This window comes from Poeciliopsis prolifica, unplaced genomic scaffold (genome assembly GCF_027474105.1).
Source record: "Poeciliopsis prolifica strain line A6 unplaced genomic scaffold, Auburn_PproV2 SCAFFOLD036, whole genome shotgun sequence".
NCBI classification, from domain to species: domain Eukaryota; kingdom Metazoa; phylum Chordata; class Actinopteri; order Cyprinodontiformes; family Poeciliidae; genus Poeciliopsis; species Poeciliopsis prolifica.
The window spans coordinates 1,120,791-1,264,969 of record NW_026562411.1 but is presented as its reverse complement, the minus strand read 5'-3'; the positions used below and the strand labels follow the sequence as shown (position 1 = coordinate 1,264,969).

The window sequence follows — 144,179 nt, the reverse complement described above, 5'->3', positions numbered from 1 at the left end:
TGTCCGCAGCAAAAAAGTAAAAAGCAATATCTACACAAACAGGACCAATTTAAAAATAAATACAACTTAATTATAACAAATGTAAAAATAAAATTCTTATAAAGCTTATTAAAAGTGTAATAAAGTTAAAAAGAATTTATTGAAGGAATTAAAGCACAACTTACATAAAAATACATTTGAAAAAAGAATTTAATAAAAGTAGAGACGTTAAAAACCTTTATTTTCTTCAGATGTTGTTTGCGTCATGATTTCTGTTAGCAGGCTCTGAGTTCAACGTATTGAACATTATTCTGGCTTAAAGCCGATAAAAACCAGCTTTGTGTTTCTCCGGTTTTTAAAAAGTGACATCAGAACCATAAATGTCACCGGAGCAGCACTGGACACATTTATGATACTGGAATCTATGAACGTTTCCACTAAATAAAGAACTGCAGATTTTGAATTTCTTCTTGATAACTAACAGTTGCTTTGAAAAATCTTAATTTTCCATGAAGTTTTGTTGTTTGCATCTGGAGGCTGATGCTGTTCAGACCTTTAGAGACGATGATCACACATTGTTCAGTGCATCCTGTACCCTGCACAGCTCTCGGTCACGGCTCTGACTCTGGCAGGAAATGTTTGCACAATGAAGAATGTCAGGCATGAAAAGACCCGAACATGTGGAGGAAGTACTTCAGAACCCTCCCTGTTCCTCTGACAGAAGCTCTGGGTCCGCTGGTCACTGTCACGTTGTTTTCACCCACTAGAAATGAAAGTTATGCAGGCAGCTGAACGTTCAGGGCAGACGGAGCAGCGTGCCCGGTTCATGTCCAGATGGATATGTAACACAGCTGGACTCTGCTCTGGCTGCTCCTGAACAATAATGTTGTTGTTTTGAGACCATGTTTCATAAATACAATGGTAACAACGCAATAATGCAAGAAAACATCCTGGAAGATCAATAAACTTTATACTCTAGTCAATATTTACCACTGGAACATGTAAACAAAACAACAGAAACAACAAATAAAATAAATTATGACTGAAGAAAAACAAAAGACTTTCATCATCCAGTTTTTGGTAGAAACTGATGAAACATCCAAATGGTTTGTTTTATTTCGCCATGCAGTTAATTGATTAATTGCACATCATGACAGGCCCAATCAGAACCTCTGAGTCCAACATGACTTGCAATGGGAGCTTTACTGGTGACACCATGATGTCACTGGGTTTAATCAGCCGACATTTCTAATGAGCATTGATGCGTTCGGATCCGAGGCCGTGCCTCACCGGGTCGGGAAGAGGTTCTGCCCCGAGTGGAAACGTCTCTGGATCTTAGTTTGGGATGGAGGGGGAAATGCAAACACAAGGACAGCAGTGAACCTGCTGGCTCTGCATCGACTCATTCCACTCAGAGAAGCCTTCATCTTATCACTCAGGTCTCTGATTGAGGTGCGGGAAGTCGATGTTTCACCTTCTGGAGAACAGGAACCGGATCGGATCTGCGCCCCGGTGAAGCCACCCTGGGAAGAAAGCGTGAGAAGTTGAGTCTTAATTTAGACGTCCATCAAAACGATGAGCCAAAATCTGACTAGAACCATTTTGTCCGCTCGTAAATTCAGTCTATTTACAGACGTTAAGTTTCCAAATCATAAGTTATTCACCTTCTGGGATTCAAGAGTTTGTGCTTTGGCCTTGAAGTACCTACCAAATGTGTTTTTAGTTACTTAGTAGGAGCTCTGGGACCGTCCTTTCCCACGGACTGAGATTCTCGGTTGCAGAGTTTTCTTATCACGCTGCAGCTGTTTGAGCAAAAAACAGTTTTCGTCATTTTAGTGTCGGGAAGCAGAGCAGCTTCTTCTGAACTTATTAAATGTGGACATCTTGGTGATTTCTCGTGCTGTGGTTGGACCCGTTCCTTTGAACCAGCGAGGTAAACGGGAGGCCTCCACTGATTTAACGTCCTTAATAAAATGTCATTTTAGATCTTTATGGATGTAGTTGGGAGAAGAGGTGGGGGATGTTCGGAGTGGAAACCGCACCCGGGCCAGATGTTGACAGACCATACGTCCCGTCTGCAGCGCGGGCGTGGCGCTCCTCTTCCAGCCTATTGATCAGTTGTGTTTTCTCAGACTCCATTCATGGAGAAATTGGAAGCAGCTGCTCCGTCTGCCTCCTCTGCAGAGATGTTTGCACGAGGCGTGTTCTGGGAGTCGGTGTGAATGTCTCAAACCACGCTACCTTGGAAACTCTGAGCAGATGTTTGGAGTTCTGATCCGATCCGATGGCTCCTGAGCAGCAACTCAGGTCCTCCTACCCCGGTCTCGGTTCGGTTGAGGTGAACTCTGGTGCGGTTCAAACGGATCAAAGCAAGAAGTGAACTATAGCACAAGGCATTCTGGGTAAATACAACCAAAGGAAACGAGCTAGCTTAGCGAAGTGGCTATCGGCCTTTAGCAAAACACTAAGGGAAATCCTGCCACTGCTAAAATCTGACGCCTCTTCTTCAGAGGTTTTCTTGTTGTTTTGTTGTTGGTGTGGCGCCCCCACAGGCGAGGAGGGTAACAGGTTAGCGTTCGTTTCAGAGTTTTCCCCTGCTAAGCCTGGTGGGGGCGCTGTGACAGTCCATCTGAGGCCCCCCATAGTTTTGTTGGATTTATTTTTGACATTACAAAAATTCATTGGTGCAAAAGCAGGACTTTTAGTTTGGAAATATTAGCGTGTGAGGCCAACGTGCAGGAACAGCGCAACTCACATGTCGACTATAAACCCAGCTTAATATGTCCTTACTGCTGCTGGTGTATAAACACCCTATTTATACCAAACAAATGATGCTTAGTCTGTTGGGGTTTGGACGGCCCGCCAGGCTGGTGATGCTCTGGGGAAACAGTGTTTGACTCAGTGGAATCACAGCAGCTGGAAATGGGACAAATGTTCCAGTTTACCAAACTAGCAGGTGTGAAAACGCCCTAAATTTCTGCCCTTCTTAGCATCTTCTGAATCTTTAGTAAACAGAAAAATGCTTAAAAAGTTATGACTGGCGTCAATGTGAGGCGTAGGAGTTGATTTGTTTCCCTTCAAACGTCCTAATGAAGCAGAAACGATTTAATGTGAAACTGGCTGATCTGAGACCAGAGCCAGACTTCCTGCCACCTCTGAACCGATTCGTCCATCTCAGGAAACCCAAACAGAACTTTCCAAATACTTTGCCTCGTTACCAGAGTCGGTTTCCTCTGCATCTTGCTGCACCGTCAACATATCAACTGAGACTTTCTGTGCAAAACTGCAGAATGCTTTTGGGGAAAATATTCCTTTTACCTATTTTAGTTCTGAACATAAATGTCAATGTTTTCAAAGTTTCATTTCATGTTTTAATAGTTTCTGTTTTCACAAAGCTTTGTGTTGTTTTAATTTTAGACTTATTTTACAATTGTTTTTTATATATTTAAGAAAAATTCTGTATCTTTTATTCTCTATAAAACTGCAAAACACATCTGAAGAATTTACAATTTTAAAATCATTTTGTTGTAAACTACACATTTTGGTTTTGTTTTAATAAAATTTTATTTATTTTTAAATAAGTTTTATTCTAATCAGATATGTATTTTTGCATTATGTGAATTTAAAATTTATTTAAAACAATTTTAATGAATTTTTTTCTTACATTGCAATGTTACTTTAAATTAAAATTTTAAAATTTTATCATAAAATATATAATTTCGTATTGTTTTTCTGTAATTTCATTCATTTATTTAAAAAACACCTTTACTTTGCATTGTTTGCCCTGAATATTTGTGCCGTCGGGTTTTAAGAGGAGGAAGCAGAACCCTGAATCCTCGGCGCCTTCCTGACCTTCGACCTGCAGCCAGACGCAGAGCGTTTGTGGAGAACGTCCTTCATGACGGCGTCTCCAACCGTCGCCTGCCTCAGCAGAGCCCAGATTCCTGTTTATTCCACGCTGAGAGCTTGGGAGTGATCGCTTGTATCCTTGCGTGCTGGATTCTCTGCGGCTTTTTCAGTGAGAACAGTCAGAGATGCCAAGTTTAAATCTTGCCAAGTAGAGGAGTCATAAATTACCATCCATGCGACGCTCAAGCACTTCCTTGCAGATTTCCATCCCGATACTTAGTGGTTTTATTGCTTATCTGTCTCTTCCCTTTGGCAAACATCTTCCCAATAATATTTACAACTGTGACGCTCTGACGTGGGCTTCTCTTCCTCCATCCTTCTTGTAAATGTGCTGTTTAGGTTAGGAGCGACACCGACCCGTGGGCGAACGGCGACGTCGCGCGAGTCTCCCAAACAGCTTTAATCGAGTGCAGCCTTAGTTTTGACAGGGACACAAATTCTGTTTTCCAAACTTTCAGTTCTGCAGCAAAAACACTAAACAGTTATCAGCTAATGGAAGCAGAGGACTAGTTAGCGAACTAGTTAGCGGACCAGCTAGCAGACCAGTTAGCAGACCAGTTAGCGGATCAGTTAGCGGACCAGCTAGCGGACCAGCTAGCGAACCAGTCTTAGGTACGGAAACAGTTAAACAGTCTTTCTCAGACTGGTGGTCAGTGGGAGGTACTGCATGTGAACATCTGTTTATTTGCTGTGATCTGAGCTAAAAGTGCTACAGTTAGCGTATAAAAGATTCTGTTTATAATATTGGATTATTGGCTTAAGATCAGGTTGAATAACTTGTTTTTGGGCGTTATTCCAACAGATCTGAGTGAAATGCGGCTGTAACAAAGCATTGAGCAGCACAAAGCATTGAGCAGCACAAAGCATTGAGCAGCACTAACTGCATCCCAACACCTCAAATCAAACTATTTACATTGTGCTGAAGGTCATGTTTGTTTTTGCCAAACTTCAGTCTGTTTCTTTCTTACAAATTGTCCTAAAATGTTATTAGTTCACACAAAGAACCGTTTTGATTTCCATGTGTTTTCCGTCATTGGAAAACTTGCAGCCCAACTTTCATAATCTGTAAACAACTCAGTAGATTTGTTCCTGGTTTTATTGTGGCCGGTCACATTTATAACAAAGTGCCGTCCTTCACATTAAGAGCAACATGAAGGCTGATATTCCAGGCTCTAGATATTCAGATGTTGTTGCTTCTGTGACCTGTGAGAGTTTGTTAAATGGGGAAATGATTCTCAGCCTGAAAACGTTTCAGAAACTCTGATTTAGAGGCAAAAACCGGCCGGGTCCAGGAACAAGGTGAGGTCAAAGTCTGAAGAAACTGAGAGCTCAAGTTGCTCCAATGATTGTAATAAGATCATCATTGCAGAGAAAAAGGATAAAGTAGTAGAATAATAACTGCTTGGGCTGCGTTCACACTGCAGCCTTTCTTCTGTGTCTGAGCTTCATGTCTGAGCAACACAGGTCAGATTTTTAGAACTGTGACCCGAGTCTGAACAGCTGACCTGAACGTCGCTGATCAAACATCAACATTCTGCGTCCGCCAAGTGAAACGGCAGCAGCATGGCGGACGGCAGTGAAGGTCAAACTGGTTCTGTTTGGCTCCTGACAAGAACTTCGGGTTCCAGACTCATGCTCCATCTTTAGCGTCCAGGCTTGCTTCCACTGAGCATGCTCAGTACATATGACATCACTGCACATATGGGAAAACGGAACCAGAACCAGAACCTGGCTCGGTACCAGCGGCCGTCTGGAACAGAACTGAACCAGCAGAACTTTCCATGTTGAAGTAAGAGGTAAATGGCAGGATGGGCGTTTCCTGCTGAGCGCGGCGCCGTGTTTGACCCGGATCGATCAGAAGAAGAGTTGAGGGAACCAGGACTTCACAGAGAGGTTCCTCCAAACTCTGCCTGGGAATCAAAGTGGGATGAAAAAGTCCAGAGGTCCGGTTTGAGTTTGGTGGTGCTGTTGGTTTTCCAGGTGACTCAATGCTCAAATTTTAGTTTTCAGTTCTGAAAAAGAAGCCAAACCGGGTCGCCATGTTCTTGATCTTCTCTGGGTTTTTCTCCAGAGGAGAAACTTTATCTTCCCTCCATCTTGGTGCTTCACAGCCTGGATTTTCTCATGGCGGATCCGTGTGAAAACCGCTGGAAAATATGAGCCGAGGAGGAAAGAGCTGAGCTGAACATCAGAGGGTGTTCACCGCCCTGACGGACGTATCCTCCGACCTGCTTTCAACACCAGCGGTTCAGAAGTTTAATACATTGTTTTTAAAGTCGTTTTCCTTTCATCTCATGAAAGATGGCTTCGGCGTCCCAATTAGGGGCCGTGTTATGATAAGGTGTGGCTGCAGCAGCCTTCTTGCTTCCAGCTTATCCTTTTTCCAGTGATTCCATGTTTCCGGAATAAGGCAGCAGCCGTCCACCTCACACTAAAGTTTAAGATGTGGTCTGTTGGGATTTTACTCTACAGACTCCTTTACCTTCACACGCCTTTAAAAAGCAGAGGCCCTTTGATCCTGGGCTTAATTACCACCCTTATATATCACTGCAAATGGAGGAAGCAGGCGGGAGTTGGGAAGTCCTGCAGAGTCCAACCTGACGGATCAGAGGAGCTTCCTGTTGGGTGGAGGGAGTATCATCTGGGCTTTTAACAATTAAAACTTCACTTTTGAAAATAAACAGAAAATAAATCTGAAGACGGGCAGACTGGGCTGAACCAGAATCATTACGTTGCTTCTTAAAGGGTCCGCGATGAGTTTTAACAGACTTTATTTGAGAAATATTAAAATGCTGAAAATACTGCTGAATGTTTAGTGTTTAAACATGTTACACAATGTTGCTAACGCTTCAATGTATTCTGAGTAAATGGTGTATGCTAGGTGCTAAAGTGTTAGCTAGCGCTCTCCAGCCACAGCACTGGTTTTTGTGCAGTAATGTTTTGAGCGTTTGGTTTGAACCTGAGTGCGTCAAAATAGAAGAAATGTAGAAATGATGGGGGAATGAAGATGAAGAGGACTTAATGGAGGAAGAGGAGAGTCGATAGGTTTATGGTTAGCATCAGGATCAAAACCTTTTCTCTGCTTTACCAGAAATCACCAGTTCTTATATTATCTGCCAATTTGTTTTGATGTTGCTTTAGCTCCTGATATTGGTGTTAGTTTCTGCTAAGTGTGCAAGCTGTAGCTAATAGCGTTAGCTTCTGCAAAGGTGTTAGCTTCTGCTATTGGTGTTATTGCCAGTGAATTGTGTTATCTCTAATTAATGGCATAAAATGGAATGAGTTCCTCCTTCACCAAATACTGGGGTTTCTGTTGAGCTTTTGCTGTGATATTATGGACAAACGGACCCGTTCTGGTTCTGGATGGGTTAAAACCAGATCGATTTGGACTGGAAGATTAAACAGTTACTGTGTTGATTTGTTTCAGAATTCATCCAGAAATATAGATGTTGGGAAAGCTAAAACTTATAAACGGAAAATCGAGATAAATGTTGTCAGAAACGCTGAAATGCTAAGCTAATAAGTAGCTTTATTCTTAGCAAATATGTTCCACCATTGATTAAATGGGTGAGACTGAACTGGAGATTTTTACACGAGTCCTGTGGCAAAATGAATGAAATAAATGATTTGCTTCATGACCCGAATGGATTTTCATCTGAACTGTCCCTTTAACTCAGTGTTACAAACTGTTACAAACTGTTACAAACTGTTACAAACTGTTATAAACTGTTACAAACTGTTATAAACTGTTACAAACTGTTACAAACTGTTATAAACTGTTACAAACTGTTACAAACTGTTACAAACTGTTATAAACTGTTACAAACTGTTATAAACTGTTATAAACTGTTACAAACTGTTACAAACTGTTACAAACTGTTACAAACTGTTATAAACTGTTACAAACTGTTACAAACTGTTACAAACTGTTATAAACTGTTACAAACTGTTATAAACTGTTACAAACTGTTACAAACTGTTATAAACTGTTACAAACTGTTATAAACTGTTATAAACTGTTATAAACTGTTACAAACTGTTACAAACTGTTACAAACTGTTATAAACTGTTACAAACTGTTATAAACTGTTACAAACTGTTATAAACTGTTACAAACTGTTACAAACTGTTATAAACTGTTACAAACTGTTATAAACTGTTATAAACTGTTATAAACTGTTACAAACTGTTACAAACTGTTACAAACTGTTATAAACTGTTACAAACTGTTATAAACTGTTACAAACTGTTACAAACTGTTACAAACTGTTACAAACTGTTATAAACTAGGATTCTGGTTGTTTAAATAACTGGATTCTCTTGTTTTCCTCTAATGCGACTGGAGTTGGCAAAACTGGTTTGGACTCACATTGAATGAACTGGTGCTGCTTTGATTGGAAAGTTTTACTGGGAATAAACTGGAACAAAAATGAGCATCTTTGAGTTTCTCCATGTGAAAACGCCAGATTTATTTTTATTTTTCTTGTGTTTTTATGGAGAAATTAGTTCAGATGTTTTGAAAAGAAGAGCGAAATGTGAGGTTTAGAAATTGGGGTTCTGTGGAGCTGTTGTTTTTCATCAGTATCTTACCAGCAGCAGCAGCTCCGTTTGAAGAGATTCAAGCTGACGTTGTCTGCTGTCTGAAACCAACTTCTGGAGATTTTCCATCCAAACGCAAAAATCTGATTTTTAATTAAGGTCAAAGGTGATCAGTAAGTGATCAGCAAGCCCATTTAATTCAATTTATTAACAACTTCATGAAAAATGACACTGTTTTCACAATTATTGACCTCAATTCAAATTTGTGACAGTAAAGTTTAATTCAGTTTAATTTATCTTCCAATGTTTCACAATTTCTGGCGTCTGAAAAATGTGATTCAATATCCTCAGTTAATTATGAAAAGTAGTTTAAAAGGTTTCTGTCTGAAGTCGTTGACTTTCAGCTTTAATAGAAACTTTATTTAATCTGCTGCTTTACAACAACAACAATGTTAATATCAGAATATTAACACGTTTCTTTACAGACTGAACGCAAAATAATTCACACAACAACAAAAACATTGTAAGAAAAGGGAAATGCTGCCCTCAGCGCCATCTTGCTGGTTGCCGTGGCGACGCCATCCTCCATCTTTGTTGTGACTTCATATCGGACATTTTTCAGCCGATTCCTGGATTTTCCCGCCGTAACAAACCCGCCTCCGACTGGAAGCTGACAGAAGATCCAGATGAGTCTAATTGGCAGATTTAACCACATCCAGACGTAAACAGTGATTTATAGTCGGGTTGTTCTGAAGCCCAACAGAACCAGAACCGTGATCAGACCAGCTTCCTGCATGCCGCCGTCTCTTTCTCTCCGAAGCATTTTTCTGAAAATGCGATGAAATTTCTCCCCATTCCTTCCTGACGTTGCATTTCTCATCCTGGCGTTTTCCTCCCCGATGCTTCACCTGTTCCCATCCATCAAGCTCCTTCCTCTGCTGGACAGTTTTCCATTCGCCGGCTGCTCCGCTCTCACCTCCACTGTGTTTTGTTTGACGCTTGGAAACGTGGAAGAATCGGCGAGCGGCTCAGTTCAGAACGGGTCGAACCGAACAGCGCCGACCTCAACGAGCCGACGGGCGCAGAGAGCCGGGAAGGAGACCCAAAAATTCAACTCCAGTCAGAATGACTAGTCAGTGTGACTAGAGTCAATAAAATGACTAAAGTCAGAGTGAAAAATAATCGATTAATATTCTAAGGTCATCAGATGGACCAAAATAAATATTTTGGCGGAAATGTTTGTATTTTAGGGACAAAAATGAACAAAATCAGGGAAAATAGATCATTTCCAAATCAGTTTCTTTCAATAAAAAGTGAAAAACTTTAACAGAAACTATAAATGTGTGTTTGTGGTGAGCTTCTGTTTAAAACGTTCGTTTTGTATTCAGTGGGTCGAAAATCCAGACATTTTACTGCAGTGAGACCAAAAATACTTCACAATAAAATTACTCAACTTTTTTACCTTTCTTCAGCTGTCAGGCCGGTCCTGATCCCGACCCGACCCGACCCGACCCGAAGCTGCTGCAGGGTGTCAACATTTGTGTGACGGTTCTGATCTGGAGCCTTAGATTTGGTCCAGATCTCAGTCAGCCGCGGGTTCTCAGAACGGGTCCAACCGAACAGCGCCGACCTCTGTTCAGCCTGCCGATGTCCGGCGGGACCAGGGCCGTAAAGTGGGGGGGCAATGGCCCCTGGGTCCCCCTGTTCCGACGCCTTTGGCCTCACATGTTGCATTTATTGTGCACTGAGTCACAAGCAAATGTTTGCTGACACGACCGCCGATGGAGGGCGGCGGCCGAGGTCACCGAAGGTCAAGCGCACAACAAACACGACTTCTTCCGTGTCCAACTTCGTGACGAGAACGGGTCAACAGGATCTTTTTCCCAGACTCCAGGAGAACTTTAAGAATCCACATCAGATTTCAGTCAGTTTAGTTCAGTTCAGTTGGACAGCAGTTGAAACGACGAAGCGTCAGAATCAGTCGCTCTGATGGACTCAGGCTGTTTGGATCAACTGATGATGCCTGATTCAAAAGATCATCGGCAAGAAAATAAAAACGGCAAAAAAGGAACAAAAGCAACAACAAAAGGCAAAACAGCGAAACGCCACAGAGTTCATGCTAACTTGCTAGGACTGAACTCTGGTTCTGTGGCTCCAGAGTTCAGTTGACCCTTCTGGGCCACCGTATGAAGCAGGTCAGACACTGAAAGGTTTGGCCGTTGATCAGGCTTCTGGACGTTTCCTGCAGCATCGTCTCTCCTGTTTCTCTAAACTCCTCCATCGTGCAGAGAGGCGCAGATAGCGCTCAGACGTTTTGTTTTCGGGTTCAGGGGCCACCAATATGCTGCAAGCTAACATCCGCACTGAAACGCCAGCAGGTGGTTTATAGGCTGTCATGTTCTGGGTCTGACCCGACCAGACGGCTGCGGTGTTTCCATGCCTCCGTGCAGCCGGGCCACCCAGGCTGCCGCCAGCCGTAGCTCCAGTAAACACGGACCGGTCCCTCCTGGAGCGGCCGGCCGCTCCGTCCGCCAAGCTGTCTGCAGCACATGCCAACCAGGACGGAGCGAAACCCAGACAGAGCCGTCCTACGGACCGGGCCTGCCAGCACCGGCAAATATTCACAGTGTTGCCAAGAGAATAAAAAGGATCTGCAGCCACTTCATTAATTTGTCAGGTGGTCTGAAGAAAAGCTTTTATTTTTAGCGGCTGCTTTCCCTCAGGAAAGCTGGAAGAAGTTATTTGCACAACAAAGAGCTGAGAGTTTGGCTCTGAACCTGTGAGCACCAATAAAAGCAACCAAATAAAGATTATTCTTCATTAAAAACCACCGAAATGGACCAGAACTCTTCTGTTAAAGAGACCTTTTCCTTTTTATGAAGGTTATTCATAAAAAATAGCCACTGGAGCATGAAAGCATCTAACTCCAGTTCAGCAGATCCATAAAGGAGACGATGCAGCAGCAGATCCAAACGTTTCACCAAAACAGAAAGTAAATGAGGGAAACAAAATGTTAACGTTTCCTTGTGCCCTTCCACCTGGACAGCCATGAAAAACATGTCATAAAATAGACTGAATGCTCCAGAGAAGAGCTGTGAATTATTACTGAAACGTAAAATCGGTGCTAAATGTTCACAGGGTTTGAGTCTTGAGTTGTTTATCACAGTTTACTGAAGTACTGGATGTTTTCCATCATATTTACTATGAAACTTTAGCTTTATTGATTAAAGATGTCTACTTTGTGTTGTACTTTCCACTTCTTTTCAAAACCAAGCATTTCTGAATCAAGGGCCGAACAAAATGACTTCTAGGGCCACAATTGGCCCCTTTACCTCCCTTTGGACACCCTTGCTTTATAGTTGCTTATATTTAACCTTTGAACTAATTAGATTCTACATCTGAGCAAAAACAAAAAGAGACACTTCTGTCATGTTTCAAGTCAAAGAATAAATCCAGAAATTTAGTATTTAAGGAAAACAGAAACTTTACAATAAAAAATTGAATCTTTTCTTTTTTATCTAATTATTTCACAACCTTCACTGACTTTGACTCCACAGGAAAGTCTGAGTCACAATCTGCCTCTTTTAGCGGCGTCCTGGACTCGGACTCGGATCCGGACTCGGGGCTCCGTGTTCTCCCTGGGCACCGAGTAAAAATCGGCCCGGCTTCTCCGGCCCGGATCCTTTGAGAGATTTAACTGATTGCTGATGGAAACGTTCCTGCGGGGGGAGCCGAGTGCTTGTGGTTTCGACCAATGAGAAGGCTCCGTCCTGGTGACTCAGGTCGCGGTTGTGTGTAAGTTTGTTTTCATGCGTTCATCTCGGCGCTCTGCTGGCTTCCCTGAGGAAGTCGCCCACAGGAATCTTTTGCTCGCTTTGCGTCTGTTGATTCTGTGGCGGTTTTACGACTGACGGATCCCCCAACATTTCATCTGTCACCTGCTGGTTTCTGCATCAGGAAACAAATACTGCCTGATCGGTCGGCACTGGTGGTTATCTGGAGTAGAGATGAGTAGTTAGCATCTTGCCTGCTGCTAAGAGTCGCTCTAACAAGAACTCAAACCCAAAACCTTTAAGCTCTGAGAGTTCACTCATCACTATTTGCCAAACAACAAATACTGCTATGCTAACTGGCTTCCAACAAGTGCTATGCTAACTAAGCTAACTGCTAATATATCAAGCTAACACAGTGGACTTAGCATTACAAATGTTTTCTGAAAATAGCAACAATGTGAAGAACTTTATAACAGGTTCATTCAAATAACTAATAGTTTAATAAAATCGGCTGGAAAAGTAAAATGTATAAATTATTAGTTTTGTTTAAAAAAATTACAAAGAATACAAAAACATGAAATTGAAACTTGACAGAAACGTAGAAAAAGAGGAAAGTTTGGTAGGAGGAAAAACTGGCAGAAGAAAGCCTGAAAGGAAAAGAGTGAAAAAGATTAAAGATGAAATCGTTTTTTCTGACTGAGTCGAACTTGCAGCATTAAACTACAAACTGGTTCATTTTATGTGATATTTTAAATGTTTTGATATTTTAAATGCAGACTTTCTGGCAGGGTGCAACGCGTCAGCATCTCTGAGCCTCGATGTGGAGAAATGTGTTCAAAACATTCACAGAATGAAGATCTAAAAATGAAACAAAGCTTCTCAGGAAAACAAAACTCACTGCTACATCAAAACATTTCAGTTATTTAATTGGTATTTCAGCAGCTTGTTGAAACTTTGCTTTTCTCAACCATAAGTTTTAATCAAGTGAAATATTTTCCTGCAATAAGTTGTTTGCTGCCATGTTTTACTGCCTGGATTAAGTTGGGAGGATTGAGAAATGTTTCATAAGCTGGAAGTGGCTGAGCGAGAGAGAAGCTTTGGAGAAGCTCTGCTTTGCATCCATCTGGCAGGGTCAAAGGTCACCTCTAAACCACCTGCAGCAGTCCAAACTTAATCGCAGGCCAAAACACCTCCAACCTAAAATAAAGCAAATATAGAAGTCAGTTTTTGTTTTTTTTATATTTACTGCAGATCCAAAACTTGAAGTGGATTTTTATGGCATTTAAATAATAAAAGTAAATAAAAGGGGGAGCAGATTTCCACCAAACGCTTCAGAAATTTAGTAATTAATCTCAGGCATTTTCTAGAAAATACTTGGAAATTTTCCAAGTTTCAAAGTCAAAACATTTGACACTCAGACTTGTTTAAGTTTCATATAGAAACTTCTGGTTTTGGTGTAAATGTCGTTTCTCTCTGCAGTGGCTCTGATGTGCTGCTTGGTATTCAAAGAAAGAAATCCAGTTTTAACACGTTTATTTTCAGTAATACGAAGAGCATTTCAGCCACTTTGTTTCAGAGCATAGATCAGCTCGATCCACCCTGACGTGTTTCCAGAAAACAGGAACCATTTGCAATAATCTGGAGCGACCGGCCAGAACCAGTCTGGCCGGTTCTGGCCCAAACTTTGACTGGTGACCGGCAGCTTCAGTTTGTGTTTCCTGGTGAAAACATCCAGACCCATCCAGGACAGTCGGACGATGCGCTTTGAGTTGCAGATAATGAAACGTCTGGCCTTTTCCAACGCCCTGACCGGACCGGACCGGACCGCTGCAGGACGGGTTCTTACATCCTCTAGCAGCTTCACTTTTATGAAGGAGGAAACATCTTTCCACATTTGTTCTTCAGCATGCCTGTTTCTCTCTAAAGCCAGAGCCAAACACCAGAACTGGGCCTGGTTGTGGTGGACTAAACCCCAAAATACTGACTAATCTGTTCTGTCAATGCAAACTTAAAGGATCGGGTTTAAAGTAATGAGAGAAGATCAGGAGGCTGGCAGGCCCAGGAGCGGATGGCATCTGCGGTCAGGAAGGCCTTGTCTGGATTTCCTGGGTTCAGAGGTGGCCGGTTCCCAAGCTCTGTTTGGGAACCGGCTGAGGAAAGTTGGATTTGTTAAATCCTTCCATAAGTTCACCTTTCATGCCTCATCCTCAGAAAACTTACGTTTCTAAACATCTGGAAGTGCAGCAGCAGAAGAACGGTTCCCCCTGTTCAAACTCTAGTTTCTACTCATCAGGACGAGGTCAAATGATTCATTCTTTAGCATCGACCTAGGAAGGGTCAAAGGTCATCTCCAAATCATCTGAAGTCCCTCTATCCCCAGTGAGGAAGATTATTCCCGAGATGGCTGCCAACCTTCCCGGTGCTGGATGTCCCAGCAGATTCAGCCCAAAGTCAGTGATCAGAGGAATGAACCGCAGACTCGACAGGCGTCGGTTTGCAGGTCAAAGGTCATGATCCAGTGTGGCTGCTTGGAAGGGTTCTCAGTGATCATCATGTCTCCTGTTCCTGAAAGGAAAGAGCTTCACTGCTGGAAGCTACTTTAAACCGCTACCAACACGCTAACTAGCATAAGCTAATATTAAAGTGCTAACTTCAACCATCAATGACAAAATATGTCACAAAGTATATTTTCTTCAACAGGGTCAAATCCCTACAGCTACGGTTTGCACTTCTGGAAGTGATTCTTTCAAAGAAAAACCTTTCACTCGTTTCAGTTTGATGCTAACTGTGATGCTAATTGTGGCTAATTACATATGCTATGGTTTCAGCCAGAAAGCTGAAACGGTTTAATCTAAACGGTTTAGATGAAGAATTTCTAACAGTCGAAAACCAAAAAGTCAGATGTTAAACTTTACAATACAGGCAAATTAATTAGCAATTTGAATTGATCCAGAAATACTTCATTAGGGGAAGCTAAGTGTGCTAAATGTTGTCAAAAGTTAGCCAAAGTGCTAAGACACTGAACAAAAACTTTGCTATTAGCAAATTAGCATAAATTCCACTCAAATGTTGAACTTTATTCAGCTGAAAGTTGTCAATTAGAATTTAAACACAAAATTAGTTTAGGGAAGCTAACGGTGCTAAAGTTAAGGAAAACACTAAATGCTAACTCAGAAATGTGTTGTGCTATTAGCGTGTCAGCTGACATGCTTTCACCGCCAGGACGAACAAATGAAGTTTAGAAACTGAAACATGAAATAGCAGAAAATAAATTCCAGGATGGAGGAATCTGTTCAGATCTTTGTTGCGATGTGACTGAAGGGAACAACAACCTGAGGTGAAGATCATCAAACTGCTTTACAAAATGTGGCGGTTCAAGTTTTCACTCCCTAAAACTGCATGTTTTCATGCAGTTTTCTGACCCCAGGGTTCAGAGGTCGGGATAATCCCCCTGACCGCGCGGCTTCCCGATCCCGCTGGTGTTTTTCCAGCCATGCGACTCGGAGTCGGCGTTTGGAAGCACCTGGCTCCCATTTAGCCGGCCTATAAATAGACTCCTCTGAGGGCCAGCTGTTGGGGTCAGATGGCTGTCACATGCATCTAAGGGACAAGATGGCGTCTCATAATCATACTGCTAATTGATCCGCGGCCAGAAAGTTGCTCCTGTTTTTCTGCTGAACGTTGAACCAGTGGCCTCCTGGAGGCGACAAGCGCCGGATTGGTTTCCTCCAATCGCAGGAAGAGACGAGAGTCCAGACAAACTTGGAGCGGCGGGATGTTAACGAGCGGAAGGACACTTCCTTTTGTTTCCTTTTCTGTTTCCTTTTGTTTCCTTCTCTGTTTCCTTGTTTCCTTTTCTTGTTTCCTTCTCCGTTTCCTTGTTTCTTTCTTTGTTTCCTTTTCTCTTTTCTTGTTTCCTTCCTTGTTTCCTTTTTTGGTTTAATCACTTGGAAGTTAAACCACGGTGGTTTGTGGACGGTTTTCCTGGAATCACCCTGGAGATGTTCTGGTGTTTCGGTTTTGGACCGCAGCTGCAGGTGGGAGTCTGGATCTTCAGAACCAGACTCCTCGGTTCTGATAAACATGGCTGCCGACACCAACATGGTCACGTCTGTTGGTGATCACCATCTGAAAACCGATGGCTGCTGGTTCGCTCCCTTCCATCCCTGCAGGCCACAAAGCCTCTGAGCAAGGCACTGACACCTTCCGCCAAACCTTTCTTCCTTCCTCTCTTGTTTCCTTAGTCTTGTTGCTCTCCTTTGTCCTCCGTCTCTTCCTGTCTTCCTCTTGACCTCGGCGTTTCGTTTGGCTGCTTCTGGCCGATCAGGTGAAGCGTCGGCCGCTCAGGATGTTTGCTTTGGACTGAGCGCGTGCAGAGTGAGCTCATGTAATCTGTGCTGGCGGTGTTGAAAGCGTGCATCACGATGTTCTAGTTTCCTGGAGCCGGCCGGGTCCAGATGTTTGGATGATTCTCATGCTGTAACTCTCCGCCTGTTGCAGGAATTACAGACCTGCACCTCAGAAATGTTGCTGCTGCTTCGCTCATTTTAATCCTGAAACGCGTTTTGTCCAAATGAGTAAATATCTCCATCATCTCGTCGCTCAGCAGGCAGGTTGTAGCAGCGAACTATCCCGCCGCTTCAGCGCTAAATTAACACGACGACACACCAAGTGGTGGCTTCTAGTTACTGACTGAAGCCAGCGCTGGCAACGAGAAGAACTGCTAGCTAGCATTAGCATTGAATAAGCTAGCTTTTGCTTCAGATTGGCTAACAACTTCTTTAAAATAAACTTCATCAAGAAAGATAAGCGTCATACATTAGATGCACTGGCAGTTTAATCCAACAGTCATAGAAACACTAAGCTACGCACAGAGCTGAAGTTGGCTTGCAGTTGAATTTGAGTTTGATTCCACCTTTCTTCTGTTAAACAGAAAAAATCCATTTAACTAGGTACCATAAAGTATTTTAAACTAATTAAAGATCCTCAGTGAGTGAAAAATGAAAATCAGAGGCCTCAGTCAGAAGCCAACTTCAGCTTGGTCCAATGTTCAGACGTTCATGCAGGTGACTAGTGAGTTATGCTGGTTATTGCAGTGGGTGTGTATTAGCCTGTCCACAGCTAACAACTAGCATGATAAGGAGCAGGAGAGCCGGTGCCCAGCGGTTCTGGTCGATGGTAATCGGACCAGTAGCTGGTTTCTGAGTTTCTGAGCCTCCTGATCATGTGACCTTTCTGCCTGCAGAGTGAACATGGCTCCTGGCTGTAAAACCCCAGCGTTGATTAGAGTTTCTGCACCAGTGAGCCGGACCGGCCCGGCCTGCTGCTGCCACGCCGACAGACGGTTCCGCTGCCTTGGCTTTTATTGGTTCCTGTTGTAATCCGAACACACTGGTCCTGTTTAAGCCCGGCTCACACTAGGTGTGGCTCAGCGGCAGCCCAGAGGAAGCCCAGCGGGCCGCGGGCTGAGCCGCTGCAGGAGCCGACCGGCTGCCAGCGAACGGCGGGGTGTAAATCAGAGCGCGGGGCGCGGCCCGCCACGCGGCCCAGACAGAACCGCGACATGCACGAGGAGCGCTGCCGGGCCCGGCCCAGTCACAGCGCTGGAGCTGCTTCTGCTAATCAAACCTGAACTCATCCAGCATCACTGGCAATGTGTGAAAAAACAGAAGAATTCGAGGCATCAAGTCCAGATTGTTCCCTGAAAGCAGCTGAACTCCCAGCTGGACTTTCATCACAAACAGCCTCCGTTGTTTTTAAAGGTGATGCTGTAGCAGTCTGTGCTTCAGTGACTCTGAAGAGGCCTCTGACTGAAGACCGTCGAGGCAGCAGAGTCGACATGGTGGATGACATCATCAGTTGTTAGCTCGCTCTGCTAATCCACCTCCTTTGCTTTTGCCTCTTTTCTCCCTCTGTTAATATAAACTATATACTGACAGAATGAGCAACATTTTCAATTACCAGAAACGGGCAGGTGCAAAGGTATCTGCTCCATATTTAATCTGAATTAAATATGTTAAAATTTGTAATGTGTTGTGATTGTTATGTTGTCAAGGTAAGGCTGGCTGCAGATTTCCCATAAACCTCGTCTGGCAGGAACAGGAAGCCCACCGTGTTTAAAACATTCCTGAAGCCTCTGCCGAGACCGTCAAGCTTCATGGAGGGGTCAGAGGTCAGTCCAGTGGGGGTCAGTGGACTGACTGCAAAAGATTCGCAGTGCAGAGGATTAAATCCTGTTGATCCAGATTATAACGATCACTTCCTGATCCCTCGAGGAGGATCTGTTGTTTCCTGTCGAGGAAACCCGTTTCCTGTTTGAGGATCCGCCGTTTCCTGTGGAGGATCCGTCGTTTCCTGTCGAGGAAACCCGTTTTCTGTTGACGAAACCCGTTTCCTGTTGAGGATCCCCGTTTCCTGTTTGAGGATCCGCCGTTTCCTATTGAGGATCCGCCGTTTCCTGTTGACGAAACCCGTTTCCTGTTGAGGATCCCCGTTTCCTGTTGAGGATCCGTCGTTTCCTGTTGAGGATCCGTCGTTTCCTGTTGAGGATCCCCGTTTCCTGTTGAGGATCCCCGTTTCCTGTTGAGGATCCCCGTTTCCTGTCGAGGATCCGCCGTTTCCTGTTGAGGATCCCCGTTTCCTGTTGAGGATCCCCGTTTCCTGTTGAGGATCCGCCGTTTCCTGTTGAGGATCCGTCGTTTCCTGTTGAGGATCCGCCGTTTCCTGTTGACGAAACCCGTTTCCTGTCGAGGATCCGCCGTTTCCTGTTGAGGATCCCCGTTTCCTGTTGAGGATCCCCGTTTCCTGTCGAGGATCCGCCGTTTCCTGTTGACGAAACCCGTTTCCTGTCGAGGATCCACCGTTTCCTGTCGAGGATCCACCGTTTCCTGTTGAGGATCCCCGTTTCCTGTTGAGGATCCGTCGTTTCCTGTTGAGGATCCCCGTTTCCTGTCGAGGATCCGTCGTTTCCTGTTGACGAAACCCGTTTCCTGTTGAGGATCCCCGTTTCCTGTTGAGGATACGCCGTTTCCTATTGAGGATCCGTCGTTTCCTGTTGAGGATCCGCCGTTTCCTGTTGAAGATCCCCGTTTCCTGTTGACGAAACCCGTTTCCTGTTGAGGATCCGCCGTTTCCTGTTGAGGATCCCCGTTTCCTGTTGAGGATCCGTCGTTTCCTGTTGAGGATCCGCCGTTTCCTGTGGAGGATCCCCGTTTCCTGTTGAGGATTCGTCGTTTCCTGTTGAGGATCCGCCGTTTCCTGTTGAGGATCCGTCGTTTCCTGTCGAGGATCCGCCGTTTCCTGTTGACGAAACCCGTTTCCTGTCGAGGATCCGCCGTTTCCTGTTGAGGATCCGTCGTTTCCTGTTGAGGATCCGTCGTTTCCTGTTGAGGATCCCCGTTTCCTGTTGAGGATCCGTCGTTTCCTGTTGAGGATCCCCGTTTCCTGTTGACGAAACCCGTTTCCTGTTGAGGATCCGCCGTTTCCTGTTGAAGATCCCCGTTTCCTGTTGAGGATCCCCGTTTCCTGTTGAGGATCCGCCGTTTCCTGTCGAGGATCCCCGTTTCCTGTCGAGGATCCGCCGTTTCCTGTTGACGAAACCCGTTTCCTGTCGAGGATCCGCCGTTTCCTGTTGAGGATCCGTCGTTTCCTGTTGAGGATCCCCGTTTCCTGTTGAGGATCCGTCGTTTCCTGTTGAGGATCCCCGTTTCCTGTTGAGGATCCGCCGTTTCCTGTCGAGGATCCCCGTTTCCTGTTGAGGATCCGCCGTTTCCTGTCGAGGATCCCCGTTTCCGTTTCAGGACTGGAGGTTCAGGTAAGTTATGGAGACCATTTCCTGTGGTTGTCACACATTTAGTAACTCGTTGCATTTTCTCTTCCCTGGCGTCCGATAGAGACTTCGGTCCTGGATGCTCTTTGTAACAAACTAATTTTCCCAATAGCACCACATAAAGAAACATCTGTGAAGGCAGGAAAACTTTAGACAACAGAACTTCATGTACAACAACCAAAGAGTTTTAGGACCAAACATGAGCCAAGAGTTTTACAGCTTCATCAATTTCTCATTATGATGTGGTTGTTTGAGATCTGTGAGAAGAACGGTTAACACCCTGCTGCAGTTTCTGCCTCGAACTAAATTACGTTTTCTCCTGCAGGCTCGTTCCAGTTATTTCTCATTACTGTTAGCTTTCGGCCCCATGTTATAAAAAGCTGCGGACCGCCTGCTGTGATGTAGCGCATGGCGACGGTCGCTCAGGGCAGTGATTTTGTCACGTTTCGTTCGATCTCGACCTTTTCAGACGAGAACTTTGGCGCTTTGACTGAACCGGCAAGATGAGTCCAGTTCCTGCAGCCAATTTAAGGCCGGTCTCCTGCACTTCCTGGTTTTCGTCTTGAAGCGGATCGATGGCGGATCAATGGCCGATCGGCGGCAGATCGATGGCGGGTCGGCGGCGGTGGAGCAGTGATGGCGCAGCCGTCACGGGTTCGATTCCCAGACCCGATGATATTCAGCGCGTCCTGTCAGTCTACTGTTATATGAGGGGCACCTGAGCCCACAAAACCCTGCAGGGGGAAAAACAATAAGCGGTCAAATTGTTTTGGAGCATGACTCATAGATTTAAAGGTCAGTAAATCATCCGAGTCACTAAATACCTGAGTGAAGAGAAAACAGGGAGGTTTTAGTTCAGATCACAGGATTTCTGCTGCTTTGCAGCACGAATGTCTGTTCAGGTTCAAACCAACTCAGTTTCCTGAATCCAGGTAAAAACTTGACTTTGTCTCACTGCTGATGTGCTGCAGCCCAGCCACCGGCTGCTGGTTCCTCGCTGCTTCATGTTCTCCGTTTGTGGATCCTGGTTCACACTGTGGTTCTGTAGGACCAGGTCGGTTTGGGTTGGGTTGCACTGATTGACTAAAAATAAAATTAGTTTGATTGGGGTCATGAAGTCAAGACAGAGAAGCAGGAACAGTTTTTAAATTTGCATTAGTTTGGTTTCATGGTGACATCAGACATGCTGGAGCTGCTCGCTGTCCAGCGTTTTGAGTCTGTTGATGGAGGCACCGTCATGGCCACCGGCTTCACAAAGCCTCAGTGAAGTCCCAGTTGGAACCACGTGGCTCAAAAAAAGCAGCTGACGGTTCTGGAGCAGAGCTGCTCAAACTTCAGGAGGCTCAGGAAGCTAAACAGCAGCGGGAAATATCCATGACCCATAAACAAGTTTAACTTAGAAACCAAAATACTAAAGTATTTATGCTGGTTCTGCACCAATGTTGCAGGAAGTTTTCATTATTATTAATATATTGATCATATTTAATTGCTGTGCTTGTTTAGAAATTGTTTGTGTTAAATTATTTAACTGTTGTCATGGTGACCAACAATAATATTACTTAGCTCATTAGTAGCTCCTAAGTAGCTAATCAGTTAGTCAATGTTAGCTGGCTAAAGATAGCAACATTCTAGTTAGCATGTTATTAGCTAGAATATCAGCTGGTAATAAGGTTTATATTGATTGTATGTAATGCATATTAGCAGTATGCTAGTTTATACTTTGTGCTAGCTAGCTATGCACAGACATTATTTAGCATATCAGTAGCTAAATATTTTGTTTTTAATATGCTAATTGTCATAATTTATTTGTGTTTTCATATATATTTTGCTAAAATATATAGCAAAATATATGCCAGTTATATTTTAGTTAACATAACTCAAAAGTTCAACTGGACGTATAAAACCTGTAAATGTTGTTTTTCTTCCCATCTGAAGTCAACCTGAAAGAAATAAGAGAAATTTTGACTTGGAAATCACATTTTAAACGTTTGCAGGTTCTGAGATAAACTCTTCAGGAAGCCATGAAATAAATTAGAAATACGATGAAACGACAAGTGATGCATGAACTTTGTGACATCACAGCCACTGCAGACCGACTGCAGAGCATCACTGCAGACCGACTGCAGACTGACTGCAGACCGACTGCAGACTGACTGCAGACCGACTGCAGAGCATCACTGCGGACCGACTGCAGACTGACTGCAGACCGACTGCAGACTGACTGCAGAGCATCACTGCAGACCGACTGCAGACTGACTGCAGACCGACTTCAGACTGACTGCAGAGCATCAGTGCAGACTGACTGCAGACTGACTGCAGACCGACTGCAGACTGACTGCAGACCGACTGCAGACTGACTGCAGACCGACTACAGAGCGTCACTGCAGACCGACTGCAGACTGACTGTAGACTGACTGCAGACCGACTGCAGACTGACTGCAGAGCATCACTGCAGACCGACTGCAGACCGACTGCAGACTGACTGCAGAGCGTCACTGCAGACTGACTGCAGAGCGATTGTAGACCGACTGCAGACTGACTGCAGAGCATCAGTGCAGACTGACTGCAGACTGACTGCAGACCGACTGCAGACTGACTGCAGACCGACTGCAGACTGACTGCAGACCGACTACAGAGCGTCACTGCAGACCGACTGCAGACTGACTGTAGACTGACTGCAGACTGACTGCAGACCGACTGCAGACTGACTGCAGAGCATCACTGCAGACCGACTGCAGACTGACTGCAGACCGACTGCAGAGCGTCACTGCAGACTGACTGCAGAGCGATTGTAGACCGACTGCAGACTGACTGCAGAGCATCACTGCAGACCGACTGCAGACTGACTGCAGAGCGTCACTGCAGACCGACTGCAGACTGACTGTAGACTGACTGCAGACTGACTGCAGACCGACTGCAGACTGACTGCAGAGCATCACTGCAGACCGACTGCAGACTGACTGCAGACCGACTGCAGACTGACTGCAGAGCGTCACTGCAGACTGACTGCAGAGCGATTGTAGACCGACTGCAGACTGACTGCAGAGCATCACTGCAGACCGACTGCAGACTGACTGCAGAGCATCACTGCAGACCGACTGCAGACTGACTGCAGACCGACTGCAGAGCATCACTGCAGACTGACTGCAGACCGACTGCAGACTGACTGCAGACTGACTGCAGAGCATCACTGCAGACCGACTGCAGACTGACTGCAGACCGACTGCAGACTGACTGCAGAGCATCAGTGCAGACTGACTGCAGAGCATCAGTGCAGACCGACTGCAGACTGACTGCAGACTGACTGCAGAGCGACTGTAGACCGACTGCAGACCGACTGCAGGCTGACTGCAGAGCGTCACGGCAGTCTGACTGCAGACTGACTGTAGACTGACTGCAGACTGACTGCAGACCGACTGCAGACTGACTGCAGAGCATCACTGCAGACCGACTGCAGACTGACTGCAGACCGACTGCAGACTGACTGCAGAGCGTCACTGCAGACTTGACTGCAGAGCGACTGTAGACCGACTGCAGACTGACTGCAGAGCATCACTGCAGACCGACTGCAGAGCGACTGTAGACCGACTGCAGACTGACTGCAGAGCATCACTGCAGACCGACTGCAGACTGACTGCAGAGCATCACTGCAGACCGACTGCAGACTGACTGCAGAGCATCACTGCAGACCGACTGCAGACTGACTGCAGACCGACTGCAGACTGACTGCAGACCGACTGCAGACTGACTGCAGAGCGTCACTGCAGACTGACTGCAGAGCGACTGTAGACCGACTGCAAACTGACTGCAGAGCATCACTGCAGACCGACTGCAGACTGACTGCAGAGCATCACTGCAGACCGACTGCAGACCGACTGCAGACCGACTGCAGACCGACTGCAGACTGACTGCAGACCGACTGCAGACTGACTGCAGACCGACTGCAGACTGACTGCAGAGCGTCACTGCAGTCAGTCTCCTGTAACATCACCTGGCTGCAGCTGCACCGGTGCTGGATGGAAGAGCGAGCTGTTGTTGGAGGAGAGCGGTGGAAAATGTAGCCGTGTGTTTTTCCATCATCCGTCTCTGATGTTTTGAGACGCCAGCCTCTTCGCTGTAGATCTGGGATGTTTTCTCACTTCTCCACCTTTTCCCCCTCGTCTCCGGATTCAGGTCGATGGAAGAGCTCTCTGTTTCATAAAACAAAAATCCCTTTTGCTGATCTTCCGGTCATCCCAAACCACCGACTCTGTTCAGGAATTAATGAGTTTCAGCCTCAGCAGCTGATTTAGGCTTTTCCTCTGCAGACCTTTCATATGCTCAGTGGGGCCTTGGAGTGGACCCAGCACAGGAAGCTCACCACCTTTCAACTGGATCCAGACGACAGGGAAAGAACAGGACTCACTAAAATCGGCACATAGAAAGGAAAAAGCTGCGTTTCATAGAGAAGAACAAGATCACAGGGAAATAGTTTGGGTTTGGTGGCTGAACTCTGGGGAACCATAAAACCTTATTGGCTGTTTTGGTTCTGTTCTGGTGACCGCTGTATCTCATTCCAGCTGTCAGTGTGTTCCTCTGTGTCAAGGTAGGAATGGCACTTTCCTACCTTTGACCCCAGCAACCGCTTTGGGTTGAGCCCTAACCGGGTCATGATCATCTTAAAGAGCTGGTTCTTAAAGATGGAGGTCCGTTCATCGGCGGCGCTGGCTCGGTTCCCCCGGTGCCGTTCACTTGAGTAGAAACAAGCTAAATAACCGAACCAAGTGAATCTTCTCCAATTCATCTCAGACCAAACAAACGCCAGAGCAGAAAGGACAACAGCCTGACCCAAACACCTCAACCAGGGCTGCAGTGCATTGTGGGTAAAGAGACTGGTAAATAAAATACACAGAGCTTTCAAGACTTCTCCATCAGTCAATGAACTTCACTCATAAGGATTTAGTGACCTCTGACCCCCCAATGACTGCTGGAGTTTGGCACGGCTCCACCTCAGCCCTGCCAGGTCAGGCAGGTTTAAATGATGGATGAATGGATGAATTACATCTATTTGAGGTGACAGATTCTGGCTCTCGTTGAGTTTTCTCAGTGTTTGTTACCAAACCAAAGACGTCGGGTAACTCGTGTCTCCTGGTTCTTCCACCTCCACAGGGATTTCTTAAAGATTTTATAAGTTGGGTTGAATGTTGTCACTCCTGATCGTCCGGTAGACTCAGTTTTATTTGGGAACCAAAACTCCATCATCTACTCCGCCTGCAGCTGCTGCGGCTCTGAGTCAAACCAGCCTGTTCCCCTCCTGGCCTGAGGGGGCGCTGCAACAAGAACCACTGAAAGAAACAACACTGAAACTTCTGAAGACACTGAGAGCAACTTCCTTTTTCACTAAATGGAAACGAAAATTCCAGTGTCAGAATTTCTTTTTAGTCTTTGGCTAAAAATCACCAGCCATTTCTCCTGCTAGTGCTAGCCTAGCTCGTTTGTTTTGGTTGTATTTACCCAGAATCCTCTGCATGTTGTTGCACTTCCTGATTTTGGACTGGTCTTCATTCCGCTTGGTCTTCCCATATGCATTGAAACTGAACCAGATGGAGGTTTGGAGGGCCAGAGTTCATCGGTTTGCTTCAGAGTTCGGTTTGCATTCACACCTCCCCAAACAAACCAGCCTCGTGCGGTCAAAGGGGGAGCTGGTGCCGACCTCCAGCAGTCAGCAGGTGAGAGGTCACCAGGACAGGTCACCAGTCCATTGCATCAAGAGGAAAGCATTCTCTTTGGTTTCCTTCCTCCGTTTTGTTCGCTGGACCGTCCTCACCACTAAAACACGTCCTCTTCCCTTCTGCGCTGCAGCTTCAGGCCTGTAATGACGAACCCAGATGTGGCTAAAATACTCTGTGGCCTGTCGATTAAACCTCAGATCCACTCTGGGAACATCGCTCCCTGACACCGACGGATGAGGCTGCTCCTTCGGAGGTTGGAGATGTATTTACACTTCGAGAACAGAGCGTGCAGGAGCATGTTTCACATTAAAAACACATCATATTTCATGTCTTTTTATCAGGAAGATGTTCAGAAGTCGGGCCGTGTGAACCTTGAGACCAAAGCTAAAAATACTTTGACGAGGCTGAAGGTGGACGCCCATCGCATGCCGTGGAATGATTTAGCGGGGATCGATGTCAGCACCATCACCAGGCACAGGGTGTGTGTTTACATGGTCGTATGTTACGTAATCCAAATGTCTCACAGAAACTGGGCACAAGAGCCAGATCTGGGAAAAGAAAATATCAGCTAACGCCGAATTCTAGGTCAGACAGAAACTTTAAATCTTAAAGCCGGGGTTGTTTCAGGAGTTTTTTCTTTTCCCAGTTGTGGTTCTGCAAGCAAAAGTGGAAAAGTTAGCTGAACCAGAACCAATCCCAAACTGCCAGGCTTCATGTCCAAGAGAGCTTGAGGGTCAGAGGTCACCCAAAAATTAAGTTCTTGTATCTGAATGATCACTAATAATCTAAAGGTCTTCCAGCTTCCAAAAGTATGGGAACCACTTTGCATTGAGCTGCATGGACAGTAGTTTCTTGTGGATGTTATGTTTTGAAGTTTTTCCACATGTTCTGTTGGAATTGGACTAGGACTTTCTAACCATCTGTTATGATCTAAACAATCCCATATCAGCACAAATGTGTGCTAATCTTTGTCGACATTCTGCTAATGTGGAAAAATAGGAAATTAAAATCAATTCACGTGAATAAATTTGGTCTCATAATAAATTATTAAAAATCTTGAGTTACATGATCCTCCTCTGACCACTTCCTGTCGTCTTCTTTGGCGTTTTCACCAGTAGTAACATCGGGCTGTTGATCACATCACTGAAACTGCAAGAACTTTCCTTAAAAACGTGAGTTTTTTCAAAATTGGTGTTTCCATTAAGCTAATTTATTTTCATAATTTCAGTTTGCTAAACCGTGTGGTGAATAGAAACGCAGCTGTTGAGACACAAGCAGAGAGAGCTTCCCATCAGTGGACGAAGGCCTCTGATGTTTCTCTGGATGTTTCTCCCGGGTTCTGCTCACTCGGCCCGTCTGAAGGATCTCTGGCTCGGTAAACGGACTGTCTGGACGTCTTCTCAGAGACACATCTGTTCAAACCGTTGTCCCGCTCCACCAGCTGCTCGTTTGCTCTGAACCAATGTGGCAGCTGTCTGGATGCTGTCGCAGGGGGGTTGATGATGAGAGAGAGAGTCAACGGCTCATTCAAAGTTCAGGCCATAAAATTAAAACAATGAGCTGAAAGCAGCTCCATGTGGCCGTGACTCAAAACTGCCAGAGAAGAATGAAGGTGAGAGACGACAGAGTTCAACTTGTTGAACAAATTGGCTTCTCGAACGCTCCTCCTGGCAGTTTTGTCTCTTTAGCACCTCTTTAACTCCACCTGTGTCTTATTTCTCCCCGCTGCCTCCCGTTTGGCTGGAAGTTCAGCCTGAACCTTCTGTCTATAATAAAGACCAAAGGCTGGAGCTACGAGAAGGTCATTCTTCAAAGCTCCTGCTTCATGAGTCCATTCCCGGCTTTTACTTTGAATTTCCATCATTATCTTGTTAGAATCCGTCCGGATGACCAAAACGATGCAACAAAACATGTCAAATGTGTGAATTTTTGCATGTATTTGTTTAATTAGCACCCTGGAAGCTAAGTGGCCTAAATGTTCTCAAAGTTTACAAAAATGCTGAAGCGTTAAATGGAAAATTAACTCTACTAGTGGATTAGTGGAAAAGTTTATGAGCGTTCAAATCAGCTGAAATTAACTAGACTAATTCAGAAGCATTTGCTGCACTGACTCTGAAGAACTAATAAACAGGAGCGCCAGTAACTCTGAGGCGCTACGCTAACAAGGTAGTTAGCAGAAGCTAACACTAAAGCGCTAAATTCAGCCCCTTATGCGTCACATCGGGAACATGAGGAGGCTCTCCAAATTTATAAATGTGAATTTTTACATGTATTTGTTGGCTAACATGAAAGCTAAGTACCCTAAATGTTTCAAAGTTAGCTAAAAAGCTGAAACGCAAAATTAGCTGTGCTATTAGCAGATTAGCAGAAGTGTGCCCTCCACTGTTTGAGTCCATTTTTGATTTAAAGAAGCTAAAATGAACTTTACTGATTTTAAAGCGTTAGCTTACTAATGCTAAAGCACCAGTCATACTATGCTCTGCTAACGCTAAAGTGCAGGGTAGTTAGCAGACGCTAATGTTAATGCTCAGACATATTGGTATCCCAACGTGAGGCCCTCAAAACATTTACATGTGAATTTTTGTATGATTTAACAAACACAAAGTGCTTTGAACATTTGCAAAGTTAGCAGAATGCTAAAGTGCCAAGCAAAATGAGCTCTGCTGTAGCAGATTAGAGGATTTAAAGCGGTTTAGATGAACTTCTGTCAAACAGAACGGACTCGTCAGCCGGGCCAGAAACTCCCTGTTGCTTTGGAAAACAGACATTTTGTCCCTGAACCTCAGCTGAGCTCATCAGCAGATCAGTAAACAGGTTTCTGTTTGTTTTTGGCCTCTTTAAATAATCAGGACTTTTCTGTAAATCCTTCCTGCAGCAGCAGCCGGTTGTCGGTGAGGAGCGAGGGAATGAGCGGCGTCGCGTTCCCATGGAGCAGCAGGGCGCTCGCCGCCGGCCGGCCCGGCCGCGTTTGGCCGCTGCAGCCGGGCTAATGAGGAGGGTGAGAGAGGGCAGCCTGGTGGAGGCAGAGGTCAGCCAGGAGCCAGCGCCTCCTGCCAGGCCGCCTGGAGCTGCAGCCCTGCACGGCCATCTGCCGCTCATTAACACGCAGCGAGCCGAACAAACACGCCTTCCTCTGAGCTCTGCGAGCGTCCAGCTCCTCCGTTCAGCTGAAGCTGCTTTAAACCGTCCTCTGAACGTCAACCTGCCGCTTCAACTGAACCGTTTCAGATCAAAGATCAGCTGAATACGATTTGAATGAAGCAGGAAACCAGTTCCTGGAAACACCTGGAAACACCTTCCATGTCTGTGGATGAACTTTGACCCCCTCCTCTTTGCTGAGTTGGTATAGCTGAGCTTTATCCAGCAGGAACAGCCTCTTTACTTTGACTAGTCCCAGATCATCACCCTGCCACCACCATGTTTACTGCTCTGTTGTAATTATGTTCCTCTTTTATTTTGGCGGGTCTCACTTCCTGTTGAACATGAACAGCTTCTGTTCGGGTTGTGGGGGTGTGAATACTTTTTCTCAGGTTATCTCCGCTAAAAGACGCTTGCTCAGCGTTTCTAGGACCTTTGACCCCGACTGCAGAGGCAGGTGCTTCAAGGGTCGGGCAGAAATCAAGCCGGGTCGCGACCCTCAGCCCGTCTGCCCTCTGACCTTGACCCCTGAACCCAATCACACTCAGCTGTTCGCTGAGCCAGTGGAGGACGGGGACGACCTTTGACCTCGCTCTGTTTCTGTTCCAGCAGGTGTGACGGCTCGTTTTCACCGTCGGTAAAACGGCTTCACGCTTCGGGTCGGCAGTAAGTGGAGAAACCGTTATAAAGTAATTATAAAACTGCAGATTTGGCAGCGTTTTTCTGACTTGATTAACTGCAGTGAAAGAATCATTCATGCACCGAATCACAAACTTTTAGTGATTCGGTTGGAAACTTTTTGTTTTCACAATAAGTTTCCATAATTAAACTTTAGAGGAAAAGAAATAAATACATTTTTATAAATTTTTCACAACTATGATCTCATAGAACAAAACGTATCCATTGCTGTTGCTTTATTGCAAAAATGTCGGTGGTCTTTATTTTAAAATTAAAAACAGAAATAAAGTGATAATTCTGAACACAATAGAACAAATTTTCCATCTTTTTTCTAAATTTGACGAGTGTTTAGTGCAAACAGCGAAACAGAAACCAAAGTTTGATGCAGAAAGGGTTAAACAGCGGCTGCCATGACAACAGGTGTGGCAGGGAGCTGTCGCCATGACGACAGGACACGGAGCAGTTTCCGGGTCATAAGTCACGTGGTGGGAAACGTCAGGATCAGTTTCCTCTTTAATATTCGGTGAGCAAATGAAGGTGAAGCGCGTCTGGTGAAGCGCTCAGCGCCGGAGGCCTCGACTTAGGATCAATGAGTGACGTCATTTATCCTACTGCGGTCCAAACCCAGATGAGCAGACCGTCCAGAACACCAGAACTGCTTTAGCGCTTAAAAATATCATAAATTTCAAAGAATTGACTCCCATCCTGCAAAAGGCAACGAGCGGGAAAAACGCAAAGAAATCAGGGACCATACCAGTGATTGTTTACTGTTGCCACGGTTACAGCATGACGTCACAAACACACAGAGCGCCGGCTTCCGGTCGCTCCCACCAGGAGAACGCATCTGCAGCCAAAGTCTTCTGAGCGGCAGAAGACTTTCCCAGAGATATCAGTGACGTGCAAACACACACACACACACACACAGCCACACACACACAGCCACACACACACACAGCCACACGCACACACACACACACAGCCACACACACACACAGCCACACACACAGCCACACGCACACACACACAGCCACACACACACACACACAGCCACACACACACACAGCCACACACACACACACAGCCACACACACACACACACACACACACAGCCACGCACACACACACACACACACAGCCACACACACACACAGCCACACACACACAGCCACACACACACCACACGCACACACACACACACACACAGCCACACGCACACACACACACACACACACGCCACACACACACACACACACACACCACACACACACACCACACACACACACAGCCACACACACACACAGCCACACACACAACACAGCCACACACACAGCCACACGCACACACACACAGCCACACGCACACACACACACACACAGCCACACGCACACACACACACACACCACACACACACACACCCACACACACAGCCACACACACACAGCACACACACACACACACACAGCCACACGCACACACACAGCACACGCACACACACACAGCCACACACACACACAGCACACACACACACAGCCACACACACACACAGCCACACACAGCCACACGCACACACACAGCCACACACACACACACACACACAGCCCACACACACACACACACAGCCCACACACACACAGCCACACACACACACAGCCACACACACACACAGCCACACACACACACAGCCACACACACAGCCACACACACACACACACAGCCACACACACACACACACAGCACACACACACACACCACACACACACACAGCCACACACACACACACACAGCCACACACACACACACAGCCACACACACACACAGCCACACACACACACACACAGCCACACACACACACACACACACACACAGCCACACCACACCACACGCACACACACACAGCCACACGCACACCACACACCACACACACACACACACACACAGCCACACACACAGCCACACACACACACACACAGCCACACACACACACACACCACACACACACACATGCATGCACACGCACACAGCCTGATGTGTCGGTCACTGCCGTGTGTTTCCTCAGGCCGCTGTGCTTCAGTAAATCATGGAGGCCTTGCTGGACGGAGGTGAGAACACGATGGAGACGCCATGAGCTCACAGCAGGGAGTCTGGGCGACAATCTGAGGTCAGTCAGCTGGATCTCATTTACTGCTTGATTTATTTGAATAAAAAATGAGGATGTTTCCACCCGTGATGCTCCAGTAGAATCGATTAGTTTGTTTAATTTCCAGCTGCTGCGGTTCGGTGTGAAGATCTTCCTCTCACTTTCTTGGTTCTTACACTTTCAACCACATGAGCCAAACCTGACAAGGCTCTACAGGTTCTGGACATTATGTTGAATCTCAGGGCGTTTTCACGCCTGATAGTCCGGTGGACTCGGTTTGATTTCTCTGACTCAAACCAGCCTGTTCCCCTCCTGGCCTGTGGGGGCGCTGCACCAAGAACCACTGAAGGAAACGACACTAAAACCTCTAAAGACACCGAGAGCAACTTCCTGCTTCACCAGATGGAAACAAGATGGAGGCGTCAGGTTTTAACTCTTTAGTCTTTGGCTAAAATCATAAGCTAGCTTGTTTTGTTTTGGTTGTCTTTACCCAGAATTCCCTGCTGTCAACCATTTTTTGAATAAAACCAGCGTGGATTGGTTTTCAGATTTTTGTATCAGCAAAACTTGATGGACGCATCGTCAAGATCAATAAAATCATCTTCATGAAGTGAAGCTGAGGAACCAGGGAACGACCTTTCACCCACTTTTTAATGCTCCACTTCTTACCTGCGGCCATCTTGGAGGCTGAGCTGCTCTGTTTGTATTTATTATCATTAAACCTCCATTTCATGATTCACAGCTCTGACTCCAGCACATCTGTGTGAGACATGCGTTTCACCCGCCTGCATCCTGCAACACCTCGGCGCCCCGACCTGACCTCAGCTGACCCCTGGTGACCTCTGCAGCCATCTGCTTCAGGCCTCTGTGGCGTGCTGATTGGCTGCAGGGAGGGAGGCGTCAGGAGAACAGAGGCTGATCGCTTACAGTTTCTATCCTCATTGCAGATTTTACTCAAAGATTTGATCAGCCCAGAAAAAATCAGATATTTTTAGATATTCGTCAGACGACATCAACATCTTTCTTGTATTTGACCGTTTCCTCCGGTTCCTTTTATTTTATGTCACCCTAAAATGTTTCAGCTCCTCAGAAGAAGACTAACAAGCAGCTGTTTTCAAGCAATGATTTGATTTAGTGAAGGAACAAACTAATCAAACCAGCCTGGAAAGTAATCAGCCCTTAAACCCAGAAACTGCTTCCTGCGATTCTGGCAGGTCTTTGACTCAGACGAGGCTTTTCCACCAGCTGAGGTTCAGCAGAGCGCCATCCACATCAGCCATGTTTAATCCAAGACCAGACACCGCTCTCACACCAGGGCATTCTGGGTAAAAACAACCAAAACAGATGCATCTTTTTCCAAAGACAAAACTTCACTCATCAGTTAATTCATGGAGACACCGGTTGGCTACCACTGTTCAATGAAGAAATCTCCAAATGAAAATAGTTTTTGTATTTATTCAGCTTGTTTCTGATGTTTACGAGTAATAAAAATGAAAAGCAGAGCAAGTCTGAGGTCCTAGTTGCCCAAACTCTGGTCTGAAGTTTGGTATTTTCTCCAGGTTGTAAAACTTTCTCCGTCAGCGTGAGTCTGTTAATGTGACCCGGAGCGCTTCTCATCCCGACCTTCAGCAGCAGCCGGGTTTTAGAACCTGGCCCCGTTCGCTCGCTTTTCCACTTCATATGTAAAGATTATGATAGAAAACGGCATGAACTGGAAAATGGATGGAGTTAATAAAGCTTCCCAATAATGCTGCTTTCCAGCGTTTAATGCACAACAGATGAAGCGCTTGGAGCCAAACACAGCAGCAGGAATCCAAGCTGATAATTTATTCGTCCCTGAAGCCAGCGGAGCTGCGAGGAGAAACAATAGGGACGGTCAGCTCCATCTCCACAGCGCCGGTTCACAACAAAAACCACCAATCAGTTCTGTCACATGTTCACCCGACTGATTATCAGTTTATTATCCATGACCCCTGACCTCAAAGCAAACACAGGTGGTTGATGTAATTAAACTTCCTCTTCTAGAGCAAGATATTACAGATAAATAACAATTTCCGTTCATTAGCAACTTTTGTCTTAAATTTGGAGAAACTGGAACCACAAACATTGACCTGCCACGCAAAGCGCTGAGAAAACAATCAGCCCCAAAGGCTGCAGTTGTTGGCCAGTCACTATGGAACATGCAAACCTTTTTTAGGTTTTGAATCAACAAGGATTCAGCAAATCAAATTTAAAGAAAAAAATCACAAAGGTTTTTTACAACCACCAAGTGTAACAATTTTGCAGAGCATCGAGTCGCTGACCTGAAGCATCAACTCCTCCTGGCCAGCAGGGGGCGACAGTGGGGAAGAAAATCTCCCTTTAACAGGAAGAAACCTCCGCGCCTGTGGAGGCGCTGCACCAAGAACTGTTAAAGGAATGACATGAAAATCTCTGAAGACACAGAGATCAACTTCCTTCACCCAATGGAAACAAGATGGAGGCATCAGATTTTAGCTGTTGGAGGATTTCTCTTTAGTTTTTGGCTAAAGACCAGGAGCCATTTCTGATGCTAGCACTAGGCTAACGCATTTGTTTTGGCTGTATTTACCCAGAATGCCCTGCACTGCAGTCCACTTCCAGCTTTTGGAGCTCTCCGGTCCGCTTGGTTTTCACATATGCATTCAGACTGAACCAGAGTTCACTTCAGCCGAACGCAGATCGAGGTTTGGCGAAGTTTAATTACATTCACACCTCAAACGAACCGGACTTTCTAGGCAAACGGACTGGAGTTGGATTAAAGTGGATTAATCCAAACCGAGATTCTTCCGGATTTTACAAGCTGCTTGGCTTTGCATTCACCATTTTTTTAGATTTTCTCAACACCAGATAAAGTTTGTGTCAGATTTGAATATTTTAAACAGCCAAAGATTTTCTCAAAAGGGTTGCAAGGCCACAAAAGTTAGCATTTCTTCATTGAATACATCCCAAACTTCAAGAAACTGCTTTACAGAAAGTGTTGGCGTGATTTCTAAGATGTGACTCCATCATGTCTTCTATCTGCAGAGTCTGAGTCATTTTATCTTTATTTATGGAAACAAGACAAACATAAAGCTCCAGATTCAGAGGAACTTCCCCGGCTGTCATGTGTTTTTGAATCACATCCTGATTTTTATATTTTTAGCCTCTGTCTGAGTCAGAGATGCGAGGTGGGAGCCCAGGAGGGCCCTTTGGGTCCAGATGGTGACGGTTTTGGCCTTTATAGGCGCCAACATGGAAACACTCCCTCTGACACGGAGCAGCAGTGAGTCACAGATAGCGTTCAGGACGAGGCGGATCCACCTGGACCGCATGGACACCTGCATTCATTCAGGCGACAGACGAGCAAACGCACACAGAGATCACCCAACGCCGGTTCCATCCTCCAAGCAAATGTTTCCTCACTGTTCAGACTCTTTCATCACTTTGGGGTTCGGTTTTCTGTTTTCTCTTTTCGATTTTTGCTGCTGAGACGAACATTCAATTATTTTACATTCCGGCGCCTTAAAGGTGCAACAGGCTGTGATTCATTGTCTGACTGACATTCAGTGCTGTACCAGTTCCTTTTGAAAAGAAACTAAACCAAATTCAAATGAACTGATTCGTGTTCATAGCAGTTCAGTGTTCAGCACCGCTAACTAACAGGTTAGCTTCACTAACCCTAAAGCAGTGTTGGTTACTAACATGCTAACGAGTTGACCTCAATTCAAATGATATCGGCTCTGGAACGACTGCAGTAATCAGGCGCCAATTTAGTTCACAGTGAAATCAATAGTTTCATAGATTCTGTACTTATGTCAGTCTTGATCTGTTTTGTTCTGGTCCTGCAAGTTTTTTGTTTTATATAAAGTTGTTGGGGGGAAAAATGAGAGAGAACTGAGGAGAGCAAACAGACTTCAAAATAAGAGCATGAATATAAACGTCTAAATACTGAATAGTTCACTAAAACTTCGATGCAAATGTCAAACTTTATTCAACTTAAACTTTACAACAAACAGCCAATTTAAGCTAAGTGCGCTAAATGTTTACAAAGTTAGCTTAGCGCTATCTGTCTTGATATGCTACTCTTCAGTGAAGTCCTGCTCCTGTTTCAGCTTATGAATCGAAACACATCTGTCTCTGTTGGTCTGTCAGTTACTGAGCTGCAGGAAGGTCAGAGGTCAAAGCTGTAGCTGCCATGTATGTCTTTGTTCTCCCATTCATAAACAACAGCAACAATCAGGCAGCTTGAAGCACCTCAGTGGAACCTGGTAGATGAAGTTTAAAGTCAATGTTTACAGCGACTGGAGCCTAAATTACCCATTTATGTCCTCATAAAACCAGATTCGGTCTCCGCAGCTCCGGCACCGAGACGCTCAGAAGACTCCGGGTCTGGAGAGGAGATGCAGCTGCTCTTTCTGGTGAAACAGACTCTAACAATCACAGCAAAGACACAGAAAATATATTTTTGCTGCTGAAATTTACACTTACAACAAGACCTTTCCAGGCCAGTTAAAGTACAATGTGAGGCGACAGATGGGCTTGGAGGGAAAGATGTGTCAGAATCCAAAAGGAGACTGACCCAAATGCAGATTTTCCCCCACACAACCTTTCTTCTGCCCAAAACCACAATCTAAGACCCCCAACTCATCATCTGGACTCCCTGTGGAGGCACAAATTACCATTTTCCAGAATCACAATTCAATCCCATGCTGTAAGGGAGATGAAAGGATTAAAGTCCTGCATAATGCTTCCTGAGAGGAAGCATTATGCAGGACTTCCAGTGGTGATGTTACATTTTCCCATGAACTAGGGTTGAACTTCATTTACTTGTAAAAGAACCTTTACAGGCTGTGAAGAATGAGGCTTTGCACAGTGAAGATTTCATATCGGGAAACAAAACACCTGACCTGCTGAAATATCTAGAATACGATGTTTATTATTCAGATTTATCCAGAAATTTATTGTTCTTATCAGTATGTTAAGGTTGTGGGCGCAAGAAAAGCAAATATTGAGATGAAATTGGGAAAAACATTTAAAGTCCCCAAAAGCAGCGATGTTACAGGGCAGAGGGAAACTGCCTGTCTGAAAAGGAAACAATGACACCAAGTGGCCAGGCGCATTATTACAGGTGAGCCTTTAGTTACATGCAAATAACTGATTTAACCACGATTCGATTTTCTGTATTATTCTAAACCAATTTTAGGGTAAAAAAAAATCAAAATAAAAATGATCACATCATCAAATTTATTCTGTTTTTTCTCTGTAGTTTTAAAATGAAAATAAATTGCGGGAGCAAAATTATTGGGTCAAAACATGTGATAACCTTTTTGTTCCCAGGCTGCAGTGGTCCGTCTAATGGCCGCCATTATTGATATGGATGTTTTTGCAGGTTATTTTACTGTTTGTGTGAATAAATTGGTGTCCGTGGCGCGCCTGAAACTTTCTGCTGTTTCTCCCGGTGGCTGAAGCAGATCATGTGGCTTTGAGACAGAAGCTTTCACCGCTGGTGAGTTCCATGTTTCTTGTTTTGCTTTTACAGTTTTAGTCATTTTTAATGTTATATTAACGTCTAACGCTCGTTCTCGATTTATTGGTATTTCTAAACCAGTTGGCAGCGATGCTAGCTGTTCTCTTGCCGTCTGTCAGTTAGCAGCGATGCTAGCTGTTCTCTAGCCGTCTGTCAGTTAGCAGCGATGCTAGCTGTTCTCTAGCCGTCTGTCAGTTAGCAGCGATGCTAGCTGTTCTCTAGCCGTCTGTCAGTTAGCAGCGATGCTAGCTGTTCTCTAGCCGTCTGCTAGATGTTCTTCTAGTGAGAGGATCTCTTTTTTTAAAAACGTAAATGTCTGTCTTTTAATGTATTTTACGTAATGAAATGTTTAAAATAATTTCAAGCTGCAGTTAAAGGGGCCACCATTGCTAGCTAAATAGAGTAAATGTCACCCTTGAGTGCCGTCTAATTACTGGAGTAGGTGGCGATTAATCACTTCTGCGAAAGGAAGATTTTAGTGCTTTTTGGAAAACTTTAAGCTATGGTTATTTTTATATTGTCTTAATCAGCTTTAGTCTAATCTCAAACGTCAAGAGCTTGTCAGACTTATTCCAGATTCCATATTTATTCATAGAAACCCTCGATCACATCAAATGCCCCAATAATACAGCTCAAAATCCCTTTAACATCATAGACATGAATTAATTTTCCTAAATTGCTTTATTTAAATTTATTTTACCTAACTTTGTGATTTGTGAAACTTTTTATCATTTCGGACGGCTAGATGGTTTGTAAACTAATTTATACAGGTTCAAATTTTAAATCATTAAGGTGGATGAACCCTAAATGAATTCATGTAATATAAAAACTAATATTTTTAAAAACGTTAACCCTCTTATTAAAGGGGAGGCCAGCTCTAGAAACCACTTACTAATCAAATATAGCAACTGATTAAAGATTGTTCGCCTATCTAAATGAACTAGAGTTAAAACTGTACAAGGTCTTTGCAGAATTTGTATCTTAAATATTTTCTGTATAATACTCTTCACATCACTTTCCCAAGATCTCAGTTATTGTCACCCAAAGAAGCAAATAAAGTTTGATTCTTTAGGGATTTTTCTCCAGTCAACAAAAGAAACTGACTCTTCATAAGTACAAATAAAACACCAACATGTTGATTTGTACTGCTTTTTAATGTTTTTATCAATCTGAAATGATAAAATGCATACCATGTAGCAAACCAAAATCAACAAAGTTCTTTACAGAAATCGTAGCTCATTCATACACTCTACAGTCCAGACAAATCTGGACTCTTAGCTCAAAGTCCTTTTACTTCAGTAATTGTTATGGAAGCAAAAACCGATGTTTTTTGTTGTTGTTGCATAAGCCGAGTCAAGAGCATCTATAAACTACCGACGGGCCTGGTTAGAGTAAAACTGGATGCTGTGTAGAGATTAGTCAGCAGCATTATGGTTACAGTTGAGCGTGCAAGCCCCCCAGCTAATAAATACATTCTCAATACAAAAACCCTGTAAGTGCTGCATTTTTTAAAATTTATCATAAGGCTCCAAATATGTCTAATCAATCATCCTGCTGCCAACCAGCTCTCAATTTCTCAGGTTTGACTTCTCATCCAATACAGTTAAAACACTGAATTAGAATGTGTTGTAGTTCTTCTTCTGCACCACATGAGGGCAGTAGTGTCTCATTTAACCTGACTGGGAGGATTTGGGTTTTCAACGTCACACATGCAGACGAAGAGTCCGGTTGAATCGTTTCTCATCCTGAAATCTTTCCTCTGTCCTTTGGGAATATGAGGAGGTTTCAATTTGTTATCAATGGAGCTGAATTGGGTCGAGAGTTTGGGTTTGCATTAGGCACAGTGCTTGTATGGGCCTCAGTCCTAAGATGCTGTGGTCTGCGTTGTGTTATTGGAGTGTGTGAGCTCTGGACGACCCGCTTTAACGTCTGCAAGTGCATTCATTTGTCCTGGTCTTTGCTCTGTAGAGGCAGCAGCATTGATTCTGGACGGTCAGCCTTTTGTGTTGCTAAACATTTCTATTCGTTTCCGTCTCCTTGAATAATCTGCATCCAGGTCAGACTGTTCCTCCTGGACCCAGAATACATTACAGGTAGAGATTCTGACCTGTTCATCATCACGGCTGCTGCTTTCGTTGGGTTTTAAGAGATGAAACTAACTGAGGGATCAGAATGAAAACCGTACTGGACCAGACCATGATACCAGCCCTTTCTAGGTAGGTTCAAGGCAACAAATCATTTGTTTCTGGCTTCACTTTAGATCAACTCCAATTTGGACTTTGATAATATTCTTTGATACAAAATATTTCCCCAATAAAACATTAAACAAAAGTGTTAAAAGAAAACAAAACGTGAAAAACATTCAAAACGACAGTGATGCACTTTAAAAGCACACGCTTTACAACTTCTCAGCCATCTTCTGTTTTTAGTAATGTATCCTTTATAATACAGGTATACAAGTTAAAATGAAGCAAAAAAATAAATATCTTAAACCAATGGAAGTTTATATATAGAACTCATATATATTTATAGGTATAGCTTACTTTCGGGTAGGGTGAGCGTTCTGACTCGTTTCCACAGTCAAAAACCGGAGAGGCGTAACGAACGATCAGCTTTGAGCCTTTCGGTCGCGAGTTAAACTGCTGCGATGTGGCGGACATGAAGCGAGGGCACAGTGACGGTCATCAGCTTCAGGCCTGCAGCTTTAAGACATCGTGGATATTTTTTTTCAAAGCTTTAGAAAACAAACGCCAGACGTCGTCTACTGGTCCTACTCCAAAATAAAAAGCCATTCGGAATATTTACAGAACCTGCAGCATGTCCAACAGTGTTTCATGTAAGACAGCAGTGGTGCAGGATTGACCTACAGTATCAGTACATACAGACACAAACTTGGGTTTTTTGGATTAAGCAGCCATATTTGCTTTACAAAAGAGTACTTGTGACCCTCCCCCGGCGGTGCACGGTTCACACCCTGGACTACTTTAGTTAAATCTTTGGTTGAGCAGTTTGAAAGATAAACAATCCACCTTCACACAACTTCACTTCCTCCTTAAAAAATAACATAAAAATGTTCATATTTGCACACAATCGTTCCCTCTTCCCTGGAACTACCCCCCACCTCTCCGTCAAACACAGCTACCCCCATCCGTCACTTCCTCCGCTCTGTTCTGAAGCCCGACCGAGACCAACCACACGTCTTAAAGAGACAGAGCAAGAAAAAAGGCCGACATCGAAGAAGAAATGAAAAGCAACCAAAGGTTTTAAAGGAACCGGGCCGAGAGGGAGGGGGTTGAGCCCGGTCCTCATCGGGTCTGCGATGCGATTATCTTCGACACAAAGTTGACGATGGCGCTGGCCGGCTGGTCCGGGTCCAGCTCCGCGAAGATGTGGCTGACGTTGTCCGTTGTGCTTCCCTGCTTCCGCGCCACAAATCCAAAGAGCCTGAAAGGAAACGAGAGATTTAAAGAGGAGGAAGGTGGGATTGGCAGGAATCGCTGCTGATGGCGGCCACTCACTTGGCTGGGCCGCCTTCAGGGTTGCTCCATCTGCAAAGGTGGAAATACACAAGTTAGGGATTTTTTTCTCAGGTTTTCCCTGGACACAGAACTTTCAAATGCAGAGTAAGGATGAAAAATGAACCTCTCGTCACAACTAGTGCTTCTTTATGTTCCTCTAAGGAAACTAAATTATAATATTAAAATCCTTCTGAGCTTTCAAAGATTTTACTCCCAAACATGCTTACAAAATGTGCAATCCCTTCATATTCATTATAATTGCAGAATAATTACATTATAATTATTGAGGGTTGTAGTCTTTCAAAGGCAAATATTGAAGTTTGATTTGATAAAGCACTTTAGGGTTGGTGAAACTAACATTAATGATTCATGCTACATGATTAGCACAGCTAATTTAGCTGTGCTAACTAACCAGTTAGCTGTGCCTGTTCCAACCAGTGCCTGTCGGACTGGTTGGAAATTCTCCACCAATCCAGTTTTCAGAGAGAAAGCTGGTTACTGTAGCTTAGCAACTGCTTTAGGTTTGTTTTGCGTTTTGATCTTTGATACATGCAACAAGATGAGAGTTGAACACTAAAGAAATCATGAGTAGATTTGTGTCTGACTTACTTCCTGTCCTGAGGGTCTGTATTGCAGAAGGTGACGGTGTTGGCAGGATAGTGGCGTCGGAAAAAAAGCCTGGAAAGAGAAAAAAAATCTGACAAATGTTGCTGTGGAAAGTTTCTACCAGAATGTTTTGGTCACTTGGAGTTTATTCACCAGTTACATGATGTGATCTAAACAACACTCAGTTTGTGTCTGAGAATGTGTGGTCAGGTTGTCTGAGTTTAGGTCATTTTGCAGCGTCATGTATCTCTGCTAATGCCTACAGATAAAAGCAAAACCTTATGTTATTCTGTCAGACGGGGGAAGATGTTTCCGACGTACTTCCTCTGGTTGTCTGTGAGCGTGATGCCCTGGGAAGACACCTTGAAGTGCACAACGGTGGCGGCGGGGGGCGAAGCCGCTGCCAGCGTCTCAGAAATCGCCTTGGCAACAGCCTGGGGACCCGTCAGGGACTCCATCTCCACTGAGTTGATATAGAGAACGTTGCATGCTGGGAGGAGACAGAAATCACCCCGAATGGATCAAACGTGTTGAGCAGGATCATCTCAGTTCATGCAGAAAACGTTTTAACGTGGATCATGCTTCAGGAAGGAATCTGGGAGTTTTAGGAGGAAAAGCATTCCACAGAAACGTTACTGAGGAGATGCTGGACGCTGCTGTTAAGAACATAGACCAACATGTAAGATGCACATTCCAGATGTGAAAAGGCTTTACCATGGGACTCAGCTGGGGCCCTCTGCACTGAGATAACAAGGAGTCAGGTTGTGAGAATCTAAACGCTGCGTCTGACACCAGATAACTGAACTTCAACAGCAGAATGAACGTTTTTAGATGTGTTACCTGCTCCTTGTTTCAGCCTTTCAGCCAGCGGGTTTGTAGCTGTGACCTCTGGAGTTTCTTCCATCAAATCTACAGAAAAAACATTTACAGCCGTAAAAAAAAAAAATGTTTTTACAAACAGAGTGGAAGGTCAATCAATACCTGTGGTAGGGATGAGGAGCTTGCAGGGCAGCGCCAGGGGTGTGATGGCATGCTGGTAGACCAAAGCAGAGAGACAACCTGCCAAACAGAAAAACAACTCTTTCAATTAATATTTCATACTCAAAGTAGCCTCAACTTGTGAAAGAAAATAAGGAGACATTTAGCCAATAATCACCAACACTCTCCCAAAAGGATGCAGCACTCTGCAAATGACTAAGATGTCAAGGTGTGATCACAGAACAGTCAAATGTTTCTGTTGTTTTGGGTCAAATAGGCAACAGAAGCGAGTTGAGAGATAAAGACACCAATGACTTGCTTAGGATTTGAGAAGAATCAAACCTGAAGCTACCAGGAATCCATCTGTCATAGTTTATAACTGCCATCTTGGAGGGACGAGAGGACAAGAAGATCAGCAGTTCACCCAACCACTGCTGAACAAGAATCACCTTGACTGGGCAAAGAAATGTCTGAAGACAGATTCTACAAAGGTTTTATGGATGAAATGAGTGACTCTCGAAGGACCAGATGGACGGTCCTGTTGGTGGATCAGTAACAGCTACAGAGGTTCACTTCCTGCTGGGAAGGGTGAGGTGTGGTAAAGACTTGATTGGGCTTTTTGGATTGAAGATGGCCTCGAATTTAACTTCAGAACCTGCTGCTAGTTTCTAGAAGACATTTTCTTCAAACAGTGATTCAGGAAAACAGACATTGGTTTCATGCAGGACAGTTTTCCATCCAAGTATGCATGTGTCATGCAATGTGTCGTTGTTAATGACTTGAGCAATGACACGTTGCTCAAGTCATTAGAGCAACGTGGCTCCGTTGCTCTAGTGACTTAACCCCATTGAAAACAATCCACAATGTTAAAGTAGATTATATATTCACCATTTTAATAAGCTGGAGAAAAGCAGATATGTACTTAAGTTGGCCTTGTCTAATTGTGCGAAGATGCCTGCTTCATGTATCTCTGCTTACCAAAATAAGGCTCATTGGGGCAGCCTTTCAGCTTAACTCCTTTAGGACTGCTCTCAATCAGGAAGTGCCTCACCAGCTCGTTGGTGATGTCACCTGCATGGCACAGAACAACCGATTAACATCGAACCAGTTCTCAGTTGTCAAGATATTATCTCAACCTTAACTGGGGCCAAATCTAGACAACAGTATTAAGCTTCCTAAGCTACCTTTCTTGCTCTGATGCACAGAGGGTGGAGGAGACGCCACCTTCATGGCCAAGCCGTACGCCCCTCTGAACGAGTGGCTGTCTCTGATGACGAAGGCTCCCGGCTCTCTGTCTTTCAGCAGGTTGATGGCTGTAATCACACAACACATTTACGAATACATCAGAGGAAGTGTGGATGTTGCCTTCAGATAGTCAACCAGCCAATCACTGTGCCTCTGTAGAGCACTGATACTTTTATACAAGAGAATCTCTGATTATTCAATTTCCAGACACTATTCTGGTATAAACCTTCTAAAACATGAGTATCATGAGATTAATGTTGCTTTGCATGGATTTTAAAAGAATAATGGGCAAAAAGATGAGTTTGTTCCAGCAGATAGAGTAACAAGAACATCACAATACTACGGTTTGTTTTTTAACAAAAAAACAGATTGTTGTAATTTCTCAATTTAAACTCTTAGCCATAGCAAAGAGGTGACACTAACTAGATTTGAGATCTAACATATAAAGATAGGAAGAAGCAAAAAAGCTCTAAAATGAAGAAGTAAAGCATGGTCTCCAGCATGACGACTTGTTTCAGACACTCAGGAGTCGAGTTTAGTCCTTTCTGGTGCACTTCTGCACATGTGACAGTTTAAGAGAGATGAATGAGATATTCAGTAATTCTCTACATATGCTGTGGTTTTCACTCTTTGGGACTGCACTAAATATAAACTGCATGCGCCTGATGTCATTGCAGTTGTGCATGATTTCAAGATGATGCAACATAACGCAAGGGAGAAAATGCATGTAGGATGGCAACTGACCCAAACCAAAGACCACATGCATATTCATTATTTATACAAAATTATGTTGTAGGGTCACTGATATTATGCCCATCATCTCAGAGTGAAAACCATGAATATTTAGCCATCTGTGCAGCATTAAATGAAAACATAACACACCTCCTAAAACGCACGTCCCAGCATTAACCAAGCCGAAAGAACACAAGATAAACTGTAAATGACTCCTTACTTGATTCATAATGCAAAACAAAAAAAGGAATTTTGAAGAAACCCAGCCAGTGTCCAGACGTGTGTTTGGTGGGGGAACCAAGGATCCATTCGCAGCATATCAATGCGAATGGGGCTGGTGCTAGAGCCAGTTTCTTACTGCTTCTCTGAAAGAATTCATGCAGGAGGCATCCTGATCAATGCCTCAATTACTTTGACTGATTACTTTTAATGGGGAGGGGCAATGGCTCTACTTTCTGCTCCCTGAGATGCTGAAGACAACAAACCAAAGATGATGACCTGAGATTAACAGACACTCCTTTCCATCATAACTACAGCTTCACATACAGTTCATGAACATAAACACTCCAACCCCAGAACAAGATAAATTTGTTCTGAAAATTTTGACTTTGTATTCCCAAAGTCAGTGCTTTGGGAATACCAAGAGAGAATAGCTTTCAAAAGAAACTGTTTTCATGCAAAACTCCTCACAAAATACCTGAAGGGACCTGTGTAGTGATTCTCATCCAGATCCACAAATTACACATGGTCAAGACAACAAAACAATGATTTATTCAAGCCAAATCCTCGCTGCTCCTTCTGGACGCAAGGAGCCTTTTTTCCAACAACTAAAACAAATCACCCCACGGATGCTGAAAATGTGATCTTAACAGTCTACAAGCGGTGTACCTTGCTCCCTGGAGATGTCTGGCTTGTACCAGAACTTGGTTGTGTCCTGAACAAATTTAACATTCAGCTTGGTCTCCGGGCTTCCATCTGCAGTAAAAATAAAACTATGAGAACCTTTTTTTGTGAAAGATGTGATATGATGATATACAGTTATAGAAACATAATTCAAGGCTCTTTTATCACATAAATCTTCTCTTGAGGACATGACAAATCTGAATTCAGATATTCATTAATTCTGCTAGAGATAGCTTGAAAGAACCTTCTGAACATCTGAATAGGTATGTTTTCTCTAAATTGATGTTCTTACCATGCATATTGAACCGTGAGAAGTCAGAGAGGGTGTGGAAGTAGCCAGGAGTCCCTCCACTCCCTGGGGACATGATCTTCCCATTTAGCGTCCCATAGGACAGTGCTCCATTTGGTCTATCGCCACTTGACATGCGTCTCTTCTCTGGAAGCTGTGGCTGGAAGCCAGGGGCTGGGCTACCCTGCCTGAAACCTCCACTCATCCCCATCATCCCCCCATCTGAGTAGCCAGCAGGGGAAATGGGAAAGGAGGGAGTGGGTGGCCCCTGATATCCCGAAGAGCTACTCTGCCTCGACAAATTTCCATGTCTTTCATCTGGTGTGGTGTAACCACTGTGCATGGGGTGACGATCTAAACTTGGGCTTCTCTGGGACATTTGTGTAACAGATGGATGGCAGCCCAACACTGGGCTTCCTTGAGAGTGTGTGTTAGATGGCTGTCGGCTAAGCACAGGACTGCTCTGAATGGGCTGACCCAGGGAGGGCTGCCGGCTGAGGATCGGACTGTGCTGAGAAGTCTGTCTGCTGAGAACTGGACTGGTCTGTGCTTGACGACCAAGGATCGGACTGCCATCAAGATCTGCCATTACTACCTCAAAGCCATTGGATGGGGGTTTTTGACCTGTCTGGATGGATCCATCTTGTTTAACACTGAAGTTCTGCTGGAGGACGGGATTATAGTTGGAGCTGTGGATGTTCGGTTGTAGCTGGAGACTGTCATTGGCATGTCTGGTCTTTGAGGGCTCTGAGAGAGGTGGGATGGGATCAGAGCCTGGATAGCTTCCCAGTAGGCTGCTAGGACCAAGATAGGACAGTGTTGGGGTTGTAGATCCAAGGTAGGAAGAGGTTGGAGAGCTGGAGTCCAAGTAAGGAGAAGTGGATGGATTTAGGTCTTGATTTGACGGCGTGCGCATCGGATACAAACTTTCTGGAGGGTGTGAGTGGAACCCAGAATCAACAGTCAGTTGGGATGGAGTGCTAATGCTGCTTTCTGCTTGGAGATGATCTCTACAATTGAGGGAAGAAATCTATTAGTTGGGTTGTGTGGGTCGCATTTGCCTGGTGTATGAATGTAGCCTTAGTTCAAGAACCAGGACTTGGCACTACGTAACTGACTCACCCCTGTGAGACCTGGATGGGACTGCTGCTGGATAAAGGTGGGTTCAGTGTTTGAGTGGTTGGACTTGGACCTCGCTGCTGACTCTTGATGTCTCCAGGCGGACTAAGGCTCCGAGGTGATGTTGGTGGCTGTCCGCCGACCACTGCTGACCTCGCCACAGACTCCACATAGCTTCTTGGGCCTTGATTTAAATAAAAAGTGTAAGATTTAAATGTATAGCTTCATGCTGTACATTGATTGGTTTCTGATTTGTGTTTCTTTCCCTTGAGCAAGAGATTAATACAATGGAACAAACAAGTCAAAGGAGAAGGAACTAATAGTGAATGGTTTTTTTTAATGAGTAGCTGGTGATGCTGACAAGGACAAGTGAAACGGATCTTAAAGGGCGAATCACCATCATCAACAGTCAGAAAACCTACAAACCCTTTAAAATAAAATAAAGGTTGTTTTTTTTAAATGTTTTACAATTTTTTGAAACACAGTTAGCCTTTTAACAGATGCCCACTGAAGCAAAATAGCATAACTGTATATATCAACCATGATTCATTTCCTGGAACTGAACAGTACCACACAAATTTCTCTAGACAAGAAACTTTCTCAAAGCCGGGATCAAACGGACGTGGGCTCGCTTATAGGAGACAGTGATGATTTTTAGAAAGTGATGATGTAAAAATGATGATAAACGCCCTTTAAGATAAATGAGGTGGCTACTGATTATGAGCTTGAGTGCCAGCAACAATCTCTAACTCTTACCTTCCTCCCTTTCACTGCTCTCATCATCTGTTTGGCATCATTGGAGATAACCCAGAAACAACATATTGTAAAGAACATGATGTAGGAATTCACAGTCCTAGTGATAATGTCATCTTTCTTGGAGCTTACAGCTCTAAGCAAATCAACATCCCATCCTTTTGATTTAAACATTGTTGTTTCTTCAGATGACTGATTAGGAACCCAGTGCACAATAATCTCTGACCCATGACCCGAAAGACGTCTTCATGGTTTCAGGACCAACCTGAGCCTGTTTGGTTGAGGAGGATTTCTGCCGGGTTGTGAGGCTTCAAGCCCAGAGCTGACAGGGGAGTCTTGGCAAGACCAGGAGGAGACCGACCTGGAGGGAAACGGCCAGTTAGCACCACAAAGACAGACCTACAGCCATGCTGACAGCAGTTACCTGTTGACCGTCTGACTTACAAACTGTGGTTCCATTTAGGATACTATTTTTACTTCTGTCAACTCTTAGAAATGTGATTTGAACAACCAACCAGGTAAGGAACCATCAGCATGTCTGGGTGGTACAAAGATATTCAGGTGGGTGTTCCCATGCTTCATGCTCTGATGGAGGATCAAAACATGCACGTGACCAATCACAGTCAAACTCTGACCCGACCTGACTCCTAGTAGGACAAGGTGCATTAAAGCAGAGCTGAGCTGAACCTATGAAGAACATCTGATTGAAGGTTTTAGTCTTTGCCTAAAAGCAAATCAGGCAGAAAACATGAAAGATACATAAACTCATCCAAGTTAAAACTGAGATAAACTGAAATAAAGCCAAAGGTTTTTATATGCTTTAACCTCTGATCATATAAGAGGCTATTGGACGAATACCTGCTTGTTCCTTTTAATTGACACTTTTTTCCTACCAGTTAGAACTAAGACATATGATTTACAGGCTTATACATTATCAGTTAATCGACTTTTAACCTCTTATGAAGATGTATGAAACTAAAGGCTCTCCCATACTTCATTCAAAGCGTCGAAATTAGTTCCATGATAAAAAAAATACTACTGTCTTATTTGCAGGGAGGTGTCTTCCTGTCCGTCAGTCGAACCATTTAGCGCAGAGCTTTGTGCTGAAATTCTTCCAGAAGTTTGCTGCCATGTTTTATGCAGATGTTTATATTAATAATATTTCTCTTCAATCAGTCCTCTCCTACTAACTGGTTTTTGTGTCTGCAAGCGACATGAATAGTTTTGAGGGGCATTTATCAGACATGGTGAGAAATTATGGTAATTTGTATGGATATTCACACAATACCTCAAAAGATTGTCAAAATGGCTGAAACTCCTGAATGGAAATAGTAAAGTCATTGGAAGGGAAGAAAGGTGCAACTCTGTCTCCATAGAGTTTCCTCCTGGAAGCACCAGGTGACCCCAGGTGGTCTGCGTCTTGTATTTATGTAAAGTGTGACTAACATGAACATCCTGCAGCCATGTGACCGATCATGTGACCGATCATGTGACCGAACATCGACTGTTCAGCTTTGAATGAAGTATGGGAGCGACTCCACTAAACACTGGAGATTATGTTTCTGGAAAAAGGCTTTTATTCTTGCTGAATCACTGAGATGATTCATCATTTTCATGCCAAAAAGTAATTATCCTGAACAACAACAAAAAGATAACAATGACAGAAGCAGGTTGTGGCAGGGAAACAGGGCAGCAATGGGAACTGGAGCAGGAGAGCAGCAGCTGCTGACAGTTTGGTTTATAAAAACATGATTTCAGTTTTCATTGGAGGCTTTGACTGCTCTGCATCTGGTCACACTGCTGCTCTCGTGTGATTTTCACGCCAAAGCCGTGCAGGGCTGTGATAAGTGATGGGCAGAGAGACACTGAGGCACAGAGCAGGGGTCAGTATGGCTGACGGGTTGGGACGGTGGGACTCCCTCCACTTACCAAAGAATTGCAATCAAATCTTTGAAACCGAACCTTTTGGTCATAGATGGTACGAGTGGGAGAGACATGAAGACTGAAGCACCTTCAGCATCTTCTACTGAGAACAAACTGCACTGGTCCTCAAACATGCATTTCCAACAAGACTGGCTGAGGAATCGGTGATTTTTACTTCTACGCTACATTTTGTGCCAAGCTGAGAAAATGTAGAGTTAAGAACAGCGTTACCTGCTGAGGACGTAAAGACGACAGCAGAGGAACTGACCTGGGAAACTAAAAACTAGGCATGTAGTTATTGAGGAAGCTAACTTGGGTCCAAAATGCATCACTTGCATTAATTATTTGCTGACTAAGTCTCTACGCAGTGGCCTCTCTGGATATTTGCGAGAGAGAACTGGAAGAAGATCGCTGTGTCACTTTTTGATTTAGTTTGCTGATTCTGAGGGTAAGTACACTGCTTTTTTCGGTGAGTAAAAGATTTAAGTTTGTTCGTGTTTTACTGTCCCACTGTGTTCCCCTCCATTTGCTGTGTGACCAGATAGACCCCAGGGCCATCTTGGTCCTTTGGAGATGCAGTCATGGAGGAATCACCAACGGTCTGTGACCCTGTTGACCCCATGTTAATTGGTGCCTAAATCATCCAATCTGATTTCCTGTTGGATCAGGGACCGGTGCGGATGTGCTTTAGCCTCTAGGCTACGTTCACATATCAGGTGAAGGCCACCCATATCCCATCTTTGCCTGAAAGACCCAATTCAAATCTGTTAACCCTAAAAAAAAATCTGATTCATGACACTTTTATACGCGGTACAAATCAGATAGCTATCCAATAGTTTTTAAAGTGTGTATCTGACGCTCATGTCACTGACATGTTACATGCATTGTCAAAATAGAAGAATTCAGACGCAATAAATCTGAACACAAACAATGGCTGAGGAACGCAGAGCCGACTCTTTGGATGGAGCTAATCAACAGAAAGACAGTGAGCTACTTTAATTATTGGTAGTAACAATTCGATCCAAATTGGAAAATCAATCCATAGACGGCGGCGTCCATTGTTGCTTCCATAAAGTCTGATTACGGTTTTGTTCAATTAGTGGTAGAACAACCATGAAACAAAGTCATAATGGAGCCTCGTTATGTGTGAACAGCCTGAAATCCAATGAAGGAACATTTAACTGGATCAGAACTTAATAAACTGAAAAAAGTTAAGACAACATGACCTATAAGACACTAATAGAAAGAAGAGTTAAACATCCAGATTGAATGGTCACATTTTTTTCATCAGCATTATAATCCTTCAAACCTTCTTTCCTGTTATTTCATAAACAGGAAGAAAAGTTGGTTGTAATTGAACTTGTATTTTAAAAATGATCAATCATGGATAAGTTACATAAGTATCTAAGTCAAAGCGCCACAGTGCCATCTGTCAGCCGGAGAGACACTTACACAGATTGAAGTAAGGGGTTTGCGGTGAGACGGGGAAGGCAGGGGTTTGGGGTAACGCCTCACCACCAACGGTGGGTGTCGGACCGACGGGGCCTCCCTCCATCTCCTCAAAGGCCTCCCGGTAGCTGTGCATGTTTCTCTGTAGAGGCAGAAAAAATCCAATCACAAAACAATCACTTCAAACGTTTTGATGCGTCCGGAACGAGTTTTCTACCTCCTTGGGTCGACCCCCCGGGTTCATGGCTATGGCGCTGACGAACTCTGGAGAAACGCACCGGACTGGAGAACGAACAGGCACATCTGGGGACAGCGCGTCAGAGTGTCCCTCACTGGTGATGCGACGTCGGGGAAGGATTGTCGGTTCCTCTGAAGGTGCTGAACGGGCCTGGACCCCTGAGGGTTAAAGGTCAGAGATGAGAAATGCCTGTTGGTCCGAGTAAAGCGCCCTTTCATATTCAACATGCTCGCTGGAGAAAGTTGCTAAAGGAGCAAACGCACGCCAACATTCAACGTCATATCCAATAAATGCTGTTAAATTCTCAACCTGGGTTGATAAACAAGCTCCTTTTTCATCAAATCAAACACCAGCGGCTCCTCAAACGCTCAGTTAATCTGATTCTCATTAATCTGCTTCAACTTGGAGAGCCAGGCGGAAAGCGAGCAGCATTACAACAAACAGGACTGGAGTTAAGATTTTATGCACATTGGTAACAAAGTGTACAGTGGAAAAACGACACAAAAACAGAATCAGTGTATTAGATCAAGATCTGTTCTTACTGGAGGAAAGCAGGAAGAAAACAAGTTTAAGACAAAGAACATTTTAGTGAACTGTTTGTTCTGAGGCAGTTTCCTCTGCAGCTTCAATGTTTCACCAGGAGGAAGAATCACCAAGACGGTCCAACAGATGTTTGCATCCAAATCAAACATTTCATTTTCACCTTCTTTATTACTGACGGAAATCATTTAAAATGTGTAAAATGTTAAATATTTATTAAGGAAGCCAAATATTTAGTTGCAATGCTGAATGTTTAGTTTAACAGCTGGGAGTTCAGACTCTATCTGTCCAGTTTAAAAGATTACAACACTGTTTACACTGCCGGTCTAATCCAATACTAACTATCAGAAGCACCAATAAACATTTTATTTCTTCAGCTTTCAGAACAGTTTCACAGGATGCGGCCATATTGGATTGTGACTCTGGGCAGTGGGAAACCTCTGACCTCTGAGCAAAGGTGCAAACGCAATTTACTGCTGTACTTCGGTCTGCAGGCTCTGAAGACAGAGCTGTGTGGACGAAGGCCTGGTCTGTGTGGACGAAGGCCTGGTCTGAGTGGACGAAGGCCTGGTCTGTGTGGACGAAAGCCTGGTCTGTGTGGACGAAGGCCTGGTCTGTGTGGACGGGCCTGGTCTGTGTGGACGAAAGCCTGGTATGTGTGGACGAAGGCCTGGTCTGTGTGGACGAAGGCCTGGTCTGTGTGGACGAAAGCCTGTCTGTGTGGACGAAAGCCTGGTCTGTGTGGACGAAGGCCTGGTCTGTGTGGACGAAAGCCTGGTCTGTGTGGACGAAGGCCTGGTCTGTGTGGACGAAGGCCTGGTCTGTGTGGACGAAGGCCTGGTCTGTGTGGACGAAAGCCTGGTCTGTGTGGACGAAGGCCTGGTCTGTGTGGACGAAGGCCTGGTCTGTGTGGACGAAGGCCTGGTCTGTGGACGAAGGCCTGGTCTGTGTGGACGAAGGCCTGGTCTGTGTGGACGAAAGCCTGGTCTGTGTGGACGAAGGCCTGGTCTGTGTGGACGAAGGCCTGGTCTGTGTGGACGAAAGCCTGTCTGTGTGGACGAAGGCCTGGTCTGTGTGGACGAAAGCCTGGTCTGTGTGGACGAAGGCCTGGTCTGTGTGGACGAAGGCCTGGTCTGTGTGGACGAAGGCCTGGTCTGTGTGGACGAAGGCCTGGTCTGTGGACGAAGGCCTGGTCTGTGTGGACGAAAGCCTGGTCTGTGTGGACGAAGGCCTGGTCTGTGGACGAAGGCCTGGTCTGTGGACGAAGGCCTGGTCTGTGGACCAAAGCCTGGTCTGTGGACGAAGGCCTGGTCTGTGGACCAAAGCCTGGTCTGTGGACGAAGGCCTGGTCTGTGGATCAAAGCCTGGTCTGTGGACGAAGGCCTGGTCTGTGGACCAAAGCCTGGTCTGTGGACGAAGGCCTGGTTTGTGGACGAAAGCCTGGTCTGTGGACGAAGGCCTGGTCTGTGGACGAAGGCCTGGTCTGTGGACCAAAGCCTGGTCTGTGGACGAAGGCCTGGTCTGTGGACCAAAGCCTGGTCTGTGGACAAAGGCCTGGTCTGTGTGGACGAAGGCCTGGTCTGTGGACGAAGGCCTGGTCTGTGGACCAAAGCCTGGTCTGTGGACAAAGGCCTGGTCTCTGCTGTAAATGAAGTAAAAGGTGGAGGACAACACGAGAACAGCTGTTCTGCTGCGACTCATATTCGAAAAATCTGTTTTTTTCCTGGTTTTAAAACAGAAACACACCCAGAGAGACAGAGCTCTAAAACTGAGGTCCAGATGTGTCCAAAACACACCTCCCTGTTACAGTATGCTGCCACCATGGTAACAGCTAATGGTTACCAGCTGCTGATCCCAGAACCATGAGGCCTTTTCTCCGATCATTCTGTGGACGCAACATGACGGCGAGTCTGATGGATCCATGAGGCTTCCTGATCGTCGCCTGCTGACACTCAAACCAAACGAACGACTGAAAAGCAGCTCTGCTGTGAATCCCATCGTTACCTAATTCCACCTCTGTGGTTTGTGGTGAATCTCTGGGAAGGATCTTCCTCTGGTGAAGATTGGGCCACCAGCTTCCAGAGGACAAACAGGTCCACTGATGCTTCCAACTGGGACAATGTGGTCTGCTTTTACTTTGTCTGCTTTTGTAAATCATGAAAACGGTTGAAGTGATAAAAGTGGTTTTGAATGAGGCCAGTGTATCCTGGCTGCTGCATTGTTCCCCAACTTTGGCAAAACAGATCTTGTGACACGCTCTCTCCTGGCAGGACACAGAGCCGCCTTTGTTCCTCCTCTGTCCCGTTCTTGTGAAACTTTAACGTTCTCCCCCTGGTCTGATCCGACCACTCCTTCACCTTCAGAGAGGAAACTGCAGCTCAGAACAAACACTAGTGGTGAGGAAGGTTGATGTTTCTCAAGCTGGAGAATGACGGAAAGACATTTTATGGAGGACGAAGAGGTGAAACAAAGACGATTCAATGCCAAACACAAGCCCAACACACTGAAAAGGTAAAGCAGAAAAATTTGAAGTCAGACTGAAGGGACACTCAGACTGAAGGGACACTCAGACTGAAGGAAAATCATCGTGTTTTCCTGCAGTGTTCCTTCAGACCGGCTGGGAGAACCAACCCGACAGGGAGTGAGAGCGGCGCTGCTCAGACTGAGAAGAGGTCATGCTGGGGTTGATGTTTTGGACTCGAGCCGAATATTCTGGACAAACAGATGAACGATGAAAGAAAGGAGATTATGATAAAGAAAGACGAGCAGAGGGAGGATGAGGTCATCTGAAAATAACAGCAGAAGAAGAAGATAACAGACATCATGTGCTCCTGTTCAGATCACACAACGTTCCCACATGACAGCAAAACTAAAATGAAACAGTGAGTTAAACATTTGAATATCACTAAGATGAAGTGTTTGTGCTTTGCTCTCTGCTGCTGTAGTTCATCCCATCTGCAGGATGTCAGATGCTTTTATCTGGACAACCTGCTGGACTGGAAATCTCTTCCTGTTTCAGGCTGAGTGATGGAGACGGCCAGGAAACCAGATAAGAGCAGAACATGTTTACGTTTCAGCGAACGCTTCGGCCATTTACCTCCTCTGGTCTCTGTCCTGCCGCTCACAATCATAAAGTCCAAATGAGGCCAAGATGTGAAGAAGAAAACTCCACGTTTTGAAATCTAAAATTTTGAAACCATCATACATTATTTAGAGATTGTTTGCACATTTCATGAGACTTAATTTCTGTACAATTAAAGCCAAAAGCAAACTGATCTGCCAGGGACAAGAACAGGCAGAGAAACTAAAACCTGGGCAGATGATCCCGGGTTTCCAGCTGGACTCTGACCGGCCAGGCGGGTTGAACCCAGACGGGTTGAACTCAGACTCCCAACATGGCAACATGCCGTTACAATGACGAGTCTCACATACTGTCATGTCTTGTGCTTGATGTAAGCAATGACATTTTTCCATCCCCCAAGCAATGGACAAAATGTCAGCAGCTCCGTCCGAACCGGACCGGATTGAACCTAACCGGACCGGACTGAACCTGACCGGACTGAACCTGACCAGACTGAACCTGACCGGACCGGACTGAACCTGACCGGACTGAACCTGACCGGACTGAACCTGACCGGACTGGACTGAACCTGACCGGACTGAACCTGACCGGACTGAACCTGACCGGACTGAACCTAACCGACCGGACTGAACCTGACCGGACCGGACTGAACCTGACCGGACTGAACCTGACCGGACTGGACTGAACCTAACCGGACCGGACTGAACCTGACCGGACTGAACCTGACCGGACTGAACCGGACCGGACTGAACCTGACCGGACTGAACCTTTATCCTACGGACAAACAGCTGCAGTTCCACCTGCTATTTTTTTTTTCCATTTTACAGTGGAAACAGAAATTACTGGTTGACTATCCGCTATCCGAGGCGTAAAACTTTACACCTGACTTTGTAAAAGTTTTTCCCGCCTTTGGGAGGCAATCTCTTCAGGCGACCCCACAGATTTGATCAGATTTATCTCTGGACCAAAACATATTTTCTTCTGGTAATGTTTTGTTTTGTGTTTGCATTCAGACTCTGAAGATGAAAAATATCAGTTCAGCATTCTGGCAAACAGCAACACAATAAGAAACCTCAGCTCCATCTGCAGAACGCTCAGCACAGATACAGAAACCACCACATGTCACAATAGGGATGTTTTCTTTCAGTGATGACCCGTGTTGTTTTTGTGCCGATCAGAACTTCTGGAATCGTGACCCAAACATTCCAGTTGGTTTCTTCAAACCAGAAGACGTTCTCCCACAAGGATTTAGAGATTTTAGCCAAGCCTGGATGTTTTCCCTGAACGAATCTGTTTATCAACCAAGTCCAGACATAAAGTTAAAATGACCAGTACTTTCTGCTGACCGCCCGGTGGTGGACCGCTGGACAGACACTTTTCTATGTAATTTTTTAAATGCATATATTTTCTGTCAGTCATCCTATTCTGTTTCTAAACATGAATGGCTTAACTCTGCGCTAGAAAGTTGATATACTACTGTAGATCTCATTTTGTACCCTTCTCCTGACTGATACCTTTGAATAGTAACATCATTAGTATGTTCTTTAACCTCTGCAAAATCTGGCATTGTGATGTTTGCAGATTAAATGTCAAGAAACTGCAGCCCAACTTTATTCCAGATTATTTCATTTCTTCATGTTGATGGCAGATGAGAATCTACTAGGTCCAAAATGGGGTGTGCACAAAAAAAATGAATAAAAAAAGGTTGGACATTATCTTCTAACACACAGGTGTCAAACTGAAGTCCTCAAGAGTTGCTGTCCTGGAGTTTTTAGATGAGCCACAGCTACAAAACACTGGAATGAAATGTCTTAATGACCTAATTATTCTGTTCAGCTGGTGCAGCAGAGGCTCATCTAAAGGTTGCAGGACACCAGTCCTCCAGGTCCCCCAGGTCCTCCAGGACTGGAGTTTGACTCCGCTGTTCTAACACAAGAGATAAAAAGGTCTTACCTGCCACTCTCTGGGCCACCAGACCTTCGACATTGAAGACTTCCTCTGGCTCATCGTCTCTTGCCTGAGATGATGCTGAGGCTGAACTTGGGCTTCTTTGGGACTCTGAGACATCTGAGGGCTGGATACTTGTTGGGAATGTGGTAACAGGTTTGAGCTGAAGGTGGGGCCTTAAAGAGGGAAGGATCTGTGACGAACCACTGGTTGCAGAGGAGTAATTTGGAGATCCCTTGAAAGGTGAGGGCTCTGGTGAAGCTGGCTTCCCAGGTGTTTTATGAGCTATTGATAGACTGCCAGCCAGGCTGGGCACTGGGGCAGTAACGTTCAGGGCAGATTCAGTCTGGAGGGACGGTCTGGTTTGGCTCTGGGAGAAGGACGGCTGTGTGGTCACCACCATGTCCCTCAGTGGAGCGCTTTGGGACTTTGATACGGCTGAACAGCTGGGCTCCAGGTTCATCACGAGTTGGTTAAGGGTTTCGATAGACTGCTCGATCTCTTCCTGAGAAGCACTGTGGCGGTGTGGGAACTGCGGCAGGCTGTGGTGAGTGGACATTGACACAGATGGAAGTGGACTGAATGTGATTCCTTCAGTTACTGGCTCCTCTGGAACGCCAAATCGCTGCCAGACATTGAGACCACGTTGGACGGCGTCCCTGCTGCTGATGGTGCGGGTGGGAGCCTGTGGCATGGACTTTGGCTCAGCGCCAAAGGAACGAGAACGAAACAAGTTACCGTTCTGGGTAGCCATGTAATTTTCCAATGATGGGGTTAAATCACTCTGGATCAAAGCAGCAGGTTTATCAGATGTGCCAACATGTGGCTGAATGGTTTCCAGAGGTTTCTCTGGGATGTTGCGCTCCAGACACGGCACAGGCTCCTGGCCATTGATAAGTGATTCAGACTGGAAGTAAAGATCAGCCGGTGTAGCTCGTCCATCTGTGGAGGAAAACGTCCCCAGACTGTCCACACTGTTGCCCTCTTGACTGGTGGGCAGTTCATCATCCAGGATGTCCGTTTCGCGATCAATACCACTGTGCCCATTGACATGGACCTGGGCGGGAACCAGGTGAAGCATTCCTGCAGCGGCAGCAGATGTTGGTGTGGACAAGTAGGTCTGTCTGTGCAAGGGCCCCTCCAGTCCACTCAGTAGTTGCTCTAATTCCTTCTTCTCCTTGGGACTTATTGGTTGTTGTGGTGGTGGAGCTTGTTGACGGACTGGAGGTAACGCCTCATCCACGGTGACGTGTGTTTGGCTCACAGCGGAAGCCTGAGGTGCTGATGTGGCTTCATCCGTTCGGTCAGTTTTGATCGAGGCAGTGGAGTTTCCTGAATCACTGCTCACTGACAGGGCGTGGTCACCAGCAGGTAGAGCGTGTTCAACAGCTGTGGCTGGAAGGCCATTTGACGTGACTGCTCCTTCACCAGACTCCTTTTTACGAACTTTGGCATAGAGACTCCCGTCCAGAGGCCCCTGGGTGTGAATGACGTCTGAAACAAATAGAACGAAGTCTGTTTAGAGTCTGATCAACAATGCGTCTGTTCTTCAGAACCCATTTATATTCAGCTGCCCACACATTCCCATAGCCACAGTGACTCGGCAACTACCAATACAACTCTGCAAACTACTAAAAATAAATCAAGACACCGAGAAGAAAAGTGTGTGCAGCTCTGAGGAAAGGCTCTCCAGCTAACGGCGCTGCTGGCTTATTTCCACTTTTCTACCAGCTTCAGGAAATGAACAGTTACTGCAGATTGTGCTGTGGAAAATATGAAATCACCAGGGTTTGCCCCCCTTTTTTTAGCTTAACATATAAATATGTGCCATCTGACTAACTCTGGTCAATCAGACAAAGATTTTTCTAGTATTTACAGCCTACAGCTCCAGCCAAGGCGTGTGAGGATATAGGGTGTCCCAGTCAGAAAGATTTAGTCATCACTGGAAATTTTTCTCTCTCTGACAAAGAAAGGCCAGAAGGATTCTCCTGTGTTTAAAAAACAAGCACAACAAACCAGGAGAGGCAGTTAAAGCAGAACCCAAACAAAGCCCAGTTCTTTTCTGCCATCGCTGAACAAGCAGTCAACTTGTCTAAAAACATTCTGCTTGTCATACATGGGGAAGAGTTCAAATAAAAGCAATACCTGCTTCTTTCCTCCTCCACAAAACTTTCTAAGAAACCCTTATCAAATGTATCCTTTTCTGATTGTCCAACTGAGAAAAGAGCAGCACAAAAATGCTGCCTGTGTCTCTGCAGTCTATAGAAATCTTCATCTCAGCAGTGGTGAATACGGGGCCCGGCACCGGGGCCTTTCAGAGATCTGACCTGCTGGCTGAGCCACTCAACCTGAAGGACAGGAAGTCACCTGCAGGTGGAGCCGTGGCAGTAGGTGGCGCTGATTCCCTGCATTAGATTCTTGTTGCTAAGTCAACGGTACTCAAACCAAAAACTGCATGTTGCTTAGTGAGTCAAACTGACTGACGGTTCAGATGAACCAGCCAGCTGTCCAGAGCTGCAGGACCACAACCAATTACAGTCAACAACCAACATCCTCCAACTCCATCGACCCATAGTCATGTTTTTGGACTTTGGGTGGAACCGGGAGTACCTGGGCAGAACCCACACATGCAGACTCCCTGCTGAAAGCTCCGGCTGGGATCCGAATGTTCTGCTGTGGAGCAGTGATACCAACTATCACACAGTTCAAACCCAAACGGGTTTGGGGTTTTGATCAGGTGTTCCCTGAATGGCCAGGTCTGAACATCATCACTGCATAAACTTCATAAAAATTCTGACATCAAGCTGAGCACACAGTCCTGCAGACACGCAGCAGTTATGCAGATAAACATAGACATCACTCATGAAAGAAGAGCCCTTTGCGCTCGCTGCTCTTTTTTATCTCCTGTCTGCAGTCAACAGACTCAGTACCTCAACACGCTGCGCTGCTGCTGGTCCAGGGCAGCCAGCAGGTTTCCTACCTGTGTGAGCGACAGACAAGCATTCATCCCCAAACTGCGAAGGGAAAGCCCCGCGGCAGAAAGTGGGATCAGCAGAGCCGATCGTGGCTCCTCCTCCGTCTGCAGAGCCTCTTTGTGTCAGAGCTTGAGCTGCTGGTGCTGCAGGCTGTCTGAGGTCCGCTCTGCTCCACAGACTGGCCCTGTTCTGTTTGGTCATGTGGGAGGTCTGTCACAACAGCGTGTGTGATGGTGCGTGTAGGTGGAGGCTAAGGGGCCACTGGATTCCACAGGACGGGGTTTGATGGAGCCTCATCCAACTCTATTACACACACATCCTTCCTTCACACACTCATTCTGACGAAAACTGCTAAAGACCTTTATTATATGTGGAACCTGTTCTCTTGGACCTGGATGCTGCTCAGTTCGGCTGTAATGGAAAGAAGAAGCTCATCCAACATGTAACAAGCTGCAGAGCAGGAGCAACTCCACCCTGCTGCAGGCCGACCAGAACCAGAACCTCTACTTTCTGCTAGAAAGAATCATTCTTTCTGAACTGCTCAGATATGAACCATTCAGTTCCGTTACTGCATTTTGTCAGAAGACTCACGAGACTCCAACCTCTGGACAACATCTTTTTAAATTCGTAAACATATTTTACGCCAGTTGAAAGCAGGTTTATGGGTGAAGGTCTATCACAATGTGAAAAATATTTTTAATTAGGCTAAAAATAGCCAACAAATTTCCCAACTGTCTCAGCGTCCCGGGCTTCAGTTCTTCCCCTGATGAGGAAGAGAATCAACGATCCCAGAACTTTAGTCATCGTCCTTAAACTGATGTGACGAACCAGCAGCATCTCCTCTTGTCCTACAGGACATCTAATCCGTCACTTTACACTTTGGTCTGCGGTCCCAACGACTATTTATGTTGATGCGTCTGCTGCTGTTTTCATTTGCTTGAAATGAATCCACATGAGCTTCTACAAATAACCTTTAACCTTTCTCACACGGAGCCGTCCGTGTGAGAAGACGCAGCATGTGTTGATCTGCTTGGAGGAAGCAGAAGCTGATTTCTGATCATTCTCTGATCCTCATCAACAAGAACAGCAGCTGATAAACTCAAACTTTTTACGGCTGTAATCTAAGGCGCGTTTGGGATATTTTAAGGTTCTGTGAGCCATATGGTGCAACTGTTTGACCTCTTCATCTTTGAACTTTGGCCTCTCACCCCAGTGGCAGTAGATACCCCCGTTACAACGGAAATAGCATGTTGCTCCTGCGGCGTTCAAACACAAACACGCATGTGTGCGGCTCCTGCTGGTCTCTGCGTTTGAAGCGCTGCATTAATAAAAAGCAATCATGAAACACGTTCTGGGAATGTTCCCCATGGCGACTCATAGCAGCACCAGAATAGCGCTACATGTATTTACATTTAATACGCCCCAGAGACGCATGATGCTGTAATCGTATGTAAGTTTAGTCTGCGGCCGTATTTGGACAAAGGTAATGGCTGAACGATTGATTTGTCAACAAAAGCTGCCTTTTACTGTAAACCACAGCTCAATGATTCTTACTCACAGGAATACAGAGGGCTTGGAAATACTTACACAAGATCTGCAACAATATGCAGTAAAGCTGCATGTTGTTGCTTTACTGCTGAAGCTGAATCTGAGTAAAACTGGCAAAGTGCACAAACCTTCCTCCCTGAAACACTCGTCCCAGTCAGCACTTGAGTTGCAGCTCATCAAATATTCATCAGACGCCGTAGTGAGTCAATATCTGGAAGTGCAAAGTGTTTAGGACTGGAAAATAAAGGACAAGATAATGGAGCAAACAAGGCAATTGATTTTCAGTCATGATGTCAGCAGTTTTACAGAAACCACAAATAAGAACGTAGCAACAGCTAACACCCTCCACATTGACATGTAGCACCAGAGTCAAAACAGCACCACCTTGTGGCCATGTTGAGACAAAGATCCAGACCTGTTAGTCTGCGGTTCTCTTTCTCACTGATTCGTGTCAAACCAACTAAATCCTCTGAGCAACCAGTTCCCCTTCTGACCTGCGGGGGCGCTGCACCAAGAACCACTGAAGGAAACGACTCATCATCCTCTGACTCATCAGTTCTTGACCCCAATCTCAATCCCTTTGGGTTCAGGGGTGATTACTTTTCCCCAGGTTGGTTCGAAAGGCTATTGATGAAACAATAAACCAAAATGTAATGTGACCAGCCACTGATAAAACATGGCTCCCTGTGGAATGAGGAGTATTGTGTTATGACAAGGATCAGGAGTGGAGGGAGTATCAAAAGACAGACGGTAACCAAAGAGAAGCGAGTTTCCCAGTGGAACCAGAATGAAGCCGAGGCCTCGTCGTCTCCCAGTAGGCCGAGAACGGCTCTATTCAGGAAGATAAACGGCCCACATTAGCAGGTCCCACGAGCCACAGGACAATAAATAAGGCAGCAGAACCACAGAAGTCATGTGTTCATGTTGTTTTTGGGATGCTGGGAGGATGACTGGAAACCAGCAGTTGTTGGTTCATGCTCTTAATTTGGCTTCAAACATTTCAGATTCTTTTGGAAACTGACATTGCTAGCTAGCTAGCAAACACAAGGAAAGTACTGAGCAACAAGGAGAAAGGGAGTCATGGGAAAGATGTGTATTTGATGCTTTTATGATTTCTGTTCAATAGTCTGTTGGTCTCCATGTTTTAAAGTGCTTATAAATTTGGCCAGATAGCTGGAAAGAAAATTGATTTCTGAAAATGTCAGGAGGAATTTTCATGAAAAGACAGCAGCAAGCATACATGTACAATTACATTAACAGAAGATAAGCTTGAGTTTTCCAGTAATTAATTGTGCTTTTTGCTAGTTTAGTCGTTTGCGTTTGGAGGAAGGCAGAAGCTTTGGCCAGAAGGAAACAGCTAACGTACCGATATCAGCATCATCTGCTATAACCTTGTTTTCCTTCCTCATAACTCTGTCCATGTATGGTTTTTCCAGAAGGATAAAGGCCCATAATTAATGACATCCTTGTCGTGTTTGGCTCAATCAGCCGTATAAAGCCGTGCTGTTGACGGCTAACAGCTGGAATAAAGCTGTTTCCATGAGACGATAACAGACCTCCCATTCATTCCAACACATAATGGACAGCAGATAACCAGCTCCGCTCACAGAAAACAGGCAGATACAGCATTAATTCTCCTGGAAGTCCTTAACATAGCCTTTGGTTGTGAAGGACGCTCCGTATCCCGGTCGCCCTGCAGAGGCCCTCTGCCTCTGCGGCCCCTTCATGATCCAAACACTCCACAGCACAAGGGACTTGTTGTCTCTGTGTGTGATACTGCCTCCACTGGAGGACCTTTAGTTCTCCATGTTGGTCGTTACGCAACCAGAGCTGTTTGGAGTCAAAGCAGAATAATCTGCCAAAGCCCAGGACCACAATCAGGAGCAGAATCGGGTCGATAGCGCCGCAGCCTGTTGCCAACACAAAGCCGAGACGTCAGCGTCCTGCTGGAGGGACGACCAGCAGGACCAGTCCCAACAAGCCTCAGGGAAACTTTCAGGTCAACGACAGCAAGTGTCTCAAACTGTCAGCTTCGGGTTTTATTGCATGATGGGACATGACCTTCAGCCAACCGCTGAAGGTCACCTGGCGCCGTCAACGGGTCGGCGGCGTCAACGGGTCGGCGGTGTCAACGGGTCGGCGGCGTCTTCACATGGAGAAATGATTTTCCTGGGAACGTTACACGGTTCATACGCTGCCTTTCAACCAACCGTTTACATGAATCAGATGAGAACCTTCAGGAGTTCCTCAGGGTTCTGCTTTCAGCCCAGTTACTCTTTTCATGTTTTCTTTTTGAAACAATATTCTAAAAAAAAAAAAAAAAAGATCTCATTTTAACTTTGTCCACTTTTCTTTTAATAATTTCAATCAAATAAATATTTAAATGCAACTGATGACCGATGCTGGGAATCTTAGTTTAGTTTGCTGTATGTTATTTACATCCGGGTCAAATCTAGTTGAAATTGTTGGTTGTTTTACTGATCAATCACCACAAAATGCTAGAAATGAATGAAGTTGATTTTAAAGTCTGTTGTAGATCTTTTCAGTGATCCAGCTCCATCTGATCCAACCTTAAACCACAAACAAGCTTCACATTCCAGCTGAAATCTTTAACTCGCTCCAGTCTGAATCCTTCTGGGCTCAAAGTTTCAGTTCTGCTGTTTGGATGCGGGACCGGGCTCGGCTGGGAAAACCACCACGACCCGGCGCTAACATGCATGAGGTCATCAAGGAATTGCTGGAAGAGGTGAAACAGCAACACTGTAGCAGGAGAAAATCAGTTTACAGAGAAATCAAGGTCACTGGAGGTCTGAGCTCATCCTGGAGACGTTACACCGCTGCTGCACTCTAACAGAACCGCAGGTAACCGGACCAGCAGAGCCAGGAAAACATCTGGACCTTCAGGGCTGATGTGTCTCTAAACCACTGAAACTCAAACTGTAAACTGCAGCTGCAGACAATCGAAACCTCTGGAGGATTTTCTCCTCTGTCACTGCAGGAAGATCCCAGAAATGACCAGAATATCGAGACAAAACGGACAGAAGCACCGGACCAACGACAACCGGACCAACGTCAACATTCACACAGTTCAAACATCCAGACAGCAGAATAACTTGGTGTTACTTGGTGAATCAGAGGCTGTGGCTCCGCTGCATCCGGAGGGTCCGACTCACATGTCCTCCCAGCTTCTCTTCCCGCAGCGACAGAGAGGAAAAACAGCAGCACAGCCGAACCCTGGGCTGCAGACAGCAGACTGGAGCAGAGCAGCACAGTTGTCGCCCCGCTGCGTCGCTGCTGCTGCGTCGCCCCGCTGCGTCGCTGCTGCTGCGTCGCCCCGCTGCGTCGCTGCTGGACCAGGAGTCTGCATTAACTCCTGCAGCTCCTCAGAGCAGCGGCAGGTGCAGCCGAACCGGGGAATAAAAACCAGCTGAGTTTGATTCTGCAGCCGGAAAAAACAGAAACACAACAACCTGCCTCCAAACTGATAAATAACAGAAAGACTCCAGACTGTTTCTGTTCACTGCTGACAGGAATCCACTGAAAGTCATCTGGAAGGACGAACTCAGACCAACAAACTGCAGCTGAAACGTCTCTCCATTATCCATAAACTTTTCCAAAATCAATTTTGAAGTCTTCCACAGACGCTCCATCGAATTTAGATCTGAACTTTGACTAGGCCATGCTGCCACATGAATCTGCTTGGATCTGAACCACCTCAAACTGGATCCAAACGGTTCTGCTACATAAATCACCGCAACAAGCAGCCAGTTCAGCCTCAACATGTGGAATATTTTATATACATGAAATTCAACCCTTACAGAAAAACTGTCATGAAATAAATTGAAATTCAGTTTTTAAACAAAAGAATTTAAGAAGAATCAATAAAATGTATTCAAATCAAAATGGCTGCTGGGATTATTTTGTTTTGACCCGACTAGTTCAGGATGATGTGACACGCGCACACACACACACACACACACACCTCTGCAGAATGAGGTGAAACTTTCACCTGCTCTATTTTAGCAACATCTATTTCAGGCTGTAACACTTTATGAGCTGTGATAAAGGGAAGCCAAATGACCTCTGACCTTTGACTAACTGGGAGCCTAATAAAAACAGGTGGGGGAGGGGATGTGAGGACAGCAGCCTGACCCCTCCCATAACACACACACACTTCCTGTTCGAGTGTTTTGCTGAGCTGCGCGGTCCGGGCCGGGTCGGTGCCGCTTTGGGCGTGGCGTCGTTTCCTTTTTTGAGTGGCACAGAGAGCGGCGCTCTGGTCCCAGAGCGACCGCAGCCGCCTCGGGGGAAACCTCGCTCCATGCCTGTGGCTCGACCCAGGAATGTCTGCAGACCCGGGTCTCCTGGGCCCGGTTGGCTTCTCTGTTGTGATAATTTCACCGCAGATGATTTGGACCATAAAACCGTCTCCCTTCACCATTGGCCATCATTTACACCCAGGGTGGGGAGATTTTCAGGAGATAATAAAAACACAACAAGTTTATGACGTGCGGATATTTCGGGTCGGAGCAGATCGTCGGGAACGGGACGCTCCGTCTCGGCCCACAAGAAAACAAAAGCAGCTCTGGTTCTGAGGCCTTTGTGCCAATCGTAGCACAAAAACAGAAACCTGTTTACACTGCCACATCTAGAGCGGATGGATCAGTCTGCATCCAACAGCTCAGCACCATGACCTGCTGCACTGGAACAGAACCAACCCAACCCTGGTGGGTCCGAGTCTCAATGTGGACCAAGCTCTCAGTCTGGTCCTACTGGAACCGGATTTCTGCACAAAATCCGAGAGCTGAGACGACCTCCACGCAGCGCGGCGCAGCGAATCCAAATCTATTCAGACAAACTACCAGGTCCAACATCTCTGGACTGAGAGTTAATAAAACTCTCAGTCCTTGTACTGGACCTTAGAGTTGGATCCAACCACGGGCCTTCAGAACGGGTCCATGCGGTTCAGCATTCAGTCTGTTTCTGTATCATTCCTTCAGTTATGGGTTCATAGGTCAATGGTACGGTTAGGGCAGAGCCACAGACGTCACACAACACCAACAACACCGTCTCTCTGTCCACACCAGGACATCTGTCCACTGCCTGTCCAGTGAGAGTCCAGCTTCTCTCTCTGGCCTCTCACTCTCAGTGGTTAATGTCTGTTACAGCCCAGTTGGGTGTGTCTCCAGTGTGTGAGTGGGAGCTGTGGTCGACACGCTGATGATGTCATTGTGTGCGTCCCCAAACCAGTTTCTCCAAAATCTGTTTGTTGGCTCCCCGTCGGCCCGTAGGCATCATACGAACTCTTCCTCCACAATCTAAAGCTCAAGGTTTGACCGTGGAATGAAAACGATGCTGTGGAGGTTGGAATAAATCTACGGGCCAATCGATGCCAATCGAATCATCTGTGCACAGTTTCCAGCTTGGACCCAAGAATGAGGAAAGACCACACTGGATCTGCCACTGGAGACAAATCTGGTGCACTGGGAAGAACTGGTTAAAGCCCCTGGAGGAGAGTCATAAAACAGTGTACTGACCCAAACCGCTCAGGAAGAACCGGCATTTAATCAGCTGTTCCACCTGAACAATATTTGCAGAGTTTTGCTCCTCTTGAATATTTAAACTCTGTTTCTCACCATCTGTGGTGTCCTCGCAGATCTGGTTGAAGTTTTCATAGGAATCCCAGCGAATCAGAGGATCCTGGGTGTTGTAGTCAACCGAGACGGTCGGCCCGTTTTCCAGGTGGTCCATACCTTGACCAGGAGTACAAAGAGACGGAGCAGAAGACGTGAATGTCTTTACATCAGACGCTTGGACTCTACAGTGACTGACGGGTTCGAACTCACTGATGCTTACCATGGATTTTCTCTGGTCCAAAGGAGAAAATAAACTCTACTTTTCCATATTCCGGAAACCTGTCGTCTGAACAAAGGAAGCATTTTAGAGTATGGATCATTTTTGCATCCAACAGGTGAAACCCAGAGGAGAAGCTCCGTTACCTTTAAACGTCTCGTCCAGCTCGTCCTTCCCAAACACGATTCCCAGGTCATGGACGGCGCAGGTGTGGAACTGGACCCGGAACATCACGTCTCTGCAGGGGCTGCGGTAGCGTTTGTGGTAGCACTTCAGCTGGGGGTCAAACAGTGCAGACAGAGGTCACCATCAGACCGCTCGATGGTTCACAGACTGCTACAGCACCGCATGTCCTCTGACCCAGAGCCCGTCTAGGTTCTAACAGCTGCTGGTAGGAATGAGCACAGAGAGGCTATGTGGTGCTGAAGCTCATGACCTTTAACCCCCGGACAAAGGAAGTGCTGTTCTGAGAACAATATTTTCTATGTTTTTTTAGCATTTCAGGGCCACATTAACAATCGCTCACATTCATGTAACGTTGCTTGATTCAAACTTGTTAGCATGTGGCTAATGGTTGGAATCAGGTTCAGGGTGGCCATTTTCCCACCAGGCCCCCAAAATCTCTGTGCAAATGTACAGAAATTCATTCAGATGAATGAATGAATTTATTCATCTGACTGTTCAGGATCAATTTCAACAATAAAGATAAATCAGAACCCCGGCCCCCGTCGGGTCGGCCCCCTCGGGTCGGCCCCCGTCGGGTCGGCCCCCTCGGGTCGGCCCCGTCGGGTCGGCCCCCGTTGGGTTGGGCCCCCTCGGGTCGGGCCCCCCGGCCCACAATGGCATCATCTCCGTTTCTGTAATCACAACAAGAGGCATCGGCGCGGCTAATCATTAATTCAGTAGAATCCATCAGTCCGCCTTAAACACGGGATGAAATACGAGTCCAGGTCTGTGGCCAGAAGCAGAACCGCAGAGCGGTGGTTCTGATGGACCTGGGGGACTCGGCTCATGGAGAACTTTATGGTTTCAGCGACAGGATGGAAATAAAACCAATTACAGGACTGGCGGACCGGATCTCCCACAGAACCGGTTGTCAGAGTGAAGGCGGGCCGCCGCGGTCCGCTGCTGCTCGGCGGCTTCCAGAAACACACTGTGTGCTAATGAGGCTCTATAAACAGGATCCAGTCCCAAAGTTTTCCCCTCGTTTTACTGCTTCTGTCAATAATCCCATAAACCGCCGCGGGGCGTTCGTACAGCGCCGGCTCTTCCACGGCCGTCTTGTTGGGAAAACCCAACAAGATTCCCCAGAACCCGGACTCACTGCCTGCTGGGCATGATGCTTTTTACAGGATCTAAAATGATCATTACTGAGGAAAATATAGAAGTTTAAACTGTTTCTGGTCAGGAAGAGGTTTTTATGAGGTTCTATTGTAAAGTGTTAGCAGCAGCAGGTTTGCCTGAGCCCGGCGGTTCGGATGCCGGGGCAGCGATCCAGCATCCCGCCGCGTTTAGAGACAAATATGTGAAAATATCACCAGGTAATTATGTTATCGGATGACACTATTAACAATACCGAAGCACCAGCTGAAGTCTTAAAGCCCAACATTAAAACCCTAAAATAAACAAAACGATGTTTATTTTAAGAGCCAATGAAGCCTGGTGACCCGCCAGGCTGATAATGTACTGCAGGAAAAGTGAGCAACAATTTGGGTTATTTAGCTCATTATAAGAAAATAAAGAGGGCATTCACCATTTCACCATGTTATTCATTCATTCATTATTAAATGCCAGTTTCAGACTAAATATTTAGATTGAAAGTAAAAATTGAGCTGCACATCAGGAGCTTGTGGACAACAGAAATGTAAGTTTAAAGAAATGAGCAGCATTTCATGCACAGTGAGGACAGATATGAACATTTGGGTTTGTCACTGATAATTTTACATTTTATTATTTATTAAACATCACATGTATGGCTTCCCATCACTAAACATTTATTGATTTAGGTCCAAACATTCTTATGGATTCCCAAAGGAAAGTTCCTGAGAGGAACTGGACATTTACTGGAACCAGTAGGAACCTGCCCTCCTTCCCAGTGACCACCAGTTCTTACCAGGATGTCTCCTTTCAGAAGAAGACCGGGCTCAATGGTGATGCAGATGCTGGTCTGGCTGTCGCCTTGAACGTTGCTGCAGGAAGAAGAGACAACATGTCAGATGATGGCATCATCTTCCTGGTTACAGTGGCGGAAACGGCCAACGCCATCCCACTGCCGGGTGGATACGAGCCCATTTGTTCTTCAGGAGTGACCACATGGTGCAGAAGGTCTGGGAGGTTTTCTCACCCAACTGGGGGAAAATGACCAAGGAGCTCAGTGAAGATCTGAGATTCACAAAAGTTGGGAAATCTTCCTGGAAATTCCCAAATCATCACTTCAAGCGTTTCTTCAACTGGAGTACCATAGAAGAAGAGCTGGATCATCCCCTCAATTGAAAGGAAGTTGTGTTTTCCCTCTGACTGTTGGAACCCTGAAGGGTCCTCATGTAGGAACAACCCTGAGGGCGTCCAGACGGATGCCTGACTGGCTCATTGGCTCTCTAGTCTCTAATTAATATCTTATACCTCCTGAACAAGAGAGGAGGGGATACGAGGCAATAAAGGAAAATCAGGGGCTTTATTATCCAGCCCTTACGAGTTCTCCATCCTTGGAATCTTGTAAAAGTGTTTGAGAATGAGCGTCTGTTGGGACTTACTAGATCCCAGATGTGTAGACGGGCTGCATGGCCTGGTAGATTTTCAGGAAGGGACGGCAACCTGCGGCAGAAACAGCTGTTAGAAAACGGCCGCAGGCGTCGGCCGCAGGCGTCGGCCGGAGGGAGGCGGTAGAGAGCTGCAGGACACTGACCTCCTTTGGACTCAAAGTCTGGGATGCCGTGCATGATGACGTGATGAAGGAACAGCGGCTTGTTGTTGATCTTGATCTGGCCGGAGAGTAAGCCCCTGAAGTACTCCACATACCTGAAGGATCAGAGAACCGGGAACACAGATGATGAAAGTCATTGTTCCTAATCCAACAGCTCGTTACATGCAGGATGTCTAAACAGACAAGATCACATGGTCATCGGGTCACTGACCTTTTCTGAGACGGCTGGCCCACAGGAAGAACTTTGTCTTCGTAGAAGCGCTTCATGGCGAAGCGGTCCAGAGCCTGGTCAGCGCTGCAGACAGAGACCAGGTTAGCATGTCTGCACCCAGCAGAGCCGCTTACCGCAACCACCACCACCTTCATGATTAACGTAGCAACCATTACCGTTTCTATCTTTCATTTGTAAACCTGATTTACCCATAATCCATCAGACTCATCACATTCGGGCAGCTTGCTGCTAATAAAGGCTCTCAGGTTGCTAACTTCAGAAAAGCTTCCAGGATAATCAGATTAAGGCAGAAAGTGAAGCTTGTGAAGGGAACCGATCTGAAAACATCATGTGTTCGTCTGATTGTTACCGTTTGATCCTAAAAACAAACCCATGAAAAAAAGAGCAGAGACCGTCTGGCATAATCCGAGTCTTATGATGCACAGACAGTTTAGCTAACTTGCTGCTTTCTGCTCATAATTATATGGAGCGTATCTCATTGTTTTTGATAACTTGGCTGCTCCTGAGGAAGATGTGTGAACATGTTGGGTCCGGTCGTCAACATGGCGCCTGACTCTGGACCCACCTGGCAGATATGTTGCTGTAGTGCATGTAGGCTGCCACCACCACGCCGGTTCTGCCCCGGTTCCCCTGAAAACAGACCAGAGAGGCATCAGCAAGGATCAGACCTGCAGAAGCCCGGTCCAAGTCTGGACCCGGTTCTGTTCCAGGCGGGTCTGACCGCACCGGTGGACCAGACTCATCTCCATCCCGGATCAGAGCAACGACAGCCCCGTCATCTGCAAACCTCGGGAGGTTCCCAGACAAGAACCGACCCAGTGGACCGGTTAGAAACAACTAACTGGAACCAACTGGGCTGAATGGATCAGGTTGAATTTCATTAGAAATTGGAATTTAAAATCACTTGTTAATTTTTTCAGCCAAGAAGTTTCTGAAAACAGACGATGGACGGATGTTATGACAGCGGTTAGAAGTGAACCCTGATGTTTTCTCTTGATCCTGGCACAGTTGGACTTTCCTCCGGTTCTGCAGCAGGTCGGTTGGACTTTCCTCTGGTTCTGCAGCAGGTCGGTTGGACTTTCCTCTGGTTCTGCAGCAGGTCGGTTGGACTTTCCTCTGGTTCTGCAGCAGGTCGGTTGGACTTTCCTCTGGTTCTGCAGCAGGTCGGTTGGACTTTCCTCCGGTTCTGCAGCAGATTGCGGCGACTCAAAGTGTTTCTGCCTTATAAACTGCAGCTGCTCGAACCGCTGAGCCGGTGGAAATGATTTGTTGATCTGCTGAAACCCGACACGGCCCGGTTCCTCTGAGCTACGTTTCCCAACTTTTAGAGCAATCACAATAAAAAGAGCAGCAGTCGTCATGGCAACCTGTCAGAGCAGCGCGGCGGCGTTGGGAGATTTCGGGGCATCAGCTCGGTAATTGCTCTTGGATGTCGTTTTATTGGCGCCAGATGAGTGCGGCTCGCCACAAAAGTTTAACGTGAAGCAACAACAGGGAAATATCGGTCAAGTTGAGATTTTATGGCACTGTTGAGGAAGAAAGAGTAAATAAAGCCGAGCAGCCATGATGACGGTTCTGATTGTGTTTTCCTAGGCCTGCGAGTGGAAACTGACCCAAACAAACACTCCGCCCTGTTCCACCAGGACGGGCTTCAGCACAGAGCCACAGCTGGAGCCCCAGAGAGCAGCCCACAGCCCCCCCTGCTGCCTGCAGAGGGAACTGCACCCTGCCCAGCCTCACCTTGTTGTGGATCACCACCACGTTGTGGCTGTCTGCGCTCAGCCACGTGTCCATGGCCTTACAGATGCTGCAGATCTTATCCAGAGCCGGAGCGTGGTGGTCAGGCCAGCCGAAGTCCAACACCTGGGAGGGACGAAGAGGAAGAGGAGGGTTAGATGAAGAGCAATCAGGATATGGGAGAGACGAGAGCAGAAACTCACCTTGGGATTGAGCTGACTGATGTCATAACGTTTCTCACTGAGGTTGAAGAGCTGAAAACAAAGAAAATATTAACATTAGAGACAAACTAATTTACTCAAGTTCAGATTTTTCAGATCCTAGTTGTATTGAAATACTTAAAATAATCAAAATCAGCTGTTTAGTTTAGTGGAAGCTAATGCTAAAGTGCTACATGAACATGGCGTACATCAGAAGCTAATGCTAAAGCGCTACATGAACATGGCGTACATCAGAAGCTAATGCTAAAGTGCTACATGAACATGGCGTACATCAGAAGCTAATGCTAAAATGCTACATGAACATGGCATTCATCAAAAGCTAATGCTAAATCGCTACATGAACATGGCGTTTATCAAAAGCTAATGCTGAAATGCTACATGAACATGTCGTTTATCAGAAGCTAATGCTAAAGTGCTACATGAACATGGTGTTCAACAGAAGCTAATGCTAAAGTGCTACATGAACATGGCGTTCATCAGAAGCTAATGCTAAAAGGCTACATGAACATGGCGTTCAACAGAAGCTAATGCTAAAGTGCTACATGAACATGCCGTTTATCAGAAGCTAATGCTAAAGTGCTACATGAACATGGCGTACATCAGAAGCTAATGCTAAAGCGCTACATGAACATGGCGTACATCAGAAGCTAATGCTAAAGTGCTACATGAACATGGCGTACATCAGAAGCTAATGCTAAAGTGCTACATGAACATGGCGTTCATCAAAAGCTAATGCTAAATCGCTACATGAACATGGCGTTTATCAAAAGCTAATGCTGAAATGCTACATGAACATGTCGTTTATCAGAAGCTAATGCTAAATTGCTACATGAACATGGTGTTCAACAGAAGCTAATGCTAAAGTGCTACATGAACATGGCGTTCATCAGAACCTAATGCTAAAGGCTACATGAACATGGCGTTCAACAGAAGCTAATGCTAAAGTGCTACATGAACATGGCGTTCATCAGAAGCTAATGCTAAAGTGCTACATGAACATGGCGTTCATCAGAAGCTAATGCTAAAGTGCTACATGAACATGGCGTTCATCAGAAGCTAATGCTAAAGTGCTACATGAACATGGCGTTCTTCAGAAGCTAATGCTAAAAGGCTACATGAACATGGTGTTCATCAGAAGCTAATGCTAAAAGGCTACATGAACATGGCGTTCATCAGAAGCTAATGCTAAAGTGCTACATGAACATGGCGTTCATCAGAAGCTAATGCTAAAGCGCTACATGAACATGGCGTTCATCAAAAGCTAATGCTAAAGTGCTACATGAACATGTCGTTTATCAAAAGCTAATGCTAAAGTGCTACATGAACATGGCGTTAATCAGAAGCTAATGCTAAAGTGCTACATGAACATGGTGTTCAACAGAAGCTAATGCGAAAGTGCTACATGACCATGGGGTTCATCAGAAGATAATGCTAAAAGGCTACATGAACATGGCGTTCAACAGAAGCTAATGCTAAAGTGCTACATGAACATGGCGTACATCAGAAGCTAATGCTAAAAGACTACATGAACATGGCGTTCATCAAAAGCTAATGCTAAAGGGCTACATGAACATGCCGTTTATCAGAAGCTAATGCTAAAGTGCTACATGAACATGCCGTTTATCAGAAGCTAATGCTAAAGTGCTACATGAACATGGCGTTCATCAGAAGCTAATGCTAAAGCGCTACATGAACATGGCGTTCATCAAAAGCTAATGCTAAAGTGCTACATGAACATGGTGTTCATCACAAGCTAATGCTAAAGTGCTACATGAAACATGGTGTTCATCAGAAGCTAATGCTAAAGGGCTACATGAACATGGCGTTCATCAGAAGCTAATGCTGAAGTGCTACATGAACATGGCGTTCATCAGAAGCTAATGCTAAAGTGCTACATGAACATGGTGTTCAACAGAAGCTAATGCTAAAGTGCTACATGAACATGGCGTTCATCAGAAGCTAATGCTAAAGTGCTACATGAACATGGTGTTCAACAGAAGCTAATGCTAAAGTGCTACATGAACATGGCGTTCATCAGAAGCTAATGCTGAAGTGCTACATGAACATGGCGTTCATCAGAAGCTAATGCTAAAGTGCTACATGAACATGGTGTTCAACAGAAGCTAATGCTAAAGTGCTACATGAACATGGCGTTCATCAGAAGCTAATGCTGAAGTGCTGCCTTGTGTCATAAGGAAACGATCAAGAAATGTGAATTTTTGCAAGTATTTCTTTGAATTACTCTCTTGTTTGGTAATGTAAATGCTAAAGCGTTAAGCTAAAAAATTAGCTCTTTAATTAGCTGAAGGTGAAAACATCTCCAAAGCTACAATTAATGAACTAGTAGCATGGATCTCCATGACAACATCAGCTGCTACCTGCAGCTAACTGTTGCTTGGAAAAAGTCTTTTCTTTTCTACCATCACAAATGTAAACGTGTAGTTTGATGGATTTTAGCATTAGCTGAATCTCAGAAAATGTATCTCCTGGTGGAGTTTGGACAGGAACTGTTCTGGTACCAGGTAGCTGTGTCCGTGTTTGGAGCGCAGCATGGACGCCACCTCCCTCAGGTTGGCGGCGTAGCTCTGCTCCTCCACGCTGCTGGGGAACGACACGGAGATGATCCGCTCTGTGATGTAGATCAGGTCCAGTTCGTAGCCTTCGTCCAGCGCCTGGAGGAGACTCGCGCTCCTGCAGGCAAACAGCCCAGATCAGAGGTTCTGCCGCTCGCTCACATTCCTGCACCTCAAACATCCTAATATGGAGACGAAGAGCCTGCAGGATAAACACTGAATCCACAGCGACATCAGTCACTTCCTGCAGCTGATCGCTGGGGGGATTCAGAGAAATGTGAGCGCCTCACAAGTTCATCATGTGATGAAGGGAAGGATTCTGACTGGACGGCTCGGAGTCAGATCGGGTTGGTTCTGACATGAGTCAGGAAAAAAAATCAGAACTGACTAACCGGATCATTTAATTTGAATTAATCTACCAGAACTCAACAGAGTAACGAAACCTAAACCTTTTCTTGCAGATTCAGTGTCTAAATTGGTCCCTGAAGGTCGTGACTGAACGTTTCTGGGCCAATTATTATATTTTCATGTTTAATTCTCAATATTTAACCTAAAGGGTCTCAGTGCTGCCCTCAATGGGTTGAATGTTGGTACTGCAGTTAGATTTTCCTATTGGTTCCAGCGTCACATTCTGGTATCAAACCAGACACCAGTCTGACACGCCCCCTGGTGGCGGGTCAGGAGGTGGAGTAGCAGCCTTGCTAGCATTGATTGTTAGCGTTACTGAACTTTGCGTGTGTGACGTGGAGCGACTCGCCGTCGGTCAGCTGCTGCTGGGAAGAGACGCCAGATCTGTGGCTCGTCAGTTTGTTGAAAGATTAAAGAACCCAGAAACTTTTCATCTTGTAGCCAAACGAGTCACTGGCTGCTCCATTTGTCACAATTAGTTTTTGGGAAAACAGACGCTGCAAAGTCAACTTTATTCCATCAAACATTGCTTCCTGATCTTAATTTCTCCATTTTTATCACTACGGATGAACAGACTGATGGGACGAGGGGAACCGACCTGGACGGTCGTCTCCGTGACTCCAAGCTCTTCGAGGATTTGGTTGAACCCTGAAAATGACAGAAAACCAACAAGCATCAAAAATCTGAGATAAATGCTTCGATCTAAACTGATGAACTGAAACATGATGGGACAGAAACAGAGAATCTGTAGAAAACAGAACCAGAACCAGGAGCTCTGAGCGGATCAGAGCTGCAGCTCTGATCTTCACGGTTCTCATTTATGGTTCAGTCAGCAGATCAGAGCGAAACTCTGCGGCAGTAAAACCCTCAACATGACGGAGACCATGAGGCTGTGTGTGTGTGTGTGTGTGTGTGTGTGTGTGTGTGTGTGTGTGTGTGTGTGTGTGTGTGTGTGTGTGTGTGTGTCTGGTTCACATGACGTGTTCCTGCAGCAGCAGGGAGGTTTGGATCTGGAGGTGCCTGACTCTGTTTGGCTCCACTGAACCCGACAGAGACGGAGGCCCGGGAGGCCCAACCCCCCCTCCTCTTGGTGGGGGGGGTTTGGTGGGGTCACATGACCCTGAGGGGGTTTAACCCTCTGTGCTCCTCCAGCAAACTGAACCCATCTGCAGCAGCAGGAAGATCTCAGAGTACCATGGAGACCAGATAAAAGTCCCAGTTTGGCTTCCAGCTTCACGTCATTCTGTTTCAAAGCTCTGAAATCTGATTTGTTTGTCAACATAAATCAGCTGTTGGTTCAATGAGCTGCACATCCCACATCATGACTACCCCACCACTCTGCCTGGAGCCACCGTTTCCACAGCGACTGTAAATAAAGACATGGAGAGCAGAAGGTTTCCCATGAGCAGCAGCCAGTAGATCCTGACATTCTGCAGAGGAACATCAGGGAAGCAGCATTCCTCCGTTCTGATGATTACAGGAAAACTCCCAGGGGATTCATGGGAATCTGGAGATCCGGGCGATACGCTCTAATGAGGACATTCCTGCAGTCCGAGCCGCAGCGTAAAACTTCGGACTGCATGGGTTTGCTCCTGCCGTTCCACGAAGCTGCAGCCGAACCAGGCAGGCACAGAGCGACCCGATCGTTAGCCTCAGGCTTCCAGCAGCTCCGCTTTCCTCTGAATGGAGCTTTTTATGAGCCGCAACGTTTCAATCAAAGCGCAGCCATGTGGGGAAGTAAAGGAAATCAAACTTTCACTGTCTGGCCTGTAAAAACGTGAAGCAGCAGCAGAAACCGTCGCCGCTCCCTGAAATCCTGAAGCTGTGGCGGTTAAACGTGCCTCCAGGTCGACCCGGCCCGGCCCGGCCCGGCCCGGCCTGGCCCGGCCCGGCCAGGCCGGGCGCGGGACAGACGCATGAATCCTGGAGAGGTGGAGGAGGTGGGACCAGATGAGAACCATCTGGAGGGCGACTTCAACAAATTACACATCAGAGCCGGAGGATGGAGGAGAACCGAGCCGAGCCGAGCCGAGCCGCCGCCCGCCTGCATCCTACCTTCCTGAAGAGGTGACCCGTGCTCCAGCGCCATGCCCCCCTCAGGGAGGACAGCCGCCGCCGCAGAGAGCCGCCGCGGTTCATCTCCAGAGCAGCACTGAACTTTCCTCCGGAGACCTCTCCCTCTTCCCTCTCAGCCCAGAAGAAAAAAGTTCTAATTTTAGGCCAAGCGGGCCGAGCAGAACTCCTCCCTCCCCCTCCAGCCAGCTCTGCCCTGATGCTCGGACTCCCCGCCTCCAAACTTCCCCCCATGTGGGACTGAAGCCGTTTGTTCACATCAACATCTTTTCCCTGCATGGATCCGAGGATCTGAGCTGCTGGTGGAAAGTCAAGCAGAGGTGAAGCGACGCGGTGAAGGAGTCAAGAGACGAGGCAAAGCCAAGCCGGCGTCCGCCTGGCATCGAGCGACCAGAACTCGCCGCCGCCGTCCTGCAGGAAGCATCACAAGCAGAACCTCTGGCTGCGTTTTCTGCTCCCAGTTTGGACCCAGGCTAAAAGTAGAAAACCTTGTTTAGGAGCTGAGCTGGCGCTCCAGTCTGGGCGAAGCTCGGAAATGCCGATAAAAGCGACCACACACACAAACAAAGACAAACCGTGGGAAAGAAACCGCCAGAGGAAAACGAGTCCAAACCAAACCGGGTCTAAAGAGTCGCTACGGATCACAGCAGGATCCAGAACCTGATCTCACTGGACCAGGTTATGAAATTCATCTTTAACGATAATAAAAATGTTCAACGATAACCTGAAACTTCAACCTGCAGCAGAATCACATCACTGATCAATAAAGAGGAAAATATGACCAAAAAATACATAAAAACAACTGAAATAACTAATAAATATTATATAATAAAATAATTGTAATAATAATTAATAAAATGACAGCATGAACAAAGAGTCAGTCTGGACTCACCATGGTGTCTGCATGCTTGAGAGCGAGGCTGGTGCTGGGAGCCTGAGGAGAGGAAACGGAGATCATCAACACCAGCAACCTGGAAACTACATCAACCTGGAAACTACATCAACCTGGAAACTACAGCAACCTGGAAACTACATCAACCTGGAAACTACATCAACCTGGAAACTACATCAACCTGGAAACTACAGCAACCTGGAAACTACATCAACCTGGAAACTACATCAACCTGGAAACTACATCAACCTGGAAACTACATCAACCTGGAAACTACATCAACCTGGAAACTACATCAACCTGGAAACCACAGCAACCTGGAAACTACAGCAACCTGGAAACTACAGCAACCTGGAAACTACAGCAACCTGGAAACTACATCAACCTGGAAACTACATCAACCTGGAAACTACATCAACCTGGAAACTACATCAACCTGGAAACTACAGCAACCTGGAAACTACAGCAACCTGGAAACTACAGCAACCTGGAAACTACAGCAACCTGGAAACTACAGCAACCTGGAAACTACAGCAACCTGGAAACTACAGCAACCTGGAAACTACAGCAACCTGGAAACCACAGCAACCTGGAAACTACAGCAACCTGGAAACTACAGCAACCTGGAAACCACAGCAACCTGGAAACCACAGCAACCTGGAAACTACAGCAACCTGGAAACTACATCAACCTGGAAACTACAGCAACCTGGAAACTACAGCAACCTGGAAACTACAGCAACCTGGAAACTACAGCAACCTGGAAACTACATCAACCTGGAAACCACAGGAACCTTTAATCAGCTCATATTTACGAGCCGGCGGGCGGCGGCGGCGGCGGCGGCCATGATGTCGCTCAGTGAGTCAAAGTCATTAATCTTCGAACTGGACAAATATTTACACAAAGAGACAAAATCAGCCAAGAGCAGAAGATCCATTACCTTATAGAGCAACACGGAGAGAGAGAGGAAGGGGCGAGAGAGAGAGATGGAGAGAGCGGCAAGAGAGAAAGAGAGAAATTTGAAAGTGAAAAAAATATCAAACATATTTTCAAGTTTTATTTCAGTTTCAGATCATTTTTTTCAATCTGTCTTTTTAAAGAAACTTTGTCCTCAATGTAGCTCCGTATGTTTCACCATCAGTAGATCCAGGTGTCAGATCTGGGCGGAGCCTGTGACAGAGGCTGTGATTGGATGAGCAACATCATCATCTTCAGATGAAGAAATGTTTGTTTTGTTCCAACATTGGGACGGTGGAACCGTTACCACAGCAACCGGGACGCAAACAGGAAGTTGCTTTACATTTTTGTTGCTGCTGTTTTCATTTCGCCAACATTTACAGATGATGACAAGTTTCAAAGTTTCGAACATGTTTGTCTTGTGGCAGGCTGCAGAGCGGCCGTCCCGCGTCGGCCCACAGCATGACCTGCCTCTGCAGGGAGCCGCAGCGTAAACAGACAGAAGTCAGGGGGTAAATTATAGTCTGACCCAACGGCCGAGAATACCCGCCGAACGCCCAGAAGAAACCGCCGGCCTTCGTCCCTTCAGTCCTGGAAGGAGCCTGCAGGACGCAGCGGGCTGCTGTTAGCGGTGCTAAATGCAGCCTGCGGCGCGCAGCCACAGGCATCTCACACACACACACACACACACACACACACACACACACACACACACACACACACACACACACACACACACACACACACACACACACACACACACACACAGCCTGTTGTGTGTTTATGCAGCAGGACCAGCCCGGTGCTTCAACATGCGTTTCCTCTTTGTGTAATTGCAGCCAGATGGCCGGAGGAAGTGTGAGCGCGTTGGAGCCGACAGCGGAGAAACTTTGTTTGGTCCACATTTGGAGGGAAACACAGGAAGTTTAGTTTACGTCTTCAGAGTCGAATCATTCAGAATATTCTAGTTAAAACATAAAAACGTTTAGGTTTCAGTCAGTCGATGAAAACTACTCGAATCAGAAAACTGGAGGCTCTGGTCCCAGGAAGCTGGTCTGTGAAGGGATGATATTGATGATTAGGATTTTAGTGATGTTGGGATGTTTATGGGATGCTATTGGCTCACAGCAACCAGTTCATGCTACCTTTAGCTTTATAGTAACGACCAACTGAACGGCAAATTAAATAACTTGTTTCAGAACCAACTTTCATCAGATTCAAACGATGCAGCGATCAAAGAATGATGCCAAATGAAAATAAAACGCTGTTAGCACTAAAAATGCTGCATTAGTGCTAAAATGTTGCAGTATTGCTAAACTACTGTATTAGCATTAACCGCTGCATTAGCGTTAACCTCCGCATTAGCGCTAAACTGCTGCATTAGCACTAAACTGCTGCATTAGCATTAACCGCTGCATTAGCACTGAACTGCTGCATTAGCACTGAACTGCTGCATTAGCACTAAACCGCTACATTAGCACTAAACTGCTGCATTAGCGCTAAACCGCTGCATTAGCACTAAACTGCTGCATTAGCACTAAACTGCTGCATTAGCGCTAAACTGCTGCATTAGCGTTAAACCGCTGCATTAGCACTAAACTGCTGCATTAGCGCTAAACCGCTGCATTAGCGCTAAACTGCTGCATTAGCGCTAAACCGCTGCATTAACACTAAACTGCTGCATTAGCACTAAACCGCTGCATTAGCACTGAACCTCTGCATTAGCACTAAACCGCTGCATTAGCACTAAACCGCTGCATTAGCACTAAACCGCTGCATTAGCCCTAAACCGCTACATTAGCACTAAACCGCTACATTAGTGCTAAACCGCTACATTAGCGCTAAACCGCTACATTAGCGCTAAACCGCTGCATTAGCGCTAAACCACTGCATTAGCGCTAAACCGCTACATTAGCACCAAACTGCTGCATTAGGACTAAACCGCTACATTAGCGCCAGTTACTTCCTGTCCTCAACAGAAACACCCCTGATTACAAAAATGTAAATCTTTAAGTGTTTATCGATTTGATTCAGAAATGATTTTTTTGTGCAGCCTCCAAGATTCTGTTTAAATTATTCAACTGACAAAGATAATTTAACCAAAAACATTTGATTTAAACAATTTGATAAAGTTCCATCAGTTTGAACAAAAATCGGTTTCTGCATGAACTCTTTCAACTTAAATCACCTTTGTTAGGTTCGCCTGGAGCTTTCTTAAATAAAACATTTTTTAAAGACTTATTCAAAATATAATTTTACAAAAACTTAAGCAGATTAAAATTGATTTTGATCATTTTGACTTGATTCATTATCACTAAAAATTTTATTTGTTTTAAATAGCTTCTCCACTGATTTGCTTCATTTTAACAAAGGATGATGTGGAAACTGTTCAGACCCGGGAGCACCATCTTCTGTTTGCACCTGCTGGCGGTCCGATCCGGTCCGGTCCAGTCCGGTCCGGTCCGGTCCGGTCCGGTCATCCAAACCCCCGAGTCGACTGATTTTCACTTTGAAACCGATTCAAGTTTCTGGTTAAAACAAGTTTCCTCTACATCGGGTTCTGAAGCCAATTTTAAATCAGAAAATTGGAAAAAATATGATTTTACTGCAGCAGAGCAGAAACCATAAGCAAAGCCCCTAAAATGTGTAGCTGCTCCTTTAAGAGCCGGTCCGGTTCTCTGGAGTCACGCCGCGGCCGTAAGCCGAGTCAGCTGAGCATCAGCTTCTCATGTCAGACACTAAAAATAACGACTCAGCCAACAGAAAACATGAGTTTTTATCTCCTCTGAGGGAAACGGCTGAGAACAGAAACATCTCTGTCAGGCCGACCCGGTTCTGCTCCGAGTTTCCAGAACCGAACCCGGAGATTCAAACCGCCGGACTGGATCAAAACGTTCAGATTAACTCTGATAAACAATAAGAGCTTATGAAAAGGAAACCAACTTCACTTCCTGCTGGAAGGATTCTTCAGTTGCTGTGATGCAGGAAACATTTTTTCCTTCCACTCAACTTTCCATGAGCATTCCTAGCTTAATATTGTGTGTTCCCCACAACATTAAGCTGAATTTATGATTCGGATTGCAGAGATAAATAAATTCTTTATAATGTTTATAGTGCCATGTTAATTATTTCCTTTGTTTTACTTTCACACATTTGTTATCATGTGACGTTTTATGGTGGCAATTGGTTTAAAAGGCTGAAGAATGGCAGCCATCTTGAAATGCTAATGGGAAATATGAGAAACATTTGATCTGCATGTTTATGTTTGTGTTCATACTAAACAGATTTTACAGTAATAATCTGCTTACTGAGCGCGGCGTGCCGCCTCCATATTGCCCCAACCCCGCACATTCCATCTTTTAAACACGTTTCATATCAAATCCTGTTTTTTGGCCATTTAATGAACTAAAATGTGTTTAAAGTGACAGCATCCTGTAACCATGGAAACAAATCTGCTGGGCGGGTCTCCAGATATTTAAAACCAAGAAGAAATAGAAACTCCAAAACCAGTCTGGTGCTGGAAACCAGAGAGGCAGGCTGCGCCCTCTGCTGGACAAACAAGGAACTGCATGTTTGCTTCAGAGGCAGCGTGAGACACAAAGGGTTAAAACAACCAAATCAGTGAAGTTTCCCAAAAACTTCACTGATTTAAAACTAGATTCACTTTAATTCTCTGATTGGTTCAAACACTGCAGGGAAAAACTCCACAAACTCAACTTCCCAGAATTCCCTGTTCTTCCATTTAGAAACAGTGAAGTTCAGCAGGGAGATACGGCCAAAGGTACGACAGCTGGAGGGAAGGAAGGAAAGAGAGAGAAAGAAAGGACAAGAAAAGAAGGGATCAAAGAAGGATGAAGGGAAGAGAGGAAGCAAGGAAAGAGGAGGGAAGGAAAGAAAGGAAAAAGAAAGGCAATAAAGAAGGAAGAACAGAATAAGTGAAAGGAGGTAGAGAAAAGAAGACAAGAAAAGGGACAGAGAAGACAGGGGAAGAGAGGAAACAAAAGGAAGGATGAAAGGACAGGAAAAAGAAAGATGACAAGGAAGGAAGAAAGGAAGGAGGACCTCTGATGCGATGAGGAATAAATCAGAAGACTTAAGGTTTTCCTTCCCTCTTATTTTCTTTTCCAGAAATCTGTGACTCTAAATATCTAAAATTATTAAATGATCAAAATGAACTTTGATCATTTTGATCACATATTAACCCTTGTGTTGTTTAGCTGTAGAAAAATACCAAAATAATCTTTTTCCATCTTGAAATCTTATGCTTTTCCTAAATTGGCTGCGTCATTGAGAAAGTGATACTTTGTTTATGTTTTTGTTTCCATGTGGGCTGAACAGAACCAGGTACCAGGATCGTCTTATGGGTCATTTTGGACCCGTGCATCAGAAAAGCATTTAAACACCAGAAAAGAGTTCAAAGGCAACACACACACACACACACACACACACACACACACACACACACACACACACACACACACACACACACACACACACACCTTTAACCAGCTGTAGTTCACATTCTGACCACCAGATGCGGCAAAGTGCTTCTGTTAGTGTCCTGAGTGTGAGCGGTAAAAGTATCAACCAACATCTGTGGTATTTCTGAACCACCATGGCGACTTTCTCGTCCTTAAGGAGATCAAAATGTAATGAACTGTAGAAGCCAAAAGGTTCTAGAACCAGAACCGGATTATTCTTCCCTGGCACTGACATCCCATGATTCCACCCTTCAGCACGACGGCCCAGATTCTCCTCTGAAGGTTCGCTTTAATCTCCCCGTCCTTAAAGCAGGACTGCTGCCTGTGGTCGGCTTCCAAGTCGTTCTGAACGTCAGGTTTGATTTTTCCAGGATGGTCGGAATTCCCACCATGGCTGAATATCGCCGGGATCAGGCTGACCTGGAAACGCTGCGGATAAATAACATTTGTGGCTAACGCAAGAAAAAAAGAGAACATATTTAATTTCTTTTATGATCAGCTGAATCTGAATCTCATCCAAATCCCTGGAATTTTGAGGATTTAGACGAGAAAAGATTCACATTTGCTGCCAACATTTTCCCTGCAGGAAGGTAAAATATGGCGGCTGTAATCAGACGGCACCTGAACGCATCACTAAATCATCTCTGCTCCGGCAGCGAGAGCAGGAATCTGCCAAACAAGGAGCGGTGGGAACGCCGTGGAGACGCAGCGCGTCATCCAGCTCCTGATGCATGCTGGGAAGTGACAGATACTGTAAAGCTCCAGGAATGTCTTACTCACCTACATTACGCATGGAAACACCAAACTGAGAAATTCCCTGCTGTTGTCATCATCCAGACTACATGTAACCCGTCCCGGTTCTGTGCGACCCGTCCCGGTTCTGTACGACCCGTCCCGGTTCTGTGCGACCCGTCCCGGTTCTGTACGACCCGTCCCGGTTCTGGAAGTCTCTGGTTGGGTTTAAGGACTAAAACTGCTGAATCAGGACTGGGAGACAGTTTGTTGTTGGATTTAAAGACTAAACCCAACTGGTGAAGGACTTGGTTCTGAAACCACTCGGTCCGTTGAAGGCCACAGATGTTCAGTTGTCGGACTCTAGCGGCCAAGTGAGGTCCAATGGATCTCTGCTGGGCTTGAGAAATAAAACTGCTTGGTTAGAACAAGTTGATTTGATTGACTTTAACTGCCAAATGAAGACCTGGAAATGAGTTTTCCAGGTGAAGTTTTGATGATTTTCTCGGTTGGTTATGTCTGGGCAGCAGTGTCTGGGTTTGTTTTAAGGTCTAAGGTCACTTGGTTGGAATTAGGTGACAATAGACAGTTTTCTAGTTAAATTGTAAAACAAACTGATAAGTTGGGACAAGGCAACTAAAACATGACTGTTAGTGTTGAGCAACCAGGTCCAGGAGAGACCGAAGAGCTAAATCTGTCCGGTTAGGATCAGTCAAAACTGGCAACATGTCAGGTCTTCCATGAATCAGCAGCATCAGGAATCAGTTTATTAGATGTAGGGAATAAAACATGCAGGTCAGCCTCAGACATTAATGTTAAAATCAGGCAACAGTTCCTGGTTCCTGTCAATGTCCTTGTTAGGATTTCTAAATGTGACAATAAATGCAGAAACACATTAAAGATGCAGCAGCTGTTTACGTTTTGAAGGAAAACTTGCTTGGAGTGAGAAAGAGCTTCCTGCTGAGGCGACAGTGTCATGGTTGGGTTTCGGCCACAGAGCCAGTTGTTGAGGTTTGGCTTGGAAAGCGTCTGGGTTAGAGTCAGACAACAGATTTATGGGAAGATTTACAGATGAGAATTTAATCTTTGTTGGGTTTCAGCACTAAAACACAAGTTTAAGGTCAAGCAATGACTTTCAGTTGGGATGAAAATAACCGGGCTTGGATTGGTCCGCAGGCTCTCCTTGGGGTTTGTATAACTATTTAACTGTGATGAAACATCAATTTCCTACAAACGTTCCTGTTCTGGTTTGGTGTGAAAATGACTTGAGGGTTACCCGTGAGTTTCATCGTTAAGTTTAGGGACAAAACGTTATGATTAGTCGGCAGATTCCTGGCAGAGCGGTTTATGGTTCCCGTTTCCTTCAGCGAACAGAGAATTTGCCGGTTTGGTTGTGGGAGAGTGAGCTCAGAAAGGTAGAAGTGAATTTCACCCCCACCTCCCTGTGCACATCTCAACCAGATGTCTTCATGCAGAAAACATCTCGAGCAAAAAGCATCTGTGAGGATAACAACATGTTCCTGATTAATTATGGCAGCTTTATTGAAAGAAAACCCAGACGTTTTCTCTGTAAGGGCAGTAAAGTGCAGGGGATATTTGCTTTGGTTTGTCAGGCACCCAAAACCACTTAAACACACAACATGTGAGGAATCCCATCCAAGTCCAACACGGCTTCTTAAAGCCATACCAAAAAAGGCAACGCAGCCCGAGTCGTCCTCTCCAAACACACTGCGCTTCTACTGACGCTACGTCACACAGCACACTCAGAGCGAATTCAGCAACAGAAACATCAACAAAACGAGGAACAGTCAAAGTTCAGACTCACCAGCTCGTAGTTTGTGGCTGGAACACAAGAAGACGACACCTGGAAACAAACAGAAAGCCCATTGGTCAGCTGCTGCTCTGCGATCAGATGGATGAGAAACAAGCAGAATGGTTCAAAATGTCTGCCGTTCATCAAACGTCTCAGGTCAGAATCACTGACCTTACGTCTATTTGGCAAAGCGACGACATTTCTAAAAGATTTAATCAAACTTTCTACAGATTCAGAAGTTCATTTACATTTGGTCAGAATCAGGCTGCATGACTTTGGCCAAAACTTTTAGCTTCTGATAGACCAACCAAAACCGGAACCGATGTTTGGGTCGAACAGAAAGTCTTTTACTGCTGCATGTTCTGGTTCGACCCAGTGGGAAAGTCAAAGGAAATAAAACGAACCAGCTGCTCCAGTCCGCTCCGGTCCAGTCCCAGTCTGGTCCAGTCATAGTCTGGTCCAGTTTGGTCCAGTCAAAGTCTGGTCCAGTTTGGTCCAGTCAAAGTCTGGTCCAGTCAAAGTCTGGTCAGTAACTAATGGAGCAAAATGCTTGACGCCTGGCATCAGTTGATCGTTTGGTGACTGAATTGCAATGACTTTACGTGTCTTTAGAAGACATTTTCTGTTTTGCTTCTGTCTGAGTGAACCGGACTGAAGCGCGTCCTGCAGTGAGCCGCTCAGCGAGGAGGAAGCCATGACTCCAACAGAAACACCCGGACCGGACAACTGGACCAGGATCTTTGTTTTTAGAGACGTCCTGGTCTTTAAAAACAGCTGCTCCAGTCCGCTCTGATGACAACCAGAGGACCAAACTATCCTCACTGTGAAGTATGGTGGTGGCAGCATCATGCTGTGGGGATGTTTTACTGGTGCACTAAATAAACTTAACATCATGAGCAAATGATGTTTTGTGAAAATATTGAACAACATCCAAAGACATCAGACAGGAAGTCAAAGCTTGGGCACAGATTGGTGTCCAAACCCGAAGCTCCGACCCAAACATTAGGCCGGATCCAGCGGTTCTGCCAGGAGGAACGGACCAGAACTCCAGCAAACTGCTGGGAGAATCTTCTGGAAAAGGTTTGACCCAATCATCCAGCTGAAACAATCCTGATAATCAAATAAAGTTACAAAAAATATGTATCTTTGAAAATGATGATAGGATTAATTCTGGTGATTCTAACAAACTGAAAACAGGAGAATTTGTTCTGATTTCACTTCAGATGGAAGGAGAAAACGTGGCTGAGTCTTTACACTGGGTGTATGTAAACTTCTGGTCAGGAACAGCCAACAACACAGATGAAAATGTTGTCTTATTCTTTGCAGCCAAAATGTGTTGATGTGTCTTTAAATGTTTGGCCTGGCGCCCTCCGGTGGTCACAAAGAGCAGCTTTGATGTTTTCATTTTCTGTCAGTTTTTCTCTTCCTGTTTATTTTCTTTCTTCCGTTTTTTTTTCTGACAGACCTTCATGATTCTGAGCCAGAAGGCCTCATGATGGCCCAGTTGATCCGATTAGCACCCGGCTGCGGTCCAGGTCAGCGCCGCCATAAACAGGAAGAACTCGACGATAATGGCATTTAACCAGGACTGAAATGATAGAAAACGATGAGATCCATCCTGATGAGAATCCATGCACACAGAATGTTCCTTTCCTGTCAAACACTGGAAGAAAAAAATCCTGCAAACTTTATTTTCGGCTGAGATTTTATCAGCGGTGACTGATAGGAGTCGACGGTTTGATGCTCCTTTAAAACCGTTTTTATGACTCCAGCAGGACGCCGCAGCTTTCCCCAGGCCGGCTCTCATCTCCTCTATCCCACACTAATCACGCCGCTTCATGAGCGACGCGGCTGCAGCGACGCGGCTGCAGCAACGGCTGCAGCGACGGCTGCAGCGACGCGGCTGCAGCAACGGCTGCATGCAGTCTGAAAACCGTCCAGCAAACCGAGACGTGTCCACCAGAATCACAGCTGCACCAGGAGTCCAGCTCCTGGTCACGTCTACAGTTTTCCAGGTTTCTGACGTTTGGCTCTTTAAACTCAAATAAATCTGTTTAACTAACCTGATTACCTCTGTTGGGTCAGAAAACCTTCAGTTTTAAACTGTTGATTGATCAATTTAAAAAAGCCGAGTTCCATTTTATGAAGCTTCATTATTACTCTTATTTGCTGTTTTTGTTGTTCTGATTATTTATTTCCAGTTCCAATTAAATGTTCATTAGAATTTAAAGTGGAGAATGCCTTCTTGCATTATTATTATTATGACATTACAATTATATTACTGGAAAAAGGTCTCAGAGCAACAATGTTATCATTTATCACGATAACTTTATCATGCAGAATAATTTGTCATGTGACAGGTCAACCTGTAACCAGTTTCTGATTGTTTTAGTTTGAATTGATCAAATAATAATCTGGTTACAGTGGATGATTTACAGTAGGGTGACAGACATCAAGTTATTTTCCTAAAATAGCTTTTAAAAAGTCATGACTGATGTTTTCATCTGATGACAGTTTTTCTTTAGCAGATAGAAAGACGAGCAAAGAGCAGCAAAAATCTAAAACACAGAAAAGCCGAAGCGTTCGGCTCCTCGGAAGGAAAACATGAAGAAACTAGGAGACTAAACATCTTAATGATAACATCATTTTTCAGAAATTCATATTTTCCTCGTTCTCAATTAGCACCGCTAACTAAATATTAGCACAGCTAACTAAATATTAGCACCGCTAACTAAATATTAGCACAGCTAACTAAATATTAGTACAGCAAACTAAATATTAGCACAGCTAACTAAATATTAGCACAGCTAACTAAATATTAGCACAGCTAACTAAATATTAGTACAGCTAACTAAATATTAGCGATGCTAAGCCTCAAACACAAATAATAAACGTTAGCCGATGCTAAAGCACTAGCCCAATACAGTGTATAGCAGAAGCTTACGCTAAAGCGCTAATGTCAACCATGTTATCCTTCTTGGTGATTCACTTTTTCCTTCCACTCAACTTTCTGAATACCCTGGTTTTCAGGTTTTCATCATGTGTAAGCACAAATAAAAGTTTTACTGATTTATTGAACATATAAGTTGAAGCTTCACCTTGAGCTAAACGTACATGGCAGCTTGGAGGGTAAGAGAAAAAAAATATGCCAAAAAATTTGAGTTTTATCTGGTTTTTGTCACCAAACTCCAAACATTGAAAGCATCACTACTAAAACCACCTGAAATAACTGTTAGGGTCCAACAGCAGATCTGTCCAACGTTAAACGATGATCCAAAGGAAACCTTTAAGAGTTGATCAGGATTATGGATCAGCAGCGCTTAAAGGAAACCAGGTGGAAACGGGCAGCAGGTGATGCTAAAGCAGCAGGAAAACCACGACACAGAAACATGTGAGTCACTTCTGTGTGTCTTTATGGCTGCTTCTCCATCTGGATTACAGGAATGCTCTCTCTAAACAGGAAATGACCCTAATCACATTCTGTGTTTCTGCTGGAGGAGCCGCTGCGCTTCGGTTTGAAGCAGGCTGCGACGTGGAAACATCGTGATGCATGGATGTGCAGTGGACGCAGTATTACATCCATCTTCAAGTTATTCCTGAATAAGTCAGCTCTTATCGCAGCGGACTCAGCAGGTCTGCTCTGTTTCCATGTTTGCACGTCGCGCCGTTGACAGCCCATCCACCTGCAGAAAGCAAACCATCACAGGCCGAGATACCGACAAAATATTTACAGTATCTGCTTACACGCCTGCAAGACAACAGGATTCAGGTTGAGGTGACGGGATAAAAAGCAGAGACAACTGAACTAGGAGTTGTTTTGACAAACTAAATGTCTCCCTGAAGCAGAGAAATCGAAGAAATCCACATGAAACAAAGAGAACCTGGAGCAGAACCAGGAAAACCAAGCAGCAGCTGGGACTGAAGCGATGCTAAAGGAACTGTAAATAGTTTGTATTAAAGTCAACATTCACCCAATCACTCACCACGAACAGTTCTTTGTTCCTCTCAACAAACATTTCTTCTTTCTGGGTTTTCTATAACAGAATCCAAGATGGCAAAGAGGAGGGTTGAACACAACCAGCCTGAGTCCAAGACCCAACTGCAACCAACTGATCCAAAACACACAAAAAACCCAAATCTAAACAAAATGACACCACAGAGCCCAGAAAATTAAAGAAAAACCTGCAATAAACAAAAATGCAACAGAAAATGCAAGAACAATTTATGTTGCAAACTCATTCCACAAAATGAAAGTCCTCCAGACCACCAGGGGGAGCAAACAGTCAAAAAAATGTTCCATCAATATTTGGTTGATGCTGCAGCCCGATTGGTTCACTGACTTAAAACTTAATGAATGTTTATTATTAGTGCATTATTATGGTACTAGACATTTTTACCTAAATAAAATACAAACTAAGTAGAAGAACAATTTACAATCTATTTTTGCAACAAAAAAAGGTAAAATTTGAAGTCAATAATACATTTATTCTTTATTCAATGTTCACTCTATTATTTCTGAGGTTTAACTCTCTTAAAATGTAAACTTAACCAGGATCAAACCCAGAGAGTCTGAACCGCGACCCCACTGGAGGAAACCAAAGTGTGAAAAAGACTCAAACCTTCAGCTAATCTAATCGGAGAACTCTGCTGGTAGACACGGCCAATCAGATTTAAATTGAGGCGTGTGATTCACCCATGACCAACTCATGATTCATGGCAGCAGCAGGACGATCCCCCCACAGCTTCATAGGTTCACGTCTAATCTTCAAGTTATTGGAAAATAGATTTAATGAGGAAAAGAAGTTATGAGATTCTGTGATGATGAGATCAAAGTTTCACTGGCTCGCTGCTCATGGAGCGTCTTCAACGTGTCGGAAGTTATCAGCTTAAAAATGGACTTTTTGCTGAAAAACAGAAAAGACGACCTAAAATATTTGTTTTTAGTTGAAGTAAAATTTCCTTTAGCTGCAGCTACAAACAGCTACAGCTGTACTTAGGCTACTGTCATTTAGACAGTTAGCATGTTAGCTTCACGCTCCAAATGCTGATAACGTTGCTGTTCTACACAACCAGGAGAAAATAAAGAAAATATTTATAGCAAGAGAATCCCAATTTAATATTTACCAGAAGAAAAACTTCCCTAAGCTACAGTTATAAAACTGTTTAGTTTTATCAGAAAGCGTTAGCATGTTAGCTTCATACCCAAAGTACCAGTAAACGGACGCCATCTTAGGCTCCTTGTTTATTACTCCCATTAAATAAGTTGGCATTTATTAGTATACATTACAGCCATGAAGCCAAAGAAAGTAAATGACAGTGAATGTGTCCAGATGAAAGCCACACAGGGCCTTTGTCCCGGCGCTGTGCTGCGTTAGGAGGAGGAACGCACGCTGATGCTTATCGGCTGTATTCAAATGAGTGTAATATAATAAGGGATAATTGTGTTGTTGCATACCATACATACTTATGTTAACAGTGTTAAACAAGGCCCCATTTCCTGTAGACAAACGTCCGTGTCAGCCGTGTTCAGCGCTCACATGCAGCAAGCTTCCTGTTAGCCGCTAACAAACTCCAGATACAGCCGGCTAATGGGATTTATGTCATTCTGCAGGTCTAAATACGTCTAAAAACCCCCGCTAATGATGTGCTTTGTTCCAGAAACTCGAAACGCATCGATGATAAACTGACTCATTAGTTAGTTAATGCTGGAGAGCTTTGCTGTGAGCAGAGAAACGGTTAGCGTGCAGGTTAGCTGGTTTCACTGAGGACAGGAGAGCGATGCCAGGAGGCTAAAAAAAACCTTTCTGGATCTGAACTCTGGCAGCACAAACACATCGCTGCTCTGAGAGCTTTCATGTTTATCCAGATCTTTGCATCTGGCAAAGCCCAGCTCAAGTATTCGGTGTGTAAATTCAATTTGTGAAGTGTAAGTGGTACCAGAGGCTCCTCTGGGCCCGTCACGGCTGACTGTGCCAGCGCCGGCTCTTATATCATCAGAACCCGACGCAGCGCTGAAAGTCAGTGTCCGTGTGACCAGACCATCACTGGCAATCGCTGCTTTAGGAGTCTTAAAGCTTCTACATGTAATCTCAGTTGTCCAGATTGCGTTTCGCCATCCGTCAGTTCCTGCCTCTTTAAACGACGTTTTTCCTGCAGAACTGACCGATCTGTGGGAAACTTATGGCTCCTCCGCATCCCTGAAGGGAAACCTTTGGAAAGCCTGAGATTTATTGAGCGTAACGGAGCAGAGGGCATGAAAGCGACGGAGTCCAAACACTGTTCGCCATGTCTGAGGGAGTGATTTACGTCCCTAAACGGAGCTCTTGTGCGTGTTGCGTGTGTTTCTCTTTTATCTTTGTTTCGGCCATGATGGCCGCTGCCTTGCTGGGATGTGTTTACTGCACCAGTCAGCTCCAGTTTGTTTCCAGAGATCTGCATTGATTTGGTAAAAGCCGACAAAGCAAAAAGACTGAAATAAATAAACCATCAAGACACTTCCAGGAATGTTCTGGGTAAATTTATTAGAAGAGATGCTTTTTTTATTATAATCCCACTTTTTTTAGTTTATTTTCTATTTGAAGGTCTTAAAAACCTGTTTGGTCCAAATGTTCCTAACAGAACCTGCAGTTTGGAGCGTCAGTTTAAAAAATGGTGATAAACTTTTTGTTCATATCAGCCATCTTTAGATCCAAGCTGTTTGGTATTTTTATTGGTTTAATTAATTAAATGGGTCTAAACTGCGTCTTGCTCCTGGAAACCGGAACCAGACTCAGCGGTTCTGAATGACAGACACCCGGTTCTACTGGAGCTGGACTGGTTCTTTGGGTCCACACCTGTGGAGAGCTTTCATGTTGTGGTGAAGGTCCTGTCCTGCTTCAGCAGCAATTTTACAACCCAGAGTCAGACGACCAGAAGCTGATTCATTCGATAAGAACAGCAGGTTTAACCAAATGGCGTGGCGAATCAGGGGTCAGGAGGTCACATGGTGTGACCTCCTGCTATACTTGAAGGTTTGTGATTATTCCTGAAGTCACTGCAATGACACAATTTATCTTCAATCTGAGCTTGGAGCTGTGCTTTACCTGGACCAACCACTGCGTCCTCCGGTCAGTGGTTGGAGGGAACCTCACACAGGTCAGAGTTCATGGACCAGTTACCCAACATGGACCTTTTTACTAGCTGGTTAAAATCACAACGTTGACCAGGTGAAAACATGGAAACACATCAATGATGCAAACAAAACAACTAATGCAACTGAAAATGCTTCGACTGCAGGAGATGGAAGATAAAATGCTGCAAATGGCAAAAAAAACATCAGTGAATATAAAACCCCTCCACCAACCGGAAGGCCTCCCGCCCACCAGGGGGCGTCTAGAGTCTGTCATACTCAGGAGTACGCCGATAAATCAGCCCAGATCCCAATATCTGGCCTGATTATCTATCGCACAAAATGTGATCAATATCAATAGCTAATATGGCTGACAGAATGCTGAATAATTTCACTGAACTCCAATCCAGAACCGCAAAGCATTCTGGGGGAAGTAGGCAGAGGAAAGGCTTCGCTCACTCTTTGGTTGCCTGGCAACAGCCTGCTGAGTAACGTGGCAGCAACATTTTCAGGTTTAACCACCGCGCCTCAACTGCCTCATAACCGCCTCATAACCGCCTCATAACCGCCTCATAACTGCCTCATAACCGCCTCATAACTGCCTCATAACTGCCTCATAACCGCCTCATAACCGCCTCATAACCGCCTCATAACCGCCTCATAACTGCCTCATAACTGCCTCATAACTGCCTCATAACCGCCTCATAACTGCCTCATAACTGCCTCATAACCTCATAACCGCCTCATAACCGCCTCATAACCGCCTCATAACCGCCTCATAACCGCCTCATAACTGCCTGATAACCGCCTCATAACTGCCTCATAACCGCCTCATAACTGCCTCATAACCGCCTCATAACCGCCTCATAACCGCCTCATAACCGCCTCATAACCGCCTCATAACTGCCTCATAACCGCCTCATAACTGCCTCATAACTGCCTCATAACCGCCTCATAACTGCCTCATAACTGCCTCATAACCGCCTCATAACTGCCTCATAACCGCCTCATAACTGCCTGATAACCGCCTCATAACTGCCTCATAACCGCCTCATAACCGCCTCATAGCTGCCTCATAACCGCCTCATAACTGCCTGATAACCGCCTCATAACTGCCTCAAACCGCCTCATAACTGCCTCATAACCGCCTCATAACCGCCTCATAACCGCCTCATAGCTGCCTCATAGCTGCCTCATAACCGCCTCATAACCGCCTCATAACTGCCTGATAACCGCCTCATAACTGCCTGATAACCGCCTCATAACTGCCTGATAACCGCCTCATAACCGCCTCATAACTGCCTCATAACCGCCTCATAACTGCCTCATAACTGCCTGATAACCGCCTCATAACTGCCTCATAACCGCCTCATAACTGCCTCATAACCGCCTGATAACCGCCTCATAACTGCCTCATAGCTGCCTCATAACTGCCTCATAACCGCCTCATAACTGCCTCAACTGCCTCATAACTACCTGATAACCGCCTCATAACTGCCTCATAACCGCCTCATAACTGCCTCATAACTGCCTCATAACCGCCTGATAACCGCCTCATAACTGCCTCATAACTGCCTCATAACTGCCTCATAACCGCCTGATAACCGCCTCATAACTGCCTCATAGCTGCCTCATAACTGCCTCATAACTGCCTCATAACTGCTTAATACAAAAACACAGACTGAGAGGAAACGGAGAAAACAGGAAACGCATCATCAGTTTGTCAACATTTTGGAAATTTAAACCTAATCAATAATCATCAATAGACTGATATCTGAAAAGCTTTTCAGCCATTTGATCAGCCTGAGTCCAGGTTTCTTCTGGTCATCCTGTCTTTACTGGGAGTGTGGTGTCGACTCCCCCTGGTGGGCAGGAGGACTTCCGTTCTGTACTTCCTGTTTTTAGGGCAGTTTTTGTTCAATTTGTTTTTCTGTTTTTGTCTCTTAGAGTTTGAATCATTCTTGTGTTTTACATCATGTGTATACCTGTGAACCACCATAGAAGATAAATGATCATAATTAAAAAAAGTAAATTTAAAGCCAGATAGCTGTGAGGCTGCAGCACTGACTCTGCAGCCCTTAAATCCATTTTTGCTCGTTGGTCTCTGTTCTTATGGATGCATCTTCACTGAACCTCAGGTTCATTAAACAGACAGACTCCCTGTTTTCCTGATGCATGAGGAGTTTCCTCCTGACTTTGGTACCAGATGTTCTGATTCAATCTGTCTCTCCGATTAATGAGCGCTGCACTGCGTTCCAGAACAAACATCACCAGAAATATTAATAATCCATCGTGGAGAGCAGGACCACAGCTGCTGTTTGCAGGACAGGATGGAGGAGCATTACGGTCTGATTTCAAACATCTGATGAAGAGAAAACATCGGCATCCAGGCTGCTTTAACAATGCAAAACTTTAGCTCGGCTTCCCGTCTTCCTGCCGGCGAACCCAATCAATCAGCCAAAAACCCAAACAATATGGCGGCTCAAAGCACGGAACCAGACTGCTTTCCCCCGACGCTCCCAGTCCTGATAAGAGAAGAAAGAAAACAGATTCTGTTCTCCAGCCAGAGCCGCCGGCCGCATGCTTCACATAGTGTTCACACGGAGAAGAAACGGACCAGTCCAAGTATCAGTCTGCTAGGATGTTCAACACCCTGAAGGAAGGAGACAAGATAATCGTCTCACTGGTTCCCACAGGGGGCGCTAGAAGTTCTGTTGTTTGTCGTAATGACAGTCAAAAAAATCGTCATCGATTGTTAATTTATAAACTGATTAGAATGACGTTAACTGTTTGATTAATATTCAACAATACAGGAAACCTTTATCTTCTCACTCACAAACTACTCATACAAAATGAAACAATTACACTCAAATCCTGAACGATTCACTGATTATTCCAGCAAATGCAAATTTTTAACACTTTTTCTAATTCCTGCAATATTTGCTTTGAATTTTCACAAAGAAAAAACACTAATAGTTCATTCACACCAGGCCTGTTCAGTCCGGTCCAATCCGACTCCGGTCCGGTCTAATCCGACTCTGGTCCGGTCTAATCCGACTCCGGTCCGGTCTAATCCGACTCCGGTCCGGTCTGCTTCGATCCGACTCCGGTCTGGTCCAATCCGACTCCAATCCAGTCCAATCCAACTCTGGTCCGGTCTAATCCGACTCCGGTCCGGTCTAATCCGACTCCGGTCCGGTCTAATCCGACCCGGTCCGGTCAAAACCGACTCCGATCCGGTCTAATTCGACTCCGGTCCGGTCTAATCCGACTCCGGTCCGGTCTAATCCGACTCCGGTCCGGTCTGCTTCGATCCGACTCCGGTCTGGTCCAATCCGACTCCAATCCAGTCCAATCCGACTCCGGTCCGGTCTAATACGACTCGGTCGGTCTACTCCGGTCCCCTGTCCGGTCTAATCCGACCGGTCCGGTCTGCTTCGATCCGACTCTGGTCTGGCTCAATCCGAGTCCAATCCAGTTGTCTAGAAAGTTTGGTCCAGTTGGTTTGTGCGAATGCTAATTGACCTCTGATCCTCCAAACCTCGATTTCGGTTCAGTTGAAGTGAACTCTGGATCAGTTTGAATGTGAACGCCAAGCAGACCAGAGACCGCTCCATAAGCAGGAAGTGGACTACAGCACAGGGCATTCTGGGTAATTAGAACAAAAACAAACAAGCTAGTCCTTTTCGTGGCTAGCTTGGCTAAATGTTTTAATGTTTAAATCGTCCCAAACTCCCTGTATTGTTGAATTGTTAGCGTTACTATTTTCTTTGTTCTTTCTTTGTTCAACAAGCATGTCAGTATGCACACTAGACACAGCTCCAAAACGCTAAAAAGCGTTTTGGAAAGTATAGTAAGACATAAAGTTACCTTATTATTATTAAATTATTCTTGCCATTATCACCATAGTACCAATAAATGGTGAAAACCTTTGGGTCTGTCTGGTCCATACAGTGCTGGGACAGTAGCTGCTGCAGCGCATAAACACAAAGCTTCGCTCTGTTGACTGGATGCTATTAATTACACTAAAAGCTGGAGCTCTGGCATCGCTGCAGCTTATTTATGTGAGCAAAGTCCTGCAGGTTGCCAACATGGAGCCCAGAGGACGGCGGGTTAGAACGGACCTCGGCGCACAGTACAGTATCAACGCTTAAAATGATAATTAGCTAAAAACATGCACTTAAACCTAATTATTCATTAACAGAAGCTGCTCAGCCAATGAGACGATGGTGGTTGAAAAACAAAAAGCTTAGCTTAACAGACAGTGATGCAAGCAGTTAATCTGTGTCTGCAAGGACTGAAACACACACATTCACACACACACACACACACACACCACATCGAGCGCAGAAGCATTACATCAGCAGAGGAGCATGAAACTCCACGCTGGTGTGTTTTTTTGGTTTTGAAAACGATCCATGAACCGCTGCTTTATCCCAAATCCCAGACAGACGGTCAACATCACACCTTCCTAAACGGCCCCACTCTCGTCTTCCTCGCCTGATGAAGAGTCCACACGCTGAAGTCGCGTTCCACACACACCCAGCCACTGATTTCAGAAGGTTACCCCCCCAAACCATGTGGGGGTTTGGAGGCGTTCTGGTTTTATTTGAACATTAACTTACAGCAGGATGGCCTCCAACCAAAATAAGAACTTTAGTTTGATCCCAGTTGTCAATTTACTTTCTGATGTTTATTTCATAAAGTAAAGTTCATAATGCTGATCGTTTCAATATGGCCGCTCCTTGTATCAACACTAGTAAGCTGTGGTGAAAACATGTTTATTTTATAAGACACAGTGAGGGTGTGTCTAAGATCGATGTTACATAAATGGCTGCAGCTCAAAGCGTTTGCTTATGGAAAGCGATGCTGAAAACGTCAGTAGAGATCAGGAACAACGGCCTGATGGGCGTCGCCATTTTGGAATCCCGACATCTCCGGCTACGTTAGCTGGAACGCAGCGTAGTTTAGTCAGGCTATAGAGGCTAGCTTAACGTTAGCAGCTAATCGTTAGCATAAAACTCTTTCAAAATGGACGCCCCTTCGATGCTTCTGTCGCTCAAATAAGAAAATTTTCATCATTGAATTCCTTCAACAGCAGAAAACAAGACTCTTAATGACATTAACTTTAGCTAGAAATCAGAGCAGAACAAATCCAGTTCTGTTCTGATTCAAACTGGATTCTGGTTCTGTCTACCAGGTCAAGACGTACATCGAGGTGGACCCAATCCAGACCCAGTCTGCTGATTTATCAGTGTCTGAATTGGGTTTACATTCAGGTCAAGAAAAAAAACGCCATCATCAGCAAACAGTTTGGTTATCTTATGAATTATGAACAATTTATTTGATCAGGTTATCAAAAATTTTTATCAAGAGTTTATGTTAGATGCCTTTACATTCCCACCGGTCTGCTTAGTCCACTTTAATGCAAGGCATTCTGGGTAAATACAACCAAAACAAAAGCTGCTCAAATAAAACAGAAATCCTGCAGCCTAAAATCTGATGATCACTCCATTTTTACTTCCATTCTGTGAGAAGGAAGTTGCTTTCAGTTTTGTGTCGTCAGCGATGAGGTTTGGAAAGATATCTGTAAATATCGGTGATGTTCATATTGAGTATTGTTCCAGTTTCTAGGCAGCTGACCACTAAACCAGTTTGATGACCTTAAAGTCTGAGCTGTTGAGGACAATTGGAATGTAGCAGTGGTCTAAAAACAGCCGATTTGTTTCATACTGTAGGAACGGAACCCATGAATCCATGAAGATGAATTAATCTGATGTTCAAACCCAAAAGCTGCTCTCAGAAGTCTCTGAACAGCTGCTCCTCCTGCAGGAATCTGACTTTAACTTTTCCCTTCAGCAGGAATAAAAAGGAGGCAGCTGGAAGCCTGCAGAGGTTCGTCCCGCCGAACTGGGAACAGTGGAGACCACACACACACACACACACACACACACCACACACACACACACACACACACACACACACACACACAACACACACACACACACACACCACACACAGAGGAACCAGCCGGTTCACACACTATTACACACAGCGTCAAACTCCTCCAGGCTCTCACATCCAAACCGAACTTGATGCGGACCGGACCGCAGCAAACGGTCCTCCTCACCTGGAACACGGCCGTGGCCATCATCCCGTCCGGATCGCTGTGTCTCTCCGAGTCTCACTGCTGCATCGCCTGGCAGGACGGAGGAGCCCAGATCCACTGATACCGGAGCCGGAGCCCGGAGTGTGTGGTGTTCAGGGAGGGAAAAGTGCGTGGTGAGTGTGTGTGAGTGTGTGTGTGTGTGTGTGTCCCTCTCTCAGCCCTCCTCCAAGAAAATGAGCATAAAAATTCCTCAGAGTCGTAATGTGCGAGACGAGCAGAGAGAAAGAGAGGAAAGAGAGGCGGCGCAGTGCAGCACTGGAGGCTTCCTCCGCCCTCTGGTTCCGACCGGCCCACCTCCTCCCACAGCACAGAACCAGGGCAGAACCAAACCAGAACAGAACCTCAAAACTAGATCCAAACACTGGAATCAGACCAGAACAGACCCAAACCTAGACCTACAAGTCTAGATCGAAACCCAGACATGAAATAAGAGAGAAAGAAACTTTTCTAACTCTGATGTTCTCATAAGTTCATTCCTCATTCTCTGCTTGTTATCGGCTTCTCAGGTTACAGCTAAAATATGAGTCGCCCCCCTGCAACACACACACACACACACACACACACACACACACACACACACACACACACACACCGTAACTCTCACTTTCTGCACAGCTGCCACATGAGAGGCATGAAAGAGGCTTTTGACTGGAGTCAGCGCTAAGCTAACGGTTTAATGAAGAGACATGGATGGAAGAAAATTATGAATATTTTAGAAATGTTCTCAAGTTTCACTCACTTAACTATTAATTTCATAAATCTGAAAGAAATCCAAACATGTCAACAAGTTTGAATAAATCTAAATTTTTATCTTGCTAACTTTTTTCATAATGAAAATAAACAATATTGTTTATTGTAATGATGACAATAAACGATACGATTATAATAACCGGTCCCTGTTACCATGGGAACACGTCACCTGGATGTTGAGCTGTTAGCATGTTGACTGTTCTTCAGTCAGAGGCTTTTTCAGATTCGCTGTAACACTGACTGCTGCTGCAGCATAAACATCAACAACTCTGGAGATAATTTGATTTTACTGTTTGGGATTAATAGATATTACTTCATATGAACTGTGGTGGGTTTATAAACTCCTCAGTGCCTGTTGGACACTTCAGTCATTTTTATTTACAGTTACTTTCTTTTCCTCAAAAACTCATAAAAACATAAAACTATGACTTCATATTATTGAAATTCGCTCCATTATTCGACATGTTTCAAAGGAAATCACGTTAAGGTTTGCTGCTGCTCTCTGCCGCGCCTTGCAAAGGTGAGCAAACCGTAAAACTAACAGTTAAATGTGTATAATATCCTGCTAATTAGCCTGGCAGAAAACCAAAACATGGAAACTGCTGAGAGTTTGGCTTTGAAGTGGAAAGTTTCTGGTGGAAAGCGGCTAAACGTGGAGCATAAGGAGGAGGAGTAATTACAGCAATCAGAAGCGTTTCAGTGGATTTCTCTCCATCATCTCATTCTGTGGGATTTCTGCAAACGAGCCGCGAGGCTGGGGGAAACCAGTGAAACCAGTGAAACCAAAACACCTGACGGAAAACTGATAACATTTAAACATTTCATCCGCTCAGAGCCGATGGCAGCAGCTGCTTGCAGAGCCTCCTCTGCTGTTTCCCAGACAGACTCAGGAATGTTTGCTGCAAATTTGCTGCACATTAAAAATTATATGTTGACATGGAAAACATGGCCGCCGCTTTGATGCTGGCAGGAGGTAATTACATGGAAGGAAGGCAGCACCTTTAACTGCTGTCTCGCTCCCAGATGTCGGGACATTTCATCGCCATTAATGACAAGGAAGGAAGGAAGCAAGGAAGGAAAGAAGCAAGGAAGGACGGCTGGTTTTACCTGACTCATCAGAATAAAGCACCGCTGGGATTTTTCCTCTGACTGAACTGAAGTTTCTCCTTCTCTTCCCTGCAGACCTGCAGCTTCATGGAGGCTTTAAGCCTCAGCAGGCTGTGATCCAATCAGTCACCAATCAATTTACTATCAGCTGTAGTTCAGTAACAGAAACCCAACAGTGTTGAACAGCAGCTGTTGATTCTGCGTAAATGAATCATTAATTATTATAAGTATTAAAATAATAAGAGCGTCTCGTCCAGACGGAGACGCAGCTCCTCCAGCAAGCGTCTCCTCTGTGAAGACGGAGGCAGCAAATGTTGGCTGGCTGGATTTTTGACTCAAATGTTTCACTCCAAATGTTTTTAAGGAGAGTACTTTGAAAATCGTAAAATCAAACTGAGGCTGCAGCGTTTTCATTATTTTGGGAAACAGAAAACGACGATTCAAACAGATGGAAGAGCCGAAATGGCAACACTGTTGCATTCGGGTCCAGAGTTTGTTACATGATCCCCAAACACTGAATCCAACTGTGAAGCACGGCGGCGCAGGTGTTATGATGTGGGGTTGTTGATATTCCTTTATCTGTTAAAACCAGAAGTTTCTGGTTTCACAAACTTTAAAGTGGAAGTGAACCCGATGAGGTTTAGCCCCGCCCACAGACAATTCTGCAAAAATTCAACCAAAGTGGGCGGAGCCGAGAGACACGGAGGGGCGTGGCCAAGAGTCTGGAGGAATAGAGGGGTCAAAGGTCAGGTACCCAACTTGATAACTTAGTTTATATTTAACAACACTTTTGACGAAAGAGTTGCTAATAGATACAAATCAACAAGCTACGTATCGAGAAAACTTTTTAAAACATGACAAATATCACAATTTATTTAAAAAAGAAAATCGACAAGCGACAACTTAGACTTATTTGGAAACGTGACTCACATAAATTAGCAAATTTTCCATAAAGGGAATATTGTCAGATGTAGAAAAAGCTAGCAACAATATTGAAAACACGGACTTGCCTCAAATCTATGGCTTATTTTAACAAGCAACCAGTGACAAACTTTGACAAGAACTGATTAGTGCCAAATTGAGCATATTGTTTTGAAAAGAGACTAAAAAAAAAAAAAACTAAATCAACTGCAGTAGCAAACTTCTACCCACAGAGGGCAGCACAGACAGTTTGATATTATATTAATGTCACAATTTTCACAGAAACACAAAGAGCCCTAAATATTTAGGCAATTTAGACACAAAAACAGTTTATTTGGCGTTAGCGACTCTTTAATGTTTCCAGATCATCACACTGACAGCCTTAGATTCACATCCATCCATTTTCTAACCCCTCCTGACCCCAGAGGGTCAGCAGCTGCTCGCTCCGGGCGCGAGGCGGGGTCACCTGGACAGGTCACCTGGACAGGTCGCTAGTGGGTTGCAAATTAGATTAACATATTTCTCAATAAAAACTTTTAAAAAGTATAAAAACTTAAGTAGAAAAATCTGAAAAATCTCAAAAACTGAAGCATGAAATCAAAACACAACATAAAATCCATGTTTCTTCTGACATGCAGGGTTTAACATCAGAGTTAATGAGAGACAGAGAGTGGTCCGGTCCGGTCCGGTTCCAGAGTCTGACTCAGGCTTTCCCAGACAGCATCAGAGCTCCTGCTGCATCAGGAAAATCCTGCGCCTGGAAGCAATGAGCAGATTCTGGGTGGGGATGTGAAGGCGAAAGGGCCAAACCGTAGCAATGGGGTCGTTTGCAGCCAGAAGGGGAAGCTGGACGTGAACAGCGTGTGAGCAGAAACGCAGAACGTTCTGATGCTGCTGGCGGATCTGGGGAGTGGCGTTTTAAATCCCGGCTCCTCCATCACTGTCTCCACCGTTCACTCGGCCTTTTGTTGACATTGTTTCCCTAAACTCCTGATTACTCCATGCTGTGCAGCTCTGGGCGTTCCTGTTTGTTTTCTCTGCTGTATCTAAGCACATTTCACTACTGTACTCTTACCAAACTCCTGGCCGGCAGCCAGCGCTGGTTGTGAAAGCTGTTTGCTGCTGCAGCTGAGAACAAGACAGATTGTTGCTCTTGCTACATATCAGAGCAGCTAGCTGCCCTGTTATTAGCATACCTGGGCTCAATCGGCTCATTTAACACTAAACTCGCTCCTTTAAATACCAGAAACATTCAGTGTGACATTTTTCAAGCCCTCTTAGTGGATGTTTAAGATGTTCTCTGCTGGGAAATCAGCCTCTTGCTGAGCCTCTTGATGTTTTGGAGAGCAGGCTGCTGAGCATGTGTTCTGTCCGCTGACTGCTAATTGAGTTAGCATGATAGCTGCTGGCTGCGCCTGTCTTTAATCAATCTCTGCCTCTTTCTGCAGCTACTGTGGCTCCGTATGAACTGATCGTCCCACTGATAGGACCCTCACTTCTGCCAGGGCACCTTACTATCAAAATGGCCGACCTGGAAGGCGCTTTGGCAGAGCAGGTTCACCTGCACCGATATGAGGGACCATTTCTGCTTTCCAAAACATTCAGATGGAAAATACAACTTCTTGAGGGTTGGTAAAATTTGGGCTTCTTTTATCAATATTTGTTGGGTTCCTAGAAAAGTTTCAGAGGAAAATTATTTTTCAAAAACATAATAACATGCAGAATTATTGCGATTATTTTATTAGATAAATTAATTTTGAAATCTCTGGACTCTGTTGAACGTGATATCATCAGTCACTAGTCATTGGTTAATCTGGCGCCAACTGATGCAGTATTATTGTAAAGCAGAAATCCAGAGACATTTTGATTTAAAAGGAATCAACATGTTCAGATCCTCCAACAGAAAATCTGGAGACATTTTTCTGTTTCTTTAAACCTTTTTTTAAACCTACCTACGTAGCATGCTAGCTTGACATTTGACAGATAACCTCCTTTAAGGCAGGCTGCCTTAAAACTGTATCATAATAAAAGTTTAAAAGAAGAATGTAATGATGTATGTTGTTCTAGAGCTTTTAATTAAATACACTTGTGAAGTAAATGTGTTTATATTACCACTGATTAAATATTAATATGTGGGTGCTTAGTTCATCGATATGTATGTGATTGTATATATTCTTCCTCACATGTGCGCCTGCAGGTGTTTGAAGGCTTTGGAGGTAATAAATAACAGAGGAAAGGTGGAGCGTTGTTTTCCTGGCTGAAGCAGAAAATTTATATCTTCAGATGATTGTTCAAATATGAGAAAAATGTTGGATAACTTCTGACTTGCCTGTCTTCAACACCTCAAGTTTTACACCAGTACATGGCAGAAATTGATTTTTCAAAGTGTTTTAAGGACCCTGACTTGGTAACATTAGGAGTCCTGATATAATCGCATTAATATTCATTCAGGAGCCATTAAACAAAACACCTCCTTGAAATGATTGCTGGCTGCACCACCGAATGTTTTTCCACTCAAATACCTCAGAAATATCAGCTAGTGATTTGCACCCATTACCAAAATAGCCATAAAACTTTCTGTAGGACAGGACAGTGACTCAACCAATCACTGTGATTGTTATTTATCGCTGCATAAATTGATTTGTCCTCTAACAGTTCCAGTAGAGAGCCTTGCACCTGCTCAGCATAAAGAAAAAACTCAACTATGACTGGAAATGTTTGCATAATTAGCTCCTCAGAAGGAGACATGACGTTTCCTTTGGCACACAAGTGGGAACGAAGGGGAACACATTCATCAGCGCACCAGAGGCCTTTAGCAGGACCCTGAACTCGCTGGAAGAACTGAAGGGTCACAAACAACAAATCTGAAATAACAAAGTCACCCAGACTCCACTTCATCAAAACATTCATCTGCAGAATTTGAAGAGGTGGAAAATTGAAAACAAATGCTTCATCATCCTGAAGCAAGGAATGAAAAGCATGAGGAAGCAGGTGGGCGTGTCCCTGCACTTTGCTTTTCCTCATAACCAGCAGATCGATTTCATTACTGCTCCAGAAAAACAAAGTCTTAGTTTCCATCTCAGGATGATTTGGTGAATTTGCTGTCAATAATTTGACAAACAAAGATATCAGGATATTAAGTTATCTGAAACAAACCACAGAGCTTCTTCATGGTTTCAGGCCGTCTGACTTTGTAAAGTTCTGGGTGAACAGTTTAACTTCATCTATTACCTCACCAACCGAGTCCAACAGCTGAAGAACATCTAGTCAGAACCATGTAAAACATCCAGAGGAATGCCTCAGGGCTCCATGTTTAGCCAAACCACTTCTGTCTACATTAGAGATGGAGTCTAAGCTGCTAGCGGTTCTCACATCCAGCTGTATGCTGATGACGTCGTGCTGAACATCAAAACCTGTGTTTTCTTTTCACTCTGCAACATCTGAGCCTCATGTCTGGAGATCAGATCTTTAGCCTTGAAGATCAGCAGAAAATGTTTTACATAAACAAATTTATCACATGATAAATCAAATTGAAATCAATAGTTTCCATTTGCTTGATTTATCATTATTCCTTTCTACCAAAAACAGGATGGCTAATTTCTGTTGTTTTGGTCTTATCCAGTCCTTTTCTAAAGGAACATTTTGTCCCCAGAGACAATACAGTTGTTTTGTTTATTTATATTGGATATGTAAACGTCTTGCAGTTGATAAACTAGAATTTAAATGGAACAGCCTTCAAAATAAAAAGCATAAAGATAAACGTCTAACTACATGAAGATTTCTTAAGCTTCAACACAGACGTCAAACTGTGAAAGGCTACAGAACAGCCAAGTGAAGAACTTATGCTAAATATTTTCAACTTTAGCAAAAATGCACATTAAGAATTAGCTTGCTATTAGCAAATTAGCAGGAATGTGTCTGGTTAAAAAAAACTAAGTATCAAACACTATTCTCAAAAAGCTGCACATTAAACTCTACAACAAGCAAAACCTGCAAAACGTTTTCTTTGCATCTTGATTGTTTATGACTCATATCAACCATCAGGCCTTAAAACCTTGTGCTAATATCAGTTAGCAGGATGTAATTAGCTTGTTTTGTTCTCATTTCTTAAAAGGAGCATTAATTCTGGAAATTAATATGTTCATCTGGTATTTTTTTTTTTACTGAAAATGGAAAGGCTCCTCTGACAGAATGAAGCTTCAGCCGTTGGAAAACGTTTTCCAAACAAAATGGAGGAGAAGCCGAAGGATTCAAGCTTTTAGAGGAAATTCCTGCCGTTTCCAATCGCGCTCTGTTTCCCTTCGCTGCTGTTTTTGGCTCCTTTCCGTCGTCACCTTGATGAGAAGTTTTGCAAACAAGACTGAACACATATTTTACATCCAGCTGTGAACAAACAGGTCTGATGACCATTTGTTTGGAGGTTAAATATGAAGCTAATATCATCCAGAAGGTGATTTATGGAACCAGTTTGGTTCTGCTTTAAAAACAATCCTCTGCTTCAGTCTGGACTGAGAGCCGATAGCGATCACGCCTGACCCTGTCGCAGTCACTCCCTTGTTTTCATCTCAAGCTTGTTAGCAAATTACTTCCTGCCTAAAGCGATGACAAATATGAGCCAAAATGTTTAGAAAAGGAAATAATGCTGCGGGTTTGGAGATGGAACGTGGCTGATTTGTTGGTCCTCCCGCGGGTTTGACCTGCGGCTTCCTGAACGCCATCAGCGACTGTGAGCCGCGTTAGTTCAGCACACTGATCTTCATCTGCATAAAGACCGGAGCGGGTCGGACAGAATCAGAACCGATGGTTTAATGGAGTCGGTTTCGGTTAAATGGCAGCCAGCCATCTTTCTAAAGGAAATGACCTTATTTGGTCATTTTGGGTTTGTGTGGCGGTTGGTTGGTTCCAGCTGCTTCCTGGTTCGGTCATCAAGCTCATCATTAAAATTGGAGGTGTGATTTTTAAGCCATTGTTTTCGCTCTGATATAAACGTCATATTAAAAAACTCTAGAGAAGCTGGAGGTGTGTGGCGCTTCATGCCTCTGGTAAGGCCCAGGCCCGCGCTCGCTGTGGCAGAACTTATTCGGTAAATGTGTTTCCATCTTTACCTCCTAATAGAAAAAAACAAAAACCACTTCGACCGAGTAAAACTTTTATGTGAAAATGAGAAAGTTATGTTGAATTTTGTCAACATCATCACAATTTCATAATGTTCATCTGTGTTCCCGACTGATTCTTGTGTTACTGTTGAATCTCTTTCTGTTTTTTACACTTTAGTTTAATGGTTTCATAAATGTTACATTTGGTCATATTAATCATGTGTGATCAGTTGAGTGATTTTCTGTGATTGATGCCCCCTGCAGCCCCCCCTGCTGCATTTCCTGTGAGTAAAACAGAAAGTTGCCATCGTTGGCAACAAGAAGCCGTCTCCCTGCTGGAGGGCGACGCGTTTGGGTCGGATTTAGCCGTAAAGCTAAATGGACGCCATCGTTCTCAAACAGGAAGATGATTCAGACGATCAAACGGCTCCATCCAGACCTTTATTTTTAGACCTGAGGCGATCTCCAACACGCAGAAGCTCATCCAATGTAAACATATTCTGGTACATGCAGAGCTTGTTTAGACATTCTTAGCATTCCTTTTTCTCCTCCTGAACCATAAACTCTCCAGAGACCCCTCCTCTCCATCGACAGGCCCTAAAAGGAAGCTGACTCTGGCCTAAACTCCGCTTTTCATCGAGACACTTGGTGTGAACTGTTGAAGAACGAACTGCGTCTTACCTTGGCTTCACATTTCTTGTGGCACGCCGTTCGGCAAACTGGAGAAAACACAGAGAGAAAAAATGAACCGTTAAGATGAAAACGTCCCAACTGGACCCAGTTCTGTGCAGCTGGACCCAACATCTCAACACGAGCAGAAGGATGAAAAACCAGCTAACGTGCTAACAGCCGAGCTAATCTGTTGATTCCATCGATGACGTGCTATTTTGCCCCCTACAGGGCAGAAATGGTAACTGCTCAGCTATCAACAGTAGCGGCTAACATTGATGAATTTTTAACAGTCAAGAACTAAAACTTCCAAACAGATGCTGTCCTTCATTAAACCGAATGTTTCCAAAACAATATGGTGAAATAGCACGTTAGCATCTATCTGGAAAAATGTACTTAGAGGAAGCCAAGTGTGCTAAATGTCCTCGAGCTAAATGATCTCAGCTGCAGCGGATCTGCACTGTTAGCTGCTTTTCAGTGAAAGTTCATGAATCTAAATGGCTCTAAAGATGTTCAGAATGAATTCAACTGGAAACAACCAAACCAAAAACAAGCTTTCATAACTGTGTTGGATTCATTTCCCTCCTGATTCTGTTTCAGCATCAGTCCGATTACGTAACAACGAACCTTAAAAGGTCAGAAACCAAGAAATTCAAATCTAAAATAACAAATCAGGGTAAATATATTTTGTTTTTCATCCATTTGGACGTCTTGGCCCTCCGTCTCCATGTCCCCTCTGTGGACTCCCACTGGGCTCAGGACCAGAGACTGGGCCGACTGGAGCACCTGAACCAGCAGCTCGTAAACCGTCAGAACCTCAGGAAGAGCCGGGAACCCAAACACGGCCGAGGTGTCGGCTTTCCAAACAAAGCGGAGCGCCGTGTGCTTTTACTGGAAGGCTTTCCTCCTCATGTAATGAGTTATTCTTCCTGAGGCCAGACGCGTTCCTCCGGCCGGCCGTCACAGCGGAGCAGCACGAAAACATCCCATACCGACCAGAACACGGCCCGGTTCTGGTTCTGATGTCAGACTCAATTATCTGCAACAAAATACGTCTGTTTATAAAACCGATGCTGATCAAATGATCCGGATGAAAACACAAGTTACTGATGGACTAATACAGGAGCGTCCAAAGCTTCTGCAACTTGGGCTAAAATACTTGGTGGCCAAAAAAGTTTTTATTTTTATTTTTGTGGGAAATGCTTGTTTTCCAATTTTATAATGTTTTTGTTGTATTAAAAGAAAGAAATCTAGTTTTTTTTTTTTTCTTAGCTCCACTATGAAATTTGCTTTGTTATAGAAACAGGATTTGTTGCGGTTCTAACTTTTAGCCATGTTTCAATAAATTAAATAAAAGCTGATTTGGGTCGGATTTTGTTTCATTATAAAACGTATTTGATATTTTCTATTGCAATAAAATTACGTTGGAAATTATTACAAATTTTACTCTTATTAATTGAGGTTGTGGGCCGCACTATTTCAGTCCAAGGGCCACAAACGGCCCCGGGCCACACTTTGGACACCACTGTAATAATATAACATAAAGTTCATTTAAAAAACTTCAAATGGTCAATTTAAAGAGTAAATAATGGCAATTTTTCCACAAAATTCAATGTTTTTATTATGATTTTATATGACGGAACAAAACTAAAATCATCACAAATTGAAAATTTGAAAAGTGCGGTGTGCATTTATATTCTGTATAGAACCTCATCTGGTGACAATTCTATTAAAATTGACTGAGCACCAACAAGCTGGAAGTCAAATTCAGTCAGAGTGAATGGATGATGGTCTGAACTTTGACCAGGCCATTATGACTCTTCTACTTCTGGCATTATTTGCAGTTATTTCAACTAATGTATTAATTGATTTAATGCAGAAAATAATATTGAAATCTGTGAAATTTGATGAAAAGTTGAGGAGGTGTGAGTACTTCCTGTTGGGGCAGTGTGAGTACTTCCTGTTGGGGCAGTGTGAGTACTTCCTGTTGGGGCAGTGCGAGTACTTCCTGTTGGGGCAGTGTGAGTACTTCTTGTTGGAACAGCGCAGTACTTCCTGTTGGGGCAGTGAAAGTACTTCCTGTTGGGGCAGTGAAAGTACTTCCTGTTGGGGCAGTGCAGTACTTCCTGTTGGAGCAGTGCAGTACTTCCTGTTGGAGCAGCGCAGTACTTTCTGTTGGGGCAGTGCGAGTACTTCCTGTTGGGGCAGTGCGAGTACTTCCTGTTGGGGCAGTGCAGTACTTCCTGTTGGAGCAGTGAAAGTACTTCCTGTTGGGGCAGTGAAAGTACTTCCTGTTGGGCAGTGCGAGTACTTCCTGTTGGGGCAGTGCGAGTACTTCCTGTTGGGGCAGTGCGAGTACTTCCTGTTGGGGCAGTGCAGTACTTCCTGTTGGGGCAGTGGAAGTACTTCCTGTTGGGGCAGTGAAAGTACTTCCTGTTGGGGCAGTGAAAGTACTTCCTGTTGGGGCAGTGAAAGTACTTCCTGTTGGGGCAGTGCGAGAACAGAATTTCAAGCTGCTGTGGAGACGATGGGAAGCTGATGTGTAATTACATCACGACACGTTCAGGTTCTATTTCAGAACCGCCTGGTATGTCAGGTCAGAACATCCTGATTACAGGCTTCGGCGTGCGGGTGGCACCGCGACCCGCCGGGTTCCCAGCACCATGGCAACAGAAATATCAGTCACAGCAGAAACATGAGCTGATTATCAAGATTCGATCAAAGCTCAGATTAAATAACTGATTTTAATCGTTTTGATTGATTAACAGAATAAATTATTATATTTCCTGTTCTTCTGTTTTTCTTGCCACATTTTTCTGATCCTCCATTTGGTCTCTGGATGTTTTATTTTTGCATCATTGCAAAATAAACTTTAATTGCTTTTCTTTTAAAGATAAAAACTCAAAATAAAAATCTGTTTTTAAAATGTAGAACTTTTTATTTTGATTTATTCACTGAACATTCAGTATTGAAAATTTTCAGCTTTTTAGCAGATTTTTATTGATTCAGATTATTATCGCAGCAGAAATTATCACATGATCAGAACCTGATCAATATTTCTGATCAAAACGACTTGCTCATCAATTTACAAATTTATTTTATTACTGTGATTTTATTCACTGAAAACCGCAGTACTGGTTCTGTTCTGGACCCGGTTCTGACCCGTCTCTGTGTCTGTTTCCTGTCAGCCAGGTTTGTTTTGGTTCTGATGGTTCTGTGATTTCAGCCTCCTCTGGTCTGTCGGCCCGATAAGCAGCAGGACCGGTCCGCCGGGCCAGAACTCCCTGGTGAGCCTCGGTCCAGGCCCGCATGGAGGACGGCCAGAACTTCCTTACTGGGTGAGAGCAGAGCAGCGCTGTGGGCCGGTCCGGTCCGGTCCGACTTTCCCTTCTTAGGCAGGAAGAGCAGAGAGGAAGAGGGGGGCGTTCCCTGGTTCTCCTCGGACCGTTTTCCCCCTCGGGTCCGGGCGGGTCCACTTCGGACACAATCAAAGGGCGGGGCTCTTCCTCTTCCTCCCCGCCCACTTTCCCCGCTCTGTTCACACACACACACACACACTATAGACACACACACCATGAACACACACTATAGACACACACTATAGACACACACACTATAGACACACACTATAGACACACACTATAGACACACACACTATAGACACACACACCATGAACACACACTACAGACACACACACTATAGACACACACTATAGACACACACACTATAGACACACACACTATAGACACACACACTATAGACACACACACTATAGACACACACTATAGACACACACGATAAACACACACTGTTTCATTGTGCAGAAGTCTTAAACCAGATGCCTCATTTTTTTTACTTTTTATGGGAAAACAATCCTGTGAGAAAATCCTTTGAGTCGATGAGGAGGAATTTTGGCCCAATCTTCTGATCCTCAAGAGTTCTGATCTGAGGATCCCAAACTGAGCTCTGGACTTTGACTAGGCCATTTAGGTGCAGGGTAGCTGATGTAGATGATGACAGATGGTCCAGTTGCTTCCTGTGTTCCTTGGTATTAATGTTGGAAATTATCGGCTTTCATCTGACTCATACAGCGCTGTCATCTCCCAGGCCACGCCCCCCCAGCACCACCCGTCCCAGCCGGCCCGGTTCGGTCCGGGTGGGAGTCCAGCAGGAAACGGCTGCTGCTGGACGAGAAGAATCTCTGCTGACGATTCGCCTCATGTTCGGATCTTCCTGACAGAAACATCGACTCCTGTTTGTTTATCGTTTCTGTTGCCTTACTGTGTGTCACTGCGTTTGTTTAAACAGCTGCTCTCCCACACACACACACACACACACACACACACACACACACACACACACACACACACACACACACACCTCATGTTACTACAACAAAACTGACACACTGGCTAAACAATCTGGATGGAGTTGGTGGGAAATTTACAGTGAAGGCCAGAAACAAGTTCATGCATCTCTGCTGCCACCTGGTGGTCAAGATGAGCTTTATTCATCGGACTCCATGGAAACCAAATGGGCATCATAAACTCACATAACCATCTGGTCATATTTTCTTTGAATATTTTCTATCCAGACACGGTGAATCATGAATACGGATCAGAAAACTAAAGCAGAACGGCAGGAAGAGAACATGACCTGCTGAAGGTTTTCATTTACTAACTAAAATGTTTGATTATCTTCATTTATCTGCTTTGAGGAAACATTTAGAACAGCTGTTGCATCTCAGCCCATCCAGCAGGGGGCTCACTTGCTCCTCCAGTTTGATTTCTTGACTCCAGGGGATCTGGGCAGTTTGGCTCCGTCATATGGACATTACTGGATTACAATGAAATCCCATTAAACTGGGAGCCAGACCACCATCATCATCATCATCATCATCATGACCTACAGCTGCACGGCCAAACAGGAAGTGCTTGTGTTTTTCCAGGACATGTGATGGAGGTTGATCTGAGAAGATCCAAACAGAAGGAAAACCTTGGGCTCCTTCAGCTGAGAGTCGGACGGAACGTCAACACCGTTTTATTTCTGCTGATCTGGGAAGAAAGGCAGGAAGCAGCTGGACCGGCGGTCCGGCCGGAGCGGCTTGCTGTCCACAACGACAGCAAGCGGAAAGTTTTCACCTCCATTAAAGATGAAACATTTCTTATTATTAAGACCTCTAGACCAACTCGGTCACATGCGAGACAAACACTGCCCCAGTTATGGGGCACACTTCAATTAGCAGAAGAGCTAATTAGTTAGCTCTTCTGCTTTTATGGATAAATTATGAAAGTGTAAATTTAATTGGGTGTTTTGTAAACATTACGTTGAATAAAGTTTAAGTTTTGGAAATCAACAGTGGAGACCAGGTCCGGTCCGCTAATGCGCTAACAGGCTAATAGGAGAACTAATTATTCACTTAGTGTTTCTAGTGGCTCGGAAAACGTTTAGTGCTCTTAGCTTCCCCTAAATTAGCTTCTGCTATTTCCATGTTGGTGCAAAGCATCATGTCTGTCTCGACACCAGTGATGTCGCGTTTAGCATTCAGGATGTGACGCACCTCTGCAGACCAGTCCGTCCTGCGCGATGTTCTGTCTGCAGACGCCGCAGCGCTTCGTCTTCTTGAAGGTTTTCACCCGGAACGTGTGAGAGTGGAGCGCCTCCAACTCTTCTGGCTGCAGGACGGAGAGACGACACAGAAACAAGAGCAGACATTTTTATAGAGTCTTTGTGGATGAAACTGAAGCTTCAGCGAGGAAACCGAGGCCATCTACTGGTAATGGCAGTCAAATATAAAGTCAACACACACTGTGTTTTGGGATGCCGCTCCAAAAGGAAGCAGCGCAGGGCATTATGGGTAAATATAACCAAAACATGCTAGCCTAGCGCTAGCTGGAGAAATTTGTCAAACACAAAAACAAATCTTACAGACAATATTCCTTTGTTGTTTCCATTTGGTGAAAAAGGAAGTTCCCTCATTGTCTTCTTTTGTCGTTTCCTTCAGTGGTTCTTGGAGCAGCGCCCCCACAGGCCGGGAGGGGAACAGGCTGCTCAAAGGATTTGGTTGGTTTGACTCAAAAGAACCAAATCTGTAAAAATTCTTTTTAATTCTGATTTTTTCCTCGTTTGTCACCTGATGGTTTGCAGAAAACAAACTTCCATCAGTTCACACGAATGAATGAACTGATTATAGGGAGTGAAGAATAACACTGACTGTTGCAACATTATGAGATTAAACGATAACTACAAGTGGACTAACGCCAGGGGTTTCCCACAGATTCCTGTCATTTCTTCTTAATGTAATTCATGGATCATCAGATCAAATCACCAAACCGTTTGGACTTAAAGCTGAGCTTCATCTTCAGAAGCTCTCTGGTTACTGCTGAGTTTTCCTCATGGAAAGTTTCCGGCTGCTGTCTTTTCCTCTGTCTCCAGGTCTGCAGACAGGCCAGCGTTTGTTGTCTTCGGTTTGTCATGGTCCTGCGCTTTGCTGCAACATAACGCGATTAGCTTAATCTGCTCAGGCTGGAATAATGACCGTGGCTGTGCAGGATGCGCCATGTTGGCAGGAGACAGGCTGCAGCGCCAAGCGCCACCAGCAGGGGGCGCAGTCAGGCTCTGGGAAAAGGCTCCTAAACCCACATAATCTAATATATGAGATGATTTAATATATTCCTTCCCAGCAGGGAATGAATGTAGTTAGAGTTACGATGTCGGGGCGGCGACCCGTTTCACTGTCATTAGGAATGATTTATGCATGAAACACATTTTCCAGATTCCAGATGAATTAACTACAACATGGGGGGCTGAAGGGCCGAGGGGCCCGGGGGGGCTGGAGGGTGCCCCCTGGCCCCCCAGACCCCCAGGGGCCCGGGGCCCGCTCTCATATCCATGGAGACTTCAGAGAATTTCAGCATCAAAAACATTCATCTCTTAATCACGTGATAAATTAAAACAAACTCAATTTCCATTTGCATGATTTATTGTTTTTCTCTAAACCTGGATGATAAAAGTTTTCAGTCAGGAGCTTTGCATTCAGTTTGTTCACAGAAACTTCATTCATTTCATCTGTTGTTTCTGTTGTTTTGTTAATGTAAAATGTTTTTCAGTCTGAAATTTGGTTTATTATTATGATTTACTGGAAAATGATCTGAAGTTCAATATTCAGCTCAGGAGAGACCGGCACTGTGTAGCCTGCATGAAAACCAAAACTGCACCCTCCTGGTGATGCATGGTGGTGGCAGCATCATGCCGTGGAGGCAGTGAAGCAGGTCAGAGTTGGAAGAAATTAAATCCAGGAAGAAAACCCAGAAACTGGAGTGGAGGTTACATATTACTTATGGGGATAATATGGGATGGTTTAGATCAGAGCAGATTCATGTCTTAGAATGGCCTAGTCAAAGTCCAGACCTAAATCCATTTGAAAATTTGTGCACCAACTACTACAAAATGTAAGCAAGTGTGACTCTCACATCTCAGCAAAGGTCTAATAATGACAAAGTAATTTAACCTCATATAACTCTATGCAGACTCTCTGTCTGCGCTCAAAGATTCACTCACCTCCACATGCTGAAAGCTTCAAGCAGCACCTACAGAAAGGAAGGAAGAGTTGCTTTCTAACTGAGGTGTGTGAGAGCTAGCAAGCCCAGAGTGTCTCCTCAAGGCTGGGTTTAAAGTTCATGTACTGAACCGGGCCAACGCTCATCGCCCGGAGAGTCGGCCCGACCCGAAGATCGGACTCGCAACCTTTCACCCAAACTGGACGATTTGGAATTACTCTTGCAGAGGAGGTTCAGCTGGACCTGGAGTACTGTTCTCCAAATGAGCTCTAATTACCGGAGCAGGTGAACCTCCTCTGGAAGAGCGAGTCGGCACACGCAATGTGTGCAGAGTTACAAGAATCCGAAGGTGTGCGACCAATCCAGGAGGCCAGAATGCTGGACTGCAGATGGCCTAGTTCAATCCATCAACTATAAACTTAGCTTTACTCACTTTACTAAAAGCTGATCCGCTCTGATCCTGGCAGAGTTTGTGAAGTTGCTTAAATGTTTGCAGTTTCTGTTTGTGGTTTATTGATAAAGAACTCTGGCGCCCCCTAGTGGAGAGAAAACTCAGTTCTAATGTTTAGGAATCATTTTACAGCTTTAAGCCTTTCACTAAAAACACTGAGAAAACAACTAACTTTGGTCTTTTTGCTAACTTGACGTTCCACTCAGAAAAACCGTGTGAAACATTTCGTCACTAAACAACTTTTAACGAAATGCAAAACGTTTCTTCCAGTCCAGACAAACATCAGCGCCGCTTCATTAACGCAACCAGCCTCAGCTTCAGCCGTCTATTCAGCCGCATTCTCACCAGCCCCGCTCTCCCAGTTCTCCCATTCACACTCAAACTGAACCAGTCAGGCCCCCTGGGAATGCGAGGTGGGGGGTCACAACCTCCACTGGTTTTGTTTTTGTTTGATTATTCGGTTTCAGGAAGTAGAGCAGAGAGTCGGACTTTCCCTCAGTATCTTAAAGTTTTCTTTTCCGCTTTTTCTGCTTCTTCTCTCCGTTTCTGTTCAGGTCAAATCTTTACAACCAGTGCAGAGAGTTCCTGGAAAAGCGCCATAGGGAAGCAAAATGACTTTGTCTGAAGTTTATCCATATGTGAAATTCTGGGAATTTACCCAAAATGTAGGAAAATGCTTGATGTGAACACAGTTATCTTAGAGAACAAACAATAAGCTAGTTTACTGGGAGAGATGCTGAAAGTCCGATACACACAGGCGTTGCCCCATATTCTATTGCACCCTACATTGTGACTGTAGGGGGCGCTGTCGCATTTTAACACGATGCTAATCCAAAAATTTAAACTTTTGTCTTTATTTTTCCTTTTAAATTTGTTTCCCCACTGCTATGTTTTTTTACCATAGCATAGTGTTGAAATGCAACACAACATTTCAACACAATATGGTGCACCAGCTTTCCTCATCTGGCCTCCATCACTAATCCCAGTATCACCAGCAGAACCCGCAGCCAGCAGGTGATGCAGCTTCCTAAACAAAGATGGTTTCCTGATCAGACCAGCTCCTGAACAAAACACTGTTTGACCTCAGAGAACCGAGTTGACATGCAGCGCTGCGCCAGGCGCCGCTAAGAGGCGGGTGGGACCCGGTGGGACATGGTGGGACCCGATGGGACCCGGTGGGACATGGTGGGACCCGATGGGACATGGTGGGACCCGATGGGACCCGGTGGGACCCGGTGGGACATGGTGGGACCCACTCTGGTTATTTTCTGGTTCAGTGTTCTCCAGAACCTCTGACTCTTCTACCTGCTGTGACCCGTTGGGTCGGTCCGGGTCACAGAGGGAGGAAATGGTTCCAGACAGGCAGAGAGGACCCAGGAGGCGGGTCAGGGTGGAACAGGCCCGTCTCTCCCCCTCCTGGGAACTGACCCCCGTTCCCTTAGAGACGCACGCTAATCCCTGCCTAGCGCTCATTAGCACACAGGCGCTAACAGGCAGCAAACTGCATTAATGAGACAACGGCGCACCCTCACCCTGCCATCACTCCGACCCACTATTAACATGTTCACCTGTCAAAACTAATCAATGATCAATATTTGCTGATACATCTCTGATTTACTCCTCCAGAAAAAGTCTTTACATCTAATTTCAAACAGTTTAAGATCCTTCAGTCGTGTTTTTATTTGGACTTTTGTTACTTTTAGACATATTTACAGTTTAATGTTTCAAACTGACATCAGGAGGCAGAAACACGTCAGCAACAACAGAAACCGCCACCCTGTCAACTTGAGAAGGGTTCAAAGGTCATCCTCCTCCAGAGAAAGAAAAACTATTCAAAAGATTTTCAAGAAAAAATTCAAAACATTGTAAATAATAAAGGAAAAAAAGGATTTTTCCCAGAAGGAAAACAGATCCAGCCCAAAACCACGGCAGGAAACCCAGAGCGCCGTCTGACAGTCAGGCAGGTCAAAAGTCAAAGACCCAAAACATAGCAGCAGATCTACAACACAGAAGGAAAAGAAACAAGCTTTTGAATGGCCTAGTCAAAGCCCAACCCTCAAACTAACAGACAGGTTGAGATGGGATCAAAATGTCTCCACGAGAAAATGAAGCTTTGTTTTTCACCCTGAACCTTTTCTACTGGACCAAATAATTTTGATAATGTTATGATGCATGAAGCTGAAGTTGACAGGTCAAAGGTCAGTAGCACTAAGGAGACACGATTATGAAACAAACTTTCAATCAGGTATTAATTCATGAACTGTGGTTTCCTTTCTGCTGTGGAGATTCTCTGGATCTGAATCAGAACTGAAGAAATTTAACAAACGAGAAAAAATGGGATTATTTACCAGAATCAGAACCGAGCCTCATTACATCTCCTTTAAACGACGTTCAGTTTGACCCGTCTGCCTGGACCAGAACCAGGCGCAGAACCTGGACCAGAACCAGGCCCGGTTAGGTAATGCTAAACTGTTCCAGACCCGGATCGGTACCAGACATTCCGGCTGAATAACATCAGCAAGCAGAAAGCGATCTCACCTCTGATTCCACTTCAAACATGACCTCAGTCAGAGGAGCCATGTTGACTGGGGCAGCGGATGACATCACTCAGAAACACCTAATTAATGCGGCGTATTAATTAATATACCGTCAGATAACTTCATCGCTAACGGATCAGACCGGCAGCAGGAAGTGGACCCGGGTCAGAACCAACTCAGAACAATAAAATAATCTGGACCCAGACCGACCAGATGCCTGCAGTAATCTGCGCTTACCAGCTAGCATGCTAGCATGCAGCCATGCTAACATGCTAGCATGCTAAGAAGCCATGGGATCGTATGGCTGCATCCCGTCTGGGGAGTCCAGAAGTTATTTATTTCTGTTCAGATTCTGATTTAATGCATTTATTCATAAAGGACATTTATTGATTTAGGCTGGTTTTCTATAAACGTTCCACTTCATTTAATCTACCAGCAGAAATGAAAGTTGATTCATTTTTTAAACATAATGACATGTTGGTTCAGACAGTCTGGTTGAGTGGCCTTTGACTAGGCCATCCTGTCAACAGCTCTGGCTCCACTTAACTCAACTGGTCTGTTAACCAATCAGAAGTCTCCAATATCATGACATCATTGCTTAAAGAGACAGAAATAATTCCGGATTTATTCGACCCATTTCTACCAATAAGTTCACTAAATCTGATGAATATTCATGAGGCGTCTGCATGTTGATGAGAAAATGAACAGAAACAGAATCGTTCCTTCATGTTTCCATGTTTCCGCTCCGTTCCTCATGTTGATATCCTGGCCTGGACTCAGGTATGTGTTACATAAGTCCATATAAAGCAGGATATTAAGATTCAGTTTCATTTGTTTTCAGAGAAAATCACAGAGAGGAGATTTGTGTTTAAACAAGATAAAGCAGAGAATCGCTTTCAGAACCAAAGAAAACAAACGATTCCTGCAGAACATGAACGGGAGCCAACTGAGAACCAGAGGAGTTCAACATGAAACCATCTGGAGTCGGCAACGACCGGCACCGTCAGCAGAACCACTGCAGAGGTCAAGACGTCAAGGTCACCCGCCGGCAGATCGGACCTGCCGGGTCAGGCAGAACCAGGCTGCAGCTTTGTGTTTTTTATCTGTGCAGAAACAAACGCAGGACATTTCACAGCAGTTTGATTTGGCTGCCATGTTCTGCCTCTGGCAGCAGAACTCAGACTGGACCAGAACCGGTTCTGTGTTTTCACAGCAACAGCAGCTCTGCTGAAACGTTCCCATAAAAGGAGAATTTAACCCAAAACGTCGGGTTGATCAACCCGAGCAGCAGCTGGGAGTCACTCTGGGCTCCTTATCGTTTTAATTAAACTCATAAATTCAACATGTTGGGGTCAAAGTGACCAAAAGGTCAAAATGAGTTTTAATTATTAGAAAATGACGTTAATGTCCAGATATTCAGTCCATCGTATCAGACAGAATATTCAGAATATTCATGGAGATGAATATGAATATAAACACTTGGAAAAACAAACCTGAACAACTGAAAATAAACCAAAGCAACATCTGAACCAAAACACCATTAATCAATAAAACGGATAGAAATCAGATAATAATAGCAGAGAGGCAAAAATCATGTTTCAAATCTGATGGCGGCAGATGCATCATTTCTTGTTTTACTCGAGAAAAAACTGGAGACAGATAATTATTCAGGAAAACTGCAGATAAATTGGTGTCATTTTGTGTTGTTTCCATTTTCACTGGTTTCAGGATGTTTCTATCACCTCCAGGTTTTCTGCATGGCATCAAGTCATTAACTCCAGTTCATTAAAGATCTGGATAATCAGACAGTCCAGATTTTCCTTGTTTTTCAGGCTTTTATTGTGAAAGTTTCTTCTACTGCACTACAAAGCAGAGGAAACACATCATTATTCAGGACGTGTTGCTGAGGGTGAGCAGACCCTCTGATGAAAACCTGACAAGTTAAACAGCCAAACCGGGTCAATCTGAATCCAGCATGAATGTTTACTCACGTAGCATTAGCCGCCAGGTGCTAACAGCTGCTGGAGGAGAGGATGTAGCTTCCTTGTGCTATCAGTCAGCACAAAGAGCCTGGCTGCAACAGTTACGTCCAAAGTGCGGCTACATTTATGAGTTTATGCTCCGGTTGCCGTAGTTTCACTGCCTTCCAGATAAACAACAACAAAACATTCCAAGTTCTTGATAAACTCAATATTGATTTAATGTTGAAAAACATATCAAGCTCTGAAGCTAAGTATCAATGCTACGCTTTAGAACCAGTCGCATGTCGTCCCTGAAACACAGAAGTTAGTTTATGAACATGGAGAGTCACAGCATAGAACCGCAGCGGATAGAATGTGACCTGCAGACGGTTTCCCACGCTGATCAACGTTTTAAATATTCTTGAAGTAGATTATTTTCCTATAACTTCTCAAATCTTTTAGATTACAGAAGGCAAAAAAATATTTTGTGGGCTTTTTAAATGAATCTAAATCTAAATGAGCTTTTGGACGCATGCTAGCTCTGAGAGCATAGGTCAGCTGTCGCTTTGTGTTTTCATGGTTAATGACGCATCTGAGGATCAAACACAAGGAAAACAAAACAAGATGGAAGTGCTCATTGTATGCTAACTGCTGCTAGCAAAACAAGCTAACGCCTATTCATTACTCAGCATTTTACACAATCCAGCAACAAAGAGCAGCTAATCTGGGACGGACGCCATTTTGGATCTTCAGGTTGTTCTTCACCCAGTCGTTTGTTCTGACTGGTTCAGGTAAACTGGGATCAATAGTGTGGGTTTCACAGTGTCCTGATACCAGCCATGTTCGTTCTGCAGCATCATGTCGTCCACACAGATTTAAAGGTCAGTTAGGTATGTCTGTGGACCTTGCAAGAGGTCAAAGGGTCAGTTACCAGATCTGGTTTTCAGAGGACGATGACAGCATGTGGAGCTGTGGGAATGAGGGCAATTAGACTCTTTTTACGCAACAAACTATAAAATTACACAATCTTTAAGTTAAGAAAGGAGGTCAAAAAGCCCAACTATTTCAGTTAAACAGGAGTAAAGCAGATTACATTTTTCTGCCAGGACAAGGTGGACGTGACCGACGGTTTGATTCTGAGTCTTCAGGCTGTGGAGGGTTGAGACGAATGTGTCCAGTGGAGCGAACACAAAGCTGGGGGTCTGCTGGTGGAGGGTGGGAGGGCAGAACAAAGCTCCACAAGTTGCATAAATCAGTGGAGCAAAGTGTTAACCTCCCATTATTCCCCTGCTTCACACGTTTCAAACATGAAACAGCCACAGATTAAAGCGATCGCCACAACGCAGCCGGAGGAACCAGATGTTGGACTGAAAATGGGTCCGAAACGTGGAGCGCTCGTCTTCCAACAGGCTGGGATCGAATAACTCCAGAGAGAAAGAAACGAGGATCTAAACAAGGTTAAAGCTGGAAGGAGCAGGGAGAGAAGAGACGGTTCTGATGATAACAGGAAGCTGTAAACAGTCACAACCTGCTGCCATTACAAACATCCCCAAAAATGTCAATGTTTCACTAATGTGGAAAAACTATTTTACAATTGCAATATGGCTGAGAAACGCAATTTAAATCACACGACTAAGTTTGTTCATACAAAGCCATCCTCCTCCTCCTACTTCCTGTCGTCTTCTTTGTCTTTTCCACCAGTAGTAACATCCGGTTGTGGATCACATGATTTATGTGACGTGAAAAAGTGTTTCCATCGCAGCTTTTCAAAATACATTCATTTCAGAAAATCACCAACGTGGAAAAGTTTTGTGTTTCTTTCTCTCCTTTACTTCCATTTATTCATATTTTTTCCTTTCTGTCTGGATGTCCATTAAATTTGAGCTAAACAGAAATCAACATTTCCACGTAAACCATCCTGTGAAAGCCATAAGGTTCAGTGAATCACCTTGAGTCCCTCGCCGGGTGGTGCCGAGCTCAGACGGGTCCGATCCTCACCTCTGACCCCAGCAGCAGTTTTTCAGATCAAACACCTTTTCCATTGGCTTGGCACCAATCTGATCCGGAATAACAGCGACTCCTGAATGTCAACACAAACTGCGGGTTTATTCCGAGGTCATCACTGAGAAACCTGATCAAATCTCAGGATTCATTAATTATTCAGCGTTTGGTGGCTGGAAGCTCTGAAGGCTTTGTGTTTATTTTGCACCACTGTTCGCCCCGAGCGTCTTGGCTTAATTTCCTGCGTCCTTCAGGTCGGTTCTGCCATTTTCTCTGGATCTTCTTTCTGCTGGAGGAGGAATCAGCGTTTGTCCTGAGCCTCCGGGTTACGGGGCGGATCCTGTCTGGTTCTTTGCGGCGGTCCGTTTCCTGGACGGGGAACCCAGACTTTCATCCTGAGGTTTGCTCCATGACGGCGTCAGCAGCTGCAGAGCCAACATGAGCTGCAAACCTCGGACAATTATGAAACACTGAACTCTGTCTCATAATAATGAGCTCTGAAACATTTTATATTATATTCAACCGATTTATACAGTATATTTTCAGAAGAAGCCTTTACATTATTACATTTACAGGGTTAAATAATTTAATAGTCCATTTGTAGTGTAAACATATTTATAGTGTAAACATATTTATAGTTTATCAGTAGTTTCAGTGATAATGAATCCTACTTTATTGATATAAAACATTGAAATTCCCTGATCTGCAGATTGTTAATTGTCCTTTTTTAGTGTTTTATGGTCCTAATGGAGCCTTTCAACATTCTGGGAGGTCCTTAGAAGCTGCGGGGTGAAAGGTCACGACGATGAAGGCTGTGAATTGACGTATTGAGCTGATCCACTCAGAACAATCAGCTTAAAGCCGCCAGATATGATTTTAAATGAAGGATTTATTCACATTAACCATGAAGATCCTGCTGCAGCGAAAGTGAAGATGATTATTAATTAAACGCTCAGCAGGAACAACCTGAACCTGTCCTGATACTGGACCCGGTACTGTGATTATTCTGCAGAAACTGGACCAAACAAAGTGTCACTTTAAAGATATAAACCGTTTTCCAGCTCAAAAGGAAAACCAGAAGTTCCTGCCAAACGTAGAATTGTGTTTGGAAAGCAAGCTGAAGCAAATAGCTGAGGATTAAGTTGAGAAAGGATTTTAAATCAGAGACATTAAACGATCCGGAGCGTCGAGAGGCTGAGGGGGGAAGGTGTGTCCAAATTAAAGAGGCTTCAGCACCAAACAAAGCTCTGCCTTCAACACGGGGCTCAGATTGAACCTCGCCCCTTTAAGTGAGCCCGCTTTGTCGCCCTGCGCTCTGATCCAGTCAATCAGTGACCCGCGGCTTAGCTGGGGGGCTTTGAGCTCCTTTACGACCCGGACCCCCGCCCTGCACCTCGCTGCCCTGCCTCAAAGGGAAGAATGGTAATTAACTGATGAAGAGCTCAGTGAGATTATCCAGCCCCCCGCCGGGCCCCGGCGGTGCGGTCGTGTCCCGGAGGAGAGCGGCCCGATGAGGAGGGACGGTTCTGAAAAGGTCCATTCAGACCCGACCGCTTTCATCTCAGAGCGGCGATCAGCGCCCGGAACGCCGCTTCACACCCGCTTCACACCCGCTTCACACCCGCTTCACACCCACTTCACACCCACTTCACACCCGCACAAATGTAACGCTTAAAGATGGCGGTCCAAACACGGGGAGCACGAGCCGGACGGGACCGGAGGGTGGGCCGGACCGGACCCGGCCGGATCAGAATGCAAACACAACCCGGCTCTGAGCGCCGACCCACTGAAGCACAAACATTCTGGCTCCTTCCTTAAAGTTGCATTTTAAACATTTTTCCAGCTTCTCCAGGCGGATGACGGGCAGTGGCATTCCCAGGGCCGGATTCAGAAGAATCAGGGCCCCTGAGATGGAGGCCCTTCTGGTGCCCCATCCCAAAAAGCAAATAAACAAAAATAAGCATTTTACTTCTGCACATTAAGGTACATGCAGCGGTTAAAATGTCCCAGGTGATTCGGCTCCATGTTGCTCCCAAAGAGATATTTGGTCAGCTATTTGAGGATTACATTAATAAAAATGAAAACAACACTTCATAATGGCCTGTGAGGTTTATAGAAAATGTAACGTAGAACATTTCATTTAATTAAAAAGTCTAAATCTTTTAAAACCACTTTAGTTTTTCCATCATGTCTTGTTTTTCTCTGGAGTTTTGATTCCTTTGTGTTTCAGAAATACTTTCATCTCCATGGCAACCACTCAGTTGTGAAAATACCTGAGTGGACAGCTCCTCCCCCACTCAGCCCCTTCAGACTAGCCAGCAGCAATTAGCAAACACCTGGTGGACCCGCTGAGCTCGGTACAGCAGCTGCTCCTCAGAGCAATCCTGGAAAAACGTTAAAGGGTTAAAGGAGAAGCCATGTTGGAATGACTTCCTGGAGGCGGAGCTTCAGGAAGAGCTTCTTAAAGAGACAGAGACACAAATTCAAGGTGTTAAGATTACAAAGTAAATGTTCTTTTAAGTCATATGTGATATGCATTTTTATAACAAGGTATTGTTTAAAAGTGCAATATAATTACTAATATAGTCACTTAAAGGTAAAACTGCCCTTTAAAGCTGAATAAATGTGAAAAAGTGGTTTAGCGTCTCCATCTGCATCAGATCATCAGGATCTTTTGCTTGCTGTCAGATTGAAGCAGAAACAATCATTACACCAAAACCCAGAGAAAAGTCATGAGGCAGTGAAAGATTCACGTCTCATCACGACCAAAACTCCACAAACATTCTGAGCCAAATCAGAACCAAATCAGAACCAAACCACCGGAGATGTTTCCATTTCACACGAAACCAACTGAATCTAAAACTTTCTCCCTGAGCTGAAGGCAGCAGTCGGACCCTTGCCCCGCACCCAGCCCCCGAAACGTAGGACCACCCAGAGCATCTCCTGACCCGGCGCCGCCGCTCAGCCTCGGTTCTGACGGATCTCACCCAGAACATGCAGGACAGGCAGACCCAGGTCCGAGCCGCAGGCAGGCTGAGGGAGACGGGCATGATGCTTCCTCAGGGTGAGCCCGGCCGCCGGCTGCAGGAAGGTCATGACCCCTCTGGACCCCACCGTGCTCCGCTGTCTGTTCCGGATCAGAACCAGGCTCCGGATCAGAACCAGGCTGCCTCTCTGAGCCGCTCCGTCGCTCTGAGGGAAACTTTCACAAAGCGTTTCTTCTCCAGCTGGGGGTTCGGCTGGGGGAGGGGGTGCTCCGCTCGCCCATTTCTCCCTCTCTCTCTTCAGACCTCCGACTCTCACTGCCTTTCATTTCATTCATTGCTCCCCTTGCCCCTCCCCCTCCTGTTTCTGCGTCCTTTTTAATATTTCATCAGCTCTGCCTCCGTTTGCCCTTCAGATGGACACGTTTCCCTGACAACAGGAAATGCAGCCGCGACATTTCGGACCTCAGTCCTGCTGGAAAATCTGCATTACAGACAAAAAACTTTCTTTCTTTGATTCAGACCAATTAAAACTTCAACGAAAAAAATGCGGGATAGAAAAAAAACTAGCAGGAAGGAAAATCAGATTCTCATCCAGTCCGGTCCATAAGTTTACATACACTATTGCTTCAAATGTAAATCTGAATAAAACTTTAATTTTTATTCAGATTTCAGCAAAAAAAAATAAATAAGAATACAAAAAAAAATTCAATAAAATATCATGCAAAACAAAAGGTGTGAGAATCTAATGAAAGAAGAAGGCATGATGGTGAAACATGGTGGTGGCAGCAGGATGCTGTGGATGGACGGAGTTAAATCAGGAGAAGAAGAGTTGAGATGTTTTGGTCAGATCTAAACTGATTTATGGGCTAGCATGGCCTAGTCAAAGTCCAGACTAAGCCTCACCTTCAGTCTGTTCAAAACAGGTTGAACCTAAACTGGAAGACCAGGTTGATGCACGCCGCACTTTTCAGATTCTATTTGTGAAAAAAAAAAACATTTTATACTTCAGTTGAGATCATTAATAAAATACATAAAAGTTCTAAGATGAAAAAAGAGAAAAGTGATTAATAGTTTTTTTTATTTGAGTTCTATGTTTTGACAAACGACGTTACCAGATGTTCTCCATCCAGGTTTTCCCAGCATGCACGGCGTTCAGATCTGGACTGGGAGCTCCTGATGACGCAACACAAACAAACACACACCCTCCGTCCCCGTAAACACACACCCTCCGTCCCCGTAAACACACACCCTCCGTCCCCGTAAACACACACCCTCCGTCCCCGTAAACACACACCCTCCGTCCCGTAAACACACACCCTCCGTCCCCGTAAACACACACCCTCCGTCCCCGTAAACACACACCCTCCGTCCCCGTAAACACACACCCTCTCAGGTTCACAATCAGCCACTTGTTGTATTCAGGTCTGTCAGTTTCTCACACACTGTTCAAACAGAGCCAGACACCCAGAAACACACACACACACACGCACACACACACACGCTAATACACACACACACACACACACACACACACATACACACACACACACACATACACACACACACACACACACACACACACACACACAGCGTTAATCTGCTAGCAGCTCCACACCGAGATGCCCATGTTTGTTTTACTTCTATATGTTTAAATGACAGCTAAAATGAAAATCTCTGAAATTAAATCAGATTCAAGTTGGATGCTGAAGTTAAAGCAAAATGAAAACTGAAACTGAAGAGTCCAGGAGCTAACGAGCTTCCTGCTGCCAGCTTCACGTCACAGAAACAGAATAATTATTGCAGATATCAGTGATGTCATTCTGACTGGTCAAAATGTAAAAAGTAAAAAGAAAACCTCTTAAACTTACTTTATGACTAGTTATAATTTAGTTGTTAATACCTGGAATATGTTTCAGAAAGTCAGTAATTAATGATAGATATTTATAATTAAAGACAACTTAATAATAAATCTGGCATAATTTATTTAATATCAATTCAATAGAAAAATACTATTTCGATTCCCAAAGAGAAATTCAATGTTGTTTGAACTCATTAGTTCACAATTCCTCAGTTATTGTAGCTGATGTTGGCAGGAAAGATCTCCTGTAGCAGTCTGTGTTACAACCATTTTGTAAAAGCTTCTAATTACTAAAGACTAGTCAGAATGTAATTGGCGATCTCAAACATGTATATTGTCCAGTCAAAATATAAGAAAGATATTAATGAACTAATATGTGTGTTTATAAACCAGTTTCAGATTTCTGGAATAAAAATGCAGTGAAGCTGATTTTATGTTAAAATGGCTTGCCATACACCACTGATGTACGGTAAAATAAAATGAAATGAAAACAGATTCTGAAAACTGGAACCAACCGGCTGATCGCTAACCTGTTTCTGCACAGCATGTGCAGAGAAAAAACTGTCGCTAACAGGACAAAACCTCCAGCAGAACCAGAACCAGAATCAGAACCAGCAGCCTCTCCCAGTCCACTGGAGGTATCAGGAAACAGAACTGAACCAAGAGAACTTCCTAAAGCTGTGACTCCGTTGACTTTTCACGTTAAAAAAGCTTTACACAAACGACAAAAATCAGAATAAAGTTCTCAATTTAACAAAAAAGTTTTACACTCATTTTTTTGTCTTTTCTTAAAGAATTAAGACTAAAGTGAAAACATGACCCAACACTGCCACCCACTGGTGGCTCTGTGCCTTACCAGAGGCACCAAACCTAGAGCTACATGCTAGTTAGCATCTTCTGCTTCCTGTTCATTCCAGCCATGCGTAGCGTCAGCATGATGACATCACGCTTTATGAAGCTGGTTTGATTCTCTGAACCAGTTCATGGAAACACAAATAATTCACATTTTTACAACTTTTTAAAATTTGATCAAAATTTGCGTGACAATCAGATGAATCCATAACTACTGTTACTGTGAAAGGTCAGTGGTAGTAACAGCTCCTTTAGTGTCTTCATCTAGGAGAGAAACAGGTGAACTCCAATTCTACTAGAAAGTTGAGTGGAAGAAAAATAACCAACAGAGATAAATAACAAAGCCGTCCACCAGAACATTTCAGATTTCTTTCTGCTTCTCTCTGCTGATGATCCTCTTGCAGAATTGTTATTTCCCAGCAGGCCTTGGTAGCAGTTTTAGTTACCATGGTGACAGACAGAATCTGGAGGTCGTCATTAAGAGGAAGATGATGAAGATGAGCTCAGCAGGAGCTCATGCTGTTCCCAGCTGTACCTGCAGCTCCCTCTGGTGGCCATGAGGCAAAATGAGCCCAGAGAGCAGTAGAAACAGGAAGCAGTGATGTCAGGGGGGGCGTGTCCTCACGTGGGTTAGAGGGTTGTTGACACAGAGAGGAAGACACACCCAGCCCCACTCCAACTGCCTGGCTGAAACAATGGCCCCTCAGCTCACATGTGCTGAAACGTTTTCTCTGTCCTCCAGGAGCACAGAGCTCACCGCCGCCCCCTGCAGGCCGCCCCCTGCAGGCCGCCCCCTGCAGGCCGCCCCCTGCAGGCCGCCCCCTGCAGGCCGCCCCCTGCAGGCCGCCCCCTGCAGGCCGCCCCCTGCAGCGACAGTATGAAGGGAAAGCAACCACTTCTTTGTGAAGTGGATGAATATAATATACAAGTTTCCCTTTCTGAAATCAGAAACATAGACTGAACTGTTTCAAGCTTGTAATATTGATTATTAAGACTCACAATACAAATCAATACACTGGATGTTTCAAAGAGAAATATTTGATTTCTGTGAATCATGTTCACTTTCATGTAACGTTTGGTTGTGGCTCCTTTGCGTGAATTTCTGCATCATCGTTGGTTCTGGTGTCTCATCTTCCTCTGTACAATACTCCATAGTAATACACTGATCTGCTAATCTGTTAGCGCTTTAGCCATCTTAACTTCACCTGCCTTTTTACATATAATTTCTAAGAGCTCATTTATTTGGCTGTTTGTTTTTTAAGATGAATAAACATCAACATTGGAGTTGAAGTTTTGGTTATCGACTGAATTCTTCAAATATTCATGCTCTTATTTTGAAGGTGAAACGGACACAGCAGTTCTGTTTCCTCTGGAGTTTTCTCTTTTTTTCTCAATAATCATTTCCCGCAAAAAAAAACCACAAGACAGACAGCAGACAGCCAGATATAGACATACACACAGTAACTACAGCTGTTATGGAACATGTTTATGTCAAAATTAAATCGTTGCTCAAGGGTCATAGTGAAGGTAGTGATTTAGCATTAGCTTCTGCTAAGTAGCCTAGCTAAGTGAAATAATCTAGAGATCAGGCTGACCTCTGACCTTAACCCTCCCATTGAGTCTGGCCTCTGTCAGCTGAAGAACATTTCCAGGACCTGCTGTTGTCATGGCAACCTTCCAGGCCTCTCGGGTCTTCTGGTTCTGCTCTGCGTCGGAACCAGAACCAAACCTGGAGACGCAGCATTCAGCTTCTATGCACTAGAAATCTGGAACAAACCTCCAGAAAACTGAAAAACAGCCGAAACACTGAAGTCCTGACTGCTACAGCAGCTACTGATTGGATGTGACATTTAGTGGACGATATTTCCTCAGATCAATTTTTAAGATTTTTAAATTCTCACAATATTCAGCAAGAACAAAGCAGGAAGTTAAAACTGCAACACTATTCCTAATACTCCAGACAGATGTCCAGTAAAGTCTGCATACGTGTGTGTGTGTGTGTGTGTGTGTGTGCGCATGCATGCGTGCGTGTGTATATGTGTGTGTGTGTGTGCATGTGTGCGTGTGTGTGTGTGTGTGTGTGTGTGCATGTGTGCGTGTGTATGTGTGTGTGTGTGTGTGTATGGGTGTGTATGTGTATGTGTGTGTATGTGTGTGTGTGTGTGTGTGTATGGGTGTGTATGTGTGTGTGTGTGTATGGGTGTGTGTGTGCGTGTGTTCGCACAGCACCAGGAAAAGACGTTAGCAATGACCTCAGAGAAGCAACTGTTGCTCCAGAGAGAGGCTCCATGTTTTCCAGCTGCTTTTAGAAAACAGAAATCTGAACAAACTGAGGATCAAAATCATCCGGCAGCCGTCCTTCAGCCTCTCAGTGCTGCACCGTTGTACCTGGCTGCTGCCGCTCCTCAGCTTCCAAAATGGAAAAAGGCAGAAGAACAATTTCGCCCAACTGAAGACAATATGGAGACACCAGTGAAGTCCTCCCATCCTGTCCTGGACCCGTCTGGCTCTGCTCGTGTCACCGGGGACGAAAATGGGACACTTTCTGTCCAATTACAGAAAAATCAAATCTCTTGTCCTGCAGCATCCCTCCATCCAACAAGCCGTCCGTCTCTGGATGCAGCGACATTAAGGACAGAAATGGGCGGGGCGGGTTGGGTCGGGCAGAGCCGCCTGATATGGAGCCAGGCACTTAGAGTGATGGGAAAAGGCTGGGGGGGCAGCGGGGCGTCTGCAGTTTAATGTAGAAACGACGGCGCATTTTAATCTGGAATCGGTCCAATCCTCCTGATGGAACCAGAACAAATTACACGAAACCGCCTTCTCACCAAACCCACAACCAACCAGATCAACGTTCTGAGAAAATATTTAATGCTTAAATTTAAAACATTTTTTACATACAAGATTCCAGAGCTGGAGCTATAGATGCACCGATCCAGTTTCCTCACTTCCGATGCCGATACCAATATCTGTGTATCGGTCGGTACAGAAAAAACAACCGAACTGATTTAAAATGTTTCCTTTTTTCTTTTTAAATACAGACATAAATGTACTAAATGAATTTGGTAACATTATAGAACAATTAAATATAGTTTTCTAATTTGGCCAAACATGTAAAAACAATATAATAGATTCAGTCAGTGGAATCAGGAGAATAACAGCCAAAGTAAAATAAATAAACAACTTTTAACTGCACAAACATATCTTCTTTTGAATAAAAGTTTAATAATAAATTCTAAAAATAAAGTAATACAAATAAAAAAACAAGACTGAAGAGATTGTCAAAGACATCCAAATTATTGTCAATATCGGGACCAATATAGATCAGATCGGTTCATCTCCAGCTAGCTCCTTCGTATGGCAGTAACTCTGATGCATAGCTACATCCGCTAACATCCGCTAACATCTGCTAACGTCTGCTAACATCTGCTGACATCCAATGACATCCGCTGACATCCGCTAACATCCGCTAACATCCGCTAACATCCAATGACATCCGCTAACATCCGCTAACATCTGCTAACATCCAATGACATCCGCTAACATCCACTAACATCTGCTAACAGCCACTGAACTCCGCTAACAGCAGCAGCTTCTCTCAGCCAACCAAGGGTTAATTTCTGCCTCAAACTGATCTGATTGGACTCTGGAAAAGACCATCGCTCAGCTCCTGAACTGAAACAATCCTGGCAAACAGACAAGGAACCAAACTGTTGTCTTCCTGTTCTCTGCAGGACAAACAATGGGTCGGTTTCGGCCGGGTCACACCGGGCCGCTGAGCGCTCAGCCTGTTAGACCAGAGGTCACCGGGTCACTGGTCATTGTTCCCCTCAGAACAGGAAGTGACCAGTCACACTCTCAGAACGCGAGTCCACAGGTGGCGACATCATCGGGTCAACGGGAACCGACTCCGTCAGACGATCCGGTCAGAAAACATCCATAAAAACGGCCATCAGAACCAGAACATCAGAACCGTCCAGCTGAGAACTCGACTGAAGTCCAACTGTTTTCTCAATATTCAGTCATTTCAAACTAAACAATTAGCCTCAAACTAAATGTTTAGTTTGAGACTGAAATACTGAGCTAAATATTCTGTTCTGTTAGCATATTTAGTTATGCTATCATGCTAACTAACTAAACTGAACATTTGCTAACCAAATCTCTAGTTTGCAGCTAAAACTAGGAATTTATTTAGGTTTAGGTAAATATTTACCCTCTAAATATTCATTCAAAAGATAACTAAAAAGTATATATAGTTATCAAATATATTTATGCTCAAGCTAAATAGCTACATAGCAAATCAAGAACATACTTTGGTAACTAAATGTCTAGTTTGCTGACTAAATATTTAGCTCATAATATTTAGTTTGGACTTTTGACAATTACAAATTAATGAATAAGTGAAAATTTGACTTTGAAACATAAACGTTTGCATTTCTTTTCCTCTTATGACAAGCTAAATAAACAAAATTATTGTTAATTTTTAACTTTTTTCTGTTTTCTTGGAGGCTCTTGATTAAATGCAAAGAAAAACGATTCCAGAAATCTTTTATGCTCGTTGCTAAAAGCAGTTTAAAAACAATCTGAAGCATCAATCCTGATGCTGTGTTGTTGACCCCTGACCCCTGACAGACTCACCAGCCAGAGGGACATCGCCGAGTTGGGTCTGAAGAACCAGGAGCCGTTATTCCCTCCACAGATCCAGAGGCGACGGACCGGGAGCGCTGGGACGCACTGACCAGCCCCGCAGTCTGGCTCTGACCCACCAGCTTCCTGAGCTGCATTGTTCCAGCGGCGCAGAAGGAAACACGTCAGCGCCGTGGAAAGCTGGAGTCAAGAGATCACTCCATGGAAAGTGGGAACAACCAGAGTCGATTGTTTTCTCTGATCTGCTCCAAACACAAACAATCTGTTGAACCCAGAGCAGTCCAACAGGTCAGTCCAATCAGACGGCAGGAGGTCCAAACCGTTAAACGGTAGAATCAGCATTTTATCAAGTCCAGAGGACTCCAAAGCATTTACTCTTCATCCAATCAGCCTCCTGGTTTGTTAACAGGAAAAAGTCCATCAGAAATTAACAGCAGTTCTTGAACAGCTGAGCTGGAAACAACCTGATGCAGATTCAAATGTTTCCAACGACATTTTGTCTTTGTGCAACTTTTCCATCAGAAAACAAACTTTAAACCATCTTCAAACTTCTATTTTTATTAAGCCAATAAAATAAGCCGCCCGCCTCATGGCTGCAGACAAACAAAGCAACGCTCTGCATAGGGAGGTCAAAGGTCAAGGAATGGAAGCCATGTTGGATCCATGGGACATCAACATGGCTGCAGTCTCAACATGACTCCCGAGGTGGTGGCCATGTTTCTGTTCTGCACTCACAGAAACTGGATCCGACATATTTACCGTGATATTCACTATCCGATAAGAACCAGAGGGGAACGCAGGCAGGCGGACATTTTTAGAGAGGAAGCTGACAGAGGCGGTTTGACTTCAAGCATGAGGAATGGATCCTGAAAACCTGCAGAGAAACATCCAGGATTTGTTCCTCAGAAAGCCTCCAGGAACAGGAGCTTTCTGTGAGCTCAGAGCGCTCACTGCCCCCTGCTGGTCACTGCTGGTCACTGCAGGCAGCGGCGGCAGCAGCTGCTGTTCTCACATCAATAACTGATACCTGATAAGCAAACTGAATTAGTCATGAAGTCTGTGAATAAAGATCAGATCTGGCGCTGCACACGCTCTGGTTCTCACATGTTCTGACTAATTTAACACATGGTTCCATGCAGAAAAAAAAATAAACCAAACAGGTGAATCCAGGAGCTAAAAATTACATTTATTGGTTTCAAATAATTAATATGGCTAGAAATTCATTAAGAGATGTCAATAATTAAGTTCCTTGATCCTTTTCTTCTGTATATTTTTTGTACATTTTGTTTTGTTGATGCTCTGACTGTCTGTGTTCTTGTTAACGATTAATCAATTGCTATATTAGCCGATTATTTCAAAAATCGATTCTTCACAATTAATCTGATTAATCGTTTCAGCTCAACAACAGAGTTTCATCTCTGTCTCAACAGCCCTCAGTTAGCAGGCAAAAGGTTAAAGGTCATGACCTTTAAGCTGCTGCTGCAGATCCACCCAGACTCTTCAGGTTTTGTTTCAGGAAATATTTTACCTCCAGCAGGATTTTCCTCCTGTGATCTGCAGAATATGGCCATTTCTTTTTTAATTGATTAATCGACAGATTCATTTATTTAAAATAATTATTAGCTGCAGCTCCACATTCATGATCAGTTACCATGAGGATCTGCTCTCGTCCTCTTAAATGCAGCTGTTCCCAGCTTATGATGAACCAAACAAATAAACCTCGTATTAGTTACACTTTATTGAATCCTGGTTTAATTTTACTCAAAGTTTGAAGAACTCCTGATAAAAAGTTATAAATATCCTCTTCATGTCCTAATTAAAGTATCTGCAGCGGCTGTGTGTTCCCCGCTCCGTTGGCTCCACAGAAACAGCGACGTGCCAAACTCTAATCTCAGGGTCTAATTTTAATCTGCACTTGTGTTTCAGGCATGGCCGCCGCGGATTAGCAGCAGTAAAATAAAAACACACCGAATGACAAAGAGACGAGGAACGCAGCGGAAAAGAGGGAGAGCAGAAAAAAGAGGAGAAAGGAAGGAGAAATCAGGTGGAGATAAGCTGTTCCCGATAACGGCTCTGTTAAAGTAACACGCTCCGTTTGTTCCAACACCTTATCTAAAGATACGACTGTTTGCTTTCTGTCAGACTGTGAGCTCAGAGATAAAAACCTGCTGCTCTGTTCACTAAACCAAAGCTTCTCCAGCATTATGTACCTCTTATTATCCAAATTCAATCATACAAATATTTTAAAATATGCCATTAAGAGACAGAAGCTGTACTTGGTTATGAAACAAATCATTTTGTTTTGTTTCCAGATGATATTTTCACAATAAAACATCATCCAGGCTGTTTCCAGAGTTCTGCCGAGACGAGAGCAGCGGAGTTTGTTCTCACAGCGCTCTGATGGAAACGGCGCTGGAAATACTTATAGATCATAAAAATACATTAGATCATTTAGAAAAGTCACTGCAGAGCCGCAGTAGCTGCAGGACGAGCTGAGCAGCTTGAGTTCAGCAGATGGAAGATCATCCATCCTGCAATCAACTGGAAACACGACAATTTATCACCCTGATAAATCAGCAGAAATTAATACAACAAAAACCGAGACTGTAAAATAATCACCAACAATGGTTCAAACAAAAATGTACAAATGAAAAAGAGGGAAAGAAGAAAAACATGAAGCAAAAGAAAAAAGGGGAAAAAATATTTTAAAAAAGCTAAACAAAAAAAAAAATTTTCAAAAGACCAAAAAAACAACAACAAAAAAAGCCAAAATGGGAATGAATGTTTTGATTTTTTTTCATCCGACATCTAACAAGAGAAACTTTAAGAACATAAATAAAAATAAAAACATTTCTGACGGTTTTCTCACCGATGATCAGACAAAACCTGAAGCTGAACTCCAGGATTTACCTCCTGCAGAGCATCCTGACGGATGAAGACGAGGCAGAAAGGTGATTATCTGGACCAAAAGAGGAGAAGTGATGGAGACCAGAACCAGAACCAGAACCCTGTGAAATATCTGAATACTTCACACTGGATGAGAATAAACATTCATAATGACGCAGAGAGGAGAGAGACGCTGAGGGAGAAGGCCTGATGTCAGCAACATGTTGAACTTATGACAGTTTGAGCAACTTTAATTCATCCAACTAATGAAAAACAGACGTAACAAATTCCAGTCTTGAGACTTAGACCCAGAAAGAATCAGTTGGTTTTCAGCCGAACGTGGCAGAACGACGCCTGGCGGGTTGAAAACACGAGCTGCACAGGCTGAAGGAGAGGAGGCCGACGTCACGGTAGACCGTCAGACAGACTGACATCACGGCAGACCGTCAGACAGACTGACATCACGGCAGACCGCCAGACACCGACCGACGTCAGGGCAGACCGCCAGACAGACCGACATCAGGCAGACCGCCAGACAGACCGACGTCATGGCAGACCGCCAGACAGACCGACATCAGGGCAGACCGCCAGACAGACCGACGTCATGGCAGCAGACCCAGACAGACCGACATCAGGGCAGACCGCCAGACAGACCGACGTCAGGGCAGACCGCCAGACAGACCGACGTCACGGCAGACCGCCAGACAGACCGACGTCATGGCAGACCACCAGACAGACCAACGTCAGGGCAGACCGCCAGACAGACCGACGTCAGGGCAGACCGCCAGACAGACCGACGTCAGGGCAGACCGCCAGACAGACTGACATCACGGCAGACCGTCAGACAGACTGACGTCACGGCAGACCGCCAGACAGACGGATTAATTCTGCTGACAGACTGTCAGGCGGTCTGACAGGATGTCAGACCGCCTGACAGACTGACAGACACACCGCCAGACAGAGTGACATACTGCCAGACAGATGCTCTGACCACCAGAGATACTGAAGAGGCAGGAGGGAACTAATGACTCAGCTACAGTCACAGACGCCTTTATCTGATGCAGACTTATTTCCTTGAAAATCAATAGTTTCTGTGGAGCATTAAAATGTTTATTATTGTTATTATTATTGTTATGTTGGCCTTAGAGAGTCTATCACCTTCCATAGCAGTTATGTGTCCATCCAATTCTTATTTGAACTTTTAAAATGAAAATGCTAATTAACCATGTTTCCGTCTGTCAATCATCAACCAGATGATTTGCTTCACAGGCTGAAAAACAGGAAGTAGAGCTAGAAAAATAGCAAGTAGCAAACGTCTTGGGCTGGGAAACTTATTCAGCAAATGAGTTATTTTTTGGCTTTTTATTGGAAAAGCCAAAAATCATCTCAGCCAAGCAGAAAAACTTTTAACTTTTATAAAAATGTAGAAAGTTATTTTTAATTTTCTCTGTTACATCAAACTACTTCAAATATGCATAAAAACATAGACTGTAACGCTGCATATCCGCTAATGTGCTAATAGCAGAGCTAATTCTTCATCTAGCACTAACTTTGAAGACGTTTAGCACACTTAGCTTCCATAAATACATTTTCTACACACTAACTACAACATTAATTGTGCTAACGCTAAAGTGCTAATCATAAAAATTAGCCATGCTAACGCTAAAGCACTCTACTGCCAAAGCAATGGTTTCAGCCATGTTGGTTTCCATCACTAGCTTCTGCTAAAGATTTTTAAATGTTTTTAAGGGACTTTAACATTATCTGCTGCTACATAAAGTATTTTTATAGCACTTTAGCATCAACTTCAGCTAAATAGAATGTTTTGAAGTGCTTTAGCATTAGTGAACTACTCTTTACGATTAGCGTATTAGTGTTAGCGCAGCCACAGTTCCCTAAAGCAAAGCATCCTCAGATCATTTCCCTCTCCGTCCAGTAAGACGCGCATTCCGGTGTGAATACCTGGAATTTCTCCGCAGCATCGGAATGTGTTGGTGTGTAAACGGCCTCTGCAGGACCAGTGAGGAGAAGCAGCAACAATGATCTGCCTCAGCTTGTTACAAAGCTTAGTGTTCAAGTAAAGAGAGAAAAATCAATCCTGGGGTCTTTCTTCGCACCTGCATTCAGAGGAAATGTAGCATGTCAGAGGGGAGATTATTATGTACCCAAGGAAAAACTTCTCCTGATGATGAAAACATGATTGGGCAACGTGGGAGCCCGACTAACTTCTGCTCCACCGTGACAGCAATTACCCTCACGGCCTCGAAGCATCCGACTTTTCCTGAAAGGAAGAAAGGGGAACCACGAAAAATCAACAAAGGAGGAAAAGGGATGAAATGTGGGCGAGCGGAGCTGCCTGTCCGTCACTGGGAAGTGCACTGAAAGCCTACAAAAGCCCCCAGAGAGAGTCTTTGGGGGCTTTTCAATGTTGCCAAGAGCAAATGCTTCATCGCCCTGCCAAGTATCAGAGAGAAGACAAGAAAATTCCTCCCACACATGGAGAAAAATCAACAAAACTGGAGGATAAAGGCCACTTTCAGAGGAACACAAAGCCATAGGAGCCGCTGATGGAGGGCCAAACAGAGAGTGTGATGTAGCAGCGATGCTACACGGCTGGAGGAAGCTTTTGATTAAAACAGACATCACTGCAACTGAAGTGAACATACAGTCACTTCATGCCTTAATCCATCATCTGCCCTCCAGCTGAATCAGTCACTTTAACCAGCTCAATGAAGCGTCTTTAGTCCTCTGATTCCACAGGACGATTTTCCGCCTTCACACCACCTTCACACCGCCTTCACACCACCTTCAGACCACCTTCGCACCACCTTCACACCACCTTCACACCGCCTTCACACCGCCTTCACACCACCTTCACACTACCTTCACACCGCCTTCACACTACCTTCACACCGCCCTCACACTACCTTCACACCGCCTTCACACCACCTTCACACTGCCCTCACACTACCTTCACACCGCCTTCACACTACCTTCACACCGCCCTCACACTACCTTCACACCGCCTTCACACTGCCTTCACACCACCTTCACACCCTGCCCTCACACTACCTTCACACCGCCTTCACACTACCTTCACACCTTCTTCACACTACCTTCACACCGCCTTCGCACCGCCTTCACACCACCTTCACAACTTCTTCACACCGCCCTCACACTACCTTCACACCGCCTTCACACCACCTTCACACCACCTTCACACTACCTTCACACCGCCTTCACACTACCTTCACACTGCCCTCACACTACCTTCACACCGCCTTCACACCACCTTCACACTGCCCTCACACTACCTTCACACCGCCTTCACACCACCTTCACACTGCCCTCACACTACCTTCACACCGCCTTCACACTACCTTCACACCTTCTTCACACTACCTTCACACCGCCTTCGCACCGCCTTCACACCACCTTCACAACTTCTTCACACCGCCCTCACACTACCTTCACACTGCCTTCACACCGCCTTCACACCACCTTCACACTACCTTCACACCGCCTTCACACCACCTTCACACCACCTTCACACCGCCTTCACACCGCCTTCACACTACCTTCACACCGCCTTCACACCGCCTTCACACCACCTTCACACCACCTTCACACAGCCTTTTATGATGTATGATGTTTATGATGTAAAGCACTATGAAATGCCTTGCTGCTGAAATGTCCTATACAAATAAATTTGATTGATTGATTCACACCACCTCCATACAGCCTTCACACCACCATGGGCAGGTCTGACCTGTGGAGGTCAACCTTCTGTCAAAAGAATGTAAATATGTTTAAAAAGGAAGAATGAGTCAAATCAAAAAACACAACACTGGCAACAAAATAACATAAATGGTTCTTTAAAAAGTATTTAGACTCAATTCAAGAATAAAAATATAACAATGAGTCTTTCTGCCAAAGTACAACATCTGAAACCCGCCAGCTGAAGGCGTCAGATTGGCCCAATCAGACAAACAAAACAAAAGAAATACAAATCACTGAAAACCATTGACATTTATTCTCCATCATAATCCGTCATGCTGGACCTCACAGTGACTCTTCAGTGTGAACACTGGGATGTTTTTATTAGACTGGAGAAATTATCTCTCATTTCTACACATCAAAAATCTAAAACCAAAAACTGAAACTTTTCTCCAGAGGTCGGCTAAACTTGACCTCTGAATCGTCGCCCCAGCAGGCCAACAGAGCCGGCGTTGTTCTGCGGCGTGAGGCCGCTCAGCGCCGCCGGGCTGAGGGAACCACCGGCCCGGCGCGCTAACAGAGGACGCTCTGTGTCCCGAGCGGTAAAACATCCGCTGGAATGCAGCGAGCGCCGCAGGTGACTGGGAGTTCACTTCATACCTTCATGTTCAACCCAGCAAAGTCCAAACCGGCCGCCGGCCTCACACCGCAGTGGGAAACTCAAACTGATGGGAAACATGAACCTTCAGCTGTTACTCCTGATTATCAAACCACATTGAGCCGTTCAGTGACACATCCAGCCAATCAGAGCTCAGGTTGTGGAGGATCCACATCCTGGATGATGATCCGACCTCTGCTACTTGAGGCACGTCTCGATTGAAAATCAATTTTCAGCTGTAAACGATTATTGATAATGATTCCATCTTCAATCTATCGGGGAGTGAAGGATCCTCACGATCTACTCCAGCAGGCGTGACGAGTCAGAGACTTGAAAGTCATCCTCCATTTTGGTTTCATAAAGCGTTCAGCAAGAGCGCCCCCTGTCTGCAGACGGACTCCTCTGTGGTTGACCATGTTGTAATTTCCATCCAGGAGTTTTTCACTACATGATAGTCTTGTAGTTATTTAGTGAAGAATCAATAAAAGTGTTAATAATTACAGAATCAGGACAGTGGAAGCGGACGAGTTGAAGAGAAATATCAACATTTCTGCATGAAACGCAGCCAATAACTTTCTGACCAATCACAAGACACCTCTGTACCAGAAGGCGTGCCGCAGCCATCAGCGTGGCTCCGCCCATCAGTTAGGCTCCTCCCATCAGCGTGGCTCCGCCCATCAGCGTGGCTCCGCCCATCAGTTAGGCTCCTCCCATCAGTGTGGCTCCGCCCATCAGTGTGGCTCCGCCCATCAGCATTGTTTCCAAAGTTCTCAAACTTCATTTTCACACAGTAAAAGTTCTGTGCCTGCATGGCGACTTTTATCACTTGTGATGCAAAACACTTTGACCTTGAAAGGTCAAGGGCCAGGAAAAAGAGCATATAACATCTCTGCAGATGCCACACATGCTGGACATGAACTGTTTGGACTTTTACCTGCAGGGCGGCGCCACAGACACAGTTTCTTCCCTCACACCATCCATCTCTATGATTTATAAATATATTTCTGCACAATCTTGACCAATCAAGCAGATTCTGATGATAAAACAACCAAAAGTGCAGAAGAAGAAAATGTTGAGGTGGTGACATAATTTTCCAGGATGTATTTACAGTTCCATCCAGTCGTCTTAAGATTTTATTTGACAAGTTTATTGTTTTAATATTGTTATAATACATTGATGCAGAATGCAGTTTTTACATTCACTCGATTCTGACTTCACTCTCTGGCTGTTAAAGAAAAAAAAACCAGAAAAACTCCAGTTTTCATCAACTCAAGCAGATATTTAAATGCTGAACATCAAACCTCCTTCAGAAAATGACTGATGCAATTGGTGCAATAGGAATAACCTCCATATTAAGTTTTTGTTCACTTTTCTCAGACAGGAAGCGAGCAGCAGCGATCGGTTTTATTTAAACGATCAGCTGCTCAACATTTGACACCACAGTTTCAATCTGCTATTCTGAGCTGGGAGCGGCTCGCTCATGTTCACCGTGGAGCAGAAACAAGAAACAATGTGCAACAGTCAGAATCAGCCTTTAGCTCCATTTACAGCCTTAAAATCCAACAGCAAACCCAGATTCATTGATCTGATCTAAAAGCTGTTTCCAGAGTCCAGCTTGCTGCCGTCACAACTTCACAGCTCTGAAGGAAACACACCGAGGAATGCTACACACACACACACCAACACACCCTGTGCATTGTTGGAGACATAGTGTGTGTCCATCATGTGCTGCAGGAGAAAAACAAACAGCTGAGAGCAAATCTGCTTTTTCAAACTGATTATTGAAAAATAAAAAGCAAATGATAAATTACTTTCAGAACTTATTTTTATATTGTTTTAGTAGCTTTTAGAGGAACCTGAGTCATAAATTTGTTCCATTCTGATACATTTTCCTGAAAACGCCTCAGTGCTGCCCTCTCTGGGTTGAACGCTGGTTACTGTAGTTGAATTTTCTGATTGGCTCCAGAGGTGCGTATATTCAGGTGCGTTAAAATAATCCAGAACTTCTCAGTAAATTCTTAAAATCAGTAAAACTCAGAAAAAACTGCAGAGTCTGAGTGAATCAACGTTTAAACTTCTGTAGAGAAAAGAGACTTTCAGCTGCTTCCATCCACCACTCCTTCACTCTATTTAGAAAATATTACAGAGACATTTTTGCAGGAGAAAAGGGAGTTGTGACGTCATCAGAATCAAACCCAACAAGTTTGGTGTTGATCTACCTGATCTACCTGATCTACCTGATCTACCACACAAAAGCAGAGTTAAGATGGAGGCATTAGATCCTCCAGATGTTCCCCAGCTAGAACACGACTCAGTTCAAGAACCTGAACAAACAGATGAGCAATTATACAACCATACAGCTTTGAAAAAGCAGAAGTGGAGCCCTGCAAAATCAGAATGCAGCAAGTGATTTCTGATTTGCAAGTCATCATCAAAACACTTGTCTTGTGTTTTCCAGCAGCCATTGTGCATCACATACACAAACTGGAAAACCAGCTGATCAAATGGACCAGGTTGCTAAGGAACGGTGGAGCTCCGCTGTGGTTGCTAGGTAACAGAGCAGTGCCACTAAACCATTTTTCCAGAAACCAAAAAATCTTTAACTTATTTCCCAAAACAACAAATGGAAGAATGAAAACATACAAAACATAAAATTTTATTAATCATCTTTAAAGTTTTAGGATGACATCATGCAGTATCATATTGATAAGAGATGATAAGAACTATTGATTTTATGACTGTGCAGTTAAAGCCCCACAGACACAAATAATGCAATGAAAACATTCCCAGTTTCTTAAGGACAGGAGTCACATAAAGAAGCTTCATTGATAAACTGCACATGGTGATTGTATTTAGGAGCCATGAAGCCTTTCAATGACCAAACACTGGAGAAGCATCGATCCTAACAACAGGACAGTTTGAGCCTCATTAACTGAAAGCTATTTTAACAATAAATCTAAATTCTCATAATGATCAAATTTATCCCATTAATGCCCACACTACATGGAACACGGTCGGTTCTGCTTAAAGGTCCAAGAATTGGACTTAAAAGCTGTTCAGCTTTTTAACTTAAAGAAAACTTTAGATAAAAACCAAATGGCCCAGAATAAAACTCTCTTCTGCATCTTCCTCACCTCTCTTCTTCTCCTCATCCTGCTAAAGGGGCATGCAGAAAGTCGCGCAGCAGATGAAGCTCACCGTGCATCCCATCCGGGCTCCTGCACAGACCCATCCAGCAGAGCGGCTTCCTCCCGGCCCGGCTGCCCGGGCTGCCCGCGGCTCCGCGGCTCTCCGCGGCTCACCGCCCGGCTCCCTGCGGCTGCGGCGGCCGGGACTCAGGACCTCAGTGCGGCCGAGCTGCCCGCGGCCTGCCCGGCATCACCGCGGAGAACCCGATCTGCCCTGCGGGGAAGTTTCCAGGTGTTTCCGCAGCTGCTGGGCCAGTTTGAGGGAACAAACAGGTAGTCTGCAGACTGACGCTGAAGCGACGCTCACTCACCTTTACGCGTGTCCAACAAGCTGCTCTCTGATTGGCTCTTCGTGCTGTCGCTCAGGATCAAAGCCACATGCTGGAGAAGTTTTAAAAGCTTCCGGTTGCTTTAACGACCAGCTGCAAAACTGAACCACCTTCCTCTCGTCATATGTTACATCCAGAGGCATCTGTTAGTCTGGACTCAAATATTTACTGCGAACATTTGGGCCTGAAGTTTTAACGGCTTTCTGATGCAGCAACAGCGCCCCCTGCTGTTTGCTTCAAGGCACAGCAAGTCCACCAACATTACAGTGAAACCTTCACAACAAGCTGGATTATTGAGCCACCAGAGGCAGAATGGGATCATTTTTCTGTCATACTGTCACCATGCTATTCATGTAAGTTCCACAATTAGCAACTAAATATTTAATTAACTAGCGATAAATTTTAATTAACGAAAAATCTGCAAAGATTTTAGCTCATTTTAACAAGATCAAAATATTTAGTTTGGAGATAAATATTTAACTTAAAACTAAATATTTAGCTTTCTAACCAAAGATTTAGATTCAAACTAAATACTTGACTTGCTAAGTAAATATTTAGTTTGGATTTAATTATTTAGTTGGTTAACTAATCAAACCTGCAGCTTCCTAAAAGCAGATTGTTGCAGCTCTCATGCAGCTGCTTGGTTATGTAACGGCAGATAAGATTGTTTAATCTTCAAAATCAGTTCCACATATTTTAGTCTTTTGATCTCTCCGTCATAATAAACGGCGCTTCTCTCAGCACTTTGCTCGATACGAGAAGAGCTCA

At 44.8% G+C, this 144,179-nt stretch overlaps 1 protein-coding gene across 15 annotated transcripts; it reads right to left on the bottom strand.

The window, feature by feature from the left end:
- Window positions 1-38,354: 38,354 nt before the first annotated feature.
- Window positions 38,355-132,705, bottom strand: tns1b (tensin 1b). Of its 15 annotated transcripts, none has more exons than XM_055052858.1 (35): window positions 132,625-132,705; window positions 113,341-113,455; window positions 107,792-107,829; window positions 85,972-86,010; window positions 77,977-78,018; window positions 75,610-75,659; window positions 74,550-74,721; window positions 72,013-72,063; window positions 71,813-71,935; window positions 70,638-70,702; window positions 70,052-70,135; window positions 69,823-69,935; window positions 69,671-69,731; window positions 69,031-69,106; window positions 67,064-67,193; window positions 66,923-66,986; window positions 66,701-66,825; window positions 56,548-58,035; window positions 54,144-54,224; window positions 50,952-51,130; window positions 50,738-50,876; window positions 47,628-47,723; window positions 47,366-47,392; window positions 46,613-46,793; window positions 45,494-46,500; window positions 45,187-45,273; window positions 43,506-43,634; window positions 43,300-43,392; window positions 42,325-42,402; window positions 42,184-42,252; window positions 42,058-42,084; window positions 41,665-41,833; window positions 41,347-41,415; window positions 40,738-40,767; window positions 38,355-40,663 (listed from the first exon to the last, which is right to left on the bottom strand). In XM_055052858.1, the coding sequence occupies exons 1-35, from the start codon at window positions 132,637-132,639 to the stop codon at window positions 40,525-40,527; spliced, it is 5,451 nt and encodes a 1,816-aa protein (XP_054908833.1). In that variant the 5' UTR covers window positions 132,640-132,705; the 3' UTR covers window positions 38,355-40,524. The 15 variants fall into 15 exon arrangements, with proteins under 15 accessions (XP_054908833.1, XP_054908828.1, XP_054908826.1 ...); XM_055052853.1 differs by lacking the exon at window positions 132,625-132,705 and adding an exon at window positions 125,277-125,446 and having other exon boundaries at window positions 66,701-66,817; window positions 66,921-66,986; XM_055052851.1 differs by lacking the exon at window positions 132,625-132,705 and adding an exon at window positions 125,277-125,446.
- Window positions 132,706-144,179: the final 11,474 nt, after the last annotated feature.

Coding starts and splice junctions, on each gene's coding strand:
- tns1b (XM_055052851.1), bottom strand. CDS start 125,339: ATGCCCGTCTCCCTCAGCCTGCCTGCGGCTCGGACCTGGGTCTGCCTG. Junction 71,936..72,012: donor TCAGTCAGCTCAATCCCAAG/GTGAGTTTCTGC, acceptor CGTCCCTCCCAG/GTGTTGGACTTCGGCTGGCC. Junction 43,635..45,186: donor AGACATCTCCAGGGAGCAAG/GTACACCGCTTG, acceptor GTGTGATTACAG/CCATCAACCTGCTGAAAGAC.